We start from the raw sequence: 144,179 nt of genomic DNA on the forward strand, positions 1-144,179 counted from the left end.
AGACTGGGCAACAGAGCAAGACTCTGTCAAAAAAAGAAAGAAGGAAGGAAAGAAATAAAGAAAAGAAAGAAAGAAAGGAAGGAAGGAAGGAAGGAAGGAAGGAGAAAGAGAGAGAAAGAGAAGGAAGGCAAGGGAAGGAAGGGAAAGAAAGAAAGAACCAACTCAAGAGATAAGAGAATTATTTTAATTTCCGTTTTTCACAACTCTCATCTCTGTCCTAGCCCCCATGCCTCAATTTGGAAGACAATTATAGTTATGAGTTGATCAAATTTTATACAGAAAAGTGTGATATTTTAATAGTAACTTACAAAACAAACTGGAAGAAAATAATACAATAGCTTGAGGAAGAATCAGATTATAAGCATGAAAAGTAACCTCAGAGATTGTGGGTATATATATATATAATTAAGAAAAAAAGATAACCAAACATAATACTGGGGAATGACACAAAGGATATTCTTAACACCGAATCAAGCAGAGTCAACAAGATTTTTGGTTTGAAAGGCATCTTCAAGGATGTTTTATTTTATATGTATATATATTTTGAAAAGCAACCTCAGCAATTCTCAAGAAGTTATTATGTCATTTCTTTCTATGCTGCTGAATAAAAGAACCTGTGATTAAGTAGCAGTTCATGACTTAAGGAACCAATAGAATTCATTGGACATTTTATAAGAGCTTTTCTAGTGGCTTCCTACCTCTGAGGAGCTAGTTTCGATTTATATGTTGTAATTAATCAGATAGCTAGAGCCAGAGAGAATTCATCAAAGAAAATGGAAACTTATTTTTGTGTAATTAGCTACTCTGATGACTGATCAGTTAGTCACTTAATTTTTTTTTCTGTTCACTGCCAATTCTGACTATATATTTTATCTTATTATCCAGGAATCTTCAAATGGAAAAACCTAGTAATTTCTCTCGCCCTGCTTAAGTGTCAATGAAGAGAATAATAGAAGAAAAGCTCTTTCTAAAACTGGTTTTCCAAACTTTATGTGTGAACTTTCTAAATATTGGAATTCTATTCTTCCCATAGAAGTGGCTGTGCTCCACAATATAAGAACAGAACAGCAGATTAAGTAACAAAGCAAGGACTTACTAGATAATCAGGATGTTAAAGAGGAAAGTGGACTTTCTGGTTTGAGGTTAGAACAATCCATTCAAAATCTGGAAAACACAGAGAAAGCTTAACTAATTTGAAAATCATTGCCATTCTTTTTTTTCCTGAGCTACCACCAATTTATTAATTCCCTTTTTGAAAATCTCCTCTATTTTTCATTTGGCAAACAGATTTTCTTCATTGCTTCATATTGATGGGGGATAAGAGGGAGTGATGTCTTCTTATGTATAAAGTAAACCATATGAATGTGTAAATTTAGACAAATGGAGAAATAAATGGATGGTTATTATGCAAATAGCAAAAGCCAAATGAATACGTAAAATTTCTTAGACCACAGTGGTGCCTTCTCAAATAAATGTTCCCTTTGCTCTTTCCTTTAAGTTTCACAACTCTTAAGAACCAAAATCAACTCAAGAGATTTAGCTTTCAGCCCTTAGCTTTTATTTACTTCTTCTTCTTCTTGGTCTGAAGTAAACAGGCCAGTCCTACTACATATAAGCACATGTAAAGAAGATAGGCGATAGGATTTTGCTATAAAGCTAATAAACTAAGTTGATGTAGTTCTTTCAAGTCCACCAAACAAACATGAATCTACTAGTAGAAAACTATCTTACACTTTTTGAAACTCTTAATGTTCAGTCCCTCTCAGCATGCAAAGTACTTTTCATCTATAAAACTTTGAAAAATGAGAGGATCTTAGAAGGTAACTGGGGCAATGCTCTTCAATAGCAATACTCTTAATCTTCTTAGATTCTTTACCATTAAGTTTAAGTACTAGAAACTCAAAAGTTTTTTAAAACTCTCACTGCCCTTTTGAAATTCTAAACTAACAGGCTGTCTTCTTTCCTGGCCACCTTTTCAGATGAGAGCTGCTCAGATTGTTGGTGTATGCATTGGATGAATGCTCTTCCAAGCCTTCTGTCTTTAAATTGGCTTATTTCTTTTCAGTCTTTGAAATTATGTTACCGATGGCCCTTTGAATAACCAAATCTAGAAGACTTTTCCCATACATCATTATCCTGCATCAAGGGTCTCTTCTCCAAATTGCTGGTCTCCCCTATCTTCCAGCACCTCTGGGAAGAGCTGAGGTTTCAGTGTTAATATTTGGCATTTCCACTCCCTGGCCATTGGAATTTTTTTTTTTTTTCCAATCTCAACTCTCTGTCACTGAAGCAAGAAATAATTTATTCTTCTAACCAATAGGTACTTGTTACAAACCTCCATATGTTAGATGAAAGTAAAGACTCCATCTCAGGCTCAGGAGAACCCCGACACCTCCCTGTGTTCACTCTCTGTCCTTTCTGCCAAGGTGTTATGTGTTTCACCACTATTCCTCTGAGTGTATCAATAGAAGGGAAATTAGAGGCTGGGACCTACAACTACCATTTGGATTTTGACCTCGACTTCACCATTTCATCCTGTTTCTTCCGTGGGTCAATTTTATGGCATTTGTGGAACTGAGATACCTCAGATGCCCCCTGAACCCTCATGTATTCATTAGATCATGTGACAAAATTCTATCTTCAAATGCTGGTAGCCATGGGGGTTGATGGAGTCAGCTACTGTCTGCCATTACTGCTTGGGGCCACGGCCATAACAGGGAGTGAGGATTATATGTATCATCCAAGGAATAGGAGGAGGGATGAGGGCCAAAGGTCTTAAAAATGCCTGTGCTATTCCTTAAGTTATCTTTTGTCTGACCCTTCAGATTCATTCTCTAGTTTTCTCTACCCTGCCTTGCCCCAGGAGGCTGACCAGTACGGACCGCATCAATAGAACTCTAGTGCTCCCTGGTGTCTAACTGGGTTTGGCCAATGGGACCTCTGGAAGGAGACTGAGAGAAGGAAGAAAATGAAGTCACCATGTTTTTGCCCTGGTTCCCTTCCTTGCAGAGTTGCCCTGGATGGATGGCTTTCTCAGCATCACAGCTGTCCAAGTGGATTTCTCCAACCACTCTCTTTCCTGGATTCCAGTGACTCTTCCTTCCTTCTTCAGGCCTAGTGGTAACAGATCTGCTGCTGCTAGCTCCGAATTCCAGCATTAACTCTTGTGGCTCACCTAAGCCCTGACCACATTGTTCTCATTAATGCTCACATAAATAAAACACTGTAAATTATCCTAATTTTAGTGTGTCTCCTATTCCCATTTGGAACCCTGACTTATGTAGCCAAAATTTATCTATAAGATCTTGCAATATACATATTCTAGACCTCACCTCAGACCTAGTAAATCAGAACTTTTAGAAGTGAAGCCTGGAAAGCCATTTTTAACAAACTTTTCCATTGATTTTTACACACTGTTTGGAAACCACTGCCCCACAGCAGCAGTGGGCAGACAACAACACAGATCTAACACAACCAGCCAAATCCAACCAGCCCCATGTCTTGGTTTGGCCTGCAAGTGATGGTTTTTATTTTTTTAGATAATTTCAGCTTTTATTTTAGATTCAGGGGGTACAGGTGCAGATTTGTTACCTGGGTATATTGCATGATGTTGAGGTTTGGAGTACAAATGATCCCATCACCCAGGTGAGCATAGTACCCAATAATTAGTTTTTCAACCCTTGCTTCCTTCCTTCCCTTCCTCCTCTAGTAGTCCCCAGTGTCTATTGTTGCCATCTTTATGTCGATGAATATCCAATGCTTAGCTTCCACCTATAATTAAGAGCATGCAGTATTTGAACTTCTGTTCCTGCATTAATTCACTTAGGATGGTGGCCTCCAGCTGCATTGATCTTGCTCGAAAGGACATGATTTTGCTCTTTATAAAGACTGCATAGTGTTCTATGGTATATATGTACCACATTTTCTTTATCCATTCCACCACTGATGGGCACCTAGGTTAATTCCATGTCTTTGCTTTTGTGAATAGCATGGCTGTGAACATGTAAGTGCATGTGTCTTCTTGGTACAATGATTTATTTTCTTTTGGATATATACTAAGTAATAGGAGTGCTTGGTTGAATGATAGTTCTGTTTTAAGTTCTCTGAGAAATCTCCAAATTGCTTTCCATAGTGGCTGAAATGATTTAGATTCTCACCAACAGTGTATAAGCATTCCTTTTTCTCTGTGGCCTTGCCAGCATTTCTCGTTTCTTGACTTTTAGTAATAGCCATTCTGACTGATGCGAGATGGTATCTCATTGCAATTTTGATTTGCATTTGATGTAGAGCATTTTTTCATACCTTTTTGAAGGGGGCACAAGTATGTCTTCTTTTAAGTTGTCTGTTCATATCTTTTGACCATTTATAAAGGGTTTATTTGTTTTTGTTTGTTCAATTGTTTAAGTTCCTTATAAATATTGGATATTATACTTTGTCAGATGCATAGTTTGCAAATATTTCCTCCTATTCTGTAGGTTGTCTGTATACTCTGTTGATAGTTTATTTTTCTGTGCAGAAGTTCTTTGGTTTAATTAGATCCCAAATGTCAATTTCTGTTTTTGTTGCAAATGCTTTTGAGAACTTAGTCATATATTCTTTCCCAAGGCCTATGTCCAGAATGGTTTTCTTCTAGGATTCTTATAGTTTGAGGTCTTACATTAAAATCTTTAATCCATCTTGAGTTAATTTTTGTAAACGGTGAAGACGGATATCCAGTTTCATTCTTCCACATATGGCTAGCCAGCTATCCCAGCACCATCATTGAGTAGGAAGTTATTTCCTAATTTCTTATTTTGTTGATTTTGTCAAAGATCAGCTGGTTGTGTGTGGCGTTATTTGTGGGTTCTCCATTCTGTTCTATTAGTCTATGTGGCTGTTTTTATACAATACCATGCTGTTTTAGTTACTGTAGATTTATAGTATAGTTTAAAGGTGGATAATGTGATGCCTCTGGCTTTGTTCTTTTTAGAATTGCTTTGGCTATTTGGGCTCTTTTTTGCTTCCATGTAAATTTTAGAATCATTTTTTCTAGTTTTATGAAAAATGACATTGATAGTTTGATAGAAATAGCTTTGGGCAGTATCACCATTTTAATGATATAGACTCTTCCAATACATGAGCATGGAATGTTTTTCCATTTGTTTTTGTCATCTATGGTTTCACTCAGCAGTGTTTTGTAGCTCTCCTTGTAGAGGTCATTTACCTCCTTGATTAGATATATTCCTAGGTTGTGTGTGTGTGTGTGTGTGTGTGTGTGTGTGTGTGTGTGTTGCTATCATAAATGTTATTGCATTCTTGACTTGGATTTCAGCTTGAATATTATTGGAGTACAGTAATGCTACTGATTTTTGTACAATGACTGGATCCTGAAACTTTACTAAAGTCATTTATCAATTCCAGGAGCCTTTTGGCAGAGTCTTTAAGGTTTTCTACGTATAGAATGATATTGTAAGTGAAGAGAGATAGTTTGACTTCTTCTTTTTCTATTTGGGTGTCTTATTTGTTTCTCTTGACTGATTGCTTGGGCTAGGACATGCAGTATTATGTTGAATAGGAGTCGTGAGAGTGGGCATCCTTGTCTTGTTCCAGTTCTCAAGGGGAGTGCTTCTAGTTTTTGCCCATTCAGTAATGGCTTGGATTTGCCATAGAAGACTCATTATGTTGAGGTATGTTCCCTCATTGCCTAGTTTCTTGAGGGTTTTTATCTTGAAGGGATGTTGAATTTTATTGAAAGCCTTTTCTGCATATATTGAGATGATTATATGGTTTTTGTTTTTAATTCTGTTTATGTGATTAGTCGCATGTATTGATTTGCATATGTTGAACCAACCTTGCATCCCAAGGATAAAGCCTACTTGATCATGGTGAATTAACTTATTGATGTGTTGTAGGATTTTGCTTGCTAATATTTTGCTGAGGATTTCTGCATCTGTGATCATAAGAATTATTGGCCTGTAGTTTGGTTGTGTGTGTGTGTGTGTGTGTGTGTGTTTGTGTGTGTATCTTTGCCAGGTTTCGGTATCAGGGTAATGTTGGCTTCATAGAATGAGTTAGGGAGGAGTCCCTTCTCCTCAATTTTTTGGAATAGTTTCAGTAAAATTAATACCAGCTCCTCTTTGTATATGTGGTAGAATTTAGCTGTGAATCTATCTGATCCAGGGATTTTTTTTGTTGATAGGTTTTTTTATTAGTGATTCAATTTTGGAACTCAGTATTGGTCTGTTCAGGTTTCAATTTCTGCCTGATTCAATCTAGGAAGATTGTGTATTTCCAGGAATTTATCAATTTCCTCTAAATTTTCTAGTCTGTGTGCATGGAGGTGTTCATAATAGGCTCTGTGGATATTTTGTATTTCTGGCAGGATAGGTTGTAATGTCACCCTTGTTGTTTCTAATTGTGCCTATTTTGATCTTCTCTTCTCTCTTTTTTTCCTTTGTTAATCTAGCTAGCAGTCTGGTGATCTTGTTTATCCTTTCAAAGGACCAACTTTTGGGTTCACTGATTCTTTGCATAAATTTCTGGGTCTGAATTTCATTCAGTTTCACTCTGATTTTAGTTATTTATTTTCTTCTGCTAACTTTGATATGGGTTTGTTCTTGTTTTACTAGTTCCTCTATGTGCAATGTTAGATCATTAATTTGAGATCTTTCTAACTTTTTGAAATGGCGTTTAGCACTATAAACTTTCCTCTTTACAACGGCTTTTGCTGCATCGTAGAGATTTTGGTATGTTGTGTCTCTGTTTTTATTTATTTCAAATAATTTTTTGATTTCTGCCTTAATTTCTTTGCCAAAAGTCATGTAGCAGCAAGTTAATTTTCATGTAACTGTGTAGTTTTGAGTGATCTTCTTGGTATTGAATTCCATTTTTATTCCACTGTGGTCCAAGAGTATGGCTGGTATAATTTTGTTTTGTTTTGAATTTATTGAGACTTGCTTTATGGCCAAAAATGTAGTTGACCTTAAAGTATGTCCCATGTGCAGATAAGAACAATGTCTACTCCCTGATTGATGGGTGGAGTATTTTGTACATGTCTATTAGGTCAAATTGGTCAAGTGTCAAATTTAAGTCCAAATTTTCTTTGTTAGTTTTCTTCTTCAATGATCTGTTTAACACTATCAGTGGGGCATTGAAGACCTCCACTATTATTGTCTAAGTATTTCTGTAGTTCTAGAAGTACTTGTTTTATAAATCTGTGTACTCTTTTGTTGGGTGCATATATATTTAGGTTAGGTCTTCTCATAATAGAACTCTTTATCATTATGTAATGCCCTTTTCTTTTTTACTGTGTATGGCTTAAAGTCTGTTTTATCTGATTTAAGGCTAGTGACCCCTGCTCCTTTGTGTGTTCTGTTTGCATGATAGATCTTTCTTCAACCCTTTACTTTGAGCTTATGTGTGTCATTATATGTAAGATGGGTCTCTTGAAAACTTGCTTCATAATGTCTGTGGACCATGTATTTAAGTGTGTTTTTGTGGTAGCAGGCATTGTTATTTCATTTCCATGTTTAGAATTCCCTTAAGGATTTCCTGTAAGGCTGTCTAGTGGTAATGAATTCCCTTTGCACTTGCTAATCTGGAAATGATTTTATTTCTCCCTCACTTATGAAGCTTAGTTTGCAGGGATATGAAATTTTTGGTTGGAATTTCTTTTCTTTAAGAATGCAGAAAATAATCTCCCAATCTCTCCTGACTTGTAAGGTTTCTGCTGAGAAGTCTACTGTTAGCCTGATGGGATTCCCTTTGTACATGATCTAACTTTTTCTCCAGCTCCCTTTAAGATATTTTTTCTTTAGCATCAACTTTGGACAGTCTGAACATAACTATATGCCTTAGTTATGTTCATTTGTTATAGTATCTTGCAAACGTTCCCTGGCTTTCTCATATCTAGATTTCTACCTCTCTAGCAAGATTAGGAACATTTTCTTGAATTATTCCCTCAAATGTGTTCTCCTGGTTGTGTACATTTTCTCCTCTCAGGAATGCCAATAATTCATAGATTTAGTGACTTTACATAATCCCATACTTCTGGAAGGCTTTGATGATTTTTGTAAAATTATTTTTTCTTTATTTTTGTCTGCCTGGGTTAATTTGAAAGACAGGTCTTCAAGCTCTGTAATTCTTCTGCTTGGTCCAGTCTACTGATACAGCTTTCAGTTGTATTTTAAAATTCCTTAAGTGAATTTTTCAATTTCAGAAGCTCTGAATGATTTCCTTTTAAGATGTTTATCTCCTCTTTCATTTCTGGGATTGCTTTAGAAGGTTCTATCTGTTGATTTTCAACTTTCTCTTGGATCTTGTTGAGCTTCCTTGCAATCCATGCTTCAAATTCTTTTATCTGTCATTTCTGAGCTTCCTTTTTGGTTAGGAACCATTGCTGCATAGCTAGTGAGATGCTTTGTTTTTGTATTAGTCTTTTCTCACACTGCTGATAAACACATACCTGAGACTCGGTAATTGATATAGAAAAAGAGGATTAATGAGATCACAGTTCCATGTAACTGGGGAAGCCTCACAATCATGGCAGAAGGTGAAAGGCACATCTTACATGGCAGCCGGCAAGAGAGAATGAGAGCCAAGCAAAAGAGAAAACCCCTTATGAAACCATCAGTTGTCATGTGACTTATTCGTTATCACAAGAACAGTATGGGGGAAACTGTTCCCATAATTCATTTATCTCCCATTATCTATCACTGGGTTCCTCCCACATGTGGGAATTATGGGAGCTACAATTCAAGATGAGATTTGGGTGGGGACACAGCCAAAACATATCATTCTGCCCCTGGTCACGCCCAAATCTCATGTCCTCACATTTCAAAACCAATTATGCCTTCCTGACAGTCCCCCAAAATCTTAGCTCATTTCAGCATTAACTCAAAAGTACAAGTCCAAAGTCTCATCTGAGACAAGACAAGTCCCTTCCACCTAAGAGCTTGTAAAATCAAAAGCAAGTTAGTTACTTCCTAGATACAATGGGGATACAGGCATTGGATAAATGCACCTATTCCAAATGGGAGAAACTGGCCAAAATGAAGGGGCCCCATGCAAGTCTAAAATCCAGTGGGGCAGTCAAATCTTAAAGCTCCAAAATGATCTCCTTTGACTCCATGTCATACATCCAGGTCACACTGATGGGTTCCCATGGTCTTGGGCAGCTCCACCCTGTGGCTTTGTGAGGTACAGCCTCCCTCCTGGCTGCTTTCACATGCTGGCACTAAGCAACTGCAGTTTTTTCAGGCACATGGTGCAAGCTGTCCATTCTGGGGTCTGAAGGATGGTGGCCCTCTTCTCACAGTTTTACTAGGCAGTGTCCCAGTGGGGACACTGTGGGGGCACCAACTTCACATTTTTCCTCAACAATGCCCTGGAAGAAGTTGTCCATGAGGGCCCCACCCCTGCAGCCAACCTCTGCCTGGATATCCAGGCGTTTTCATACAGCCTCTGAAAACTAGGCAGAGGTTCTCAAACCTCAATTCCTGACTTCTGTGCACCCACAGGATCAATACCCCATGGAAGCTTTCAAGGATTGGGGCTTGCACTCTCTGAAGCCACAGCCTGAGCTGTACCTTGACCTCTTTTAGCCATAGCTAGAGCAGCTGAGCCACAAGGCACCAAGTCCCTAAGCTGCACACAGCAGAGGGCCCTGTACTCACAAAGCCATTTTTTTCCACCTAGGCCCCCAGGTCTGTGCTGGGAGGGGCTGCCATGAAGGTCTCTATCATGCCCTGGAGACACTTTCCCTATTGTCTTGGGGATTAACATTTAGCTTCTTGTTACTTATGCAAATTTCTGCTTGAATTTCTCCTCAGAAATGGGTTTTTGTTTTCTATCACATCGTCAGGCTGCAAATTTTCTGAACTTTCATGCTCTGTTTCCCTTTTAGAACTGAATGCTTTCAACAGCATTCAAGCCACCTCTTGAATGCTTTGCTGCTTAGAAATTTCTTTTGCCAGACACTCTAAATCATTTCCCTTGAGTTCAAAGTCTCACAAATCTCTAGGGCAGAGGCAAAATGCCACCAGTCTCTTTGCAAAAACATAGCAAGAGTCACCTTCACTCCATTCCCAACAGGTTCCTCATCTCCTTCTGAGACCACCTCAGCCTCAATTTTATTGTTCATATCATTATCAGCATTTTGGTCAAAGCCATTCAACAAGTCTCTAGGACATTCCAAACTTTCTCTAAGACCTCCATACTGTTCCAGCCTCTTCCTGTTACCCAATTCCAAAATTACTTCCACGTTTTCAGATATCTTTACAGCAGGGCCCCACTCCTGGTGCCAATTTACTGTATTAGTCCATTCTCACACTGCTATAAAGGATAGCCTGTGACTGGATAATTTATAAAGAAAAAGTGGTTTAATGGAATCATAGTTCCATGTGGCTGGGGAGGTCTCACAATCATTGTGGAAGGCAAAAGGCACATCTTACATGGTAGCAGGCGAGACAGAATGAGTGCCAAGTGAAAGCAGAAACCCCTTATAAAACCATCAGATCTCATGAGACTTATTCACTACCACAAAAACAGTATAAGGAAACTGCCCCCATGATTCAATTATCTCCCACTGGGTCTCTCCCGTAACACATAGGAATTATGAGAGCTACAATTCAAGATGAGATTTGGGTGGGAACACAGCCAAACTATGTCAGTTGTTGTCACTTCATGCAGGTTTTCCATGGTGCCAAAATTCTTGCACTGATTCTTTCTCATCTGGAGATGCTGGTACTTCTAATTTTTGTAACTATTTTCATGCAGTTATAATTTTTTCTTTGTCTTTCTTTCTCTATAATATTACTGGGCTTTTTCTTTCCCTTTCCCTTTTCCCCATCCTTAGGGGATGTGATGGTAGAGAATACTGGGTAGGATTTTTTGGCTTTGTCTCTATAGCTTTTAGTACTTCTGTCATCAGGTTTTCTACTAGGCTGTGAAGTTTGACCTACAAGCTAGTAGATGGTACTTATGTGGTACTTATGGGTAAGAGTGGGAGGCAGCCGTCATGGTTGGGTGTACGCTTGATCCATGTTTTCTGACAGAAGATCTGTTGCCTCAAACAATAGACTGACTTGTGGAGTGCACAGTGGTCTAAGGTCCCTGCTCAGCCCTGAGGATGAGGGCATGATGGGCGGGGCTGGACCAGGCGGGCCCACCAACAAGTCCCCCAATGGCAGGCACAAGCACTAGTGCCAAGGGGAGAATCCAGTGGGTGATCACCAAGTTCCCAGAAGTGTGCCTAGGTGTGGATCTGGGAAACCTCCTTGGCCTCAAGTTCTCTACACAGGATAAGGAGTGGCCTAAACTACTAATCCAGGACAGTGGGTGCCACAGATGCCTGGAGATCTGCCTCGGCATGGAGCACAGTGGGACCCACTACACCAGGATCTGTGCACAGGAAGGTTAGGGTGGTTCAGGGTGACAATCCAGGTGAGGAAGTGCTCCAAACACCTAGAGACATGTCTGGGCATGGAGTAGAGAGGGTCCCACTGCCTCACGATGTCAGGGGAGAAGGCTGGGTCACCAAGTAGACCAGTTCCAGGTTGCCAAGCTGACCCTGGCTGTAAGTCTCATTGTCCAGGAGAAAGTACAGCTATAGCAGCTCTCCTCCAACCCCAGGCCTGTCATAGGGGAGAGCACAATTCCAGTGCCCTCTTCTGAGGTGCCTTCCACAGTTCTGGCTGTGGAGGCCCCTACCCTGCTCCAGAGCAGGTGCTCCATCCTCCAGCCTGAGTCAAATGCCTGCACAGCCATGCTGCCATGCGGCTAAGAATGGCTGGCTTTGTGTGTCCAGATTTAAAAAGGCCTCCTGCTTTCAATCCCGGGTCTGGGAAAATACCTGCAGCTTTTCCCGGTATCTTTCCCTAACAGGATTTCCAAGCCTCTCCCCAAATTAGCTCCAAGGCTTGGGAGAAACAAAGTGCTCTTCTTCTGCCTGGGTCACTCAGCTCTTCAGTGGAAAGATGAGTCACAGAGGGAGGCTCTCTGCCATCTCACATATTGAGGCTTCACTCACTTTTATAAGCCAGATGCCATCAAGGGGGCTGTTTGCCCATGTTCCCCTTCTCTGGATCTGGGTTGTCCTTCACAATTCCGGGGTGGATTCTCATTTTCCTTCTTGAGTTAAAGCTTAGAGTTGACCTTTATGCACTATCTTGCTATTTCCAAGTGGCTGAAGCACACTAAAAGCTTCTAAGCTGCCATCTTGGAGAACAATAAAAAGGTGTTTATATTTTTAAGTAACTTTGCTTAAATCTAAAGAATTTGATGATGTGCTGAAATTGCTGAAATTCTTCCCATAAATAAAGTTTTATTGGAACATAGCCATGTTCACTTGTTTACATTTGGCTATGGCTGCTTTGGTGCTGTAATGGCAGAGTTGAGTGGTTGCAGCACGGATTGTGTGGCCTGCAAAGCCTAAAATATTTACTGTCTGGATCTTTGCAGAAACTCTTTGCTGACCCCTGGTCTTAAGGGAAGGATATCTTTTTATTCTTGATCTCTTGCTAAGGCAACTCCTTATTATTTATTTGTACTAACGACCAAGATCACGTCCCAAGTTATGCAGGTCACTCACTCACTATGCAAAGCAATGCTGCTCAATGACAATTCCAACCTTTCTGTGGTTTTGGATATATTTATTCATATGGGCATTTACATGAGTACATGTTATGTGTTTTCAGTGTTTGAAACAGGACTAATGGACACTATAATTTGATATATTTCACCATCCTGATTTACAATACCTGTTCTGCCACTTATTTGTTGTGACTTTGGGAAGTTAACTGTTTTCACATTTATGTAATTTAAGACCTGCTCCGTACATTGTTGTACAAAATAAAAGACAAAGTTTTATGAAAGAGTATAGCACAAGACACTTAATAGATAGTCTATAGCTATTAATTCCTATCCTCCATCATCCCATCTCATTACCATTTTTGCTCCTTTACACTTGTAAAAAGTCAAGAGACAAGAACATATCCTTCACTGGGTGCTTTCCCCAATGAACTAAATTTTCCAAGTTATTTGAGAAGGTAAAACAGCTCTTAGAAATGCAGTAACGAGAAAGTGAGCATCACAGAGGTTTTTATCTTATCTAATACAATAGCCCACGTCCTGTGGGCACTCCATAAACACTAACTGTTAGACCACATCCAATTGTTTTGCTGCCTCTATAATCAGAAAAGCAGGCTTAAAATGTATGGAAACAAACAATTTACCCATTGGTCCATGCATGGAAAGGAAAACTTACACGTAACGTTGAGACATTATGCTTTGATAGATTCTACCCTTCGGGTGTGTTTAAAAATGTAGCTTCAGTTTCTCTTTTATCAGTATATACAAGTTTTCCAAGAAACACAAAGACTTTAAGGACTTGCCACGCAGCATACATCATGTTGTAGAAGCACCACAGTACTAGCAGTACTACCAATTGAAATTGGCTTGAAGACAAATGAAGCCTTGCTAGAACCTAATAGAAGATTGTAAATGAAATAAACCTATCACTGAATTCTACTTATTTCATATATGCTTAAAAAGTTAGAAACTATATGTATAGTTCCAGAACTGTACAATACCTTAGAGATGATCTTTTCAAAGAGTTTTCACACTGGAACCCTGGGGGTCTTTGGCAATAACTTAGGAGGCAGGAAGACTGCTGTATTTTTTCCATTCCAACCACTTCCTCAGCCACAGAAATGTTGTGTTTGTTTTGTATATCGGAGTTTTGCATAACGTTAAGTTTGAAAATGGCTCTCATCAATTTTAAAAGGTGGAAAGCTACTGATCTATCTCTTGTACATTGTAGATCATGAATCAGCGAACTTTTCCTATAGAGGACCAGAGAGTAAATACTGTATTTTAGGCTTTGCCTGCTGCTATATGTTCTCTATCTCAGTTACTTAACTTGACCATTGTAAGTGAAAACAGCCATAAACAATATGTAAAATAATGAGTGTGACTATATTCTAATAAAACTTTATTCACAAAAACTGATGGTAGGCTAGATCTGGCCTGTAGGCCACAATTTGCTGACCCTTGTTGTAGATAATAAAAATGAGTTCTGGATATGTTTAAATGACTAACCCAAAGTCACTAACCACCGAGACCAGGATTCTTCCCACTACACTGCTAATAGATTAGAAAAAACTTTACAAAATACCATATCTTTGGAAAGGTAGTGAATAATATCAGAAAAGGTTCAATTCCATGAGTATTTTGGATGCCTATCCTGTAGCTAGTGCTGCATCCTGCCACAATCCTAATCAATACCTTTGTTTTAATAATTTGTTTACCACTGTGCCTAAAAAACAATGCCTCAAGGTGAAAAAGAAAATCTGTAATGTTCTTATGTCACATGACTCATTAGTTTTGCCAATGTTGTTCAGCAAAAGGATATCTCACTAATTAATTGTTGGTTTTGATCACTCTACCTATAGCAAAATGACATCCAATGTGTTGCACGTAAAAATTTATTTGATCTCTGCAACTCAACAGTTATATTATGATGTGAACATTAAGCCTTAAGTATTCTCTAGATGGAAATGACTTGCTCTCTGTATTCCTTTCCATCTTGGTACAACTCTGTCTGCAATGTCAACACAGCAGAATCTATTTCCCAGAATTAAGGAACTTTTCCTAATAAAAGGGAATCTCCCCACCTGATTATCAAAGTCCCACTCCCTCAAGTTCAGCTCACAAGACAGCCTCTGCTCTTGGTGATGCTGCTCCCCATACTCACCTCTGCAGCCTTTGTCTACACAAAGGGCGAGAGAAGCCTCCCAGACTAAAAGCAATGCTGTTGTCAATTCTTCCTGAAACTCCTTCTTCCTCTTTGAATTCAATACAGTTTTGACCTTTTCCACATCATGAGTTTCAGTTTCTTGTAACACCCTCCTCCTTCACAGGTTAGTAAAAACCCAACTGGAAGGAGCAGTAAGTCAACTCAGAGCATATGGGAAATACCACATACTCCTGTAACTCAAAGAACATATGAGGCAACAAGGAGCAGGAGAAACTAAAATTGCTGTTATGTACATTGATTCTTACGACAGTTGTAATGAAAATGGAAAACAGTTTTAGCATAACATTCCAGTTACAGTCTCAAGATGGTTGTGTTGTGGTTTTCCTTGACTAATCTGCCCAGTCAACAAGAGAGACCTGAAATTGTTTTAGAAAATAATTATGAAGACTTAGAATTCTAACGTCCATAAAACACGCATCAGAATTTTAAAAGAATTCAAAGGGACAGTTCTCATAAGTGTATTTATGCCATCTTAAGCCATGGAAAATAGACTACCTTTTCCTACCTCTCTACCCCAAAACCATAGCAAGGTATTTTCAAAAGATAATTGATCATTTACAACTCCCTCTATTCTTTAGAATAATGAGATCTTAAAGCTAGAAAGGATCTTAAAAATCACCCACTGAAATACCTTGATTTTTAATCATAAGGAAACTGAGGTACGGATGATTAATAAGTAGTTTCCTGGGATTCAAGAATTAATTGGCAACTCTAGTGTAGCACATAAATTGTCTAATCCCCATTCAGAAGTTCTATCTGCTAGTCCATGAGGCCTCTTTCATTCCAATCACATTGACCACCATTATAATCTTAAAAAGAATCTTTTTTTAGTATCTTTTGCTGAAACACTCCCCATGTTTTCTCATGAATCATTGATTGGCAGGACAAAAACCTAGTGGAAACTCCTCAAGATTACTCAAGGAGTTTACAGTAAAGGCAGGAAATATGTGGGCTTTTGTTTTTTTCATTTTTGTTTTTTCTTTGTTTTTAATTTTCTATCCACATCTTAGGCCAAGCAATCGACCCTTCTGAATGAGGTCTTCTCTGGTTTTCATTAATTTGTTTGTGTTTATCTCATAACTATAACCAAAGGTAAATCGCCAGAGCTTTCCCTTGCTGGTGCTTTCCAGTCCACACCAGCAGATTGGCATTAACTCTCACACATAGGAAGCTCTGCTTTTTTTAATGTCTTCTTCGCCGTGGGTTGGGATGTTTGAAGGAAAGGGATTTTTACTGGGTTTTGACAATGATACAATGGAAGGCATAAGGAAGTCACATTAAGCAGGAAAGGTGTGATTGAGAATCAAAGGTGTGTCCACACAGGGCATCCCAGCGAATGTGAGTAACCCAGCTTCTCAGGAGCAGGAGACTTTCTTTAAGAAAACAATAGAAAAAAAATTAGTCAATTACAGAAAGAGCAGTTTGTAGAGAACACTGAATAGCAGACTGATAAACTTCCTTGACTATACTCCATTAGAGGTACCTGGAAAAAAGAGCAGCCAGTCTAGACAAAGTTGATTTGAAGACAAGGATGACATAATGCCTTTGGAAGACAAACCAGACAGTGGTATTAGGGCTGCTTCCTAAGCTCCCTGGTAAGGGGGAGACATCATCATGCTGTAATAGGTGCTCACCATGATTTATCTCACTTAATGTCAAGCCCCACTCCCTGAAGTAGGCACTATTATCCCCATTTTCCAGATGAGATGATTGAGGCTGATAGAGGGTAAATGATTTTTATTAAAGTCCCACTTCTGGGAAAAGGTAGATCTGAGTCTGAAGCCCAAGTGCACATGACATTTCTTTACAGATGCACAGTTGACACCTCTTGAAAATGGTGCAACCTGCTAGAGGTACACATGGTAAGAATCTTAATAGATAAATAAAATGACAGAAGAATTGGCAGGACTTCATGACTAGTTGGATATGAAAGAAAGGGAGAATCAAAGGGACTGGGGAAATAAGGGTCTTGGAAAGAAACATGCACTGGAATGCCACACAAATAAACTTGTACATATGCGGGAACTCATAAACACATTATTCAGGTACTGAATCTCTATTGATTTTACAAACATGGAAAGGCCTCACTCACCTGTGTATCCAGTGTTCATCTCCTTCTCTTTGCCATCCTAGCACCTTTTTTACTCCCTAAACAAGAAGACTAAGGGAAAGAAATATCCATTTAAGGCAAACTTGCCCATCTACAGAATGATGTGCAGAGGGAGTGTATTAGTCTGTTCTCATACTGCTGATAAAGACACACCTGGCAGGGTATGGTGGCTCACACCTGTAATCCCAGAACTTAGGGAGGCCAAGACAGGTGGATCTCGAGGTCAGGAGAGATCAAGACCATCCTGGCTAACACAGTGAAACCCTGTCTCTAACAAAAATACAAAAATTTAGCTGGGTGTGGTGGCATGTGCCTATAGTCCCAGCTACTCAGAAGGCTGAGGCACGAGAGTCACTTGAACCCAGAAGGCAGAGGTTGCAGTGAGCCAAGATCATGCCGCTGCACTCCAGCCTGGGTGACAGAGCGAGATTCAAAAAAAAAAAAAAAAAAAAAGAAAAGAGATTTAATGGACTCACAGTTCCACATGGCTGGGGATGCCTCACAATCATGGCAGAAGGCAAAGGATGAGCAAAGGCACATCTTACATGGCAGCAGGCAAGGGGGCCTGTGCAAGGGAACTCCCATTTATAAAACTATCAGATCTCATGAGGCTTATTCACCACCATGAGAATGGTATGGGGGAACCTCCCCATGATTCAATTAACTCTACCTGGCCCTGCTCTTGACAAGTGAGGATTATTACAATTCAAGGTGAGATTTGGGTGGGGACACAACAAAACTATATTGGGGAGAGACTGTGTAAGACGAAACCTGCTCCAAGTGCTCAGATCCAAGCTTCCTAGACTAGAGAGGGTTAGCTTTCATGACTTTTTAGAGGTCCCAAATTTTCCCCAACTCTGGAAACTTAACAGAGCCCATTGTTAATAAACTTAATAAAGAAACACCCTTGGAAGTTATTTCAATACTAGAGAAAAGAAAAATGTTCAGAAATAACAATATGTGCCTTTTTATCCTTTAACTTGAATCACCCATTTATTCAACAATAACCTACTGGACACACACTATGGATAAAGTGCTGTACTTGTGTTAGCAATAGAAAAAAAAATAGTTTACCCCCAAAAAAGAAAAAATTCTAAGAAAGTTGCCATTATTGTTCTCACAGAGCACATAATTTGGTTGTCAAAAAGCATTATAAATATAACCTTTGAATTAAATCTTCTAGAATTCTTCTAGCACTTCCCTTCTATTACAGACCAGTTTGTTAATGATGATAACTGACCATCTAATTTTATTCCCAGTGTTCCTGCATTTTGCTAAGAATATTTGTGGCTGGTTTTGTTTCTTCCTTACTCTTGAAGAGGTGGAAAATAAATGCCACCATGACAACACATTTGGGGGCCATAGCAGTGCACCCTGCTGATCTCCTGCTGTGGGGAATATAATTTATGACCAGCAGCTGTTCTCTGAATCCACCATCACATTCATGCTGAGGCCACACTTCCCATAGGCTACTCCCAGCCAGTGGCGGAGCCCAGCAAAGATACTGGCACAGATCCCATGCTGGAAGATGCAGGACTCTTCTACAGATCTTTGTTCAAGGGCTTTCTGTCAGCCTGGGCACAAATTTTCTTAGAACTGGCTGCAGTATGGGACTCTTTCTTTGATCCCATCCTCTTTCCCTCTCTCCTCAGGGGTCAGACCTGCATCATGCTTTGAAGGCTGTCCCCACCTTTTCCATCTCCCTGCCCCTCTCCCCTACTGGGCACTTCCCCAATACATCTCTTGTATGTCTAATCCTGCCTTGAGGTCTGCTTCTCAGAGGATTCAAATAAGCACAACACGCACAAGCAATAAACATTTTCACATTTGCCTTCTACAATACGTTCTCCCTCATTAATACTACCAAAAGGTATGTCTTTTAAAAAGTACCTGAGTGGGAGGAGGGAGAGGATCAGAAAAAATAACTATTGGGTACTATGCTTATTACCTGAGTGATGAAATAATCTGTACACCAAACCCCCATGACACACAGTTTACCTATGTAGCAAGCCTGCACACCCACCCCTGAACCTAAAATAAAAGTTATAATTAAAAAATTTTAAAAACAATTTTAAGTCTTTTAAAAATACCCTATTCATAGCAACTTGCTCTTTTGTTGCTTTTATCAGTATATGTAAGATAGTTTCAATGTGCATATTTTGCCTTTGGTACTACAAAGTAAGAACTTTTTTCTTCAGTTCATTAAAAGAAAATCACCTTATTCCTCAGGATCTGGTCCAAAGCAGAGTTTAAGGACACAGCAGTGTAGTGGGTAGCCATGGAATGAGACCTTACGTTCTCCCATCCTGGGATGCCTCTTAATTATCATGTGGCCTCAAACAAGCCATTTAACCCCCCTGAACCTGTTTCCTCTATAATATGTATAGAGATACTATTATCTTCCTTGCTAACTTCAAAAACCTGTTTTAAGAATCAAATGAGTTAATTATGTGAAAGTGACTTGAAAACTAGAGTGCCATACTAAAGGAAGATATTATAACGATTGTCTTCTAAATAATAAATGTGATTGACCTACTTTATTCACATTTCCTGGGGGATAAGCACTGGATATAATGAAGTAATTTCACATCAAAATATATACATCTCAGTAGTAGGGTAGGAAAAGTAAAAAAACTGTGGAAACATCGAAGATCAAGTTATGCAAGCCAATCTTAAGACATCCAAGTAAGCTACAAAATTATAAACCCAGAGCTTTACTGAAATTACCTTACCGCCTACAGACTAGAATAAATGTAAGATGCTGGCTTAAGTGGAAAGAAAAAAAAAACTTCAAGTTTAAGGTAATTTCCAAACCACAGTGATCTGGATGAACCTTAAAACCAAATATAAGCCTTCCAATCTGCTTGAGTTTAGGTAGTAATAATAAATCTCACCACACCAGTAACTTGAGGTTTTCCTTGGTTTGATTATAAATCACTTTTCATATGAATAAAAGAAGAAAAACATTCTCAAGCGTCTATGGGTATACGCGAATATATGTCATTTTCTTTTCTGATATTATAATTGAATTCAGGTGTCTCTCTATGACAATGAAGTTGGTGTAAAAGTTTGTGAAACAGCACAAACCTACAGGGCTATAGGCTAATCGCAGGTGTAAATATAAGCCATTACAAACTTGTAGAACTAAAACCTATGAGAAATTTCTTTGTAATGCTCTTAATCCTGAAACCAACAGCTTCCATTGAAATTATGAGTCCTCAATTTAAAAACTTTGGAAAAATTCTCCTTTTCCTGGTTAATTGCAAAATAAACAGATGTCCTCGAGGAGAAGGTGGCTCCTTTGTTTGTTGACTGCCTTAAAATGAAGGTAATATTTGAGTGGTGCTTGGAACTGTGTTAAACTAACCATGCCCTTCTCCCAGTATTTGCTTTGCGTTTCCTATTTCATTACCAATGTTAGTTAAGTCTCTATATAAGAAGTCTGTGAAGTATATACTCATACTCATACATTAAATAGAGACACCATGGAAAGTTGTTGGATATGAGAAGGAAAAATTAACTTCTTTTTGTTACTGCTTCCCCCAACAAAGGGAATACTTGTAACCCAACAAAACAAGGGTGGGCTGTCTTATGCACTGGATAGAGGCGACCCTGCACCAAAGCGAAACTGAAACTCTTGCTCCATCCACAACACTTATGAGAGATTTGAGAAAATGAGGAGACAAAGTCAGCCCAGTTCCTTGAGGCAGCATAGGGTTACATTAATGGATTGGTAATAGCTGAGGTTCATCTGAAGGGATGTGACAGTTACTATTTAATTGATAGAAATCTGATCAGTCCTTACAAACTCCCCTCAAACATATCTGTCCTACCATGATAAAACCCCCTCAAAACCCCCCACTAAATAACAGAAAACTCAACTCAAACACCAAAGGCATATAAAATGAAGACAAAAGAACTGAGGAGGCTGGGAATTTTTACTTATAGAATGTCCTGGAACAAGAACAAAAAGAGGTCTGAGGGTGATTAAAGGTCACACTGCTTCATTCCAAATGTCTTCTTCAAGGGAGAATCAGCTTTCATCAGCTTTTCCAGGTTTCTATGTCCCAGATCACCCCCATGTGTCCATCCAAACAGAGCTTCTAAATAAATACAAACAAATGTATTCTTAGTGGGGTTGCACTTTCAAATTAAACACTATGAACTTGCTTATGTGCATGCAAATAAAATGTCATGCTCATCAGGGGAGCATACTTTGGCATCAAGTAGTATATGGTAAATGGCACATAATCTGATTGAGTGAAAACATCTCTATGCCTGAGGAGAGTCAATTTGGCTGGATCTGCTTATGATGGAATTGACTCTGTCACAGACACCCCAGGCAGAGACAACCTTATCCTTTCACGTGCAATGACACTCAGCCCTTTCTATACTACCAAAGTCAGTCCTGCCTGCTTTTTTATCCATTCATTTATTCATCAAATACATTCTGAGCACCTACTATGTACCAGCAGCTATTCTAGGTATAAGGTCATCAAAATGAAATACTGTTCCTGAGATTATAAGTCTGGTTAAAATTTTACAATATATACTAAGAAGCAACTGAAAGCAAAAGTACCTACAGTGCACAGAAATGTAAATAGCACAGAACTTGCCAAACAGTAGGCGCTCAATAAATGTTAGGTGAATAAGAATTTGAATAATTATTAATAGACGGCCATGCAGAGTGCTAGAGTATAGAGAGCTTAGAATTATTCCTAGTGCATAAAAACACAAGGATTATTTAGAGATAAAACAAATGAAATAATAAATACTATAAGCACATAGAATAATAGTTACCTAACACAAGCAATGGCTTCCCTATGAAGGCGACATTTAAGCTAGATGAATAAGATACCAAAGAAAATTCTAGGCAGGGGGAGTAATAGTAATTGGCCAGTTAACTATGTACAAGTCATGTGAGCTGAAGTATTAACCTCAGAATATGGCTGTGCTTACTTCATGCTGCCTGACTTACATTGACTGCCCAATGCTCTGAAACATGACCATGTAGCTAGTTTCATTGAAGACAACAGAAGATTCAAGCCTGCACCTTCAGGAAACAGTGATAATCAATAAGCCTGTGACATTGTCCTTATAGCAAAAGCTGATTTGTTAGTGCTGAAATGCAGGGTATGTTAAAAAAAAAATAAGTAGAAGACATGGACAATGAAAAGCAAGAAAGAATTAAAGAAAGGTCCTTGTCTTGTGTGGTTTACAAACAGTAGAAACACAAGAAAAAATAAAGACACCAGTATTGAAGCAAAATATTTAACAACATAAAATCAGTTACATCACTTCAAATAATTCAATTCAAGAATATTATCCCTCAAGAAAACACTAGAAAAAACAAAGCTGGTTTTATTAAAATAAATGCTCAGATTTCAAAGAGAATATTTAACTTGGTATAGAAACAAGGCTGTAGAACCAGATATTTATTGGGATTCTGTAGGATGACTGTCATAAGAAAGGGATGTGCAATATATAATCAAGGGAGGATTCTCAGAGCAAATGACTTTTAGGTTGCAATGTGACAACTATATTTGCTGTGGGTTTATCCCTAAGCATATAATAAATCCAAATTTAAAAAATGCAATTCATCTTAATAAAATTTGCTTTACAAGCAACCATTCAGGTAAGTATTAATTATTCCACAAAATGAAACTTGCTGTTTCTTTTTTGGGTAAAATAACATTTCTCAATAGTTTTCGCAACTGAAAATGTGACATATTGACATGTTAAAGAAGCTCCTAGGTCTCATGACTAACCACTCCTCTGTAACATCCTTTCTTTACAATAACCCAGTCTCTGACAAATTTATTGATGAAATGGAGAATCAAACTACAATAATACAAAAACAATAATCTGTTTGCCTTAATTGAAAGGAAAACATGCTACCACTGAAATATATATATACATATATATATACACACTTACGTATATATATACTTACATATATATATACACATATACACTTACTATATATAGAGAGAGAGAAAGAGAGTAAGATGGTGATACGGTTGGTTGTGTCCCCACCCAAATCTCATCTTAAATTGTAGTTCCCATAATCCCTACATGTTGTGAGAGAGACTGGTGGAAGATAATTGAATCATGGGGTCGGTTACCCTCATGCTGTTCTTGTGATAGTGAGTGAGTTCTCATGAGATCTGATGGTTTTATAAGGGGCTTTTTCCCCCTTCACTCAGCACTTCTCCTTCCTGCTGCCATGTGAAGAAGGATGAAGGATGTATTTGTTTCCCCTTCTGCCATGATTGTAAGTTTCCTGAGGCCACCCTAGCCCTGCAGAACTGTGAGTCAATTAAACCTCTTTCCTTTATAAATTACCCAGTCTCAGGCAGTCCTTTATAGCAGTGTGAGAATGGACTAATACAGTCAATTGGTATCAGGAGTGGGACACTGCTGTAAAGATACCCAAAAATGTGAAAGTGACTTTGGAACTAGGTAACAGGCAGAGGTAGGAACAGTTTGGAGGGCTCAGAAGAAGACAGGAAAATGTGGGAAAGCTTGGAACTTCCTAGAGACTAGGAGGGCTCAGAAGACAGGAAGATGTGGGAAAGTTTGGAACTTCCTAGAGACTTGTTGAATGGCTTTGACCAAAATGATGATAGTGATATGGACAATGAAATCCAGGCTGAGGTGTCTCAGATGGAGATGGGAAACTTGTTGGGAACTGGAATAAAGGTAACTCTTGTTATGAAAAGAGACTGGCAGCATTTGCTCCTGCCCCAGAGATGGTTTCCTGGGCCAGGGCCAGGATTCTCCTGCTGTGTGCAGCCTTGGGATTTGGTGCCCTGCATCCCAACTGCTTCAGCCATGGCTGAAAGAAGCCAATAGGCCAGGAGTGGTGGCTCACGCCTGTAATCTCTGCACTTTGGGAGGCTGAGGCAGGTGGATCACGAGGTCAGGAAATCAAGACCATCCTGGCCAACATGGTAAAACCCCAACTCTACTAAAAATACAAAAATTAGCTGGGTGTGGTGGAATGCACCTGTAATCTCAGCTACTCAGAAGACTGAGGCAGGAGAATCACTTGAACCCAGGGGGCAGAGATTTCAGTGAGTCAAGATCGTACCACAGCACTCTAGCCTGCCAACACAGCCAGACTCTGTCTCAAAAAAATAAAAAAGCCAATATACAGCTCAGGCCATTGCTTAAGAGGGTGCAAGCCCCAAGCCTTGGCAGCTTCCATGTGGTGTTGGGCCTGCAGGTGTGCAGAGGTCAAAAATTGAGGTTTGAGAGCCTCCACCTAGATTTCAGATGATGTATGGAAATGCCTAGATGTCCACGCAAAAGTCTGCTGCAGGGGCAGAGCCCTCATGGAGAACCTCTGCTTTTCAGATGAAGTATGGAAATGCCTGGATGTCCAGGCAAAAGTCTGCTGCAGGGGCAGAGCCCTCATGGAGAACCTCTGCTAGGGTACTGCAGAAGGGAAATGTGGGGTTGGAGCCCCCACACAGAGTCCCCACTGGGGCACTCCCTAGTGGAGCTGTGAGAAGAGGGTCACCGTCCTCCAGACCCCAGAATGGTAGATCCACAAACAGCTTGCACTGTGCACCTGGAAAAGCCACAGACAATGCCAGCCATGAAAGCAGCTGGGAGGGTGTTGTACCCTGCAAAGACACAAAGGCGAAGCTGCCTAATGTGGGAGCCCACTTCTTGCATCAGCGTGACCTGGATGTGAGACATGGAGTCAAAGGAGATCATTTTGGAACATTAAGGTTTAATGACTGCCCTATTAGATTTCAGACTTGCAAGGGGCCTGTAGCCCCTTTGTTTTAGCCGATTTATCCCATTTGGAATGGGTGTATTTGCCCAATGCCTGTACCCCCATTGTATCTAGGAAGTAACTACCTTGCTTTTTATTTTGCACACTCATAGGTGGAAGGGACTTGCCTTGTCTCAGATGAGACTTTGGACTTGGACTTTTGGGTTAATGCTGGAATTAGTTAAGACTTTGGGGAGACTGTTTAGGCCATGATTTTGTTTTGAAATGTGAGGACATGAGATATGGGAGGGACTAGGTGCAGAATGGTATAATTTGGCTGTGTCCCATCCAAATCTCATTTTGAAATGTAATTCCCATTATCCCCATGTGTCATGGGAGAAACCCAGTGGGAAGTAATTGAATCATGGGGATGGTTACCCTCATGCTATTCTCATTATAGTGAGTGAGTTCTCACAAGATTTGATGGTTTTATAAGGGGCTTTCCCCCCTCTTCACTAGGCACTCGTCCTTCCTGCCACCACATGAAGAAGGACATGTTTGCTTCCCCTTATGCCATGACTAAGTTTTCTGAGGCCTCCCCAGCCCTCCAGAACTGTGAGTTAAACCTCTTTCCTTTACAAATTATCCAATCTCAGGCAGTTCTTTATAGCAGCATGAGAACAGACTAATACAGATGGTAAACTATATATGTATATTTTACCTCAACTAAAAAATTAACAAGAAGAGCTGAGATTGGTGGCTTATGCCTGTAATCCCAGCACTTTGGGAGGCAAAGGCAGGTGGATCACCTGATGTCAGGGGTTCAAAGCCAGCCTAGCCAACATGGTGAAACCCTGTCTTTACTAAAAAATACAAAAAAAAAAAAAAAATAGCCTGGTGTGGTGGCACGTACTTGTAGTCCCAGCTTCTCAGGAGGCTGAGGCAGGAGAATTGCTTGAACTCAGAAGGCAGAGGTTGCAATGAGCCAAGATCATGCCACTGCACTCCAGCCTGGGTGACAGAGCAACAATTATCTATCTCAAAAAAAAAAGAAGAAAGAAGCTGCCATACTCACTTAAGCACATTTTTCCTGTATTTCCTGTTTACTAGGCAATTAGAAGCTAATATTGGTCTTTCTGGCAGTAGCTCATCTGTGTTAATGAATATTTGTTTCCTTTTCTGTCACCCTCATCAGAACTATTCCACTTTGCTGGAGTAAAGAGCAAATCAAATGATAAAACATAATAAAAACAATTTTTAAACCTACTATTTCTCTTCACAAGTAGAAGTTTTCCTAGTTTCTATAATAATAAAAAACTAAAATGGTGGGAAAATAATTGATTACATCTGTTTTCCGCCTTAGAGTTTAAGAATAATTTCTCCATCTTTGTCATTTTCAACCCTCACTAAACATCTCCTATGGGTGCTTGGAGTTAAAAATCACAATAAGGATTCTGTTCCAAGATGGCCCAATAGGAAGAGCTCCAGTCTGCAGCTCCCAGCATGATCGATGCAGAAGACGGTGAATTCTGCATTTCCAACTGAGGTACCTAGTTCATCTCATTGGGACTGATTGGACAGTGGGTGCAGCCCATGGAGAGTGAGCTGAAGCAAGGCAGGGCATCGCCTCACCTGGGAAGCACAAGGGGTCGGGGGATTTCCCTTTCCTAGCGAAGGGAAGCCGTGACAGACTGTACCTGGAAAATGGGGAGACTCCCACCCAAATACTGCACTTTTCCAATGGTTCTAGCAAACGGCACACCAGGAGATTATATCCTGGGCCTGGTTCAGCGGGTCCCATGCCCAGGGAGCCTTGCTCACTGCTAGTGCAGTAGTCTGAGATCAATTCGGCAGGCAGCAGCATGGCAGGGGAAGGGGCATCCGCCATTGCTGAGGCTTGAGTAGGTAAACAAAGTGGCTGAGGAAGCTTGAACTGGGCAGAGCCCACCGTAGCTCTGCAAGGTCTGCTGCTCTGTAGACCCTACCTCTTGGGGCAGGCCATAGCTGAAGAAAAGGCAGCAGAAACATCTGCAGACTTAAATATCCCTGTCTGACAGCTCTGAAGAGAGCAGTGGTTCTCCCTGCACACTGTTTGAGTTCTGAGAATGGAAAGACTGCCCCCTCAAGTGGGTCCCTGACCCCCGTGTAGCCTAACTGGGAGACACCTCCCAGTAGGGGCCGTCTAACACTTCATGCAGGCAGGTGCCCCTCTGGGATGAAGCTTCCAGAGGAAGGATCAGGCAGCAATATTTGCTGTTCTGCAGCCTCTGTTGGTGATAACCAGGCAAACAGGGTCTGGAGTGGACCTCCAGTAAACTCCAACAGACCTGAAGCTGAGGGACCTGACTATTGAAAGGAAAACTAACAAACAGAAAGAAATAGCATCAACATCAATAAAAAGGACATCCACACCAAAACCCCATCTGTAGGTCACCAGCATCAAAGGCCAAAGATAGATAAAACCACAAAGATGGGGAGAAACCAGAGCAGAAAAGCTGAAAATTCTAAAAATCGGAGTGCCTCTTCTCCTCAAAAGGATCACAGCTCCTCACCATCAATGGAACAAAGCTGGACGGAGAATGACTTTGACGAGCTGACAGAAGTAGGCTTCAGAAGGTCGGTAATAACAAACTTCTCCAAGCTAAAGGAGGACGTTCAAACCCATTGCGAGGAGGCTAAAAACCTTGAAAAAAAGATTAGACGAATGGCTAGCTAGAATAAACAGTGTACAGAAGACATTAAATGACCTGATGGAGCTGAAAACCATGGCACGAGAATTATGTGATGCATGCACAAGCTTCAATCGATAGAGTGGAAGAAAGAGTATCAGTAATTGAAGATCAAATTAATGAAATAAAGCAAGAAGACAAGATTAGAGAAAAAAGAGTAAAAAGAAATGAACAAAGCCTCCAAGAAATATGGGACTATGTGAAAAGGCCAAATCGATGTTTGACTGGTGAACCTGAAAGTGCCAGGGAGAATGCAACCAAGTTAGAAAACACTCTTCAGGATATGATCCAGGAGAACTTCCCCAACCTAGCAAGGCAGGCCAACATTCAAATTCAGGAAATACAGAGAACATCACAAAGATACTCCTCGAGAAGAGCAACCCCAAGACACGTAATTGTCAGATTGACCAAAGTTGAAATGAAGGAAAAAATGTTAACGGCAGCCAGAGAGAAACATCGGGTTACCCACAAAGGGAAGCCCATCAGACTAACAGAGGATCTCTCAGCAGAAACTCTACAAGACAGAAGAGAGTAGGGGCCAATATTCAACATTCTTTAAAAAAAGAATTTTCAACCCAGAATTACCTATACAGCCAAACTAAGCTTCATAAGTGAAGGAGAAATAAAATCCTTTACAGACAAGCAAATGCTGAGAGATTTTGTCCCCACCAGGCCTGCCTTACAAGAGCTCCTGAAGGAAGCACTAAACATGGAAAGGAACAACTGGTACCAGCCACTGCAAAAACATGCCAAATTGTAAAGACCATCGGTGCTAGGAAGAAACTGTATCAACTAACGGGCAAAATAACCAGCTAACATCATAATGACAGGATCAAATTCACACATAACAATATTAACCTTAAATGTAAATGGGCTAAATGCTCCAATTAAAAGACACAGACTGGCAAATTGGATAAAGAATCAAGACCCATCAGTGTGCTGTATTCAGGAGACCCATCCCAAGTGCAGAGACATACATAGGCTCAAAATAAAGGGATGGAGGAAGATCTACCAAGGAAATGGGAAGCAAAAAGAAAAAAAACCAGGGGTTGCAATCCTAGTCTCTGATAAAACAGACTTTAAACCAACAAAGATCAAAAGAGACAAAGAAGGCCATTACATAATGGCAAAGGGATCAATTAAACAAGAGTAGCTAACTATTCTAAATATATATGCACCCAATATGGGAGCATCCAGATTCATAAAGCAAGTCCTTAGAAACCTACAAAGAGACTTAGACTCCCAAACAATAATAATGGGAGACTTTAACACCCCACTGTCAATATTACACAGATCAATGAAATAGAAGGTTAACAAGGATATCCAGGACTTGAACTCAGCTCTGCACCAAGCAGACCTAATAGACATCTACAGAACTCTCCACCCCAAATCAACAGAATATACATTCTTCTCAGCACCACATCGCACTTCTTCCAAAATTGACCACATAGTTGGAAGTAAAGCACTCCTCAGCAAATGTAAAAGAAGAGAAATCACGACAAACTGTCTCCCAGACCACAGTGCAATACAATTAGAACTCAGGATAAACAAATTCACTCAAAACCGCACAACTACATGGAAATTGAACAACCTGCCCTTGAATGACTACTGGGTAAATAATGAAATGAAGGCAGAAATAAAGATGTTCTTTGAAACCAATGAGAACAAAGACACAACATACCAGAATCTCTGGGACACATTTAAAGCAGTGTGTAGAGGGAAATTTATAGCACTAAATGCCTACAAGAGAAAGCAGGAAAGATCTGGAATCGACACCCAAACATCACATTTAAAAGAACTAGAGAAGCAAGAGCAAACAAATTTAAAAGCTAGCAGAAGGCAAGAAATAACGAAGATCAGAGAAGAACTGAAGAAGATAAAGGCACAAAAAACCCTTCAAAAAATCAATGAATCCAGGAGCCGGATTTTTTAAAAGATCGACAAAATTGACAGACTGCTAGCAAGACTAATAAAGAAGAAAAGAGAGAAGAATCAAATAGATGCAATAAAAAATGATAAGGGGATATCACCACTGATCCCACAGAAATACAAACTACCATCAGAGAATACTACAAACACCTCCATGCAAATAAACTAGAAAATCTAGGAAAAAAATGGATAAATTCCCGGACGCATACACCCTCCCAAGAGTAAACCAGGAAGAAACTGAATCCCTGAAGAGATCAATAATGGGCTCTGAAATTGAGGCAATAATTAATAGCCTACCAACAAAAAAAACTGCAGGACCAGACGGATTCACAACCAAATTCTACCAGAGGTACAAAGAGGAGCTGGCACCATTCCTTCTGAAACTATTCCAATCAATAGAAAAAGAGGGAATCCTCCCTAACTCATTTTATGAGGCCAGCATCATCCTGATACCAAAGCCTGGTAGAGACACAACAAAAAAAGAAAATTTTAGACCAATATCCCTGATGAACATCAATGCAAAAATCCTCAATAAAATACTGGCAAACCAAATCCAGCAGCACATCAAAAAGCTTATCCACCAAGATCAAGTCGGTTTCATCCCTGTGATGCAAGGCTGATTCAAAATACGCAAATCAATAAACATAATCAATCACATAAACAGAACCAACAAGAAAACCACATGATTATCTCAATAGATGCAGAAAAGGTCTTTGACAAAATTCAACAGCCCTTCATGCTAAAAACTCTCAATAAACTAGGTATTGATGGGACGTAGCTCAAAATAATAAGAGCTACTTATGACAAACCCACAGCCAATATCATACTGAGTGGGCAAAACCTGGAAGCATTCCCTTTGAAAACTGGCACAAGACAGGGATGCCCTCTCTCACCACTCCTTTTCAACATAGTGTTGGAAGTTCTGGCCAGGGCAATTGGGCAAGAGAAGGAAATAAAGGGTATTCAATTAGGAAAAGAGGAAGTCAAATTGTCCCTGTTTGCAGATGACATGATTGTATATTTAGAAAACCCCATCGTCTCAGCCCAAAATCTCCTTAAGCTGATAAGCAACTTCAGCAAAGTCTCAGGATACAAAATCAAGGTGCAAAAATCACAAGCATTCCTATACACCAATAACAGACAAACAGAGAGCCAGATCATGAACGAATTCCCATTCACAACTGCTACTAACAGAATAAAATACCTAGGAATCCAACTTACAAGGAATGTGAAGGACCTCTTCAAGGAGAACTACAAACCACTGCTCAAGGACAAATGGAAGAATATTCCATGCTCATGGATAGGAAGAATCAATATCGTGAAAATGGCCATACTGCCCAAGGTAATTTATAGATTCAATGCCATCCCCATAAAGCTACCAATGACTTTCTTCACAGAATTGGAAAAAACTACTTTAAAGTTCATATGGAACCAAAAAAGAGCCTGCATTGCCAAGACAATCCTAAGCAAAAAGAACAAAGCTGGAGGCATCACGCTACCTGACTTCAAACTATACTACAAGATTACAGTAACCAAAACAGCATGGTACTGGTATCAAAACAGAGAAATAGACCAATGGGACAGAACAGAGGCCTCAGAAATAACGCCACACATCTACAACCATCTGATCTTTGACAAACCTGACAGAAACAAGAAATGGGGAAAGGATTCCCTACTTAATAAATGGTGTTGGGAAAACTGGCTAGCCATATGTAGAAAGCTGAAACTGGATCCCTTCCTTACACCTTATACATAAATTAATTCAAGATGGATCAAAGACTTAAATGTTAGACCTAAAACCATAAAAACCCTAGAAGAAAACCTAGGCAATACCATTCAGGACACAGGTATGGGCAAGGACTTCATGACTAAAACACCAAAAGCAATGGCAACAAAAGCCAAAATAGATAAATGGGAGCTAATTAAACTAAAGAGCTTCTGCACAGCAAAAGAAACCACCATCAGAGTGAACAGGCGACCTACAGAATGGAAGAACATTTTTGCCCTCTACCCATCTGATAAAGGGCTAATATCCAGTATCTACAAAGAACTTAAACAAGTTTGCAAGAAAAACTCAAACAACCCCATCAAAAAGTGGGCAAAGGATATGAACAGACACTTCTCAAAAGAAGACATTTATGCAGCCAACAGACACATGAAAAAATGCTCATCATCACTGGCCATCAGAGAAATGCAAATCAAAACCACAACAAGATACCATCTCACACCAGTTAGAATAGCGATGATTAAAAAGTCAGGAAACAAGAGATGCTGGAGAGGATGTGGAGAAATAGGAGCACTTTTACACTGTTGGTGGGAGTGTAAACTAGTCCAACCATTGTGGAAGACAGTGTGGTGATTCCTCAGGAATCTAGAACTAGAAATACCATTTGACCCAGCCATCCCATTACTGGGTACATACCCAAAGGATTATAAGTCATGCTACTATAAAGACACATGCACACGTATGTTTATTGCAGCACTATTCACAATAGCAAGAACTTGGAACCAACCCAAATGTCCATCGATGATAGACTGGATTAAGAAAATGTGGCACACATATACCATGGAATACTATGCAGCCATAAAAAAGATGAGTTCATGTCCTTTGCAGGGACATGGATGAAGCTGGAAAGCATCATTCTGAGCAAACTGTCACAAGGACAGAAAATCAAACACCGCATGTTCTCACTCATAGCTGGGAAATGAACAATGAGAACACTTGGACAGAGGGCGGGGAACATCACACATGGGGGCCTGTCGTGTGGTGGGGGGTAGGGGGAGGGATAGCATTAGGAGAAATACCTAATGTAAATGATGAGTTAATGGGTGCCGCAAACCAACATGGTACATGTATATCTATGTAACAAACCTTCACATTGTGCATATGTGCCCTAGAACTTAAAAGTATAATAAAAAATCATAATAATAATAATGACCATTAATTTCTGCTCTCAGGAAGATGTAACAGACATACTTTTCCCCATTTCTACTACTAAGTACATTCAAAAATTCTGGACATTACTTATAAAACAAATGTAAGATGACTCTAAAAGACAGAAAGAATAAGGAAGGCCGGCTAGGAATCTCAGAACACAAGGAGAGACGCAGTGATAAGTTCTCAGCATTTTTGTTTTGCCTCATCTATTCCAGACTTATAGCTGAAGGAGCCATCAACCTAGAAATGCAACAAGCTCAAACAAAAATAAAAACATCAAAAATCCACTCTGCCTCATCAAAGCACCAGGAAAGGGGCATCCTAGCAAGACAGAAAACTTTCAGACAATTACTGCTTTACTCCAGAAAAACACTACAAAAATAAACCTAGTAAATTAAGAACCTAGCAAATAAATTAAAAAGTACCCCCCAACTATGGCAGCAAAGACCAAGCAAGGGGCCTAGATTTTTCCCCTCACTCCCTCACCTGGCTGTATCAAGGCACCCCAATCTTTCAACAAACCTAGGGCAACCACTGACAATGCTGTAAAAGATCTACACTTACAAACACTATAGATAAATCAAAATGGCATACTAAAATATGTGCAAATAACCCACAGGGAAAAGAAAAAAGGAGAAAAAGAAAGCAGAGAGAATGAAGAAAAAAACATAAACTAATAAGCTTAAGTTTTAACATAGCAATAATTCAATTAAATGTAATGGTCTAAATACACTAATTGTAAGACAGAGATTCATAGAGTAGATTAAATATATATATAGCCCAAATATATGCTCTCTACAAGAAACTCAATTCAAATATAACAAGACACACAGGTCGAAAGCAAAAGGATGGAAAAAGGTATATCATGTACATATTAATAAAAAGAAAACAGGCATAAAGTATAGTCAGATAAAGAAGACTTCAGAGCAAAAAAATTACGAAAGACCAAAGACAGAGAAGAGCATTATATGATGACAAAAGGGTTAAAGAACCACGAGGCTATAGCAATCTTAAATGGTTGTGTGCCAAACACATGTGCTCCAAAAAACTATGAAGCAAAAACTGATAGACTTGAAAGGAGAAATAGATATATCCAAAATTATAGTTGAACACTCCAAAACCTCTCTCCAGCCACTGACAGAACTAAAGAGAAAAATCACAAAGGATACTGAGGAGCTCAGTACTGTCATCAACGAACAGCAGCTAATCAACATGTATGAAATACTCTACCCAACACCAACAGAATACACATTCTTTTCAAGTGTCCATGAATAATATATCAAAAGAAGATTATATCCTAAACCACAAAACAAATCTCAACAAATATAAAAGAACTAAAATCATACAGAATGTTTCCTCCAATCACAATAGAATAAAACTAGAAATCAGTACTAGAAAGATAATAAGAAAACCTCCAGACACTTGGAAACTAAACAACACACTTCTAAATAATCCATGGGTCAAAGAAGTAGTCTCAAGGGAAATTTAAAAATGCACTGAATTGAATGGAAGTAAAAATGCAACATATCAAACTTTGTGGAACACAGTAAAAGTGGTGCTGAAAGGAATTTTAGACGACTAAATGCATACTTTAGGAAAAAAGGAGACATCACAAATCAATAAACTAAGCTCCCAACACGAAGAACTTAGAGAAAAAAAAGAGAGCAAAATAAACCCAAAGCAAGTAGAAGGCAGGAAATAGTAAAGAGCAGAAATCAGTAAAATTGAAAACAGAATAACAATAGTAAAATAAATTAAAGACATGTTTCTTCAAAAAAGATCAATAAAATTCTGAAACCTCTAGCAGTATTGACAGAGAAAGAGATAAATACAAATGTGCAATATAAGGAGTTAAAACGGGGATCTCACTGCAAATACTACAGACATCAAAATAACATGGGAATACTACAAAACAATTCTAAACACATAAATCTGACAACTTAGATAAAATGTACCAATTCATTGAAAAATACTGACCACAAGAACTCTTCCAACATGAAATAAATTACTTGTATAGCTCCATAACTACTAAAAAAATTAAATTCATAATTTTAATATTTTAAAAAAAGAAATTATTCAGGCCCAGATGGTTTCACTGGAATATTCTACCAAATAATTTTAAAAGGCTTAACAAAAATTTAACACAATCTCTTCCAGAAAATAGAAGAGAGAAGAACACCTTCAAATTCATTTTATGAAGTCAGTACTACCCTGATACTAAAGCCAGCAAAGACAATAAAAATATTTCATAACCAAGTGGAACTTATTCTGGAATTCAAGGCTAGTTACACATTGGAAAATCAATCAATATTATTATCTGTATTGATAGGCTAATGGAGAAAAGTCATATAACTATATCAATCATGCTCCAAAAAAGCCTTTGACAACATTCAACACTAATTCAGATAAAAACTGTCAGAAAAATAGGAATAGAGGGGAACTTTCTCAACTGAATAAAGTGCATCCACAAAAATCATGCAGCTAACACCATTAATGGTAATATACTGAATGCTTTCTGTAGAAAAACAGCCTGTTGCATGGCAAGATTGATGCCATCTTGAAGCAAAACCACTATGATGATCAATGTTTGATTCCTATGTACCAAGGTATTCCACAGCAAAGTCTTAAACATTGCCTGTGGGAGAGAGGGAGGGAGGCAAGGACTGAAAAACTACCTATTGGGTACTATGCTCACTACCTGGTTGACAGTTTCAGTAATACCTCAAACTCAGCATCATGCAATATAACTTTGTAACAAACCTGCCCATGTACCCCATGATTCTAAAATAAAAGTTGAAAAAGAAAAAAGAAATTTACAAAGATGCAAGCTGGAAAAAAAAGTCTATGGCATAGATAACTCCTCTTAAAGGTGTTTATCTAACCTTCCTCGTGGTCATGGGTTTCAACAAAAAAAGTCTGAGACATGACCAGCTGCACCTGTTTTTATCTTAAAAGCTTGCTATATAAAGAATATATTCTAGAGAGCAGATGTGGGGATCCACCATCTCATGGTTGCAATGTTAGTAAGTCCCTATTAAATATTTCTTTCTGAAAAACTGGATTTGTCAGCCTCTTTCTCCAGCCTCTCAGCACCCTCAACCTTTGAGGGTAGTTTTGCATATACTTGCTCACTGAGAAACACCTCTAAGATAAGAAACAGACAAGGATATCTGCTTTCACTGCTCTTATTCATAGTGCTGTAAGTTATAGCCAGTGCAATAAGACAAGAAAAGGTAATAAAATGCATATATATCAGAAGATAAAAAATAATATCACTCCTATTTGCAAATGGCATAACTGTCTACATAGAAACCTCCAAGGAATCCAATTTTTTAATTCCTAAAATTAACATTATTTCAACAATGAGGCAGGATATAAGATAAACATACAAAAATTAGTTTTATTTGTATACATTAGCAATGAAAACATAAAAACCAAAATTAAAATACAATACCATTCACGATTGCTTAAAAAGTAAGATACTTAAATGTAAATCTATCAAAAAATGTATATGACTTGTATGCTGAAAACTATAAAATGCTAGTGAAATAAAACAAGGAAGATCTAAGTAAATGGAGATACAGCCATGTTTATGTATTGAAAGACAACATAGTAAAGACGAATTTCTCCTCAAAAGATCCATGCAATTTCTATCACTATCATTTTGAGATGTTTTATAGATATAAAGATTATTACATATGATTTATACAGAGGTCAACGGAATTAGAATTCTTAAAACAATTTTTAAAAAGAACAAAGTAGTATAAATCAGCCTATACGATTTGAAGACTTATAGACCAAAGTAATCAAGATTCTGTGGTATTAGCAGAAGGATGGACACATGGATGACTGAAACAGAATAGAGAACCCAGAAATAAACCTGTACAAATGAGTCCAACTGATTTTTGGCAGAGATGCAAAGGCAATTCAATGAAGGAAATAAGTCTTTTCCACAAATAAGACAGTGGAATTCATAAGCAAAAACAAACAAAAAAAAACATCAAACTAAGTTTCATACTTTATAGTTTTGCAAGATACTACCTGTGAGGGAAGAAGACACCTGGGAGTAGAAGACACACAGGGTCTTGGTACTATTTTTTAATAAAAACATTTGAGTTTACAATGATCTCAAAATAAAAAAAGGTTGATTAAACAAATGACCTGTACATGTGTCAAGTGGAGGAAACAGAAGGGTAAACAAACATTTATAGCACAATGTGGTATGTGTAATGATCGACATATAAATAAAATTCCTTTAGGAGAACAGCATTATCGCCAAGAATGTTATTAAACACCTTCCAAAGAGCTGAGATTTGAGCTAAGTCTTGAAAGAAGGGGGGAGCTTACCAGCTTTCTTTTTATTCTTATAATCCTATGAGATAGAGGTTATTATCCCTCCTTTAGAGAAGGCTTAATAATGTTAAATCAATGACCCAAAGCAACAGTTTCCAATTGCAATTTTATTCACTTTACATTTTTATCACAGTGTTAAATTATCAAAATATTGTGTAATAGAATCAAAATGCTGAAGAAGTAATAAATTACAAAAAAAAATATTTAAAGGGACATTCATCTATTCAGGCATTTAGTAAGCATTAACATATTCCTGATGTATTGGCACTCAGGTAGGTGTTAAAGATTAGATAAAATCATATAACTCAAAAAGGGAAAGGGAATCATTCAGTATCAATTATGTTTTATAGCCAATGATTCTCAAATTTCTTCCTGCATAAGAAACTCTTATTAGTAACATCCCTTAATGCATGCAATGATTTTAGGGAGTGAGAAAGAGGCAGATAAACAAATTCAGGATCTTGTGAGGAAAGGAAACATACATTTTGTTTATTAAAGTACCCTCTTCCCCAGTAATTTAGGGTGTCCTCATAAGGGAGTTATAATCCCTCCAGCAAAATATAAAATACTGTGAAAGTCATTTTATATTCTTCAAAATATTTCTTTTAGTCTACTAAAGGATTTATCAATCTTGGCCTTATTGACACTTAAGCCAGATTAATCTTTGTAATAGAGAGGTGTCCTGTATACCATAGGGTATTTAGCAGCATCCCTGGCTTCTACCTACTACATGCAAGTAGCACTCCTCAACCTAGTTGGGACAATCAAAGAATGTCTTCAGGATTACCAAATGTAGCCCAAGGGAATGCAAAATTACCCCCAGTTGAAAAGTTAGCCGCGTGTGGTGGTACGTGCCTGTAATCCCAGCTACTCAGGAAGCTAAGGTGAGAGAATCGCTTGAACCCAGGAAAAGGAGGTTGCAGTGAGCTGAGATTGTGCCATTGCACTCCAGCCTGGGCGACACAGTGAGACTTCGTCTCAAAAAAAAAAAAAATTACCCCCAATTGAGAACCACTGGTCAAGTAGTGTTGTTGCCATTCTGCAAATGAGGACTGATGTTTGGAGAGGTTGAATAGACTGTCAAAATTCATGCAACTATTAATTGATGGAGCCAGGTATAGAACACAGGTAACCTTGATTCCAAAGACCAAGTTTTCTCTACTACATCTAGCTTCTTATGAAGAGTTCACATCCTAGAGGGAAAGTCATAGCTGTAAACCAAAATTATGAAATAATATGACTGGGGCTGTAACTAAAGAGTCATCAGAAGGCTCTAGAGTCAAAAGGCTGGGGTAGACAAGAAACAGTACGTGTATTCATTTTCTATTCCCACAGAACAAACCACCACAAACTGAGTCACTAAAACAACACAGATCTATTATCTCACAGATTCCTTGGGTCAGGAGTCTGGGTATGGGTTGGCCAGGTCCTCCAGGTCTCACTAGGCTGAAATCAAAATGTCTCCCAAGGATGTGATTTCACCTGAAATTCAAGATCCCTTCAAAGCTCACTGGTTATTGAAATAATTCATTTGCTTGAAGTTATACGACCAAGGTCCCTGTTTTCTTGCTGGCTGTCAGTCAGGGACCATTCTCAGGTTCTTGCCATGTGGACTTCTCATCTTAAAACATAGTATCCGACTTTTTCAACACCAGCAAGAGAGAGTCTGTTGTTACCTTTTGTCTCTTTTACCAGCCCACCTGGTTAAGTCAGACCCACTCAGGATATTCTCCCTTTGAGAAATTCAAAATCAACTGATTAGTTGACCTTAATTATACCTACAAAACCCATTTTATCATATAATATAACATAATTATGGGAAAGAAATCCCATCATACTTGCAAGTCCCACCCGCATTCAAGAGGATGGGATTGTATAAGGGCATAGGTCAATAGCAGTCATTTTGGAATTTTGCCTACGAAAATAGGTAGTTCTAAATACATGAGCTCACGTTCTTCCTAGATTCCCAGATGCCCCCTGTAGTGCCTGACTTGGCATCTGCCCTCTTCATCATATGCCTGATTGCCCCCAGAAATACTCTCCCATGCCTCATGCCTGTAATCCCAGCACTTTGGAAGGCCGAGGCGGGCGGATCACGAAGTCAAGAGATTGAGACCATCCTGGCCAACATGGTGAAACCCTGTCTCTACTAAAAACACAAAAATTTGCTGGGCGTGGTGCACACATGCTGTAATCCCAGCTATTCAGGAGGCTGAGGCAGGAGAATCACTTGAACCCGGGAGACGGAGGTTGCAGTGAGCTCAGATCTCGCCACTGCACTCCAGCCTGGCGACAGAACAAGACTCCGTCTCAAAAAAAAAAAAAAAAAGAAAAAAGAAATACTCTCCCAGCCCCTAGCCCCCTTATGTAACCACTCCATTCTGCTTACCTTCTTTATACACAATGCTTCCTCCTGGATCCTGGGCAAAACCAAGTGTATATTTGAACCTTCCTTTTAAAATTTGGCTTCACTCTAACATGTTCCTCTGACCCCTAGACATAAAAGCAATCCCTGTCCACTATGAGACGTGATGCTTAAATACATTGTCACACTGTTAGACAATTTTGCATGAGTCATGTTAACTCACATGGTTTTATATACTGATAATGTAATGAAGTGGGCTTGTCCCCATTTTTTTAAATAAGAAAATTTAGGATCAGCATGATTAAGCAGCTTTCCCAATGTTCTACAGCTCAAGGAGCTCAAGGAAGTGAGAGAGTCACAAATTCACATGGCTCCAAGTTCATGCTTCTTCCAGGGCCCATTTCCCTCCATTTTATGGAGGACAATAGGGGAGCAGTGGTTGAGAAATTTATACTTCTCTTGCTCTGTCGCCAAGTGGCACCTCCTCCCTTCAGCACTTCCCTGCTCAACTGCCACAACTATCTGAATAAATCTCATTTTGACTCTTTTTCTAATTGATACTTTTATTCAAATCTCATCTTCCCAATCTTCTAAGATCTTGTAGAATGGAAACCATCTTCTTTTTCTTTTTCCTTCTTTTTTTTTTTTTTTTTTATTTGAGACGGTGTCTCCCTTTATTGCCCAGGCTGGAGTGCAGTGGCATGATCTCGGCTCACTGCAACCTCCGCCTCCTGGGTTCAAGCAATTCTCCTGCCTCAGCCTCCTGAGTAGCTGGAACTACAGATGCACACCACCACGCCTGGCTACTTTTTGTATTTTTCGTAGAGACAGGGTTTCACCATATTGGCCAGGCCCGTCTCGAACTCCGGACCTCGTGATCCACCTGTCTCGGCCTCGCAAAGTGCTAGGATTACAGGCGTGAGCCACTGCGCCCAGCCTAGAACGGAAACCATCTTCTTTATAGACCCAGCAGTGCCTACTCAGCCTTGCATAAATGACAATGCTTAATTACTTGTATACATGAAAAATTAATTCCCTTATAACCCAATTAAATACTACTATTCAGAAAAGATCCATAAACTGGGAAAAAGCAAGGGATGTGTGCATAAAACATCCTTTCCACTCTGCTGGCATCCCCAGCACTTCCTCACACTTGCTAACTCTCTACAAGAAGGTGTAGATCAGTTCTGCTCTGCTTCCACTACCTGCAGACTAGATATGGAACTTCATGCTCTGGTGTCTTTAATAATATTTTATTATATCAAAAAAAGCTCTAGCTTTCCATTGACATTTCTATAAAAGAGGCTTTAATAGAAATGGGCTGTAAAGGGGCCTAACATTGACTCAGATGTACAAATAAACCTATACCAAGTTCTGGTATTTAGTTGTAGGGAGAGAGGGTGGGAGATTTGAAAATCATATATTTATTAACAGATATTTTTTGAACTCTGAAAATGTGCCACTCTGCTAGGTACTGGAACTAATCACAGCACAGAGGAGTTTACCGTCAGCAGATGTGGACAAAGACAGAGGAAATGGAATGCAGCGTGAGGAGCTCTATGAAGGAAAGGAATGCAGGGTGCATGGGAAGACCTGATAACTCAGTTCTGGCTTGGAGTTAAGGGTGCCAGTCATGGAAGGCTTTCCGGTGATAATTCTATCTCAGCTAAGCTTTAAAAGAGAGATGGGATTTAGCCAAGGCAAGAAGCTAAAATGAGTGTTCCATTCAAAAAGAAAAGCATGGACCCAGAATGCAAGGTGGAGAGTGCTAACCCAGGAGGCTCTCTCAGATCTGGGAAGAGTCTTGGAGGCCGGATAAAAAGAACTTGGATCTTCTTTATCCACGGAGCAGCAGGAAAACATTAAAATACTTCAGGAAGGGAAGTGGCTTAAACATATCATCGTGGCTACAGAATAGAGAAGGATTGGAGTGGAACAGGCCTGGAAGTCAAGAAGGAAATCTGGGACACAACGGTAATTATCCAAGCGAGAGATGAAGACAAAGCAGTGATAGACAAATTTGAGCAACTTTAGGATTAGTCAGTCTTGGCAATCAACTGGATATTGGCGGGGGAAGGAGGGAAATATATTAAGAATGACACTAGGGCTCTGGCACAGTCACCTGGGAGGACGTTGGTGCTACTCATTGTTTTGGGGAAACCAGGAGGAGACACAGATTTAGGAGCTATGCAGGTCAATATTGTATACACTGCATTGAATATGTTGCATTTTAGGACCTGATTCATGTAAACAAAGGTGATGGCAATAACAACAGTACAGGAATCCTTCTTTTTCCTTGCAAAGGTATTCCAGGACAGATTTTGTAGCTAGGGTACCACCTACCCCACTGCCGAGGTCCCCGTTTCCTAATTGTTTAATGTGACTTAATGTTAAATGTACGTGGGTTCAAAAGCTCTTACCTCTCAACCAAAATGTGAAATCAAAGCACGGCATGAATTAAGTATGTCTGTCTGCACAGATGTTGTGCCCACCACATCAAAGGCATTTCGCACTTGCCATAGGGGATGGCTTCATGACCTTGGAAATAAATTTGAAATGTATGGGCTCCCTGAAACCACAGAGTCAACCGAATATGACTTGAATTATGGTAATGCATTATATTCACCAAGGAAAAAACCCAGTGCAAATTGCTGAATTTGAGGGTTTTTAACAAAAGGAATAAGAGACCCACAAACAAAATTATTGGATGACAAAACAGATCATTTTCAAATCCTCAGTTAGCAAACCATATCTATATACATATATTGGTCTACAAAAATGTTCACTCAGGCCATAATATTTTTTACTAGCTTTCCTCACATTTACCAATACCAGCCACACCTCTTTATCATACCCACACTTTCCTACAGAAATAACAGTTGTGAAAAATGCTTTGAACGCTATAATGCACTGTATCAAACTAAGGTTGCCAATAACATAAACCCAAGACCACATCTACTTGTTGGTAGCCAACATAGTAGATTAAATAAATAAACAACAACAACAACAAAAAAAAAAAACCACTAGCTGGCCAGCTGGTCTCATTTCTTGTTAATATGGTATAGTTAATTACTTACAATGTTCCATTTTGTTTTCCTTTCTGCCATGGTTTTTGGGAGCTAAGAAATGTATTGGAACACCAAGTAAATAATCCCATCCAGACATAAAAATTACCTGCAAAATTCTGTCTTCTACACGGAAATTATATCCATTCCTATGATCACTTTTTAGGAACTATTTGCATATTTACATGATTTCCATGAATGAGAAATCCTGTAAATATTTCTGCCCTCTGATCAAATTGTGATTTCGGGCCTCACATAACTTTTTAAATGACAACCACTATTTATGCATGCCATACTGTGTGACGGACACCATGCCTAGCATCCATGTGCATTACCTTGTTTAATCCCTAAGACAATATTTAGTAAATATTACTTTCATTTTCTAGACGAGAAAACTGAAGCATATAGAGGCTTAGTCTCAGATCACACAGCTAGCAAGAAGAAAAGCTGTGACTTACTGTTATTGTAGATTTTATATCTCAATAACAGTAACACTTAGTAAATGATATTTTTCTAAATGAAGATTAAATATACTAGTATTGTCCATCAGATTAGTTTGTCAAACATTCTTCAAAATGCTGCCTTTAGAAGGGTTAGCTAATTCACTATACACCCAAACAGCCCACAGTCAGTCAATTGAAACATGGGCAAATGTTAAATATGTAAACAAAATGCTAAGCCCACCTACTTGCTTTAACCTCTGAGTCAATCCTTAAGCTATAAATTTTTAAAGATGCATATCATACATAAGAGAAGATTAAATAACAATAATAATCACAACAGCTCTCCTTTAAAGAATGTCTAGCTATACAACGGGTAAAGTTGAATGCTTTACCCATATTATAATTTTTAATCTTTATGAGTCTGTAAAGAAGCTATTATTATCCCTATTCTGAAGATAAGAAAAGTTTGGCTCAATATGATTATGTAGGTTGCATGAAGGTGTTCAGCCAATAAGAAGAAATGGGCCTAGGACTTGAAGTAGAGATTTCTTATTCCTATTCTGCTTGCAGACCTTATGTCCATGAAACCTGATACCATAGTGTGCCCCCACAAAACATTTTATAAAGCTCAGGTACTTCCCTGAGACGTTGTTGAAAACCCTGGGTAACTGAACGTCCATTTTATGTCTTCCATGTGTTAGCAACACTATAAAAGTTAAATTCATTGGCATCTGTAATATAAGAACTAATGGGATCAGTATTCTTTCAAAATTATGCTTTTTTCCAAATGTCACCTTATGTTCCACACATATTTTCAAAAATGAATGTTCGGGTTTTAAAGAGGGACTAAACAAAATTGACAATGTAATTTTATCCAGGTATAAAAAGAAAAAAAAAACACAATCTCTTGCCTTATGGGTTACTCCACCAGTCAGGCCGTGATAATAATTTACTATTCTGGAATATAGTTATTCTTCCAATTTTGACATAACTGCCATGTTATTTCACTCACATATTCTTCTGTCTGTCCAAGTAGCCAGAGGCCATTTTTCATGCCATTCATTTGCATCAGAAATTACAGGTTTTGATACCACTGCCACAGCCTGTGTTTTAACTTTGAAATATATTGTAGCTAAACCTCTAATGTGGCTAATCTAGTTCATGATTCAATATGACTGCAGTTATGGTTCCCTGAAAGGGCTGCTGCTGACAAAAATGCCGCCCTGTGCCATGCTCAGGAACTCCTTAGGGCTCAGCTCCCAGCTCAGGTTGAAAGAGGTCCCTAAGTAAATAGCTGTCTGAGCCTCTTCCTATCCAGGTCAGGTCACCAATTTATTCTGCGACCTTGGCACCATTGAGCCTCCTCTCCATGTCTCCTTTTTTTTTTTTTTTTTTTAATGACCATAAATTAGAAAGGCACAAACATAGCTTTCTTAATTTCTTCCTCCTTTCTGCCTTTTGGGCTCCTGGAGATGTGATGAGATCTTTCCAAGGGCTCTGACGGGGCAGGCACTGACAGTCTTCTCACCATCAGCTCCAGCAAAGGACCAGGGCTTTCTTGGATGCTCACAGAGTGCATCTCAGTCATCCAACAGGATGGGTGGAAGCATAAACTGCCCAAGACGGGGAGAGTCACAGGCTTCCAAGTTGGAAGGACCTTGGAGATTATCAGTGTGCTTCCCATTTTCCAGAGGCACAAAGACTTAAGTGAACTCAAGGTCACCCAGTGTGTTCCCAATTAGTTCACCATTGAATCCCTTCATTCAGCAAACATCTATGGAGCACTTAATGTGTCCTAGATAAAACTAGAGATCAGATGTGGTCCTGCCCTCAGGAGAGCACCATTTAGCAGAGGGGTTAGGTCAACAAGGAAGGGCAATAAAATGTAAGAGACAGGGTGGCCACAGATGCTGGTTAGTCCAGGAAAATCTCAGTTTATCATCAGTAGCATGCCCTTCCACTCTCAAAAGTGTCTTGGTGGTCGGGCGTGGTGGCTAATGCCTGTAATCCCAGCACTTTGGGAGGCCGAGGCAGGTGAATCACAAGGTCAGGAGATCGAGACCATCCTGGCTAACATGGTGAAACTCTGTCTCTACTGAAAATACAAAAATTTAGCTGGGCGTGGTGGCGCGTGCCCAGAGTCCCAGCTACTCGGGAGGCTGAGGCAGGAGAATCCCTTGAACCCGGGAGGTGGAGGTTGCAGTGAGCCCAGATCATGCCACTGCACTGCAGCCTGGGCCACAGAGCAAGACTCCACCTCAAAAAAAAAAAAAAAAAAAAAGTATCTTGGTTTGGTTTGGATGACAAATTAAACAGACTCTCCAGTTATTGGTGAGAAAGATGTGAAGTGGAGAGACAAAAGACAGAATTTTGTGGCCGGGTGTGGTGGCTTATGCCTGTAATCCCAGCACTTTGGGAGGCCAAGGCAGGCAGATCGTCTGAGGTCAGGAGTTCGAGACCAGCCTGGCCAACACGGCGAAACTCCATGTCTACTAAAAATATAAAAATTAGCTGGAAATGGTGGCAGGTGCCTGTAATCCCAGCTACTTGGGAGGCTGAGGCAGGAGAATCACTTGAACCAGGGAGTTTAAGTAGAACTGGTAGTTTTATGGAAATTGCAGTGTGCCAAAATTGAGCCACTGCACTCCAGCCTGGGAGACAGAGTGAGACTCTGTCACAAAAAAAAAAAAAAGCTAGAATTTTATTTAGGTTAACTCTAGTAAATATTGCATAATTATTGTTCCATGAGTTGGGGGGTGGGTGGTTCATTCATTCTCAATGAGTTTTGTCAGTTGTCTTTGAGAACAAATGAGGTAAGCCCCTTCAGGCAGACTTAAGAGGAAAGAGGGTCCCAAACTGACTGGACCCAGTCTGATACTTGGATGTGGCTGCTGGGCATAGTCACATAGCTGGTTTGCAACAGAGTCAAGCAGTAAATCTAGCTGCCTTGACTCCCTGTCCAGTGCTCTTATTATGATCCTCCATCCAACTGACTGCCTGGATGAGTTTTTGTAACTGAGTGGACCTCACCTAATAACATACCCTGCAACCTCCAGCCTATGTCTCGTGCTCACTGGCTCTGCTATCTGCCCCCTGTAAGTCTCCCAACAATCATCGCCAACCAGGGTATAAATTATAAGGATACAAACTCACTATAAAAGAACCTATCCTGATATTTTCCTTCAAATGTTACATTAGAAAAAATTTCTGAGGGAGGTTCCAAGATGGCTGAATAGGAACCCCTCCAGTCTACAGCTCCCAGTGTGAGCGACGAAGAAGACGGGAGATTTCTGCTTTTCCAACTGAGGTACCGGTTTCATCTCACTGGGGCTTGTCGGACAGTGGGTGCAGCCCTCAGAGTGTCAGCCGAAGCAGGGCAGGGCATCGCCTCACCCAGGAAGTGCAAGGGGTTGGGGAATTCCCTTTCCTAGCCAAGGGAAGCCATGACAGACGGTACCTGGAAAATTGGGACACTCCCACCCTAATATTGCACTTTTCCAACAGTCTTAGCAACCGTCACACCAGGAGATTATATCCCACGCCTGGCTCCAAGGGTCCCATGCCCATGGAGCCTCACTCATTGCTAGCACAGCAGTCTGAGGTTGAACAGCAAGGTGGCAGCGAGGCTGAGGGAGGGGCATCTGCTATTGCTGAGACGTGAGTAGGTAAACAAAGCAGCCAGGAAACTTGAACTGGATGGAGCCCACCGCAGCTCCAGGAGGCCTGCCTGCCTCTGTAGACGCCACCTCTGGCCATAGCCGAACAAAAGGCAGCATAAACTTCTACGGACTTAAAAGTCCCTGTCTGACAGCTTTGAAGAGAGTAGTAGTTCTCCTAGCATGGAGTTTGAGATCTGAGAATGGACAGACTGCCTCCTCAAATGGGTCCCTGACCACTGAGTAGCCTAACTGGGAGACACCTCCCAGTAGGGGCTAACTGACACCTCATACAGTCGGGTGCCCCTCTGAGACGAAGCTTCCAGAGGAAGGATCAGACAGCAACATTCGCCATTCTGCAGTATTTGCTGTTATGCAGCCTCCGTGGTGATACCCAGGCAAACAGTGTCTGGAGTAGACTTCCAGCAAACTCCAACAGACCTGCAGCTGAGGGTCCTAACTATTGGAAGGAAAACTAACAAACAGAAAGGACATCCACACCAAAACCCCATCTGTACATCACCATCATCAAAGACAAAACGTAGATAAAACGACAAAGATGCAGAGAAAACAGAGCAGAAAAGCTGAAAATTCAAAAATCAGAGTGCCTCTTCTCCTTCAAAGGAATGCAACTCCTTGCCAGCAATGGAACAAAGCTGGACGGAGAATGACTTTAACGAGTTGAGAGAAGGTTTCAGATGATCAGTAATAACAAACTTCTCCAAGCTAAAGGAGGATGTACGAATCCATTGCAAAGAAGCTAAAAACCTTGAAAAAAGATTAGATGAATGGCTAACTAGAATAAACAGCATAAAGAAGACCTTAAATGACCTGATGGAGCTGAAAACCATGGCACAAGAACTACGTGATGCATGCACAAGCTTCATTAGCCTATTTGATCAAGTGGAAGAAAGGGTATCAGTGATTGAAGATCAAATGAATGAAATGAAGCAAGAAGAGAAGTTTAGAGAAAAAAGAGTAAAAAGAAATGAATAAAGCCTCCACGAAATATGGGACTATGTGAAAAGACCAAATCTATGTTTGATTAGTGTACGTGAAAGTGACGGGTAGAATGCAACCAAGTTGGGAAACACTCTTCAGGATACAATCCAGGAGAACTTCCACAACCCAGCAAGGCAGGCCTACATTCAAATTCAGGAAATACAGAGCACGTCACAAAGATACTCCTCAAGAAGAGCAACTCCAAGACACATAATTGTCAGACTCACCAAAGTTGAAATGACAGAAAAAATGTTAAGGGCGGCCAGAAAGAAACATCGGGTTACCCACAAAGGGAAGCCCATCAGACTAACAAGCAGATCTCTCAACAGAAACTCTACAAGCAAGAAGAGAGTGGGGGCCAATATTCAACATTCTTAAAGAAAAGAATTTTCAACCCAAAATTTCATATCCACCCAAACTAAGCTTCATAAGTGAAGGAGAAATAAAATCCTTTACAGACAAGCAAATGCTGAGAGATTTTGTCCCCACCAGGCCTGCCTTACAAGAGCTCCTGAAGGAAGCACTAAACATGGAAAGGAACAACCAGTACCAGCCACTGCAAAAGCATGCCAAGTTGTAAAGACCATCAACACTAGGAAGAAACTGCATCAACTAACAAGCAAAATAACCAGCTAACATCATAATGACAGGATCAAATTCACACATAACAATATTAACCTTAAATGTAAATGGGCTAAATGCTACAATTAAAAGACACAGACTGGCAAATTGGATAAAGAGTCAAGACCCATCAGTGTGCTGTATTCAGGACAACCCTCTCATGTGCAGAGACACACATAGGCTCAAAATAAAGGGATGGAGGAAGATCTACCAATCAAATGGAAAACAAAAAAAAAAGCAGGGGTTGCATCCCTAGTCTCTGATAAAACAGACGTTAAACCAACAAAGATCAAAAGAGACAAAGGCCATTACATAATGGTAAACAGATCAATTCAACAAGAAGAGCTAACTATCCTAAATATATATGCACCCAATATACGAGCACCCAGATTCATAAAGCAAGCCCTTAGAGACCTACAGAGAGACTTAGACTCCCACACAATAATAATGGGAGACTTTAACACCCCACTGTCAATATTAGACAGATTAACGAGACACAAAGTTAACAAGGATATCCAGGAATTGAACTCAGCTCTGCACCAAGTGGACCTAATACACATCTACAGAATTCTCCACCCCAAATCAACAGAATATACATTCTTCTCAGCACCACATCGCACTTATTCCAAAATTGACCACATAGTTGGAAGTAAAGCACTCCTCAGCAAATGTAAAAGAGCAGAAATTATAACAAACTGTCTCTCAGACCAAAGTGCAATCAAATTAGAACTCAGGATTAAGAAACTCACTCAAAACTGCTCAGCTACATGGAAACTGAACAACCTGCTCCTGAATGACTACTGGGTACATAACAAAATGAAGGCAGAAATAAAGATGTTCTTTGAAACCAACGAGAACAAAGACACGACATACCAAAATCTCTGGGACACATTTAAAGCAGTGTGTAGTGGAAAATTTATACGACTAAATGCCCACAAGAGAAAGCAAGAAAGACCTAAAATTGACACCCAAACATCACAATTAAAAGAACTAGAGAAGCAAGATGAAACACATTCAAAAGCTAGCAGAAGGCAAGAAATAACTAAGATCACAGCAGAACTGAAGGAGGTAGAGACACAAAAAAACCCTTCAAAAAAAATCAATGAATCCAGGAGCTGGTTTTTTGAAGAGATCAACAAAATTGATAGACCACTAGCAAGACTAATAAAGAAGAAAAGAGAGAAGAATCAAACAGACACAATAAAATATGTTAAAGGGGATGTCACCACCGATCCCACAGAAATAGAAACTACCATCAGAGAATACTATAAACACCTCTATACAAATAAACTAGAAAATCTAGAAGAAATGGATAAATTCCTGGACACATACACCCTCCCAAGACTAAAACAGGAAGAAGCTGAATCTCTGAATAGACGAATAACAGGTTCTGAAAGTGAGGCAATAATTAATAGCCTACCAACCAAAAACAGTCCAGGACCAGATGGATTCACAGCCGAATTCTACCAGAGGTACAAAGAGGAGCTGGCACCATTCCTTCTGAAACTGTTCCAATCAATAGAAAAAGAGGGAATCCTCCCTAACTCATTTTATGAGGCCAGCATCATCCTGATACCAAAGCCTGGTAGAGACACAACAAAAAAAGAGAATTTTAGACCAATATCCCTGATGAACATCAATGCAAAAATCCTCAATAAAATATTGGCAAACCAAATCCAGCAGCACATCAAAAAGCTTATCCACCACGATCAAGTCAGTTTCATCCCTGAGATGCAAGGCTGGTTCAACATACACAAATCAATAAACATAATCAATCACATAAACAGAATCAACAACAAAAACCACATGATTATCTCAATAGATGCAGAAAAGGCCTTTGACAAAATTCAACAGCCCTTCATGCTAAAAACTCTCAATAAATTAGGTATTGATGAAACGTATCTCAAAATAATAAGAGCTATTTATGACAAACCCACAGCCAATATCATACTGAATGGGCAAAAACTGGAAGAATTCCCTTTGAAAACTGGCACAAGACAGGGATGCCCTCTCTCACCACTCCTATTCAACGTAGTGTTGGAAGTTCTGGCCAGGGCAATCAGGCAGGAGAAAGAAATAAAGAGTATTCAATTAGGAAAAGAGGAAGTCAAATTGTCCCTGTTTGCAGATGACATGATTGTATATTTAGAAAACCCCATCGTCTCAGCCCAAAATCTCCTTAAGCTGATAAGCAACTTCAGCAAAGTCTCAGGTTACAAAATCAAGGTGCAAAAATCACAAGCATTCCTATACACCAATAACAGACAAACAGAGAGCCAAATCATGAGTGAACTCCCATTCACAATTGCTTCAAAGAGAATGAAATACCTAGGAATCCAACTTACAAGGAATGTGAAGGACCTCTTCAAGGAGAACTACAAACCACTGCTCAAGGAAATAAAAGAGGACACAAACAAATGGAAGAACATTCCATGCTCATAGACAGGAAGAATCAATATCATTAAAATGGCCATACTGCCCATGGTAATTTATGGATTCTATGCCATCCCCATCAAGCTACCAATGACTTTCTTCACAGAATTGGAAAAAACTACTTTAAAGTTTACATGGAACCATAAAAGAGCCCGCATTACCAAGACAATCTTAAGCCAAAAGAACAAAGCTGGAGGCATCATGCTACCTGACTTCAAACTATACTACAAGGCTACAGTAACCAAAACAGCATGGTACTGGTACCAAAACAAAGATATAGACCAATGGAACAGAACAGAGCCCTCAGAAATAACACCACACATCTACAACCATCTGATTTTTGACAAACCTGACAAAAACAAGAAATGGGGAAAGGATTCCCTATTTAATAAATGGTATTGGGAAAACTGGGTAGCCATATACAGAAAGCTGAAACTGGATCCCTTCCTTACAGCTTATACAAAAATTAATTCAAGTTGGATTAAAGACTTAAATGTTAGACCTAAAACATAAAAACCCTAGAAGAAAACCTAGGCAATACCATTCAGGACATAGGCATGGGCAAGGACTTCATGACTAAAACACCAAAAGCAATGGCAACAAAAGCCAAAATTGACAAATGAGATCTAATTAAACTAAAGAGCTTCTGCACAGCAAAAGAAACCTCCATCAGAGTGAACAGGCAACCTACAGAATGGGAGAAAATTTTTACAATCTACCCTCCTGACAAAGGGCTAATATCCAGAATCTACAATGAACTTAAACAAATTTACAAGAAAAACTCAAACAACCCCATCAAAAAGTGGGCAAAGGATATGAACAGACACTTCTCGAAAGAAGACATTTATGCAGCCAACAGACACATGAAAAAATGCTCACCATCACTGGCCATCAGAGAAATGCAAATCAAAACCACAATGAGATACCATCTCACACCAGTTAGAATGGCTATCATTAAAAAGTCAGGAAACAACAGGTGCTGGAGAGGATGTGGAGAAATAGGAGCACTTTTACACTGTTGGTGGGAGTGTAAACTAGTTCAACCATTGTGGAAGACAGTGTGGCGATTCCTCAGGAATCTAGAACTAGAAATACCATTTGACCCAGCCATCCCATTACTGGGTACATACCCAAAGGATTATAAGTCATGCTACTATAAAGACACATGCACATGTATGTTTATTGCAGCACTATTCACAATAGCAAGAACTTGGAACCAACCCAAATGTCCATCGATGATAGACTGGATTAAGAAAATGTGGCACACATATACCATGGAATACTATGCAGCCATAAAAAAGATGAGTTCATGTCCTTTGCAGGGACATGGATGAAGCTGGAAAGCATCATTCTGAGCAAACTGTCACAAGGACAGAAAATCAAACACCGCATGTTCTCACTTATAGCTGGGAATTGAACAATGAGAACACTTGGACAGAGGGCGGGGAACATCACACACGGGTGCCTGTCGTGTGGTGGGGGGTAAGGGGAGGGATAGCATTAGGAGAAATACCTAATATAAATGATGAGTTAATGGGTGCAGCAAACCAACATGGCACATGTATACATATTATAACAAACCTGCACATTGTGCACATGTACCCTAGAACTTAAAGTATAATTAAAAAAAAAAAAGAAAAAATTTGTAACAGCAGCCGATAAAAGAGCTGTCATTTCCTAAGGACATGTTTCAGGCACTGGGTTAGATATTTTATGTGCATTACTGTAAGCCTCAGGATTTTTCAACAAGGTAATACTATTGTACCATTTTACAGAAGAGAAAACGAGGTTATGAGAATTATTATATTAAATTTGCCTATTGACACACAACTGGTAAATGGCAGAGTCAGGACTCAAACCCAGGTCTACCTTATCTCAAACTGTCTCCCTTTCCACTGCACTACATTGATTACTTATGTTTCATTCCAATCCTCAAGGGGAACATTTGCTGAAAACTTCTGAAAATCAATTGATTACCAGTATATAGTGAGCTTTTTTATATTTAAGGCGTCCATGGAGAAACACAGATACATGACACAGACCTGCTATCGAGATAGTTATAAACTATTTGGGAAAATGAAAAACATACATCTACACACACATGCACACACACAAAAAAACACACCCACACGTAGTAACCACATGGAACAGAAAGGGTCCGTGCAACAGAGCAGATTACAAATTACAAATCCAAATGCTACAGGATTCCAAGGTCTGAGACGAAGAAGACCAACTTGGTGGTCAGGGAAGGTCACAAAGAGGAGGCAGGATTTGAATCATAAATGAGGAGGAGAGGGGCTCCAGGTTGCTAAAATCTGGGGCTCCTGAAAGGAGTATTCCACTGGCCACTGCTACTGGCAAATCCAGGAAGGACTGACTAGAAACAGAGAGTGACTAGAACAGGGATGCTGAGATACTTTGGGGTGGCACAGAATAATGATTAGGAATACTGCTGTGGCAAATAACTTCCCTCCTATCTCGGGTTCCTTATCTGGAAAATGGAAAATAGGAATAAATATGCCTACTTTACAAGGTGGTAAGAGTAATGAAAGGAGCTGATATATGGTAAGCCATTTAGCATAGTAAATAGCACTTAATAGTCACTTGACAAACTGTAGCTCTTTTTATTACCTGACAATCCTGACAGCCATCTTGGTGGCTTCGTGTCTCCTTGTTGCTGTGCATAAAATGAAAATAGTCTTGAGAGGTATACACTAGGCAAGAAATATCCAATAACTCTTGCAAACTCTCCAGTCTTCCAGGGACAAGAAGCCAGATCAGTTTCCCACCAGATATTGACCCCTCAGACTTCAGAGCAGTTGAGCAGTGGTCTCAGCTGTTCACTGCAGTGTGCAAGTGAAATATCCTTCTCTCAGTGTGCCAGGATGTGGAAGAGTCAGGAAGCATGGAATAAGAACCAAGCAAAGGGATAAAGTTTTATGCAAGGCTGAGTATGCTCATCATTACATGATAGGTCTCTGTCAGTAGGCATGTTTAAGGGAAAACAATAAGGATTTATTAAACATTTACTTTGTATCAGGAACACTTAATTTTATCTTTTTTCAGTCCTCAGAGTATTCTCAGAAATACCCTAAGCAGCATGCCATGGATTTACTTCTATCTGAAATACTCAATATGCATTTACTCTTTGATTTGAAAAAATTACAGCCAATAACTAGCCTCTCTTTACATTTTCTGTTTTCTTCCTCTTCCTATTCTGTATAGCAAAGATAATTAACCCAAGATGCACATTAAACTTATCTGAATGACTTCTTAAAAATTCTAGTGTCTGAGTGTCACCCTAAAGTTTTGATTGGAATGGCTTGGAGTTTGTCATAAGCATCCGTATTTTCTGAAAGTCTTCCCTACTTCTTAGGCAACTCCAGTGGACATCCAGGGTTGGGGCCTTTGCAAGAGGATTCTAACACCTTCTAAATTGTGCTCAATCAATTCCTTCAATTTAATACTACATTCAAAAGTTGACTATCTGAGATTGGTCAGTATCTGAGACCCAGAGGAACATATGAACAGAGATACCACTTTGCAACATAAAGAGACAGCAGCCTTAACTCTCTTAGGAATTTTTACAGGTACTCAAATGGAGACTTGAAAAAAAAAAATCTGTGTCTAGTCTTCCCCCAACACCCAACACACACATCATTACCAAATGCAGGAGTATGCAGTATAGCCACAACTTACATGCTTCTAAGTAATAATGTATTGATTTATAGTTTGCACAAATTGCAATAAATGGCATTTTCTGTTATGTGGTGGGTAATAGATTGTTCTGGAGTGAATACAAGTCCATAATTCATTCAAGGACTGTGCTGATTCTATAAACTAAAGCTCACAATTTAAGCAGTTAATCTATGGTAGTTTAATGCTGAGAATGAATTTCAGGGTGGTGTTCAATTTGGTGACCATCTATTATTTCAGTTGAAGCATAATTAACTTGACATATATAAGAAGAAGCAAGAGAAATGTTTTCAGGGACTTTTGCCCTTTCTTCTACCTTCCTAACCTCTTGCTACTTCTCCATGTTACTCTCCAGAATGGTCATTTCTTGCTTCAGAGGCAGACTGGGAACAAGGAAAGGTTGTTTCAGAGACAATTGGCACCATGTAATTTTCACTGCAAAGGCTCAGCTTAAGTGAAACAAGCTGGAGACTATTGTATTTGCCACAACCCATCAGATAATTAGTCTATCACAAGTGCAGTTGTCTGAGTGACCAAATCTTAAGGCTGCTGGGGAAAGGGAAAAATCCTTTTGAAGATTTGGTTTCCCTCACTGCCACAAGTCTCTCTTTGTCTGTGTTCATCTTCTTTAGCCTCCTGTATCATGGATAGGTTTCCTCCATCTCTTAGAAACTGTGTCTGTCTATGAGATGGAAGAAAACCAAAACAGAGAGAACTCTTGGACAATGATCCTATGAAAAATCTTCATCCACTCAGAAGCCATGAACTGAAACTAAGCCTTTCAAAAACAGACAATTCTTACCACAGACTTTAAAAGAAAAAGCAGAAATCCATTTACTCTAGCAAAATATGACTTCACTGGACTGAAAATTTCTCAATGACAAATTCTTCTAACTTTTCTGCGTTTAAGATATGGCTAAACAGATGGTATTGGTTCGATTAATATTAGAAGAGTCAAGACCTTTACAATTTAACATTATAGAAAGAGCAAAATATAATCAGGACTAAGTCTACAATAAAGAATCCATGATGCCACAGCCTTATTTTTCTTGAATTCCAAATGCAGATAGAAAGATTAAGTCAAATTATAGAGACATTAAACGATTATAAAATGGTTAATTCACCCAGAAGACATAACAATTCTAAATGTATATGCATGGAACAAAGCTGCAAAATACATGAAGCAAAAACTGGCAAAACTAAACTAAAAAATAGATGAATCCACAATTATACCTGGAGAATTCAATGCTCTTCTTTCAGTATAAATAGAACTAATGGTTAAAAAACCATCAAGGATACAGAACTGAACAACACCATCAATTTACTGGATCAAGTATGTATGGAACTACACCAAACAGCAGCAGAGTCTTGTTTTTTCAAGTTACATGGAGCATTCACCAAGATAGGAAATATCCTGAGTCATAAAACAAATCTTAACAAACTTAAATAACACAAGGCATGTCCTCAGATCACAACTGAAGCCTTATACTAGAAATAAAGGAAACATAAAAAGAAAATCTTTACACACTTAGAAATTAAACAGCACACTTCTAAATAATCCATAGTTCAAAACAGGAGTCTAAAGAAAATTGGAAAAATTAGAAAATATTTTGAACTGAATAAAAATAAAACTACAGCATATCAAAATTTCTGTGATGTACCTAAAACAGTGCTTAGAGAGAAACTTATAGCATTAAATTCTTCTGTTAGGAAAAAATAAAGGTTATAAATAAACAATATAAGCTTACATCTTAAAATAATAAAAAACAAAGCAGAAGTAGAAAAATAATGAAATTAAAAACCAAAAACTACTAGAGAAAAATACATGAAATCAAGAGCTGCTCATTTGAAAAGCAAGATTGATCAACCTCTACCAAGACTAACAAAGAAAAAAGGAGAGAAACACAAATCACTAGTATCAGAAATAAATGGAGAGCTATCACTATAGACCCCATGGCCATTAAAAAGAAAGTGAGGGCTATTATGAACAACTCCGTGCACATAAATTTGCCAACATGTATAAAAGGGATCAATTCCTCAAAACCACAAACTATCAAAGTCTACTTAAGATGAAATAAGTAACATGACTAGTTCTATAACAATAAGAGAAATTTAATCCATAATAAAACCAATCTTCAAAAAATGAATTTCAAGGCCCAGGTAGTTTCACTGCTGAATTCTACCGAATTCCATCTCTACACTAACTGTTTCAGAATATAGAGGAAATGCTTCCCAGTACATTTTATGAGGCCACTATTACCCTGATACTATTACAAAACAAAAACAGTACAAAAGAAGACCATAGACCAATAACCCTTATGGACAGAAATGCAAAAATTCTCCACAAAATGTCAGCAAATTGAATGCAGTGATATGCAAAAAGAATAATATAACATGACCAAGTGATGTTTGTCCTGGCAATGGAAGGCTGACTCAATATTTGAAAATCAGTGTAAATCTATCATAAATCACAGTGTAACTCTAACTATCTAAAGGGGATTTTAACATGATTGAGTTAACTGATGCAGAAAAAGCATTTGACAAAATTTAACACCTATTCATGATTTTAAAAAACTCAACAAGAAGAAACAGAAATAATTTTCTCAACCTGGTAAAAAGATCTATAAAAAAATAGCCTGTAATGCCAGTAATTTGGGAGGCAGAGGCCAGGAGTTTAAGACCAGCCTGGACAAAATGGTGAAACCCTGTCTCTACTAAAATTACAAAAATTAGCCAGTCATGGTGGTGCACACCTATAATCCCAGCTACTCAGGAGGCTGAGGCATGAGAATCTCTTGAACTCAGGAGGCAGAGGTTGCAGTGAGCCAAGATCACGCCACTGTACTCTAGCCTGGGAAACAGAGTGAGACTCTGCCTCAAAAAAAAAAAAATCTATTAAAAACTTATAGCTAACATTATACTTAATGGTGAAAGACCAAATACTTTCCTACTTTGGGAACAAAACAAGAATTTTCACTCTTACCACTCCCATTCAAAAATTGTACTAGAAGTCTTAGCCAGTGAAATAATACAAGAAAAAGAATAAAGCATATAGATTGGAGAAGAAGAAATAAAACTGACCCTATTCACAGATGAGATACAGAGTGTATAAACAGAAAATCTCCAGAAATATATATATTAAAAATATATATTTGATATATATAATATTTTTATATACAATATATTATATATAATATTTAATATTTATATATAATATATAATATATAATATATATCAAATATATATATAAATTTCCTAAAACTACTAAGTGAGTTCAGCAAGGTCACAGGATGAAAGGTCAACACTCAAAAATCAATCCTATTTTTATATACTAGCAACATAAAATTGGAAGCTGAAATTTTCAAAAATAATATTTATAATAACTCCAAAAAATTAAATACTTAGGAAAAAATCTAACAAAACATATACAAAATCTTATGCAAGAAACTACAAAATGGTGATGAAATAAATCAGAAAAGAAAGAGAGAGACATATTTTATTCATGGATTGGAAGACTCAACATAGTAAAGATATCAATTCTCCTCAAGTTAATCCATAGGTTTAATTCAATTCTAATCAAAATCCCAGCAGGATTTTTTTTAACCTTTAGACAAGATGACATTAAAATGGATATAGCAAGGCAAAAATTAGAATAGCTAAAATAATTTTGAAAAAGAAGATTAATAATAGACGAGTTCAGCTACACAATTTTAAGTCTTACTATAAAGCCACAATAATTAAGAGAATAAGGTGTGAAAGGATAGACACATATATCAATGGAAAAAAAGATGGAGAGTCCAGAAACAGCCACACAAATACACACTGTTTTGACAAAAGTATAAAAGCAATTCAATGGGAAAAAAAATGATATTCTTTTCAGCAAATGATCTTGGAGCAACTGGATGTCCATAAGCAAAAAAATAATAAACTTCAACCTAAACCTCACCTCACATGTCATCCAAAAATTAACTAAAACAAATCATAGATATAAATAAAATGTAAATCTATAAAACTTCCAGAAGAAAAACATTGTAGAAAGCCCTTATAGCCTACGGATAAGGAAAGCTTTTTTAATCATGACACCAGAAGCACAATCCATAAAGGAAAAAAATTGATAAACTAGTCTTCATCAAAATTAAAGATATTTGCTTGGCGAAAGTCACTTTTAAGAGGAATAAAAGGTAAGCAACAAACCGGAAGAAAATATTTGCAAGTCATATATGTAACAAAGTATGTATATCCAGAATCCATGAACAAAACTTATTACTAAGAAAACAGACAACTCAATTTTTTTAAATAAGCAAAATGAACAGATACTCACCAAAGAGGATACAAAAACGGCAAATAACCACACAAAAAGATGTTAAACATCATTAGTGACTAGGAAAATTTACATTAAAATCATAAAGAGTTACCTCCACTTGTTAGAATGGCTAAAATAAAAAATACTGACAATACCAAGTGCTGATTAGGATGCAGAGTAACTGGAACTCTCATATATTACTGGTGATGGTGTAAATTACCACAGCCATTCTGAAAACAGTTTGACAATTTCTTATAAAGTGAAACATACATTTACCATATGACCTAGAAATATCATTCAAGGGTATTTACCCTAGAGAAATGAAAACTTATGTTCACACGACAACGTATACACAAAAGTTTATAGCAGCTTTGTTCATAATTGCCAAAAACTGGAAAGAATCCAAACATCCTTCAACAGGTAAATAGATAAACTGTTAGTACATCCACATGATGGAATGGAACAATAAGAAGGAATGGTAAAAGGAAGAATAAAGAGAAACAAACTATTGAAAACACAACTTGGTTGAATTTCAAAGGTATTATGCTGAGTGAAAGAAACCAGTTTCAAAAGATTACATACTGTAAAATTCCATTTATATAAAATTTTCAAAAAGACAAAAAGCTATAGAGAGCAGTTCTGTGGTTGCCACGGGTTACAGGTTGGAGAGAATATCCTTTCAAAAGGCTTGCACAAGAGAGTTGTTTGGGATAATGGAATTATTCTGTATTCTACTTGTGCAATAGTTAAATGAATCTGTACACGTGCTAAAATTGATAGAACTGCAGAACAATAAAATACATATGTATATAACATTCATGTAGTATTTATATTACATATTTATGTATTATACATAAGTGTGTTACTGTGTTTTAAGATTTCCTCCTTGAAAGTCAACACAAGGAATAGCACATCCTTGGAAATAAACTGAAGGATTACAATTATGTTGGTGTTTTCCCACTAATCGTGAACTCCATAATCCACCGAGCTGTTAACAGCCAAAGATGGCTGCAGAGAAGAGAGGCTGTGAGGCTGACTTGCCTTGTAGGTGGAAAGTCGCAAGTAGCTTTAAATGGAAGAGTTGCTGGGTCTTGCCATGGAGGCCCAAGTTAAGGCAGGATGCACAAATGCTGGTTCAGTCAAGAAATTAAACCAAAAAGCCTTTTTCAAAATTGCAAAGCTCTCAAAGAGGTAATTACAAACTGCTAATAGTGAGTCATGTCTAGGTCTGAATCAGCTTATGATGTGTTTCCCTTAAGGCGATTGAAGAAATGGGAGTTAGAAGAATGGAAAAGAACAGGGAAAGGTAGTCTTGAAGTATGGGCTACAGTTTCAGGAGAGCAGATCTGAATGGAATTGTATAGTCAAAATAATCACAACAGACAGATAACCAGTCAGGGAAAAAAGGAGGCAGAAGACTTAACAAACACTTCTCAAAAAAAGAATATTCAAATGGCCAATAAACACATGAAAGTACCCAAACTCATTAGTCATCACAGAAATGCAAATTAAAACCACAAAGTGATACCACTACACACTCCCAGAATTTCTAAAATGAAAAAAAGACAAACCAAATATTGGCAAAGACTTAGAGTAACCAGAACTCGCATCACTCCTAATGGGGGTGTATATTAGTATAAACACTTTGGAAACTGATTTGACATTGTCAAGTAAAGCTGAAATGTGCATATCCTATGACTCAGCAGTCTCCCTCCCAGGGAGACACTCAACAGTATTATGGTTGTATTTCTACCAAAATACAAGTATTAGAATTTTCATAGTGGCAGTCTCCATAGGAGCACTGTATTAGTTTCCTTCTCCTGCTGTAACAAATTACCACAAACTTGGTGGTTTAAAACAACACAAATTTATTATCTTATAGTTTTTAGGTCAGAAGTCCAAAATGAATCTTATAGGTTAAAATCAAGGTGTCAGTAAGCTACATTCCCTCTGGAGGAGCTAAGAGTGAATCTGTTTCCTTGCCTTTTCCTGCTTCTAGAAGCCAACTGCCATTTTTATATTTTGGCCCCTTTCTCCATCTTCAAAATGCATCCCTCTAACATCTGCTTCCATCATGCTATCTCCTCTCTGAATTTGACTCTCCCACCTCCCTCTTATAAGGACTCATGATTATATTTCCAGGCCTGGATAATCCAGGAAAATCTCCTCATCTCAAGATCCCTAACTTAATCACATTTGCAAAGTCCTTTTTACCATGTAAGGTAACATATTCCCAGGAATGAGGACATGGGACATCTTTGGGGAGCCATTATTCTGTCTACTACGAAGCCCAAGCAAGAAATTGCTTAATGTCTCAGCAACAAAAGAATGGAAAAGTGTATATTTGTATACTGGAATACTATAATAGCAATGAGAATGAACACCATTCAATAACATGCACTATTATAAATGAATCTCACAAGCATAATATTGAGGGAAATAAGTCAGGCACAGAAGACTGTATGAGTCCCTGTGTATGAAATACAGAAAGAGGCAAAAGTGACCTATGGTAGAAGTCAGGATACTGGTTGCCCTAGATGTGGGGATTCATGACTGGGTGGGAACTTTTGGGGAGGTTGATGGTGTTTCGTTCTTGATCTGGAAGCTGATTCGTGGGCGTGTTGCTCATCTGAAAGATTCATCAAACTGTACACTTATGATACATGTTCACTTTCCTGTTTGTAAATTTTACTACAGCTTTTACCAACAAAGGGGAAAGATAGGGCCCTGGGAGTATAAAGGCCCCCCAAAATGCTGTAACTTACTGCTATGGGAAAAACTTAAGCTTCAGAATCAAATAGGCAGGACCTAGAATCACAGTGCTTTACTAGTTCTGTGATCTTCTGCACATTATTTAATCTCTTGGTCCTCAGTTTCCTCCTCTATAAAATGGGGACAATCACACTTCCTGCCTCGCAACTTCACTGGATTGTTGTGATGTAATGTATGGGAAAACAAGTGAAATGTAACAAGGGCTGAGTAAATGCTACCTCCTCTGCTTTGCTCTTAAATCTGTCTTTCGGCAGAGCAAATATACAACAGGAGAAAGACAAGAAATAACCATCTCAGAAGTTGTATGTTTTTTCATTTTCAGTGCCATGTTTAAAAAAATTTGCCAAGCATTGTAGAAGTTGCTCCAGACTCTGTAAAACTTTGTTTCTTTATAAACACTGCCTATTTCTTTATAAAACTGCCAGTTGCATCGTGAAAATCATTTTTACAAAGGTGAGCCACTTGAGATCATGAGAGCTAAAACATGTGCAGGAATTACTCAAGGAGCAGGGTGGAAACACAGCCACTCCAGACTTCTACCCACAAAGCAAGCACAGCCTAGCTCATCTATCCTTGTGACTAGAAGGGATATCTCTAGACCAAACCAAACTTACACCTAATCTACATTGCCCTGCAGTAGGGCATAAGAAAGGAAGATGAAAATAAAGACAGGTATACAGTGGGTTTCCCTTGAAATACAAGAACACAGCATATTTGAGACCAGAACTGCGATCTGGAGCCTTACGGGCCCTTTAAAGAGTTTCGGGCTCTTGGAGTTATTGTGCTTGTGTCAAGGTCACTCAGACCCATATGCAGTCTGGTTTACAATCATCTTTTTAAAGTCTTGCTTTATATTTCCCATTCCCAGCCAGAACCTTTTATTTGTGATGTTTAGTTCTTTATTTGTATTTTCTCACCCCCATTTTTATTGCCACTAGTATTATTTCAGCATCATTTAATTTTTGATTCAGACTTGGGTTACTTCCCCAGCCCTATCTTGCACCCTCCCCTCTTCGGATTCTGCTCCCCAAATTTCCCCATTCTCTTTCTCTCCAAGTACCTTGTCACTCCCTCTCCTCCATGCTCCTCCAGCTCAACCCTCCTGCATGCTTCCCTGTAAGCACCTTCACAGGGAAAGCTTGCCCTGTTCCTCCAAGCCTGCATCATTTCATCACACCTCCAGGCAAAACTGAATCGTGCATTTATCATGTGTAAGCTATCTCTTTACCTATCTGTTCCATGCCCTAGATCCTGCACTCCATCAGAACAAGGACTGGGTAATTCTCTCCTTCCTTCCCAGTGCCTCACTTAGAAGGTGTTCTGTAAATGTTTGTCAAATAAATGAATGTCTACCTAGTGGCTACCAGCTATAGGCAGCAGGTAACATCCTCCAGCTTTTATTGTATGTGTAGATTGACAGTCTCTTGTTACAAAAGTTATCAGATTCCATTTTTAACGTAATGGTGCCTTATTTGTTACTTAGATAACTACTACCAATAAGCCCTTAACCCTTTGTTCACTCTTCTCTCTGCCCTTAAACAGAACACCTCTCTTATTCTAAAACAATCTTCATGACATATTTAGACCTCTCTTATCTATCCAATCAGTAATTTTAAACCAAGTGTAGGAAAGAAATGCTGTGAGAACTCCAGATAACTAGTGAGGTAATTATTGCCTTATCTTTACCTTAAAGTCTAAAAAAATAAAAATTGCTTCCCCAGGCCTAAGTGATTATCCTTTCTGTGGGTACAGTGATTTTGATAGAAGAGGCTAAAGATCTGTGAGTGGTAGCCAGTCCATTATGTGTAGATGTACTTTGTTACTTCACGATAGTGGCCGGTATTTCTCTTTTCCTCACTTCCGATTAGAAAAAAAAGAAATCTAAATTTCAAAAATGTAAGTCATTCTCCTTAATAAACTACAAACTCAACTGAATTCTAAGGGAAACATGAGTATTTATTTCAGACATGAGCTTAATTTTGAACATAAAAGCAGATGAGACACCTCTCCAGATAGAGCTGCTGTAAACTGCTAGAGTGGTGTAAATCCGTGCTTGAAAAGGCAGCAATAAAGCAAGGATCACTTCTTCCCAGTAAACAGCAGAGTCGTGATAAGGCCGGTCTTACTCTCATTGGAAATGAACCCAGGCAGTCCAGTTCAGAGCTCCTGCAGCCTCTCAGGAAAACAAGAGCAGTCCAAACAATCTTTGCAAAGACCCCAGAAGAACAGAACACAGACTGCTCTTTTCAGAAATTTAACGATCACAAGAAGCGCGAGAGATAGGGAAGTTGCATGAAAGAAAAGCAGGGCCAAGAAAAAGCATTTTCAGGGAAGGAGAGTTTGGAGCCTGATTTTAGCTTGACAGGAAAGAGCTAAGGGAGAAGGAGAGATTAAAGATAAGAGCAATGGGGGTGGCAGGTGGTGGAAATTCCCCTGCCCCCCGCCAGAAGGCTGTAATGCGTGCCGGTCTGAAGAGGGGTAGACAGATTCGACTTTTAAAGGCGATGAGACTCTGAAACAAGAAAAAGGAATGAGCAGAACACGGGTGAAGATAAAAATAAATTTTGAATCAGAGACAAGGGAGGTTGAGAGTTCACCGTATATGGCTTCAAGGATCGCTGTGAAATAGGAGGTAATTTCATCTGCTGAGGGAGGGAAGTGGAAGGCTGGGGACTGAGCAGAGCAGTGTAAAAAGGCCCGAGAACACCTGCTCAGAGGAACAAGATGTGTAGGTAAGAAAGATAAGTACGAGGCTTGCCAAAATTTACTCAAGACTGCAATTCAGGAGCAATTTTACTTGTGCTTCAGTGAGCAAGGCCTTGAGAAAAAGGAGTTTGGGGTTTGACACTTTTTTATCCTACATAATTACCGCTTGATACCAGCGAGTTTATTAAAGCTCTCTTGCTTCATTTCCCCTATAAAACAATTTAATAATACTTGCCCCTTTCCTACCCCATAGGACTTTAACAAGCATTAATTAATATCTTCAAAGTGTCCCAAGTGCCTTGGGAAAGCACTGGACAGGATCTTTTCATATCTATTATTCTCACAATTGCATTTCCACACCCTCTGTTTAGAATGAGTTGGAATACAATCTTAACAGCTTCCTTCACTTTATTCCAAAGTGTGTGTGTTAAGACTATCTGAAATCAACCATTGAGAGGCATCAGAAGCAAAGAGAACACAATCTAAAATGTTATCCAGATGCCATTACAGCAAAAAGAAGCACTATTAGGAGACGTTACAAACAAAACTTGTAGTCTTTACAGAACTCATTGACCTATAAGTATGTAATGAATCAAAGCAAAGCATTTCAAACTGACCCTCCTCGCAAAATGCCATGACCTAGTAGACAAAAACCCATAACTACTAATGAAATACACAATACAGTAATATTGAATACTTCACTGCATGATATAACAATATCTCAATGCTAAGGAATCCATTATTCTATATCATAATTTTTCTAGCTTTATTGTTTAACGTAATCCAAATCCCTTCTTTCCTCCCTTTATCTTGTTATTCAACAAATCTGTGTTGATCACCCATATGTGCAAGACGTATGTTAAGCCTGAGAGAGTGTGCATAGCATCCACCTAGCTATGCCTGCCCTTCCTCTTTCATTAGCTAAAATGCTGTCATCCCTTTATTTTTACTTCTTTTTGAATGGAGCTCAGATAAGTACAGCTGAAATTCTGTACCAATGTATTAGTCCGTTCTTGCACAGCTGTAAAGAAATACCTGAGACTGGGTAATTTATAAAGAAAAGGTTTAATTGGCTCAAGGTTCTGTAGATTGTACAGGAAGCATGGTGGCATCTGCTCAGTTTTGAGAAGGCCTCAGGAAACAGAGTCATGGTGGACGGTGAAGGAGGCACATCTTCCATGGCCACAGCAGGAGGAAGGTGAGTGGGAGGTATTACACACTTTTAAACAACCAGATCTCATGATAACTCACTCACTATCATGAGAACAGCAATAGGGAAATCCAACCCCATGATCCAGTTACCTCCCCCCCAGGCCCCACCTCCAATATTGGCGGATTATAATTCAACACGCGATTTGGGTGGGGACACAGATCCAAACCGTATCAACCAACACCACCTTCGTTGTATGGACATTATTTATTGGTATCGGTATGTGGAGTCCTCAGTAGCACCTCTGATACAAAGAATTTGTTAACCTTGATCCAAATGACTGCTTCACAGGCCATAAAATCATTTGGATGAAACCATCACAACCTCATCTATGGGTAGAGGTCACTTTCACAAGTTGATTTCTGATAACAGCAGCTGTGTGTTTGTAGGATGTAGTCGCTATGATGATATGGGGAGAGACGAGGAGAAAGTTCTTCCTTTATATAAAGTTTTGCCAAAGTTTGCTCCTTTGCACTTAAGTTGAGATATGATATAGTATATCTGATTTCCATGGCACAGAATTGAGCTTTGAAGTCAGAAGAGTTTCTTCAGATTCTGTAAGCAAGACTTAGATTTTACTCTCCTACATTATCCAAGACCCCAGGATATAGCAAGACTATGGTTGGCTGGATGGAGAAAGTGGGGTAGAAGGAGGAAAACAGAATCCTGTTACAAAAAAGGTAAACAAAACAAAATCTCAAAGCTAAAGTCATAAAACTGACAATACAGCATTTCCAGTCCACAAACTTAACGTGGCTATGATTTAGGTTTTGTGAAGTGGAATTTGTCTTGAACCCCCAACACAATGTGGAGAGAGCTCAAGATTCTTGTGACCATTCCACAACTACAGACATCAAGAAAATTGCATGCGTGGATATGTGACATGCTCACAATTCCTTTTACAATTCTTCAAATTTGTATCACCTAAAATTACCACAAATCCAGTATTCTTTGTGTTTTACATTTGTTGTGCTTGAGACTAATTTCACAGTTGCTTTAACCCTGATGGAGAGCGAGTTCAAATACTTTCCCAAAAGACCTCACAAAATAAAATTGTCATCAATGTCCAGAAATTTTGCCCCAAAATAATAATAAGGAAGCAAAGGTGAGGGCAAAGAGACAGATGCAAACGTAAAAACCAAGCTAAGCAAGGGAGCAGGGCCAATTAGAGCCAATGCAATTTCCATATGGAGAGAGTTAGGATTTCTCAAGTCGCAAGTATGGCAGGCTATTCTCCTATGACAGTAGCAACATCTTCCATTGCACGTGTTTTCCTAGAAATTTGCCATTTTTCCAGCAAGATGGAAGTCTATGTCCCCTCCCCTTGAACGTGGGCAGGTCTTTGTGACTAGCTGACCAATCGAGTATGTCAGAAGTGACACTATATGACTTCTGAGGCTAGCTCATACAATGCCACTCACATTCACCTTGTTCTCTGAGGATACTGTCTCCAGAACTCAAAAAGCATGTTCTGAGGAAACCTAAGCAGACCATGCAGAGGTCTCCATGGAGAAAAGCCAAGTTGCCAGCCCACATCCCACTCACCTCCCCTATGTTTTGTATATATTAAACTTACCATTCTGTTCTCTAATGATCTATCAGTTTTTTTGTTTGAATCACTGCAGCTTTATGAAATGTTTACTACCTGTTAAGGCAACTTGCCACTCAAGCTTCTTCATCTAATTAGCTACCCCTGTCCAAATTGAAAACTATAAAAATTAACGATATGAACATTTCAGTTATACAGGACCTCAAGATGTCCATTATGTGACACAGTGATATAGTTAATAAGGATGTATTGTACACATTGGCCTTCTGTGTCCACAGGTTCTGCACCCGCAGATTCAACCAACTGTGGATCAAAAATATTTGTAAGAAGAAAACAATAAAAAATGCAACAATTAAAAAATACCAATTTTTTAAAATACAAGATAACTATTTACGTGGCATTTACATTGTATTAGGTATTATAAGTAATCTTGAGATGATTACTTATAATAAAGTAGGAGGATGTGCATAGGTTGTATGCAAATACTACACCATTTTATACAAAGGACTTGAGCATTTGCAGATTTTGGTATCTGCAGGGGGTCCTGGAACCAATCTCTCACGGATACTGAGGGATAACTGTACTTGAAAACAGCCAAAAGAATAGATTTTATGTGTTCTCATCACACACAAAAAAAACTCAATGAGATAATGCACACATTAGTTAATTTGATTTTGGCATCCCAAAATGTGTACATCAAACATGTTGTACACTATATATACATAAAATTTTTATTTTTCAGTTAAAAAAATAAATTCACACAAATGATTTTAAAAGCTATTAAAATTACATGCACACATCTATGTAAATATACATAATGTTAGTTTCCTAGGGCTGATGTAACAAAGTCATATTTTTTGGAGGACATAATTCAGATAAGACTGGGCACATTCAGGGTGGTATGGCTGTTGACGAGGACATAATTCAATCCTCAACACACACACCACACTCTCTGGGAACTTTGCTATATGATAAGTGCTAAGAATCTCAATTAACTTATTTTCTAAATGTCAAAGCAGTTTTCCCCCAGTAACATATTAATTAAGTCATTCTCTTTATATCATTAGGGTTATCTCCTCTACCACATATTAAATTTTCATATGTTCTATGATGATTTGAACACTCCATTATGATCTATTTTTGTCTACCTGCCCAAACACCACATTGCTTTACTTATTGTAGTTTTATAATATGTTTTAGTAACCTGCAGGATAAGTACCTCTCATTGCTCTTATTTTCCACAATGACCTAAAGCTATTTTCACTTGTTTATTGTTCCAGATAATTTCAGAGATGCTTTCTTGAGTTTCATCAAGAATTGGGATGGTATTAAACATACATAGTAATCTAGGAAAGATACAAGCTCCCATTTAACCCAAAAAGATTGCCCAGGCAGGTAGGGCTGGGCAGATGGGCCTGAGCTTTTCAGTCCCTTTAGTCCCCAGAAACCCACCTCCCATCCCGTACCAAGACTCCTGTTGGATCCACAGATGGCATCCACAGCTACTATTTATAGCTTACCCAGACTTCAAGGAGCCTACATGGCAAATCCTTTGAACTCTGCCTTTAAACCTGGGTGACCTCTAGACTTCCAACCGTCTATACTGTATCCCTGATCTTAGGCCGTCTGTATCTTCCTTAAAATGGGCCTGGTTTCCTCATAGCCAACCCAGCCCACCAACCTTCTGTTTGCCACATCCTTTCCTCTGGCTCCAAAGGCAGCACACAACCAAGCTGTAAGAACAGGCTCCAGGAAGACAATGAGATAAAATAAGGTGTACAAACCCAAAGGTCTCAGGATGTGCAACACAGCAAGACTAATGTGGCATCCTCTCATCCTTTCTTAACTTGATGACACAGGAGAGCTGGCTACAACTATTGAGTGCCTGTCACTTCTCTATTCCTGACACTGTTCGAAAGAAAAAAAGAGGAGGGCGGAGGTGTCCATCAACATCCAAAACATTTTTCCTCTTTCGCAAGTTAGTTTCCTTGCTGCAGAAAAGCACAACATGGACCTAATGAGTTGTTTATTTGCTTTTACATGCTCTGCTACAACTGCCACAGCCTGTGAATGAATATATCTTTGCAACAGCCAACTGCTTTGTAGTAAAGGGACCAAGACCACTGACTCTTCTCACTATAGACCAAGCTAGACAACAGATCACCCCAGACAAAATATTTTTCTTTTCTACCTCTTTCTTTTGCCTTCCCCTTCTTTTGTTCCTTTGATTTAGAGTTCTGTGATGCTTAATGAACAATACACTTCCCAGCAAACACAAAGCAAGAAAAATTCAGTTAGGATTATAATCACAGTTTCAATTATTTACACATGTTAGAAAATATTGCCATTGGGTTCTCTGAGTTATTCATGCTGTTTTCTTCCATTTTGAAGTGCTAAAATATTAGCCCTATTCATTACAAACCGATTGTTTTTAACATGATTCTTCCCCCTCCCCTTGCCCATCTGAAATCCAATTTATAGCCTGCTAAAGGCTTCATAAGTTTTTTATGGATTATTTCCTGGGGTCACATTAATCTGGTTCCTTGTTACTTTACACTAATTTCACTTTGCCATAGTAAAGTAAGGAGATTCGATCTCTTAGGAATTAATCCATAGAGACCTCTTAATGAGGCAAAGCTGGAATGGAGCAAGCTACAGTGTTTAATTCCCCCAAGCACAATGAAGAAGAAGGAAGAGATCATCCTGCCCTTCCTTGGAGTGTAACCTGGAGCCAAGTTCTGGGAAGTGACCAGGGCATGGGTGAGGGGCAGAACAGAGCAGAGGAGAAGTGAAGCAAGAGAGCTGTCCATCAGTGGGGATGGCAGGAGGCTGCACACTCCTCTGCCTTCAGTGTGCAAGGCCCAGGACCATGGCCCATGCAAGCCCTGAGGAGAGGGGGCAAAAGAAACAGCAAACCAGCCAGATGGCACGAAAAGGGTTTCCTTGCTCGAAAAGGGTTTCCTTGCTCTTACTGAGCATACGCTGACACACAAGACCTAACTTCTCTCTCCTGAGCCCACTTTGTACACACTTTACCCTTTGCCTGTGCACTTTTGTTTTCAGTGGAAGCCCTCATGAAGAAATGTCTTTAAGATTCTGCCCTCCTTTTCTCTCGTATTGAAGGTCTAGGGTTCTTACGATTTCCCTTTCCAAGAAGCAAAAGCAACAAACTCTTGCAACGTTTTGCAAAGGATTGAAGTGAAAAACTTACACTTGAAGAGAAATTTAGCGGCACTCACAAGTTGTAAACTGAGGATAAAAATAACTTGTAGTGGTTATCATTATTATAGAGAATTGATAGAGAAAATAGAAAAGGCACTTAAAAAGAATATATGTTAAGAGAATATGAAGAAAGTACATGTAAAGCCCCCAGCACAGTGGCCTGACATGAATAGGCACACACAAAGGGTAGCTGTTACTATTCACATTATTATTATATTCTCCAAGAATTTTCCAGATTTTTGTCATTTAGCATTGACTAGCTACTGGAAACATTTTTAGAACAACTGACATTTTTCATAAAGCACTTTCATATATATTATCTTGCCGAATTTTCACATCAGTGAGATAAGATGGGCAGGTAGTATTAGCACTTTTTCATAGATAAAGAAACTAAGGCTAGGAGGGCTAAGTAGCCACTAATAATTAGCAGCACTGGTACTAGGACTCAGGTCTTCTAATGACCCAATAAACATTAATTACACTGCTTCCTTTAAAGGAAAGGACAGACAAAACTCTCAGGTGGCATGGCTGTGGTTCACAAACTGATTCTCAAAAGATTACCATGCTCACTGTTAGAGGAAACACAATGCCCACTGCTGAAGTAACCATATGCTAAGATTCAGCTGGACTCTCCCCTGTTCTCTCTCCCTATGTCATAGGGAGAGTGGCTGATGTGGTTGTTGACTTTGGGAGAAGAAACAGAGCATGCTTTTCTCAGCCCTTTTTTGTTTCCTCTCTTCCTAACTGCCCCCCTGACTGAATATAAGGGGCTACCATCTGGAGAAGACCTGCATTATTCCTGGTACGTAAGAGACTGAAGGAGCAGTGGATGTAAAGTGTGTCTATTCAGAGTTGAAATATCAGCAAATTCGTATGGCCAATAAATGAACGTCACATGCTCCATTACTTTATCAGTAATAGAGCTGACACAATCCATTGATCTCTGTCTTACTACTGGATCCAACCCTCTAATTGGAAGGGCAAAAAAAAGGTATATTATGTATTGACACCTTGCCCTCTTCCCCTCCCTCCAAGAAAACCCAACATGTAAAATATCAACAAAAACTAGGCACTGCTAGGGAACTGTGCTCAGTTATGCAGATGGAGGAGATTGCAAGTTACCAAATCTGGACACTGATATGAAGCCAGCATCCAAGCTAGAAGATTACATTACCCCATTGTTATCTCAGCGAATAATTTCATTTTATAGAGACATTAGAAGAGGAAAATATTATCTCCTGGACTTACTGAAAAGATTGTTAAATTGTGTGTTGCAGACATGATCAGAATCTTCCAGGAGTTCAAATCATCATATAACAAAAAAAGAAGTTAGTGATCGACCCTAATATGATAGTAAATTAAAAACAGTCATAATATTGATGGTAATGTTTGTGAATAGTACAATGAAGAGCAGCTCTGAGCAATGGTGATCCATTGATTTGCTCTACACCAATAAATCCACTAAAACCTCTAAGACAAAATGTAGGCCAGTGCTTTAATTGTAAAACCACAGTTAGCAAAGTTCTCAGTTGTCCTTGGTTCATCCATCAGTTCTTCCTCAAAGACATTAAAAACATATCCTTCATTTATCAGTTTTTTTAATTTGTGAAATGCATTACTTCATATATTTTCATCTCTCCTTGATTTAGACATAGTTGCCAACATACTTTCAGAACCAAAATTAATTAAAAGAAATCAAGTTCAGTGATTAGGCATTGTTCCTGATATTTTATCTTAAGTGGTAAAATGATGGGAAGAAAAATCAATAATTAATGTCTTCTTTCTAGCATTAAATATTTCACACTAAAGCAAAAAACTCTCTAAGAAGACTTCAGGGCAGAAAAGTCCTTCAACTATATGGAGATCCCCATTTGATGAAGAGAGAGCACTGGGATTTTGGCATAATCAATTGTCCCATAAATCTATCCAAACTACAGTAGGAACTAAAGTTTCCAGTGTGGCACCTCTGGGACAGAGCAAATAGAAAAATTGAAAGTGGATCGTGTCTACACATGAAAGAAGAAATATAAACAGCCTCACAAATAACCATAAAATCAAAATCAAAACAAATTTTTATTTTCACCTATCAAATTATTACAGATTTTTAAATAGGTAATTGTCTGACTTCCACCCCCAGCAAAGGAACCAGTGCTTGCTGAGGCTAAGTGAAAATCCAGAAGGCAGAACATGTGCTTGGACCCCTCAGCTGAGCTGATCAGAGATAAAGAGTCAGAAAAGTGAAGGAAGTCAGAATCTAGGCAGAAAATTTAAATTCAAATACCCAGAGAAAGATTGGGAAGACCGGTAGATCTTGGAAGTGCCAGAGGCAGCGTCAGAAGCAGAGCACAGAGCCAGGAAGCTGAGAAGTTCTGCTTCCACGCAAAAAGGAGTAACAGGGGACAGATTTAACTTCTCACCTTCAACAACTAAAAAGCTGGACAACATACTATGGAACTACAGTTTTCAAAAATTGGACAATGGGCAATGTAGAATAGTAATCTTGAGAGAAGGGAAATAAGTTAAGCCCTATAACTGACCGAGCTTAATACTTGGAGAGCATTTTCAGGCCACAGCACTGGGAGGAGGAACCCAAGCAAAACTCACCCATGTCCCCGAGTTGAGAAAGCCCAAGGTGGAAAAAACTCTGGGGCAGAGGAGGAAGCTTCAACGTGATAAAGTTCTGGATATTTGCAGACGGGTCCCCTGAAGCTTTTTGCTAACTATTGATTATCACACGCATGTGAGAAAACTGCCAAGGCCAAAGAAAGAACCACTGGAAAAGAGCTAGCAGAACGATCTCCAGGGAAAACATAGGATGATGAAGAGTTGTTGTCCTCACCAGCCGGAATAGAGGAACTCCTAACATGCAGGACATTAAACAGTGTCCTCAGAAGAATATTGCCCCAGGAGTATGGCCAAATTAACCCTAGGCTGAAAGATGCTCTAGATTTCCCTTAACAAAACTATCAATGAATAAAGGAATCCTAAGAAAGGGGAGGGGAGGGAGCCAAAATTATTTAAAAGAATAAAAAACTTAGCAATCAACAATATGAAATACACAATATCTACATCAAATCAAAAATTACCAGGCATGCAAAGAGACAGGAAAATATGGCCCACACGGAGAAATGCCAATCAACAGAAACAGACCCAGAATGACACAGAAAATAGAATTAGTAGATAAGGACACTAACTAGCTACAAGAAATATACTTTATATGTTTAAGAAAGTAGAGAAAGTTCTAAGTATAATTAGGATGAAGTAAAAAGATACCAACTAAACTTATAGAAATTACAAGAACAACATCTGAGATTTAAAAAATACTGCTACATATGATAGATTTTAAAGCATGTCCCTAGATATGACTGACAGATTAGATGCAGAAGTAGTGAATATAAGAAAAGGCAATAGAACTATACAACATGAAACATAAGGAGAAAAGATACTGGAGGTGGAAAGACACAAACAGAGATTCAGTGAACTATGCAACAGTATCAAGTGAACTAACATATGTGTAATTGGAGTCCCAGAAAAATGGGAGGCACTAATATTTCAATAAATTTTTTTCTAAATTTGACAAATATCATAAAACCACATACATAAGAAGCTGAATGACCACCAAACAAAAGAAACACAAAGAAAGCCACATCAAGGCAAAGGATAATTAAATCTCTGAAAACCAATGATGAAGAGAAAATCATAACAGTATCAATTACATGAAGAGGAAGAAAACTAAGAATAATAGCAGACTTCTGATGAGAAACAATGCTATCCTGAAGATAATGCAATGTTGAAAAAAAAAATACCTGGCAACCTAGATTTTTATAGTCAATGAGCCTATCTTTCAAAATGATTAAAGTGAAATAAAGACTTAAGGAAAAGAGACAATACATACATACATATATACATGTCTTTTATCCTATGTCAACAGGTAGGAACATGAGACAAAGGACTAGACTGAGGGAAGTGAGGAGGAGAGGATACTCGTTTATGTAAATTGTTCAGGAAACCATACCCTGTAGAGGTGATATTTGAACCGCCCTGAGGGTGGCGGTCATGAAGACATCTGGGTAAAAATCAAGGCAGGCAGAGAGGACAGCAAGTGCAAAGGCCCTGGGGCAGGTGTATAATTGGTGTGTTCCATAACAACAAGGAGGCAAGAGTGGTTGTATCAGAGTGAATCAGAGGAGTAATAACAAAAGGTCAAGAGGGCACAATCAGGAGCACAAAAAGAAACCCTTTAGGAGGCAATAGCAGCTGTCCAGGGAAGAGATGTGGGCTTGGAGCAGGATAGTAGGTGTGGTGGGCAGAATAATGGCTCCCAAAGAGATCCACATCCTAATCCCAGGAACCTGTGAATATGTCACCATGCCTGACAAAAGTCACATTGCAAATGTGGTTAAATTACGGATCTTGAGGTATGGAGATTATCTTAGATTATCTGGATGGGCTCATTCTAATCATGTGGGTTCTTAAAAACAGAGATCCTTTCCCAGCTGTGGTCAGAAAGGGATGTGACTGTGGAAGAATGGTCAGAAAGATGCTACATTGTGATCTGAAGATGAAGGAGGAGATTACAACAAGCCAAGAATGTGAACAGCCTCTGGAAGCTGGAAAGGCCAAGGAGACAGATTCTCTTCTAGAGCCTTTAGAAAGGAACTCTGCCCTGAATCACTTTGATTTTAGCCCATTGAGACCCCTCTCAGACTTCTGACTTACAGAACTGAGAGGAGAAATGTGTGTTGTCTTAAGCTACTGAGTTTGTGGTCTTGTTACAGCAGCAACAGGAAATTAACGTAATGGGTATGAAGTCTGAACTATCACTCTGACCACAGTGGAAAGAACTAAATGGAGAAGAGAAGGGGTGAAACAGAAGGCAGAGAAGAGTCAACAATCAATGTTGTCCATTCTCTGTCCAGAGTTCAGCTCTTGCCTTTACCTCTTATTTTAAGAGTTATTCTAATGCGCCTCTACTCATGCCAATCATAACAAGAGAAACTTCCATCATCCTTAAAAACTTAGAACAAAACATGCTTATCAAAATGTGGAGTGGAAGGTGGATGCATTACAGTGAAGTTCCAGCTAGAAGAGAGTTCACACAGGCTGAGCCTAACAGAAAGTGACAGGAGTAATCACCATTGTGATGATCCCATAGAAATCAACTTTACTAACAATAAAATTACATTGCTAGATCTCTGCATTGGCAGAAATCTCAAATCACTTTCCATTGAAGTATCTCCAGTGTTTTTCGCTAGCTCCCTTCTAGGGTGGGGCAGGGCATGTGAAGTAGATATCCATCACTAGAGCAGAGCTGTCATCTACAGAAACTCTTTGGCTCAACTGGGAGGATTGTCAAGACCACCCCTTGAGTGTCAGCCTCCTACAACTCTGTTTCCAGAACCCTGAGTCACTCTTAATAATCTCAGTGAGATCAGTCGCTATTCTTCATGCCCACATGGATGAAAGTCATGGCATGACATTTATTGAGCCTGAGTTTCTACAGATTCTCAGCATCTGGCCTGCATCTGGGCCCCCTCAGAAGGGTGCCACTGATCATCAGAATTCTTTTCTTCTTCTCAGAGCTGCCTTCTCCAGCCCATAAACTTTCAGTGTCTCCAGTTCTTGCTTCTCTTTTGTGGAAAGAGATTTCTTTTTCTGTGGTAGCAAGATATTGAGGATATCCAGAAGAAAGTTCATTCTCATTTTCAAACAGGACGTATAGGAGGTAACCCACACAACAGAGGACATGGGCTTATGCCACAGATAATCGGTGCCTCTTCTTAGAGAAGGGAGGGTCAAAGAAAACAATGATTGGTATCAATCTTTGAGCATTTACTATGTGCCAAGTGCTATGCAAAGCACTCTACATATAGCATATCATTATATCTTAACACCACTTTGTAGCAGGTATCATTATTTTCACTTTAAACATGAAGGAATTATGGCTTGAAAAGCTTAGATAACTCACTAAATTTCTTACAGTGAATACATAGCAAAATCAGAATTCAAACCCAGATCTGTCTGACTCCAATGGTTTGAATCACTCTATCAGATTATGAAAACTCCTGAATTCCTGGATCTCTCTCTCTCTCTCTCTCTCTCATTTTCCAAACTCTTAAATGTAAAGTTGATCTATTTACAGACTGAAATAGAACTCACATGCCCTAGACAACAACTACAGCCTCCGACAGTCTTATTCAAAAAAGTATTTAGGATGTTTGCTACCTAGAGCTATGGATTATGACAAGAGCCCAGTGAGCTAGAAATAAAGAAGAACTCAGACTTGGTTGAAAAGATTTATTTTTAACTGCACTGGCATATCTGTATTTCTATAAACCTGGCTGTTTCCTCTCATTTATCCACACCTGATATAAGCCTAACCTTTTGGTCTGTGGGGCTAGTGATTCTTCCCATCACTGTTACATCTATTGATGGAATCCATCCAGATCACCACCAGGAATCTAACCACTAATCCTATTGTCGGTATAGCACAGCAGTTAAGAATGAGTGATTTGGTAGAGAATAGACTTGGGTTCAAATCCCAGCTCTGTCACTAACTAGCCCTACAGTCATAGGTAAATCACAGCTTTCTACAACTCGTTTTCCTTTTTTTTTTTTTTTTTTTTTTTTTGAGAGAGAGATAGAATCTCATCTCACTCTATTGCCCAGGCTGGAGTGCAGTGGCGCAATCTTGGCTCACTGCAACCTCCGCCTCCTGGATTCAAGCGATTGTCCTGCCTCAGCTTCCCAAGCAGCTGAGACTACAGGCGTGCAACAATACGCCCTGCTAATTTTTTGTATATTTTTAGTAGAGATGAGGTTTCACTATATGTTGGCCAGGCTGGTCTCGAACTCCTGATCTCAGGTGATCTGCCCGCGATGGGCTCCCAAAGTGCTGGGATTACAGGCATGAGGCATCTCGCCCCCGGCCTACCCTTTCGTAAAGCGAGGATAACAGTACTTCGCAGGGTTGTAATAAAGACAATGAGGTAATGTCGGTAAATCTCTCAGCACAGTAGCACATAGTAAGCAGTCAACAAATGTTAGCTATTAGTGCTATTACCACATAGCTCAGGGCACAAGTGGCAATTAAAACCAAGGACAAACAACACAGACCAAAGCAATGAGCCCTTCACTCTCTGAGCTTCGAGAGAGATCTTAGCATTGTGCATTCCTCTGAACAGGGCTGATGCTGGGCAATCCAGAGAGGAAAGCTTGTCGTTAGCACATCAACTCTGTTTCCTTATGGTCTCTGGGTGTAGTCCTCCAACTAGCCATGGCCTGTCACACCAGGCTCCTCTCCTGCCCCTGTTCCCCCATTCCATCTCAGTGGTCCCTCCAGTGGAAGCTCATGAAGATAATTTTGTTGGGATAAGAAGAAGAAAATAGTAAGTTGTTGATTTATGTTTTTTATATTCCTTTAAACTTATATTTGATGTATTTATTTTTAAATGAAGATAATATTTGATTACATTAATATTTGTATTTAACCCATGCATACACATATAAATATATTTGGGATATGTACTCAAGTTTTTTTGAACTAATAGGGTGTGAAATCTGGAAAAAAAATTGAAGGTTAGAGTTCTATGCCATTTCTAGAGGGATACAAGGTTATAAGCACAAGTGCTTTCCAGGGCTGTGCCCGTAGACAAATGCATACAGCCAAAGGACGCAGTGGAGAAAATGGAGGACTGAAGAGTTTATGCCCAGCCTCCAGCTGTTCAAAATCAAAAATAGTCTGAACATCTGTAATTATTTTTTAATAAACATTTGCTGAGCAAGTCCAGGTGGCAGGCATCATTCAGCCCATGGGGAGCTGCAGGGTGAGCCCCCCACCCCATGCCTTCTGCTGATTTCCACTGGTCCCTACTAATGTGTTACCTTTGAAGTCAGTACCGAGCCCTAACCCAGATTTTCAAGGCATCTTGAGTAGGACTCTGGGCTGGGAGTCAGAATAACTGGATTGAAATCCTGGCTGTCTTCCTTACTCGTGTGACCTGTCATTCATTAAGTCATTTAACTCAGAGATTAAGTTTTCCTCATCTCTTTATGGAATAATAATACTCACTTCAAAGTGTGTTGTGACATCTAAGTAAGATGATGTATTTGCAAGGGCTTCAAAGACTTCAATGACTGTTGAATGTAATTCACTCACCCCTGTTTCAGCTTAGCTGAGAGTAGTGATTGATTTATGGGGTAACACTAGTTGACGGTCTACTATGTGGAAGAGAAAGGAGAACTATTCCGTGTTATCCCAGGCGTAAAAATCCAAAATAAAGAAGAATTTGGGGAACAGAACGAAAAGTCTGCACTTCCTTGCCAAATATTGGATTCCCAATCACAGACATGTTCAAGTTGAGGTTATAAGTCTGGAAATTGTGTGAAGCAGGCTCAGATTTTGAATGAGAAGTTTGGAGTAGACAACTTTTACATTCCCTTCAAACATTCAAATTTTATCATTCTAGGCCAAATAAAATGAGAACTAGTTAAAGAATAACATAACTTCCAGCAAATTCAGGCCCTCCTGCAGGTCAAGGGTAAAAAGAAAACTATTTGGGCACAGAGGTGTCTTCAAATCACACAATTTAATTCATCTGCAAAGGACTTGAATCCACCTCGCGTATTTCCCTCAAGTACTTGCCATATAGAATAAGTTGTTTGACAATTCACTTAGCCTGTTGTCCAAGACTACTTGAATTATTCTACACACAGAGATGTGATACTAGGCACTGAAGATGAATAAATCACATCAGCTGTCGAAACTATATGCAACTCATTCACAAGTATGTTATCTTCAGCCCAGACCTTGCCTTTGAGGGCCAGACCAATCTATTCAACCTATAACCTACCATCTCACTTCAACACTTCCTAAATAAGTTTATCATCTTCCCCTTCCCCTCACCTTCTAGGCACCACTATTCATCTTTATTCCCTGCCCAGAAACCTAGGGGTCACCCTTGGCCCCATTTAGTCTTCTATTCCCCATATCCTGTGACTTTTTATTATTATTATTATTTGAGACAGAGTCTCACTCTGTTGCCAGGCTGGAGTGCAGTGGCGCGATCTCGGCTCACTGCAACCTCTGCCTTCCGGGTTCAAGCGATTCTCCTGCCTCAGCCTCCTGAGTAGCTGGGAATACAGGCACGCACCAACATGCCCAGTTAATTTTTTTTTTTTTTTTTTTTTGTAATTTTAGTAGAGACGGGGTTTCACCATGTTGACCAGGATGGTCTTGATCTCCTGACCTCGTGATCCACTGGCCTCAGCCTCCCAAAGTGCTGGGATTACTTTTACATTCTAAATATCTCTTGAATATATCCACTCCTTTCTAGCTCTTTCATCACTACTACCTTAGACCAAGGTTTCGTCATCTGTTGCCTGGACCGCTATTACAGCCTTCAATGTCTTCCTCATCCACCCTTGCCCTCCTCCCATTGTTCATTACATGCATTTCCCTTCGCCTCTAAAACAAAGCTTCAGAATGAGCTACAAGTTGCTACGGTGTGTAGCTCTGACTCACCTCTCAGTCTTAGCTCTTTCCTGCTCACTTCACTCTTATGCCTTGTGAGTTCTTATTCATTCTTCAGATCACCACTTAAGCATCATTTCCTCAAGGAAATTTTCTGTGACCTCTCTGACCAGCTCAAATGTGCCTATGTTAAGCTCTTAGAGCAACATGTAGTAATTGCCACAGATGCAGTTGCATATTTGTGTAATTCTTTTTATTAATGTGTATTTCCCCTTGTAAACTATACAACACATGAGGGCAGGAACAGTGGTGCTTTTTGCTCAGGGCCTGGAACATAGTAGGTCCTCAATCAATAAATAGTTAATAGCTAAACAGATCAATAAGTGATGAATGAAAACAAGAATGAAAAATATATATTCTTGTGCGAGTCACTTCGTCTCTCCACGCTTCATTTTAACTCTGAAATTTGGAGGCAGGGGAGTGGGTAAGGAATGAACAGGAGAGGGAATTAGATGGCATCTAGAATAACTGTTCTAAAAATTTTTGGTTCCAAATGCAAAATTTACACAAAAAAAAATACTGAAATAAAAGATCCAAAAGGAAAGTTGTGCTCATGCTGAGCTCACAAATACATGCCTTTTTCCCCCATAAATAGAACAAACAGATGCTATCTGCAAGGCCCACAGCACATCTGCGTGGATGAAGCAGCAGCACTCAAGCGTCCTGGGAAAGGAGTGATTTGCACGTTTGCTATCTGGTGTGCAGGAGCTCACACATTCTTTTCAGATAACACTGCAATGGCAATGTTCAGAGATACAAGTTCTTCAAGTTCACCTTCAGTCCCCATGCTAAAGAAATATTCATGCTTTTAAAAATAAAATAAAAAGAAAGAATTGCTGGCTGAAGGGTTTCTTCCCTCCCTGTCACTCCACTTCCTCAAGCTTCCACATTTCAGTGTTGTCAAGTTATCATGTATTAGCTAATCAAAACAAAGGGAATACAAGAAATGACTAAAAGTTTCATGACAAGTATGAAAATCGCCTGAAGGATGTGGTGGCATCAGCCATTCAAAAGACTCTACTTTTTTCTGAGAGCATAGGACTTTGAATTCCATACAGTATGTTCTTCTTAAGGATCTCAAAATCTCTCTTTTTAAGAATTTAAAAGGTTACTTGGTACGGAGTTTTCTTAAGCCAAGTAGACAAACTGAGGCATATAATGTACTTTTTCCCTTTCCTTTTTTTTTTTTTTTTTTTTTTTTTTGAGACAGAGTTTCATTCTTGTTGCCCAGGCTGGAGCACAATGGCACAATCTCGGCTCACTGCAACCTCTGCCTCCTGGGTTCAAGCGATTCTCCTGCCTCAGCCTCCCGAGTAGCTGGGATTCCAGGTGCATGCCACCACGCCCAGTTAATTTTTTGTATTTTTACTAGAGACGGGTTTTTATCATGTTGGCCATGCTGGTCTCAAACTCCTGACCTCAGGTGATCCACCCACCTCTGCCTCCCAAAGTGCTGAGATTACAGGCATGAGCCACTGCGCCCGGCCCAGAATGTACTTTTTAAAAACAAGGCAGTAGCTGAAATAAATTGAAAGTGATTTCTTTATTCCCACAAGAGATAATGTAAGAAAAGAGGTGGTAATGGGAATTATTTGCCCTGGGAGCCCTGGCTGCAGTGCAGCTTAATCTAATTTGCATATGAAACTGGGAGTTCCTGGAATTACATTCCCATGTGGCCCCGACACTCAGCACCACTGACTACATGCTGCCTTGTTCATGGTAACTGGACATTGAGCTTAGGGAAAGCAGCAAAGTTCAGCCAGTCACTTAGAAAGACGGGCAAAGAGACTACTCTAAAATTGTGACATCTCCTTCAAGAACCTTCTGTAGTTACTGAAATAAACAAGGGAATACTGTATCTACTGACAGTTAAGCCAAAAAAGGAAAAAGTTAATGTTTCCTACTCAATATATTTTCTCCTTTCAAACTTCAGACAGCTTCACTCCACCACACCCAGCTACTTGTGACTGGTTCCAAAGAGTGACACTAACTGATGAAAGATGACATTTTTGCAATCCTTTCCCTCAAAAGACTCATGGTGAGGTGGCCCTTCTCCACTAGACTATACACTTCATCATCCATGTCCATCTTTCTGTCCAAGGAGGGACAAGTTCCAAGGGGGAAATCATCCTGCCTCAACAGCCCTGGATCAAACCTTGGGAATTGAAACCAGGGATGTGTGGATCAGCCGGGAGTGCTGGCTCTCCCCTCGGAAGCTGAGTCACCGACCTGGCTGGTTTATTTAATCGCTTGGAAAGTGGTTAGATTGAACAGGACATGTAGTGATTAGTAATTCAGACTGGTCTCAGAGCTTCATGTTTTTTACTGTGAGACGCCAACTGCAGCCTTTCTCTTGGAGTCAACAGGAAGTGAGAAGAGCAGGCCAAATTTGACACCACTTGACGTAACCAGAGATGGACTTCAGCCCTCATTTCTCCACCCAATAACACAGAGATTTTGAGAGCAAGCCCTTCTGGTTAAACATATCTACCAAGTACCAGGGGCGGAATAAAGAAAGAAGAATTGAAGAAAACCTGCTTTGATAACTCCAACTTGGCTGTTTCTTATTAGCTGGCTCTCATTTAATAGAAGAAGCAGCAGGAGGAGGAGAGAGGAGGGGGAAGGGAAGGTATAGAAAGGAGGAGGAGGAGGAGTGAGAGAGGGGGAGGGGCAGAAAGTGGAGGGAGAAGGAGAAAAGGAAGGGCAGCAGGGGCAGTAGTAAAGGGAATCACCTCAGATACAGATGTGAAGATGGCAAGAAGAAAAAGAAATAATATTTATTAAATAAGCTACTTCTCAATCAGAAAAAGATTATGAATGAGGCAAACACAGAATCTACTTTTCTGATGATTTTTTTTTCATTATGCCACATTTGTAGAACATTCCAAACTGGGCACAGCAATACATAGCCACGTAGTCAGAAGTGATACAAATAGACTTTTTATGAAACATTTCCTATTTCTGGTTACAATTATGTTGCAATGATTGATTCATGGTCAGCTATTTCCAACTACAGCTGTGGTAATAGCAATGAGATTTAAAATTTGATCATTTCACATGGGGGGTTTAGTGAAAGAAAAAAATATGCAATACCTTTGCACTCACCTCTATTTTTTTCTCTATTTTATATCTTTCCTCTCTAATTCATCCTATACTTAGTTCCAGATACGTTTTCCTAAAATATCACTGCTGTGAATGTGTTCACCTGATATCAGGACGTTCATTCTCTAATGAAACTCAGGACAAACGCTCCATTGGTATGAAGGGGCTGGAATTATTATTTTAACTACCCCTCCTCCAGTCCCCCTGGCCAAGAAAAAGTTTCAAGCTATGTTATTAGGAAGAATATACATTTTTCATGTAACACCAGATAGGATGATTTTTAGAAAAAGAAAATATATATGATTACAGGAAGCTTGGTTTATTTCACATTCTTTAAGAAGGAACTGGAGGCCGGGCACGGTGGCTCACGCCTATAATTCCAACACTTTGGGAGGTCGAGGCAGGCGGATCACCAGAGGTCAGGAGTTCGAGATCAGCCTGGCTAACATGGTGAAACTCCATCTCTACTAAACATACAAAATTAGCTGGGCGTGGTGGTGCACTCCTGTAATCCCAGCTACTCAGGAGGCTGAGGCAGGAGAATCGCTTGAACCCGGGAGGCGGAGGTTGCAGTGAGCCACTGCACTCCAGCCTGGGCGACAGAGTGAGACTCAGACTCAAAAAAAAAAAAAAAAAAAAAAGGAACCGGAGCCCCTGGAAAGGAATACCCACCCACCCACTCTTCAAGGCCCCAGAGTTTCTTTTTCCTGCCTGCTCACCCTGACCCCTACCTATGCTACCTGCCTCACCTCAGGGAGACATCAAACACTGGCACCTCCTCTATTGTAGAGTCAATGAGGACTGAGTGCAAGGTACAATCTACCAGATCTGCTTTACTGTGTATGGATGGCGGAATGTCCCAGGGAAAGGGGGCATCAAAACGCGGAAGAATTTAGCAGGAGAGTCACCCTGAGAGAAAGAAAGAGGGAATAGGATCCAGGAAAAGTGTCTATGAGGAAAACTCTTGGAAGGCCTAGGCAATATGGCTCCATCTCATTATATGGGATAAAGGATTAAGCTGGCTGACTAGACCCTGTTTCTGATTCTCCCCTCTCCTCCTCACAATGTATGACTCCGAGGCAATTAGTTACCCAAACCCTTCGGTAAAAAAAAGAAGAAGAAAAAAAAAGACCAGCAATCACAAGTGTGGAATGAGCGGTTGACAAGGACAATCCTAGTATGACACTGCTCATTATAAGCTATGGGGAAAGATATCCCTTAAAATGATGAGGACATCCCTAAAGATATCCTTAAGTAGTCTAAATCATAATACTACCACTCCCCAATCCCACACTGAACTTCTGCCTTCCCAGGAGATATTCTAAGGGTCCAGGTATACCCAGGCTCTAACATTGGAGGAGCAAAAGCCCCCTTCAATTGGGGAAAACCAAGACACTGAAAAGAAGCCTTCCTTTGACTGCCTTCTCTGTGTCCTCCACCTGACTGCTGATGTTTCAATCACAATTTAAAAAGTTTCCATCCTCAGTTTTATGAATTCGTGTGTCAGAATAATTGCTGATATTTTATTCTGAATGTGTCACTTTAGGTGGAAGGGTTTACAGGCAGCTGCTCCATCCCAGCCACATTTCTACCTGTGGATTATACAGAAAGCCAGCCTGGCCTTGAATAATTTTAATTTCATTTTTCTGGGTCCCCTACAACCTACTTGGAAGCCAGCTTTCATTCATCTTGGTTACACAAGCCCAAGAGTATCAAACATGTCCTATATCAATAGTTACAGCACTTGTCATACATGTCTACAATAGTCATTTAATGTATGTGCCAGAATGTATCATGCGTTCTTAATCAATTTCTTTATCTGTAAAACAAATAATAATAATACATACCCATAGCCATAAAGTTGTGAGAATTAATTGAGTTAGTATGGCCTATATGCCTAGACCAGGCATCGGAAAACTTTTTTTTATAAAGGACCAGATAAAAATAATTTCAGTTTTGCACTTTATACAGTCTGTGTCTTAACTACTCACCTCTGTCACTGTAGAGCAAAATCAGCCACAGACAAATGAGTGTGGCTGTGTTCCAATAAAACTTTATTTACAAAAACAGGTGGTGAGCTGGATTTGTCCCACCGGCAGTAGTTTAATGACCCCTGTCTTAAACAATACGTGTTCAATAAATTTGTTATTAGAGTTATTATCTTAATCAGTACTGACAGTTCTCCATTTTCACATTTGCTTATCTTTCCTAGTAACATTTGTAATTGAATTCTGGATATGTTAACTTACCCATTCATCACTGAGGTCACTGATGAGGAAAAGAAATGGCGGAGGACTTTTATCTTGCTTATACGTGTATAGCATCTAGTGGTAGAAGAGTGTAATTGCAAGGTTTTTTTTTGGGTTTTTTTTTTTTTGGTTTTTTTTTTTTTCATGTCCTTGATCTTTTTCAAGCTCATCTTCAGTAAGAGGGCAGCTTACTCAGTCAGCCCACAGTGGGAAGGTGCATCTGGATGACGAGGACAAGTCAGACCCACCTGTTTCCAAAGATGTTCCTAACAGGCCTTTGCCCGGGGGGTTCTTATAACGCAGGGTTGCATGTAGACAATCGAAAGTATTCACTAAAGGGATTTAAAAATGACCCTGTGTGCCGGGCGTGGTGGCTCACGCCTGTAATCCCAGGAGTTTGGGAGGCCGAGGCGGGAGGATCACCTGAGGTTGGGAGTTCCAGACCACCCTGACCAACATGGAGAAACCCCGTCTCTACTAAAAATACAAAATTAGCTGGGTGTGGTGGCACATGCCTGTAATCCCAGCTACTCGGGAGGCTGAGGCAGGAGAATCACTTGAACCCAGGAGGCGGAGGTTGCGGTGAGCCGAGATCGCGCCATTGCACTCCAGCTTGGGCAACAAGAGCGAAACTCCGTCTCAAAAAAAAAAAAAAAATGACCGCCTGTAAGAAATAAGCTATTATTTATTAATCCATCAACTATCATCTGTGTACGTGTGTTTCATCATACTAACAAATACTTCAGAGAAACAACAGAGTGTAGTTATGTTTTATCTTAAAATTAGCCTTCATAAAGTATTCAGTGATCTCTTAGCATGAAGCAGAGGCAGCCGCCTCAGCCAGGTCAGGTCTCCCTTTACCTCCTTGGTGCCTGCTGCCTATTGACCACCTTCTACCCCTCATTTTTATCTATATTCCTTGCTCGTTGCATTTCATACGCTACTGCCTCCCTTTGTTGCCAATAACGCCAACTGTTAGAATTCTCAGTCTCTCTTCTATTGTGTAGAGGTTAGAATTTAAGTAGATAGCATCTTCCTAAGCCAAGGTTCCAGAACTCTGGTTCTTTGTCTCTAACATCTTCTGCTGAGGCTCTGTCAATCATCATATTCTCTGATAAATTTTTTGATAGATAGATGCCTGAAGATAATTTTTTCCTGTCTGTTATTAGGATGGAGATTAAGAGGCAAATTTTTAAAGTGCCATTATTTAACAGAGAAAAAAATCTTCCTCATTGTGTGTTCCTCCACTGAACAGAAGTCATTTATGAACATTGTTTAGGTTACTCTATAAAATAAATTCTGAGATGTAGTGATCTGATTTCTGATTTTTTTCCTCCCCTGGAATCAGTAAGAAATCACTGGGTTCACCTCCCATCAGCAAGTTCATATCTTATTTACCACCAGGGAGTTCATATTCAAGTTCACGTCTCAGCGGGGAGCATGAGCTGAGGGCTGCGGCTTTCAATGCTTTGTCAGCATTATCAGAGGAAGCTTCTGATAACCTCAGATAATCTTCCAACTCCCAAATGGCTCTGCCCCCTTCTTCCTGAACTTCTCAGGTATTTACGTTTTCTCAAAAGTTCTCCTGCCATCACCACCAGTCACCACAATCACCACCTGCCTTTCATAGCAGCTGGCTGGCCCGGGACCTGTTTCCCTAACTTTTCTTTCTGGCAGCCTCATTTCCTGGGCATCTGGGCCCCTTCCCCTCATTCCTACTGCATTGACTTGGAAGAGTATACTTGCTCTGATTTTGAGGAGATTCTTCATCCTATATTTCCAAACAAGTTCCTATTTTGGTTCCCCCAAATCTTGAAGCTGACCAGAAAACTAGACTGAATTGGCCACACCACTATTTGGACTCTCTTTGTGATTTTTGGCTACTTGCTCCTCTCAGTAGTTTATAGTGACATGTCAGATTTTCCACAGCAGTCATATAACATACCCATTCCTCCTTACACCTACCTTGGGACTGGCCCAGCAAGTTTTAGGACACTCTTGGGATTATGTATGAAGAGAGTGCTGGGCATTAAAATAACATGGATAAAGTCCTCTCAAGACCAAAATTTTTCCAGAGGCTGGGCATCAATTGATCGCTGGACATCAATTTCCTCAATAAAATGAAGACATTTGCCTCAACAAGCAATCAAGTCTCTCTGAGCTCAAATAATCTGTCATTCGAAATCTATCTCATTTTTTAAAGAGACCTCTAGGTTCTAATTAGGATCCATTTGTCCTTCTGTTAGGTAAAGTTGCCAAAATAATTTCCCAATTGTGAAATTGGGAAAGTTTACCAGAGAATATGATGATTTGTGAATGCAATTTGTGATGCCTGGTAGTCAACCTTCTACACTCTGTTAGCAGTATCCTACTACTAAAGTTCTCACTCTCATTATTGGGGTTGGGAATGTGTTTTTCACTCTTATTCAGGTTTTGGCATTGTCTAACATTTCTTCCAGAAATGGCCTTGCCACTGAAAGATCTCTTAACGTCAGCTTGAAATTACCCAGTTATAAATCCTGACCTGATTCCTTTCAGAGTTGTCTTCCCTTTGGAAGCTCCTCTAGGACCTGCACTCAAGAGGTGCCTAGATTTAGCATGGACTTCACTGCTCTCCATATCAGAAAGGGCCTGGGGATCCTTCTGGATAATATGTAGGTTTCTTCCCATCTCAGAATTTCTGTTTCCAAGTTCTATAAGAAAGAGATATTTTTGAATTTTTATTTGTGGCATATATCCTGCTTATGCCAGCAGATGCGTCAAAGATACCACAACTAAAATAGGATTTTTTATAGGAAAACAGAATTTAGGGCCTGAATTAATTGCTGACATCATATGTACTCCCTCAGAAAATGAGCTATTCAGAAACAACTCTGCTCCCTTCTAATATAGTGCTCCCTTCTAGCATACTCTACCCTCTAAAACTTCATTATTATTAAGGACACATGTACAGAAACAGGATCCATGCCTTGTCGGACTCCTTCTATGCCAGGCACTCATGCCCCAACTAATGTTATAATCCTCCCTTTTTCACATCACAATTGGTTATTGTGCAAATAAGTATGTTCTCCCAAGAACAGATTGTGACTTTAGGTGGATAAAGATAATCATCAGAAGCAGATGAACTCTCAGCAAGCCAAGATTGAGACCTCACCACAAATGTCTTTAATAACACACAAGAGAATAAATAAATAAACACAAAGAGAAATAAAAATAACAGAACGAAAGACAAGATCAAATTATTTTAAAAGAAATCTAAAACCAGGTTTGCTAAGAGATGTCACTTATTGTATAGGATGTACTAATTGTGCGTGTTTTCATTCTCAAGTTAGAAACTGTAGCCTGTGTCTAAATTTTGAGATTTCTCTATTTTTCCTGTACACAGACCTGTGTCCCAAAAAACAACTATTCTACTATTTTTTGCTTCTAAATATATTTCTATGCCATTATTTATATTAATCTCACCACCTGGAATGCCTATTCTCTGCCGTAAGGAAATTCCATGCATACTTCAAGGTCCTTCTCAAACGTCGCTGTCTTCACCACATCTTAAAAAGTAAAGGAATGTTATTAGTCCTTTCTCACGCTGCTAATAAAGACATATCCGAGACTGGGTAATTTATAAAGAAGAGAGGTTTAATGGACTCACAGTTCCACATGTCTGGGGAGGCCTCACAATCATGGCAGAAGACAAAAGCCACATGTTACATGGCGGCAGGCAAGAGAGAATGAGAGAGCTAAGCGAAAGGGGAAACCCCTTATGAAACCATCAGATCTTGTGAGACTTATTCACTACCACAAGAATAGTATGGAGGAAACCACTCCCATGATTAATTATTTCCCACCAGGTCTCTCCCACAACACATGGGAATTATCGGAGCTACAATGAGATGAGATTTGGGTGGGGACACAGCCAAACCATATCAAAAAATGATGAGCAAACCATAGAGAAGTCAGATGAGATGCTGTAGAAAGACTAAGTCTGGAAATTTGGGCAGTGATTTTAATTTTGAAGGTAAGGACACAGTAAACTACAGAAGGACCTGTAGGTTGTTAGATGAACTTTAGCTTAAAGCTGCCTTCTTACATATTTCAAGTTCAGTTAAAGTTTCTCCACACATATTGAACCATTACCTAACCGGATGTGTAAACAGACTGTAACCTCCTGTTGTGCCAGTCACTGAGTTTTGGCCAATCAAAGGTGGCCAGCTGTTCAAACCAGGTTCAAATAAGGAAAACACCAAGCCTGTAACCAATGTATTTTCTGTATGTCACTTTCTTTTTTCTGTCCATCAATCTTCTTGGACCATACAGTAGGACAGGGAGCCTCTCTAAACCTATTTTGGTTCAGGGGCTGCCTGACAAGCCAATCATTCTTTGCTCAATTAAATTCTGTTAAATTTAATTTAATTTAATTCTGTTAAATTTAATTTAATTTAAATTCTGTTTAATTTAAAAAAAAACAAGATAAAAGACATGTCATGAGTCTATCAGAGAACTTTCTAGAAGTGTGCTGTTCCTTGATGGTGATTTCCTTGGTTACTTCCTAAGATACATTTAATATTGTGTATTCAAAATCATGCACTTTTCACCATCAGCCAGTGTGCTGGTCTTTGGGTAGGTCCCTGGGAAGGCCAGGTATGGAGGGAAACACAAATAAACACAAATAAAATGTAAAGAAAACTGCAGACAGAAAACTTAGTACCTCAGCTGCAGACCTCCATTTTATGGATACTTCCTATGTTCAGGTAGTTTGTTATGCATTTTACACAATACATAATACATTGAACCTTCATCTAAAAAACAAAACAAAACAAAAAAACTCTTTAAGCTGAGCAGAAGTATCTTCATTGTACAGTTGAGGAAGGGAAAGTTAAGTAACTTGCTCAAGATTCCACAGCTCATGTATGAAATCCCAGGTCAATCCAATCCTCCTCAAAGGTTTCTCTATCACTTTCCAAAAGCAGGCCAGCTATATTCCTTCCTCACTCAGCGTGCACTCTCATTCCCTGCAAGCCCGAAGGTAGCTGCACATTCATGAATTTGAAACTCAGCCATGAGGCAAAAATGATTTAGAAACCCTGGCTCAACAGATAATGGTCTAAAGAGAGTTGGGAGCCCTCAAACTTCTTCCCTGTCTCTTCCTGTGTTTCTTGTGAGCCTTCACCAAAACATTTAACTCTCACCTTTGAAAACTGCATGTGCTCCTCCTGTTGCCCGAAATACTCCACGGAGAACTCTTCTACAGGCCCTCTGTAAGCCTGTGTGCTGTGCCCTGCACAATTGCTTCCCTGAATAAATCAGAAACATCCTTTTTATGCATGTCTCTTTTAGCTTCAGCAGTTCACAGTACTTTAATCTCTTACTCACATATCATGTCTCCTACTTTTCTGGGCAGTCTTCAAAAGCCAAGTACTCTCTCTTAGTTATCTTAGCTCAGTGATATTTATTAACATGCACTGAACAATTGAACAAATCAAAAGATGGATGTCTTACACATATACAAACAACTATCTGTTTAGAGCTTTGAGCATCAGAAAAAGAATGATATCTGAATCCAATGCACAAATTTTTAGAAACTTGCAATCTGTGTTTAAGACGGTAATTTTTTAAAAAATATCCTTCTAAAAAATGAGATAAATTCAAGTATCTCTGCCCTCTTATTTTGAAAATAGGATCTCACCACTCTCATGGGACACACAATCAGAAATTAAGGGTAGAGAGGCAGTTGAATAAATATTTATTAAATTGAATTGTATGTAATTGAACTGAATTAAACTGAAAGGCAGACTTAGCTTCGGATGGAGATCATCGAGCTGTTTGGGTGGAGAGTCGACCCTAAGGAGAGAAAAGTGTTGTTAGGGGGCCTGAGCTCTGGGTCTGGACTTCTCAACCCTGGCTTCATATTATAATCACCTGGGGAGCTCTAAAAACTTGTGGATACACGGTTCCCACCCTTAGGATATTTAATTTAATAGGACTGAAGTGGGACCTTGGCATCAGTGTTTTTTAAAAGCTCCCTAGGTATTTTTAATGTGCAACCAGCCATGAGACGACTCCTCCAGAAAAAAAAAAAAAAATTTAAAAGGGTTACTTCCTCATACCTGCATTTCCGTAGCTGGGGAAGCAAAAAACAGAAAGTTTGTCTCTGGTAGTGGGTCCACTTCCACCCCATTTCAGACTCTACAGACCAAGCTTGCCTGCAGCCTGTACCTCCAAAATGTGGAGGTGGGGAGGTCTAAGAAAGAGGGGGATCACTTGCAAGTATAAGCAAATCAGACGCCCCCGGTACTACAGAAATGGACCAGGAGAAAACTCAGCATTTTGACTGGGATTTTGTTCCAACCAAGCAACTCTCTTCTACTTTCGTTGTGTACGGTTGGCACCAGGTAAGGAGATCCAAAGAAAACACCAGGGAAATATTGTGATATTGCCACAGCTGTGCCTCAATCGGAAAAAAAAAAAAAAATGCCTGAGGCTTCCCCTTCTCTTTAACGCTTCTTCAGCACTTTGTTTTCCTGTTTGGAAACAAATGAAACTGAAAAAGTTTCAGGATGCTTTTCTGCAATTACACAATCTTTTCCCTCCTTTCTCCCATCCAAAAGCCTGCAAAACGGCAGCACTTTATTTTCCAGCCAGAGCAACTGGACGTTCCCCAGGAGGTAACGCTCCCCCTGTAGCTGCCTCCCTGCAAGAAACTCAAAAAGCACTTGACATCTGTGCTTAAGCGTTGTGTTTTTCTGCTGCAATTCCAAAAGACTCTTGAAGATTTCATGTTTGTATTTTCCCCTTTTTCTGGCTTCATGCGCTCCTATGTAAATGAAGAAAGCTCCTCCAGTAGGAAAGAATGGCGCCTTTGGAGCAGTTGCTGATTTCATACACATTTGCTCCCATTTAAAGCAACTTTGCATATAGCAGCATTTTGTGCTGCTTAAAGGAAATCTAGAACAATTTAAGAAGAAGCCCTTTTAAAAATCAATTCCAATGAAGGACAAAGCAAATAAAAATGAAGCCATACACATTCATCTGAGAAATAAATATTGCAGTCGTATTTCTGAATGTTATTAAATTTTACTTATTTCAGTCTTGCGTTATTTAGTTATTAAACATGCAACATTTTCCCTGCTAAATCTTTTCTAATGTAGGCACTTCAGGTTTGACTACCTCATCCATTTTTTATGATTATGTTTTTGCATTTACCTTTCAGTATTACTGAAACTCCATACTACCACCCACCCCAGCCGATATGGAAACTTTTTAAAATAAAATAAAGGAGTAAAATTCAGGAAAGTTATGGCCAAGGTAATTTCTCATTGGTTGTGTCTTCTCCAGGACCAGGCAAGGGAGGCAATAAAGAAGTGCTGTTGAGGCAAAGGAAAATTAAGAATACCAAAACGGTCGTTATTTAAAAGTTTATATTTTGTGAGTTGTAAAATGCTTGCATTAATTTTGAATATTACATTAAAGTATTATTTATCTTGCTTATGGAGTTTTTTGGTGCACCTTTAATTTTGTGCCTGAATCCCAGTCTTGGTTCTCCTTGAAGGACAAGGAACCAGTCACATAGACTGACACAGCAGAGAGTTCACAGGTAGATGTAATGTGACTCTTTACATTGGGGTGTTGAGAATTCTGCAGCCTACATATCTGTGTATTGTTGATGAAGATATCCCAAACAAGGTTAATGTGATTCATTTCTCAGGAATCTTGGAGGCCCTTGAAAACTGTATGAGTCTGCAGGTTGTTGCTAGAAGTAAATCAAGGTCACAAGACTAAAGAAGTGCCCTCCTAACAAAACCAGAGCCTCAACCCAGAGTGCCTGTGTGCCCTACCTTGGGAAGCAAACTGACATTTAATTTAATTCAACAACATCCCCACTGATCCCCTCCCACGGGTCAAACACTGTACTTAGTGCTACTGATATAGCTGTGAACACGATAGTCTCAGCACCAATCCTCCAGAGTTCACAGCCCAGTGAAAAATTTTTAAAAATAATATGACATAGATGCACTATGATAAAAGTAGCAAAAGAAGGAGCTGGGCGCTGTGGCTCAAGCCTGTAATCCCAGCACTTTGGGAGGCTGAGGAAGGTAGATCACAAGGTCAGGAGATCAAGACCATCTTGGCTAACAAGGTGAAACCCCGTCTCTACTAAAAATACAAAAAATTAGCCAGGTGTGGTGGCTGGCGCCTGTAGTCCCAGCTACTCGGGAGGCTGAGGCAGGAGAATGGCTTGAACCCAGGAGGCGGAACTTGCAGTGAGCCAAGATCGCCCCACTGTACTCCAGCCTGGCGACAGAGCAAGACTCTGTCAAAAAAAACAAAAACAAAAAAGGGCCCCAGCACAGAGGCAAGGGCTTCAGATCTTGAGAACACCCTCCAAGTGATGGCACAATAAAAAAAAGGAATTACTAATAATACACACGGGATCCCTCTACTCATGCATAAAGCTAGGATTCTAAGACCCTGAAAGTGTGTGTGTGGCTAAGACCTCCTGCAAAGCACAACTTGAAAACATACCTCCAAACGTCTGCATTGTGCGTATACTGCATGCCATCCCACACCCGTCAGTAGGACATGTGCTTTGAGTTGTTTTCACAGTAGTAATTATGGCTCACACTCAGCTATCTACACCCTCTAGACTGGCTTCATTGGTGACCAAGGACTCACATTTGTTAAACAGCTGGACAAGAGCAGAGATGCCAAGTCTTCTAACAAAACAATTTATCTCTCTTCAAAACTAAAGCATATTAGAAATCAAACCTTCATCCTCAGGTTCATTATCATCGATGTGGCTGCCAGTACTATCCTATCAGTTACTTCATTATGACGACTTTGAAGCAGTTTATTTAAGATTCATTGTTGCGGTCATAAGTTGAAAGGAGCTAGAGGAAGATGGAAGAGAGAATGGTCAAGAGAAGATTATTTACTTAATTCTCACCTTTGTGTGTGGGATATTATCCCACCAGGACTCTATGGATTTAGAGAAAAAGGCTGAGTTCATTGATATGAATCAATTTAACCTACAAGGAAGGTGAAATACCTACATCTGAGCCTATCTCCCACAAACTGTATCTTCACAAAGTGAAATCTACGTCAGTTATTTCTTGAACTCAATAGACACCGAAGCAGACGATCCTGTCATTCCCACCTCTGATATTCCCTTCCAGGTGGAGGACAATCATTGGCACAGTGCTCTTGGCTCCTCTCCATCCTCTCACTCCCTCCCCGCTGACTGGTGAGTTTGGAATGAGAATGAAGACCTCTGTCACCTCCTCTAGGGAGCAAGCTCTTAGGAGGGAACACATGTTCTCTGGTCTTCTTGTGTGAAGCCAGTGCCGAGGCCAGTTGAAAGGATAAACCTGGCTCCTTGTGGAGTTGTCCAGGAGGAAGCCATAGACACGTGCCTTAGTCTTCATTCTTGGTTTCATCAATCATAAAAGTGATATCTTGATCTCCACTTCTTTTACTGCTTGATTTTCTCTCTTAATTGGTTCAGCTCTTAAGCAGGGAAGATAGCTGCTATTTCTTGCCCTATGCCTCTATGCCCCTCAAATTTTCCCTTAGCATCTAATCATTTAGACTGAATCAACCAGGTAACCAATTCTAGCAGTGTCACAATGAAATGCTGGAGCTGGAAAGAATCTTCAGAAGGCTTTGAAATCAATCTCCTCCCTTTCAATGTAATAAGGTATCATGCAATAGCACTAACTGGGCACTTAACATGTCTTCCTTTGCCCAGCAATTCTTTAACATACATCATCTATTACCAATAGTCCCATTTTGTAGATGAAGAAAGTTTTCAAATTTGAAACAGGTCATATAACAATCAGTGGATGAAAGCTAGGTTTGTTTAAATGCAGAGACCCCTAAATTAATGTAGGTCATGAGGCTTTATGTCACCAGGTGGATGCTCACATTCTGCTTTAAGATCAAAGACAATAGTTGATTCAAGGAGCATTAGAGAGCAAAGTTCATAATGACACATTTACAAGTTCAAGGGTGACTAGAGCCTTGGGGCCAGCATGTCTTCACTAAAAGTCTTTCCCAGTCTGAGCATGACACTAAAACCCTGAAATTTGTCAGTATAAAGCATTGTTCCAGCAGTAAATGCAGGAAAAAAATGTAAGCTCTGCTGGGCAGATTGACTAGGGAAATGTGGTGCTTCTATCAGAAGTTTGTACTTTTAAGATTCCCTTGTGTTTTAGTGGCACCAACACACAAAGGGAATGAGGCCATTTTGATCTCCAATAATGAGAAACATGGCTGACTTTCAGACCTGAAACTATTTAACACAAGTTAATTTTTTAAACAAATCTGGAATGAAATGAGGGAGAAAAAATAATCTTATGATGGGAGACATCAACTAATGGATTACATTTCTTTCTTCTCAATTAGAAATGGCAGAGGGGTTTTAATTATTTTTCCTTAGCATCAAAACATATCTACACAAAAACACAGCAAATATGTTATAAACTTATTTAAGCCAAAGAGCTCGTCAACACTGTTTGCAATTATGAAATCATTTGGGGATATGGTATTTTTTTGGAAGGAATTGTTTTTCTCTTAGATGCAAACCACATCACAGCCCATCAGACATAAATCTTTTATTGTATCTTCAAGAGCAAAAATGTAAATTGTGCAACAAAGGCGCCACTGATAAAATGCAACTAGTCCCCCAGAATCATCTGGGTGATCTCATTATTTAGGGGAGATAACAGGAAATGTCATGCTCTTAAAAATGCCCTTTTGAGGGAAAAAATGTTGAAATTAAATGCTGCCTAAGGAATTCCAAAGAAGAATTATTGGGAACTCTAGCCCCCCAATGCCATATGTTATCACAAGCACGAAAGGAAAAGGAGACTTTTTTTACAGACTTCTTTGTCATTCGGTGAGCAATGAAGGGCTTGGTAGAGATGTAATAAAGCAATATAATACACTTGATAAGAGCACAGCTTCAGAAGCCAAACTACCTGCATCTTTCTTCAGGCCCTGCCACTTAACAACTGTATAATCTAACCTATCTGTTCTTCAGTTTCTTTGCCTAAAACTGGGGAAAAGAACAAGACCAACTATTCTTATTAAATGATATAAATGTAAAACTTAAATACATATTCTGTAGATGTTTATTATCATAATTATCACCATCATTATTATCATTATGTAAGTTTTCAGCAGGAATATATGACAGAATATTAGACTAAGTCATAGTCTAGAAGTGGTGCAGGGTCAGATAAGAGCGTCCGAAATAGGAATTTACACACTCAAAAACCAGAGCCAGAAAACCAAAAAGAAGAATAAAATGAGCTAGGAACTCAAAGGGCAATTTGGGTCATGAAGAAAAGTCCAAGGATGACAACTTCAGAAACGGTGTCTATGGTTCAACTATTGTTTCTGATTCAACCTTATCATACCAGAGATATGTCATAGAATCATTCTTCCTTTGTCATCTTCATCTAATCAATTACCTGCCCCTTACCTTATTCTGGGTTCTGAAATCCTTATCTTCAGTTAATATAGAGAACACAGACCCCAGCCATGATGGACTTGGATTCAGCAGCATGTCCCCAGTTCCTGAGAGGCATGGCGAAGGGGTGATTACAAGACAAGGGCCAACATTGGGGTAAAAGGCAAATATTTTCTCACAGGAAGAAACAAAAGCTCAGAGTCTGAATCCAAGAAGATAGTCACTGTCAAATCCACAACAACTTTATGTTCACAGAGTTGATGATTTTACCTGGGAATTATTTTTAAAAGTCAATTTTGAGGCTTCATATGAATCACAATCCTTGGAGATGAGTTTAGAAATCTGAAAAATGTTTCCCAGGATATTTTTATACACATTAAACTTTGAAGACAACTGGACTAGAAGCTGAGCTGGTCTAGGGCACGAGATCTCAGGAAATGTAGAAGGATCAATCAATCAACAAGAACTATAGGAGTCAGTCAATCATTACATGCATGGTCCGATCCTCCAAACACCTTCAATGCGATTTTTATTAGATTTAACACTTTCAACTTTTCACCATCTAATGAAGCCTATTAGAAATTGTGGGGAGCAGAAATAACTTGTGATAGAATTCTATTTCCCTCATTATAGAATGAAAATTTCAGTGTAGTGGTACATTAGACTCAATTGTGTTGACTGTTAAACTTTGAAGACTTGCCCCCTTTGGGATCCACCATTATCCAAGGACTATAGGATAAGCTTAAAAAGTAGGAAGATGAAATTCCTGCATGGGACGGTGGGGGGAGGGAGTTGCAGCAGAAATAGGAAACAGACAAACACACTAAGCCTTGGACGGTATTTCCAGCATTGAACCAAGTAAGAAACATCTCTGAGAATTTGAAAGGTTTTCAAGTGGAATAAGAAAACAATGAAATGAACTAACATTTACTGAGCACTTGTATGTGAAACTAGGTGTAGATACCATGCAGGACTTTTCTACTCTCTAAGTTAACACCTTGCCTGTGGCCCTCTCCTGAAGGAAATCGCCATGCATGTCGTCTCAGATATGGTACAACCATGGCGAACTTTTAAAATAGGACATTCTATCATGCCAGGTGGGCCCTAGGCACAATAAAACACCTGACACAGGGGCAAATAAACTACTTCCTGCCCAACAGCCTATGGGGTCACCTAATTCAAAAGTTCTACTCTTACCTAGCAATTAAACAGACTACTCAGATTCCCTTGGAGATTTGTACTAAAGATGTGAGTTTCTCCTTTAATCCTTACCTTGACCTGACAGTACTAGAGATTCTCTTTTCGTTTTAATAATGAGCGGGGGGAGCTGAGTGAGGATAAACAATATTCCATGTTAGAAAGATGTAACCTCAGATCTTTGTGATGCCAAGGCTTGCACTTGTATAGAAGATAGACCTAGAATCTCTAAAATGATGTTACAAAATGAAAATCAATAAAGAGTTCCGTAACAACTGGAACCATGCCAAAGTGAGCCATTGAAAGATCAGTGGAAGTTTCCACACAAAAGCTGGATAACCTCTGCTTGCGGAGGCCATTCTGGGAAGGAAAAGCTGGACAAGATGACTTCCACAGTCTTTCCAACCTAAGATACTATAACTCATTGGCAAGCAGAGTGGCACCACATTAGGTTAATCCTTTTTTGTCTTGGCAAAAGTAAATTGTATTCTTCTTGCAGAAACTTCTACTGGCAGTGCAGTTGCCTTGTGAAAGTAGAAAATAAACTGGGAAAACTGTTTTTTTTCTCAGGATCTTCAGAGAAGGCTTATGGCAGAGTGGGATTATAGCAATGTGCAAAGTATGATTATGCACCACAATGATTTAAAATGCTGGTAAAAGTAGGTTTATATACTGGCTCTGCCTCTTAGGAGCTATATGACTTTGGGCAAGTTGTTTGACCTTTCTGAAGTGTATTTCCTCCTTTGAAACAACCTACTTCACAAGGTTGTGAGAATAACATGATGCACATCCAGCATTTAGCACAAGGCACATGACAAACTGCCAATAAATGGTAACCATTCCCTGTCATACAGTAAAGTTGGTTGACGGGACACCCACGTGTTTTTGAGCTGCTGTGTCACCCTAATGCTTGGCCAGAGGCAGTTCCTGAAAACTGGGTGCATACAGAAATCATGTTTGGAATGACACTGAAGTGTCATACATAGTCTTTCAGTTCAAAAGCTTATAGGACCAAAATGAAAAGTAAGTATTGATTTATACCAAGAGATATGAACATCAGGTTAGCCAAAAACAGAGTTTTGAGACAACTCGTATTGAGCATGTATTTGCTGGTGACCCTTAACATAGTGTTTCACACCACATGCCTTTCCATGTATCCATGCCTTATACATTTTCCTCTACCTGGGCCTCCTTTATCTTTTAGCAAACTTGTTCCCATCTTCTGAAATCTAACTCAATTTTTTTCTCCTTTGCAAAGACTTTTCAGTCTTTGCACAAAATTACTTCCTCATCCGGTCTCCCAAAGCTACACCTGTTTGGTCCCACTCAATACTGTAATTTTTTTTTTTTTTTTTTTTTTTGAGACAGAGTCTCGCTCTGTTGCCCAGGCTGGAGTGCTGTGGCATTATCTCGGCTCGCTGCAAGCTCCACCTCCTGGGTTCACGCCATTCTCCTGCCTCAGCCTCCCGAGTAGCTGGGACTACAGGCGCCCGCCACCACACCCAGCTAATTTTTTGTATTTTTTAGTAGAAACGGGGTTTTACTGTGTTAACCAGGATGGTCTCATGATCCATCCACCTCAGCCTCCCAAAGTGTTGGGATTACAGGCGTGAGCCACCGTGCCCGGCCTCAACACTGTAATGATTTACTCATGTGTCTCCCTCACTAGACTAAAAGTTTTCAGGAGTAAGGACTGTGTCACATTCATGCTGATAGCCCCAGTGCCCAGTACATTGCTCGGGATATATTCTAGTAGTACAGGAAATACATCTTTATTGAATGAATAGTCCCAGTCAATAAATTTCTATGTTTCATGCCTCCACTATGGGCCAGGCACTGTAACAAAAGCTTTAGATGCAACATCTTTTTTGAGTGAGAATGGATCTCACAGAGGTTAACTATCTAAGCTCAAGCAGCTTACTGAGGGCAGAATCTCAATTTGAACTTTTCCTTGTCTCTCTCCAAAGCCTGGATATTTTCCATATGTTACAAAGCCTTCATGGCTGGAGCGATCTCAGTATTAACCAGAAGTACCATTTACAGGTTTGCTTTGACTTTTCTTGTTTTCTTTTCTTTACAATAAACTAGGAGTTATAGCCTTCATTTATTAGAAAGAAAAAAAAAACAAAGCAAACAAATTTTTATTTCAATTTCCTTCTTCTAGACAAACTCAGTTACACATTGCTGTGATGAAAAGCTTAAGTAAATGTGTGATTATCCTATAAATAATGCACAAGCTGGTACCCATGCAGAGTAAAGCTTAGTTCCCTACTTTTGGGGTTTTAGAGTGATAATCAAATCTCTTTTTCCCCAAATGAAGAGTAGATATATGAGTCAAACAGAAGATGAACATATAAGGTTCATTTCCATTAAAGCTAAATTCGAAAACAAAGCTTGGTACCACACCTAGATCTCCTTTAGCCGAAGGTGGGTACCAGTGCACCCACTCCAGCTACCATGAGTATTGACTGCATAACATCTCATAGATGACTCCCTTATCTGAAGAGTTGTCCTCAGCTACTGGGGCTACTTCATCTGAGAAGTTAAAAGCCCACCATCCACTCCCTGCCCCATCCCCCACAGCCCATCAGCCCTCTTGTTTCAAAAGCAAGTAACTGTGCCCTGGTCTCTATATGCTGGCGCCTTCTGCTGTAGATCAGGTGCACTTAACCTGAGGCCACATCCTTGTTTGCTCAGCTCTTCTCCCTTTCCTATTCTGCTCCCCTCCCTCCACTGTGGGTTTTTCTGCTAAGCACTCTCTCAACAAACCACATGCACATAAATCCTTGCCTTAAGATCTTCTTCCAGAGAGCCCAACCTAAGATACTTGGCTTAGATTGAGGTTACAATCAGGCTTTCTAATTCTACCACCCATATACACCCTGAGCTTAACTTCACGCCCCCACCCAAATCATAGGAACAGCTGAACACCAGCAAGGATACCCTGGTTTTCACAGAGAAGGAGAGGTCAGAAGGAACCCCAACGTGTTTCTCCTACGCTTCTCCCTTCCTGGGGAGCAGAGCAAGAGTTTCCTTCTGACCACACGCAGAGCCTTTGTGTGAAGTTGAAGAAAAACACCCGTGATGGTGGAGCCTACCCCAGTGTGGGCACAGCTTAGTGACCCAAGCGTAGCTCAATTCCAGCTGCTTTCTGCCTCCTGTCCTGGTTGCTCTGTGCTGGACTAACTTGAAGAGCAGTGACGAAACTTCTGCTCACTTCTATGGAAATATGAGTCGGGGATAAGCTCCCCTCCTCACCACCCATATTGGGAGGAGCAAAAGCAACAAACAGACAAGAAAATCTTTAATCTTGAGGTTCAAATCTTAGCTTGCCCACATATTGTCAGTGTGAACGAAGGCAAACTATTTCACCTCTCTTTGGCTTCACTTCTTCATCTTTAATGTAGTGATAATAAAAGTATATTCCTCATATGGTTGAGCTGAAGATTAAATGAGTTAATACACATAAAGTGCCGAGAGTAACTCCTGACACATTGTAAGCTCTTAATAAATGTGAGATCCCGTTGCTCATCATAAACGCACATGGGAAACTTGAACTGTGCACCCCACACATTTCGGAAGACAAGGCTAGGAAAAATGCCACCCTCTGAAATTGAAACAGGTGAAACTAATCTGTGATAGACGAGATTGCCTCTCTAGAGAAATAGCTCCATCTTAAGAAGATGGTTTGTAAGCTGTTTTCTAATGAGAAAATGCAGACTCCCAAAACTCTAGCTAGGCAATCCAGTTACCAGTGAAAGCAAAGCTCCTAAAGAATATGCTCAGAAAAGTAATTGATATGTAATAATTGTTAAAGAAAGTTGTGGGCATCTCAACTATGCTGTATATACTTACCAAATAACATGCTTCAATAATGTTATCTTTGGTGGCTGATGTAGGAAAAGTATTGGTTAATAAGAGTTTGCTGTTGCTTATCCAGTATTGTCTGAAGTAGAAAAAAATGCATTTGGTGGACAGAAGTATCCTAGTTATTAGGAAATTATACTCCACAACAAAGTAGAAATAATTCATGGGGCTGTAATACAAATAGAGCAACATATTACTATTATAGAACAGTAGTCTTTTCAGCAGGCTTCCAGACCAGCAGCATTAGCACGACATGCAGACTTATTAGAAATGCAAATTCTTGGGCCCCATTCCTTGAGCAGAGACCCTGGGAATTGGGCTCAGCGATCTGTGTTTTATAAGCCTTCCAGGTGATTCTAGCACACACTAGAGTGAACCAAAGGGGCCTGGCGCATTGGCTCACACCTGTAATCCCAGCATTTTGGGAAGCCGAGGCAGGTGGATCACTTCAGGCCAAGAATTCAAGACCAGCCCAGGCAACATGACAAAACCCTGTCTCTACTAAAAATTCAAAACTTAGCTGGGTGTGGTGGCACATGCCTATAATCCCAGCTACTTGGGAGGGTGAGACATAAGAATCACTTGAACCTTGGAGTCAGAAATTGCAGTGAGCCGAGATCATGCCACTGCACCCTAGCCTGGGCAACAGAGTGAGCCCTTGTCTCAAAAAAAAAAAAAAAAAATAGACTGTCTATATTTCTGTGCTCTGATTCTGTGCTCAAAAGCAACCTTGGGGATAATTAATTTGATTTGACAGGTGCTGTGATACTAGAAAGGAGTAGCATGGTTAGTGTACAAGAATAATCTATCTACTAGAAATCTATCTCTTTTTCCCTAAATAATTGGCCTGCTGGTGCACCATAATTTTTTGGAAGTTTTATTAGTATGGGACAAATTCCAAGAGATTAAAAACCCTAAATGAGCTGACGAGCTTCCTTCTCAACCCACTAAACCTCCTGATGGCATCTCTCTCAGTTCAGCTTCTTAGCCATTACAGTCATCTCTGTTTAAATGAAACTAAGAAAAAATAAATAAACTGAGGCAGGAAGGGCAGAGACAAAAAGATCTACATCTCACCATTACTGCTACCAAGCACATACCCATCCCCTAGGAGAAAATGTTATAAGGCTTTGACCAAGAAGAACCAATACTAACTCTATCACCTGCACCTGTTTCCAAAATCACAGCACACAGTAAAGTCAATGGAAAAAAGATCCAGCTTGTTTGAAAACATGCTTATGATCCAACATTGAAAATACATTTAAATTAGACATCTGCATCTCTTCCCCAAATTAAAATGGGGTCTATATAGTGTTTCTCTTCCAAGTGAAAGTCTAAAGTGTCTGCATGTGTGTGCTAGCATGTGTGTACCTAACACAATACAATTTCAAAGTAGCTATATTTATTTCTAATATACTTAATAAGGGTCAATAGTATCCAGGATCTTCACAGGTAAAAGATAATTAGTGATGTCTTTGCTGTTTTCTCTGATGAGAAGGAAATGAAAGAGAGTGGTGGAGGATGTTGAAAATGCACTATTTTAACTAAATCTGTTACATCACATTAGTTTATTTCCCTTTGAACTGTGTTTTAATCAAAGCAGGTTGATTTCCACTTCATGAAAATGTTTCATTTCAAGCCATTGGAGTTTTATGGGTTATCTACCACATTTTACTGGGGCCTTGTAAATCTTATGAAATTCTGGAATGTCTAGACCATAAAAACCTGTCATTTAAACGTGTTTTCTGTGGAGATGTTTCTCTCCTATGCAGACTCACAGGCTTTGCAAAGATTTGTGGAGGGAAACAAAAAAACCTTTAAGATATATCCCACAGTTCCTGAGTTAAAGGATCACCTTTTCAGTTGACTGGAATTTCACCTGTCACAGTCTAACCCTTTGTAGAAGTATTTAAAAGACTGAAGGCTTTAATAATAATAATAATTTTAAAATTCTCTCACTCCCTGTATGCCCCTTGCTTTCAATCCTTTTAAAGGCACATGGTACTAAATGCACTTAGGAGAATTCTAAAGCCAGTGATGATTATTGTCATGAATGAACATTCGCCACTGTTATTAAAGGGAGTAGTTGTGCTAGTAGCTGAGATCCAGCTTCCAAGATTGCTGAATAGAGTGCCCCAAATACAAACAAATACAGCAGCAAGGAAAAGATGGTACGCACCTTTAATAAAACAGAACCAAGCTCCTGAATGCTGTTAAATGAACCACTCCTTTCTTCTCACAATGTTTATCAATTTGGCCTCAGAGTAAACAGAAACAAATTTGCATTCTTTTCTATTTATTTGTCTAAAACGTTGAAGAGTGCTAATCATGCATGAGATTTCTAAATCTCATATATTTGATTTGTACTGTGATTCCTAAAGCTATCTGCATCAAGCTTCTCAGTCACCTATGTAAACAGAGTCAATGCATGGGTGAACATTGATGAATGAATCCAAATATTTATTTCATGATAATTTTATGAGTTTCATGTAAAGCCACTTTTCTACCCTAAAAATTAACCCTGCTTTCACCTTCTTCAGATGGTTGGTCTCTAAAGTTAGGGTGGCATTTTATATCAGAAATTAACTATTTTGCTGGAGAAGAGGGAGTAACGGAGAATCTGCCACTGGACAGCAATCAGAAATTATTCACAGCAGCTCAGAGGAAACCAGCATGTCTACGTTAAGATATCTGAAAAGTTGTTTTAGTCTCTAAACAAACAGCCTTTCATATGGGACACTTGTGGGTATCCACACTGGAAACAGGTGTGAAATACCTGAAAATACACACGTTAATTGAAGTATTTCTGAACCAGAATACACAATTAGTACTATGTGATTTTCAAGCCCAGTCTTTCCTCTAAGGATGTTGCCCAGTGATTTGGAATCGAAAGACCTAAGTTCCTGTTTTTTTCTCTGTCACTTAACTTGCTCTTTGACTTCAAACTAAGCTTCTCCAAGCTTAGTTGCTTCATTTGAGCTGAAATATGGTTTACAGTTATAAATCTATTAGTCAACTAATTGAATAGATCACTGAAGGGCATCTCAGATCTCTTAAAGCCAAAGACCTAAAGCTCTGGAGTGGTGTTTGAACATGGAGTGATCCAATGAATTGCTGTGTGATTAACATAAGAATTATTAATATCATAACTCTTAAAAATCAACCCCATAAGTCAAACACAATATGAAAGCAATAATAATATTAAAAGACATTTATATGGTACACTACATTGAATTTGATATTGTGCTAGCTCTTCACAGTTACCCATTGCGGTATCACATTTAATGAGAAAAACAAGTTGAGAAAGCTTACATAAATTGCTTAAGATGGCGGAAAGTCACAGACTAAAAGTCCTCTGATTTCTTAATAGATGAAAACCAAAGGAAGAGGGAGAAGAAATTAAGAAGTGTTTATCTTAAGACAAGAGAGACAAAGTCAGATCTCTTGAAGACAACCATATCTGCTTAATGCCATATGCAATGTGAGTCCCAAAACATGTTACTTTTGTATTAAAGAGGGAGTCTCAGATACATGGGTAATCTTGGTTTCACATCGTCTGTGAGACTCACCTATTTCTACCTACACGTAAATACAGTGTGTCTGTCAAAAAAGCGTTGTAGTATATTGGAAACATATATTCTGCAGTTAGAAAACTGAGCTTGACATTACCATTCTGCCACTTAGTAGTCATCTGTCATTTAATCTCCTAATCTGTCAAATGAAAATAACAACACTGTAGTTAAAAGCATTTGCAAACTACACATTTTATATAAATAGACATTATTACTAATAACAAGAAATAAAATAATAAAATATATGCAGTAATAATGTACTCCCTTTCAATATCTATTTATCTATCATCAACAAAAATAGAAAATAAGTTACATCAACTCAAATGAAGGAAAAAAGGAAAGGAGCCCTATATGAACTAGGAAAATTCTAAATTAGAAAAAACTTTTAGAAAAATTAACATTTTTCAGTACTACTTCAAGTCTGGGAACTGCAAAAGAATCACTGCTACTAAACTCTTGAAGAATAAAAATTAATGAAATTCTATTATATATATGAAAAAGTATTTATGGCCCCAAAAAAACCATATCAAATAACTCTAATTTGGAAGTTTGAGAAGGGAGAAAAGAAAGTATCTTGGAGTAGTCAAGTAAATAACCATTAATACAGTATTAAACTGGGTTATGAAAAACACAAGAAACACAGTACTAAAGCAGCTTCACTAACTGCACAGTAAGACTTTGTGTAATGCATGGCCTGTAATTATTACAGACCCGAGGTAAGGTGTGTGCCAAGGTGAATGTCAGAAAAGAACAAGTACCTAACACCACTAAGAATTAGCATACACATAAACTGGGGCACCGTAGCATGTGAAAAAGAGTGTGAGGCAAGAGTGAATACTGGAGAATTAGAAAAGGAATGCTGAATTTCAGTCTGTTAATGATACGAAAAAAGAAAAAAAGAAAAAAAGAAGTGTAGCCCAGACTCTCAAAAAGTACAAACTGCAAAGTAAGACACCATGGGTATATTTTTTAGCTCCAGCTAAAAAAGTGGGAACTCTGTGCCAGATCCTGGTTTCTAGTTCTTTGATCATTTTTCCACGATGGAGAAAAATCACATGTTGGGTTCTCCAAGCCTGCTAAGATAATGCTTAGAAATATCCAATTGACTTTGAATCACCATATTCACCCAACACTCTCTGTAACTGTAAAAATAAAGGAAAACAAATTTAACAATCGTTCTCAATTTTTGTTGAGCACTTACTCTGTTAGACAAAAATAACCTCCAAGATCATCTTATTTTTATCTTTCCACTGGCCCTTCAGAGTGAACTTTATTCATATTTTTAAGGATGAGGAAACCGAGGCAAGGAATGTTGAAGGAATATGTCCAGATAGTAAACAGTAGGACTGAAATTCAAATCTAGGCGATTTTACCCTCGACCCCTCATTCTTGTTCACCATGTCATTCCACATCTCATACTGCAATTTATTTCCAAATGAAACCAAACATCCAAAAAAGAAAATGTTCTGCATAGAACATTCTCAAGTTATATCTTCTGTCATAAAGTAAGACATCTTTCTATGTGGATTCTGGTTACTAGCATTTGATTCTGTAAATACAAGGCCTACATTGGTTCATTGGCCCAAGATGTAGTCATACCTTTACGAAATGACATTTGAGTTCCTGGATCTGGTAGTTCTCTGCCAAAATACAATAGGGTGCCCTCACCTAAATGGCCTCCCCCAGTATGCAGAGACCAAGTAATTTATTAGTAAATTTACAAATTAATTAACATTTAAAGTAGTACAATTTGTATCTACCGCATGTATGCTTTAGGAAGGACAGTAGTAGAGAAACCACAGTAGTCCAAAGCTTTGTCTATATGACCAGGAGATAGAGTCCACAGTGGATAAGAACCTGCCATGAACTTGGTTCTCAGATAAACCCAGACCTAAAGCTCATTTCTACTACTTGCTGGCTGTGTGGTCTTAAACCTCTCAGAGCCCTGGTATTCACACATAAGTAGATTAATAGTATCCACCTCTGAGGTATTACAGACAAAGCTCCTTTTTGTAACAATGACTGGAACAAAAAATACTTGTTGTTCGGTATTACTACTATTATCATATAGTGTATTCTTTCTATATAATCTCTTAAATATTCTTACAAAAAAGAATCATTTACAAGAAGAGATTAGAAGAAGCAGTCCCAATGAATTGCAAAAGTATTTTAACAACTTTTTATGTTTCATGAAAACAGTCAGAGAAAAATACTCTACAAAAAGATCAATCATTTTGCTTCATAGAAAAGACTGATAATTTAAACTATTTCCCCACTTTCCGTTTTCCATCAATAAACCTACACGGACATGAGCTCGCATACGCCAGTGCATGATTATGCCCAGCTTGATATAGTTGAGGTATCCAATGCTATCACAGATGTTTCAGCCCTTGAGACATATATTATATTGCACGTCCATAAAATAAGACAGAAAAACATCACATTCTGACAAACCTGGCATCATATGCACTGACTATTGGCATTTCCAGTGCAGGCACTGTCTCTTTAAACAAGTTTCACATTTAAACACACCTCACTGAATCCGATGGTGCCAAGACTTCACCAGCTTGCCTCTGAAGAGCAAGACAAAACTTTTTGAATCAGATAAGACACAAACTGTATTTTTCTTCCACAGGTATTTGTTCAGGAGCTGATTTCCTCGGGGGCAGCAGAAAGGGCTTAAGTTGCTGACACTCACTACACCAGTTAGAACCAAACAACGGGGTTTCTCATTTCCTTCAAAGCATAATTCAGAAAGTGTAAAAGGGCCTTCCAAGTTCAACACTAAATATAATAATAATAATACACCACCATCATTTAGATCAAAGCTTACATATTTTGACAATGCTGTTGGAAGAGTTCCAATTAAAAGAAAAGTGTTCAGTCATTTAGAAGACATTTACCAAGCATCTACTATGTAGGAGGCTCTATTCCAGGCTCTGGGAATATAGTGGTGAATAACACAGATGATAAGAGCTGCCTGTGCAAAACAGTCCTTATTTTTAAGATGGCTTCTAGGCCCCGGCCTTGTGCATTAGCTGAGGCAGGGAGGCAAGTGATGGCCATCATAAGGCATGGACTTTGGCGTCACAATTACCAGGGTTCAGTTCCTAGCATCCCTGTATTGTAACGTTGGCCACGTTGCTTCACCTCTCTGAGCTTCCTCTGGTGTCAGATCAAGATATTAATGGCACCCTCCTTAGAGAACTGCTGTAAGGATTAGCTACTTCAGACTGTCACCTAGACAACAGTCAACAAAAAGCAATTTATTCCATTCCCTTGTTCAAGCCCAGTTATCCTTAGTGGATAAGGAAATATGTAAAGACAAGACATGGAAGTAATAAGTGGGTTTGTCTCTGAAATCAAGGTGGGCACTCAAATAATTAGGCAGCATTTTGATATTTGAGTCTTCTGTTAGTAATTCAGGAAGCTGTAAAAGATGAGCAGCACACATTGCCTCCTTGTTTTATCCTTTAAATTACTTTAATCAGTGTTTCTTTGAGAAGCATAAAGTCAAAAAAAAAAAAGAAATAACAAAACTCTGAGATATCTGAATCTATAAATGCTTACCGAAAAAACAACAACAACAAAAAAAAACTGCCATGATCTGCTGGAGACCCACATGAAAACTTGGATACCGCTTTCTTCTCACAAACCCTTCCCAGTTTTGAAAATAAAGCTCAAACACTTTGCCTCCGTTCAGTTCAGCAAAGGTAGCAGCTTAGACATAAAAGTGCAAACACTGGAGGGGGGAAAAAAAAACTGCTGTGGCTGGCTGCCAGCTCTTGGCCAATCAGTCTTCACAAGGAAGGTTGCGTCAGAGGCTTTGAGCCTGCTGGAACCTCTGCAGCTGCCTGCAACACAAGCTTGGACCACCCAGGCCGAAGTGGATGGGCATCTGGAGAAACGCGCAAACAATGGAGAATGTTAGAGTCCTGCATTTCCAAGCCAGTGATTCTGTCCCTAGGCTTAGCTGGGACTTTGAGAAAGTCCTGGGCTAAAAAGAAATCTAATATAAGCTAACTGGCCCTACTATTAAATTGCTGTCTTAGGTCAGCAGCATAACCCCCAGAATGGAAAAATATTTTTTCAGTGGAAAATCACCCGTCTCAGTATTCATGGATCTAGTTTTCAACGGGTGTTGGGCTCCCACCCAATGTAATTAACATCTTACCTGTGGGTGGCTGCTAGAATGCTTTACACCTCTCTCATCATCCCAGCACCTAACACTTCCTGAAATGCAATATACAAACAAATAGGAAATTATGTTTCTGAAGATAGACTATTTGGTAGGGGGCTCTCTGGTAGCCCCTCAGTTCTTCTCTCGGCAAATTTATTTTTTCTAATTTAAATGTCAGAGAACAGGCCCACATCATTCAAAGCCTTGCTCAAACATAAGCCATGCCAACTTGTTATAATTACAATGAGATACAATAGCGGACGTGGGGAAAGCCTAATTAAAGAGTTGGACCTGGCATCCCAGATGGAAAGCAAAGTACGTGGCCTTCTATCAGATCTGAATAAAAACCCTGCTCCACTGATGATGGATGTCTCTGGGAAACACACACCCTCCCAGGACCCAAAGTACAGATGCTCGGGAAGGAGTAGGAGAGAAACATTCTGCTAAGATAGAAACTGAAACTAAAACCCGGGGGGAAAGCACTCATGCCTGCATCCCAATCCCAGTGACTCTGATTTGATAGGGTCTGGGGTGCAGCCTGAGTGCCAATTTTTTTTAATTCTCCAAGTGATAGTATTGTGCAGCCAAGATTGAGAAACCCTACAAAAGACTCCTTAGATAATGACCTCCACTTTAACAGAATATTTAACTAGGAAGTCAGTGTATTATGGCAGATTAATTTACCAGATCTAACAGAGCAAAGCATAGCAATAATTTTCTACACTGCACTATAAATGTTGATTGTGCCTCCTGAACTAGACTGGAAGCTTCAAGGGGGTGTTTTATCTCCAGATCCTAAGAGAGGGATGTAGACATAGCAAATAGAAGCATTTGCTCAATCATCAGATAGATGCTTAGAAAATATCATACTGTCTGGATGTTTAAGCAGAAAGACAAACTTTATAGCCACCGTTTTTTCTACAATCCTCTAAAGCATTTATTTTTCCAAATGTAATGTGCATGAGAGGCTTATTAAATACATAGGTTCTTATGCCTCACCCAGAACCTACAGAGATACTCAGAAAATTTCAGTCCAGTTCAGCAGTAACTGCACAAGAATTCCTCCATTGCCCGGTACAACCCAGGAACAAAACAGCCCAGTGGCAAATCTGTATATCTGAGATGAGAGTCCACAAACAACCTGCTAAACAAGAAAAACCTCCTTTCATCTAAGTTCTTGAAGCCAAAGATACATCATAGGTTAATGACACAAAGGGCATGAAAGAGTTGTGTAGTTCACTTCAATTCAACACAGAGAGAGCTGCTCTTATAGATTTAACATAAGTAGTAAAAAATGGGGTGGAGTGAAAATTCTGGATTCGGTGTGGGATTCTCAGCAGTAAGAGACAGTGTTTCTGGCTGAGAGCTACACTTTATACTCAGTGAAGGGAATCCAGATGCGTTCCCTTCCAGAGTTCATTGCAGGGCTTGAATTGAAGCTGCATTTCTTGTTACCTTAGGTAGGCTCTATAGGAGCCAACTTTTAGGAAAACCAACAAAGCAAGTAATCTTATATCCTCAGAAGAGATTAGGCAATACACTGTGATATAGAGTTCCAATATCATCGTGAAACACAAAAGTCTCTGCATGCAGTTCTTCCTCTAAAGCGAGTATGACCCCAGGGTGGAAAAGGATTTCTTTTCTTCAAGTAACAGGCTTAGAATTTAATGGTGCCATTATACAGATTTCCTTCAAATTCTAGTCTAGTCTCATACTTGTTGTGTGACCTTGGCAAGTTACTTAACCCATCTGAATCTCCATTTATTCATCCTTGCCATGGGAGATTTTTGCTTATTTCAGAGTTATTGTGAAGTTGAAATGTAAATTACTGAGCAGAGTTCTCATATTAACTGATGAGGAAAAAGAGAATTGTACCTTCTGTACCTTCTGCTGGTCCTAGGCAAGGTGAAATTCTTCATGCCCAGTTGTCTAGTCACAATCCCTGTGCTTTCTCTACAGTTGTTTTATTTGAACCACTGAATTGTTTTCTCTACCCTTCTTTATTCCTACAGAGAGAACTTTCAAAGAACTATAGGGGGCCGGGCACAGTGACTTATGCCTGTAATCCCAGCACTTTGGGAGGCTGAGGTGGGTAGATCACTTGAGGTCAGGAGCTCAAGACCAGCCTGACCAACATGGTGAAATCTGTCTCTACTAAAATACAAGAATTAGCTGGGTGTGGTGGTGCACGCCTGTAATCCCAGCTACTCGGGAGGCTGAGGCAGGAGAATCGCTTGAACCTGGGAGGCAGAGGTTGCAGTGAGCCAAGATCACACCACTGCACTCCAGTCTGGGGGACAGAGCAAGACTCTGTCTCAAAAAATCAATCAATCAATCAATAAAATAAAGAACTATAGGGGAACAACCCAGCATCAGCCCAGATGAAACTATTAGGTTAGCTGCTATAACAAATAAACCACCAAGTTTTAACAGCTTAACACCTTAAGAACTGAGCTATCTACGTAACAGTCCAAAGCTGTTATTTCTGATTGGTGGGTAGTTTTGCTCATATGGTGATTAAGGGACCTGTTCCCTCCACCCGTGGCTCACCAGCCCCTAGACCTCAAAGGTTTCTGCATTCACTGGCAGACAGGAAATGACAATAGAAGAAGCCCAGCCTGTATCTTAAAAGCCCTGACCTAGAAGTTAGTCGCATTCCATCTGGTCTCATTCAGTTGCTGAGAAGAGTCTTATGGCTACCCCTAGAGAGAAAATAGAAGATAAAGTCCCTGACTGGGCATCTCCTCCCAGCGACAACTCCACACTATGCAAAGCAGAATACAGACTTTCAGTGGATTGACATTCATCTCTACCAAAGAGCTCTTTTCTAATTCACATGAAGGTGATTTCCTCCTTGCTAAAGCCCTGGAAACCTAAATTGGAAAGAAAGTTAGAAATCTACTGTGACGTGCTACAAATGCAGATGTGCCACAAACACCACAGAATGGTCATCCAGCCAGTGCCAGATCATCATGAGAAAGTTTTGGTAGAATAAGTTTTCCTTTCATAGTCCCAATTGAGCCATCTGTTGCAATCCAGAGTAAGTATACGCATGTACCTCATCAGACCTCAGTCCAAAAAATGTAGCTGTCTGTAGTCCTCCTTTTTCCCCACTAAATGCTCATAGCTGTTCAAATGTTCTTCATATACTATGGTTTTCAGACTCTCTACCACCATGTCTTCTCTCCACTGCAAAGTGCATCATTTGTCATGGTTCCCGAAGGATTAAGACCCCTGCCAAATGAATACAATACTCCAGACGCATGACTGGATATCCCATTTGGTGTCATCTTTTCTAAATTACACTAACCAGGCTCACAGCTTTTCCTTCACCTTTATTTTCTTCTTTTTCCTAGATTTTAATTTCTTTATTCACACTTTCCAAACCAACTGATATCTTTAGCCTTAATCTGTCTGCTCTCATTGTTATTTAAATTCCTGCCAGTCACTTTCTGGCCCATCACCAAATTAACATTCTTGCAAGGGCTGTTCAGAAAGTAAATTTACAAGGTGTTTTTAGAAAACTGATTTTAAGAGATGGCAAGTAATCCCTGTAAGTATTTAAACAGCAGCTGATTGCTATGTTTCCACATAATCCAACAGATTCACACATTTTTTAGACCACAGGGCCAGCTTTTTATGCCAGCTGAGTAAAAGTTGCAGGGTCTTTGGTTATTAAATCAACTTAATATCATATCAGTGAACACAAGCTTTATTGAGTCTCGGGGTTGTTGCAAATAATGTCTCCAAGAGACAGAATGAGTTTTGCTTGAAACTGGGGCACTGATACTTTCCCACTTCGAGTATTGATTTCTTTAGTGATTTGTTGCCTGTGTGGTTCCAGGTCCTTAGGTCACATCTCCTTATTCACTGCTATTCTACTTTCTCCCCAGAACTGGATGTGTCATTCTAATACACTTTCAATTAAAAATGTCTTTGACATAAATTTAAACAAGTTAACCGTGAAATTCTGCAGCAGAAACCACTTTTTTTCATTTAAGAAATGGAAACACATGTTATAAAAGAACATTTAATGACATGGAAAAATATTCAAGATATATTGGTAAAGGAAAAAAGCAGATTTCTAAAGCACAAACACAAGATGAATCCATATTCAAAAAATAGAATAGAGTATGTGTGCACATGTGCACATATATGCTTGTATAGGAAAATCTGAGAAAGATATTCACCAAAGGGTTATCAGGTCCTCTCTTTTACATTTTCTAAAGATCACTTTCATCCTTCTTCTTTCTTAGCTATATTTTCTACATTTTCTGTAATGAACACTACAACTTTAATAAAAACAAAACTTAATGTTACTTATTTTTAATGTAATAAAAATGGAAGCATAACTCTAAACAATTAAACATGATACCACATGTCCAGAAAAAGTCCTCTTTGTTTTGAGACAGAGGCTCGGTCTTCTTTTTTGTTTTTTTGAGACAGAGTCTCGCTCTGTCGCCCAGGCTGGAGTGCAGTGGTACGATCTCCACTCACCGCAAGCTCCACCTCCCGGGTTCACACCATTCTACTGCCTCAGTCTCCTGAGTAGATGGGACTACAGGCACCCACCACCACGCTTGGCTAATTTTTTGTATTTTTAGTACAGACAGGGTTTCACCGTGTTAGCGAGGATGGTCTCGATCTCCTGACCTCGTGATCCGCCGGCCTCGGCCTCCAAAAGTGCTGGGATTACAGGTTTGAGCCACCGCGTCTGGCCCTCACTCTTCTTGCTCTGTCACCCAGGCTGGAGTGCAGTGGCACCATCTCAGCTCACTGCAACCTCCGCTTCCTGGGTTCAAGTGATTCTCCTTCCTCAGCCTCCAAAATAGCTGGGACTACAGGCACACACCACTATGGCTGGCTAATTTTTTGTACTTTTAGTAGAGATGGGTTTCACCATGTTGGCCAGGCTGGTCTCAAACTCCTGACCTCAGGTAATCCGCCTGCCTCAGCCTCTCAAAATGCTGGGATTACAGGCATGAGCCACCATGTCTGGCGAAAAATTCCTTTTCTATAGTCACGATCCACAGTACTTTCTCTGTGCCTTTAGTGCCTAAAGAAACATTGTTATGGACTAAATGTTCGTCTCCTCCCAAAGATCCAACCCCCAATGTGACTGTATTTGGAGACAGAGCCTTTATGAAGGTAATTGAAGTTAAAAGAGGTCACGGGGTGGAGCCCTGATCCAATAGATTTAGTGTCCTTGTAAGAACAGACATGAAAGAGCGAGCTCTCTCTCCACCTTGTGAGGACACAGTGAGAAGGTGGCCATCTGCAAACCAGAAAGTAGGCGCTCCCTCACCAGGAACTGAACTGGCCTACACCTTAATCTTGGACTTCCCAGCCTCCAGAACTGTGAGGAAATACATTTCTGTTAGTAAATTTTTATGGTATTTTGTAATAGCAGCCTGATCTGACTAATACAAACATCATGGCCCAAGAAAATTATCTTTATTACTGTGCATTGGTAATTAACCTCATCGTTGAGCTTTTGAGCAATTACACCATTGATACCCCTGTTCACTGTTATCAAGATGTGGAAGAAGAGACAGTGCTTTTTCACTGACTTCCAAATGTTCCAGAGCTACTTTTCCTTCTAGGCATTTTTTATTCTTCTCTACACCCTGCTGATGACACTGCCTGTTCATCTTTGGGGCTGAAGTGGTTCACACACACTCAGTCAAGAATGCAGTATGCACTTAGTAAACATGGACAGAGCTAATGACACACAAGTGGTAGGGATGGCAGGGAAATTTTTTGGTGCATAATTGACATAGAATCAGAAGTCAAAAAGGCAGATGGAAATAAAGAAAGGAGTGTGGAAGGGACTTGATGAGAACATCTTAATCTATGAAACCCAAAGATATTTGCTGTAGGCCTAGAATGTAAATTCAAATTAAATCAAGCACAACAACTCAAAGCAAAAACTCCTCATAAACAATCTCCCACTGACTTCAAAGGTAGATTTGGGCCACAGGGCAGAAAGGAAAAGAGGTTATGGAATGTATAACCTTTGCATTTGTCTACTGCAGAGTAGAATTAAACCCTGGCGGTTACTGACATCCCCCTGGGTCTTCGCCATCCCATAGGACAGGTTGGACAGTCCTCCATTGTCCAAATATTAGCATCCCTCTAAATGCTCATTTTAATTGGAATCTCTGGGTACATGCGCTCCTCTAGTTTAAGGGCTCTGGGTGCATAAGTGGAAACAAAGCTTGCTACAGAGCGTACCTCCCTCCCTCTTGGTTCAGGAACATATTTCAAAATGCCACTTTATTAGCAGCTAAACAAAAACACCTCTTCGACAGGGATGAGGGAGCATGGAGTAAACATGTCACCCCCACCTATTGTTCTACAGAGTTGAAATTCTCCTATGATTGATTATAAAAGGCAGTTATAGAGGAAACTGTTTGAGTCTGCTGAATTAAAAACAAACAGTGAGGCATTCAACGACGAACAGATCTGATGGATTAAAATGCACCGAAGAAAGACATCTCAAGCGATGCCTGAATAGGCCAAGTCAGAATGAGAGGAAATTCGGCCTGCAATTTCCAATCAAGGGAAAACTGGCAAAGCAACAGAATTTGAGGCTTCCTCAGATTTACACTTTATCTGCTAATTAGCATTAACATGCGTGGTAGAGGTATCTCACCAGCTTGTGGCACAATAAAAAACGGAATGTGTTATCACCACAGAATGTGTAATTACTTAAAGCACTGGCTGAAAATTGCAGGGTACTTCATTTCAGAATATGTATATATTTATTGTTAGAGATAAACTTGTTGAAGTATATCTAATCTAATTTTATGTTATAATTCCTGTTTAAGATAATTTTAGTGTCAGCAAGCCAAGAACTGAAGTAAATACGGCCGTAAATTGTAATCCATTAAAATACCAGAGAAATACTTCCATTCAGCCGTGACTTGATTTGCTTATTGTTTAAGGACAAAAAATAAAAAATTCTCAGATTACATCAACATTGGAAATATATACTGTTGGGTTGCCCCTACCATGCGGGCCATGCAGCTGATGAAGTTTGCCAACCTTGACTCGCCCAGTTCCCTGGAAGTGTGAATCACTTTGAAAAGAATTGTAGATTTCCATTTCCCTTAGGTAAGATTTATTATTTTTGTAAAAATCTCCTTAAATTGCTCTGTATGTTCCCACAAGGGAAATGCATTAGGACAGATTATTTGGCTTTAAATCATAACTAGGTTAATATTTGTTTTAAGTTTGATCTAAGACCTAGTTTAAATTCCTCCTTAAATTGTTAAGCAAGACAATTTGGGGCTATGAAAAGGAAACTATACTGTGTTTTTCAGTAATATGATATTATGGCACAGACTACCAAATCATACAAAAGCAATTTCTGATTTTCCTACTAATGGGGATTATAGCTAAAGCATTGTCGGCATACAGACTGTTCATTCTTTTAGCAACCTTCTATCAAGCCTGCAAAACTTGGAAAAATGTGGAGATAATGCTGCCTCCGAGGAGGGAACACTGGATCTAACACTATTTTTGTTCGGTAACTATCAATTTCTCTTCCTTTTTATGCCCTTGTTTCACCAGGAGAGAGAAGAGAGAGGGGGGGAAAAAAGGATATACAAGGATGCATGGTTCACAATGCCAATGCCTGTCTTCATATAATTTGTGTTAATAAGATGTAAAAACCTTCTTACGTTTTCTCCCAGTTGTCTGCCTACTGTTCCTCTGAGGAAGGCATGAAATTAAGGATCCCATTGGATAGATCTTATTATAATTCATTTGGAAAGAGCCCTAGGATTTTAATGTCTGCCCGTTGCCCTCCCTGTTGTGTGAAAAATGGTGGGAGCTAATGAGCCCTTGAATGACTCTGGCCATCTCAGAACACTGATGTATTGGTTGTCTAAGAGCCTTCTTCCTACATGTAGCAATAATGAAGCTATATAAATGGAAAGTCCTGAAACTTCGAAATTCTTTGGAGAAGTAGCTCCACACAGCACATTTAAAGCACAACTGAATTTTTCTTTTCATGGCTGCTTTTTTAACATGGAAAATTTATATTTTCTGTAATACTGATTCCTAATTAATATCTTAGCACCAAGTTCAGCATATTAAAGGCAGGACTGGTATATAAACAAAACCTGAGTGGCTCTGTGGTAGAATAGGAGTGAGCAGACTTTAGATCTTCCCTGGAGCTGAGAGATACCAGGAAGGGGCAACGGTAGCAGCAATTCATGTGGTTTACTCTAGTGGCCAAAAGCATTGAAAAGGTGTTAGCCCTGCTAGTGAAGTATTTATAAGATGCTGCCTCTGATTCCTTCTATGACTCTAAAAGTTTGGGGGAGAAGGGGACCTTTTTTTCCAGGCCTCATTCCTTGCCTCATGAGCAGTGCTGTGATGTGTCCGGGGAAACAGCTATCCTTATTTCACCTCTGAAGCTGTTTTACCTCAAAGAGGCTATGATTTCCCCTAATGCAATAGCTGGCCATTCTCTTGCTGAATGTGGAAAGTATTTTGGAATCCTATGGCAAGAAAGCAACTACAGACAATCTGAAGTCACAACTGTCCACAACATGTGAAAAGCAACTCTTTTTTCCAAACCAGCAGCTAGAACAAGAAGTTGGCTTGAGGATGTTGACTCAATACTGATGGGTAATTTTAGGACCTTTTCTAGGGATACCTCCTGTCTTAGTCCATTCAAGCTGCTAGACAGAATACTATAGACTGGGTGACTTATAAATAACAAACAGTTATTGCTGAGTTCTGCAGTCTTGGTAGTCTAAGACCAAGGTTCCAGTAGACCCAGAGTCTGATGAGGTCTCGCTTTCTTGTTCATAGATGGTTCTATGTCTTCTCACTGTATCCTCACATGGTAGAAGGGGTGAGAGAGCTTACTGAGGTCTCTTTTATAAGGGCATTAATCTCATTCATGAGGGCTACATTCTCATAACCTAATCACCTAGCCAGAGCCCCACCTCCTAATACCATCACAGTAATGATTAAGTTTCAACATATGAATTTTGTGGGGACACAAACATTCCATCTATAGTACCTTCACGTGCAAACTATTTCCAGAATAAGACTTTCTGTGTGTGCATGGGGACTCACCACAGTTCATAAGAAGCAGTATGAGCTGCTGGGCATAAACAGAGCTTTCTTCATCTAGAATCTTCTTAGCTTCCAACTTGCACCATAGCACAGGCTGGAAGCCTGACACCAAGACTGTCTTGGCCAACACAACATTAATCCATGAGAGACAACCAGAGGGACCAGACAAATCCTGCCACTAGAAACCTGCTGCATACCCTCCAGTGACTGCCCATTCTAAAGCCTCTCCATCATCAACATTCACATGGCTTTTCTTTCCTCTCATTCAAGGCATATTCATGTTTGCTTTTTGGTGAATAATATTATTTATAATGCTTTTATTACTGTAAATTACTATTATTTGAAACTTTCTTTCTGTAAGCCATTAGAAGAGGTGAAGTAGCCTGACCTCCGAAAACCCACTATACAGAGGTCAGAGTTGGAGTTCAGTGACTTATCAGTCACGAAATAGAAGGCACATTCATCAGATAAGGTATTGGAGAAGAGCTTTGTAAAGGAATGAGATAGAAAGATGCAAGAAGAAGTAGAGTGAAGCCCACTGGAACTACCAACAGGTAGTACACTAACCACCCTTAGCGTGGTTGCATACACTCATCCAGAGCTGTAGAAAAGTGCCCTCCAACCCTCCACATACAGGAGCTATGCCTTTTGGTAGAGAAACAAAAACACTGATAATTCATGGCACAGTAAGGAGGTAGCAAGAGAAATGAAGACCTTGACCACATTCTCCTCCTGCCCTCTCCTGCTGCTGCCCCCATTGGTAAATTCAACCAGAAGTCAGAGAGCAAAGGAATCTAGTTGATGCAGTCTATACAGATCAGCCTCCCAGGGCACAGAGCAGTGTGAAGAGGTGGAAACTCTAGCCAAGGGGGCAGATAAAGACCATCCAGCACAAGTGAGTTATCCAAGTCATTTAACTTACCCCCAAAAAAATGCTTGATGTAAAACAGGCATCTCGTGAGTTCCTGCACTACTATAAAGCCCACCAGTAAAACAAATTTGTTGCCACTTTTCACTTCTTATGGATTTTCACAATAGTCCTCAGAGGCCAACAATCACTGTTAACTGCTGTTGTCACCAACATCTTAATGGAAACACACATTCCTAGTGTATATATGTTCCAACATGCTAAGTGGTCTTTTAACTACCTTTGTCTAGAGCTACTTTTACAGGCTCTTAATCATTTCCTAATTGTTTACATTTTCCTAATGATGATGTCTTACTAACTACACATTAAAAGAAAGTTCTATTATAAAAAATTATCAAAAATATAACTTCTTTTTAATGTATGGTTAACAGGGCACTATCATCAAGGAAAATGTAAACAATTATAAAATAATTAAGAGCCCGTAAAAGTAGCTCTTGATAAAAGACCACTTAGCATGTTTGGACATACATACCCCAGGAATACGTGTTTCTGGTCCACAACATGAATGAACCTGGAGAACATTATGTCAAGTGAAAGAAGTCAGGCACAGAAAGACAAATACTGCATGATTGCACTCATACGTGGAATCTGATAAAGCTGATCTCATAGAAGTAGAGACAAAAATGTACATTACCAGAGGCTGGAGGGTTGGAGAGTTGGGGAAAAGATGTTGGTCAGAGGAGGAATAAGTTCAAGAGATCTATTGGATAGCATGGTAACCATAGTTAATGATGATACATTGTATTCTTGAAAAATGCTAAGAGAGTGGATGTTAAGTGTTCTCACCACAAAAATAACCATTGAGATAATGCACATGCTAATTAGATAGATTTTGCCATTCTACAATATATGTATGCCTCAAAACATCATGTTGTACATAATAAATACATACAGTTTTATCTGTCAATTTAAAATTAACTTTTTAAAAGGAAGTTTCATATCTTTGTAATTTCAGACATAATTTTTTTCTGTTTTTAAAAATTTTTTATTTTAAGTTCTGGGATACATGTGCAGAACGTGCAGGTTTGTTAAATAGGTATACATGTGCCACGGTGGTTTCCTGCACCCATTAACCCATCATTTAGGTTTTAAGCCCCACATGCATTAGGTATTCAGACATAATTCATTTTATCACTCCTATAGATTTATTAATGGGAACTATTTTTTCTCACTGAAAAAAATATTTTGGCTGGGCATGGTGGCTCATCCCTGTAATCCCAGCACTTTGAGAGGCTGAGGCGGGCAGATCACTTGAGGCCAGGAGTTCAAGACCAGCCTAGCCAACACAGTGAAACCCCATCTCTACTAAAAATATAAAAATTAGCCAGGCACGGTGATGCATACCTGTAATCCCAGATACTCAGGAAGCTGAGGCGTGAGAATCGCTTAAATCCAGGAGGCAGAGGTAGCAGTGAGCCAAGATTGTGCCACTGCACTCCAGCCTGGATGACAGAGTGAGACTCTCTCAAAAAAAAAAAAAAAAATTCTCTCCTGCTTTGTTTGTAAGATATTTTCTCTTCTACATTGATGCTTTGCTACATGATTAACTTATTCTCTCTCATTATCTCCCTTTCCCGGATAACCTAGGTTAGATGTATCATAGACTATTTTTTTTCTACCACAAATAGCTGTTCAGTGGCTTTACTGAGAAGATGCTTCTGCAACAAAAGCAGGGTATGTCTCCTCTTCTGCTGCATCTTCAACTTTGTTTTGGGGTAAAAATCAGGGATGTACTATTGATTCTATTTGTAATGTTCAGCCTGGAATGGTCTCATGTAATGTGTATTGAGTAATCCTCATTCAAACCCAACTAGATCCGTGCCTTGGCCTATATTTCTATTTCTGAGAGATTAATATTCTTAGTAGCTAAAAGTAATTCCAATTTTCTCATTGGCAATCCTTTATTCAGTAAAATAGGTAATTTAAGTTGTTACTATATATATTTTATATATAGATATCTTTTATATATATATATATGGCATCTATTAAAGCTTCTTTAATTTTAGATTTTAAAGAATTTGGCCAAAAAATATTTTCTCCAGAATTGGCCCTGGAGAAATTAAAAACACCCACTGTGACATTATAACAACTGATGCAATGGGAAAGAGGGAAAGCTTTGGCTTTGGAACCACAGAGCCCCAGGTTTGAGACCCCACTCTTTGGCTAATACTCACTATGAGTGAGAGTTACTCAACAAACACAACACGGGGCCATTCTAGGCTGAAAATTATAGATATTTAACCTCCCAACTTCTCTAAACTACAAATGGTATAAGAATGACTGCTTGGTGGGAGAGGTTTATGTTTATTAAAGGGGATAATGTAGGTTCAGTGCCTGAGATGTAATACCTACTAGACGTCAGGACTTTCCCCTTCTGCTTCTCCCCTGTCCTCCCACTCACACACCTGTGTTGTCCTCCATGGGCCCCTGCTCTAGGCCAGGCCCAGGAGCCTGGTTCTCCCAGGATTTTGCATTATTTAATCTCATGTCTGCACTTCTAGCCCTTTCTTTTTACCCCGTTTGTTCCTACTGCTTTTTCATCTTCCATTTGTTTTTCCTCCCATATCTATTGGAGCTGACAAAATTGAAGACTCACCTGTCAAGTAATGTAAATGTGTGAATAAAGCAGAAATAAGATAACAATGAGTGGTAAAGATTGTGGAAAACTAGGGAATGTTTGCTCTACCAACACTCAAAACACAGTGAGCACACACACACACACACACACACACACATACACACACATACACATAATTTATTTACCAAGCAAAATACATCAGCATGTTGGATTTGGCTTATGGCCACCATTTTATGAGCTTCCTTACCAGCAAATGCATAGGTAGTCATTGTTCCCAAATCTCAGATATCATTGTGCTGCTGGCACTCAAATTTGAGTTGTAATTATGCAATATTTTTAATAAAACTTTCTTCTGAAAGCATTCACACATGATATATAAGAAGGCATGGACTGCTTTGCCTATGTACGGATGTAATAATCAGGATGTATATGCTTACTTCTCTCCACTAAAGAAGCTATAAATACAGCCAAAACTGTTCCACGATATACATACACAAACACTTGAGAAATAAAGCTAAAAGTCTTTTGAGAAACAGACACATGCCAGGCAACTATGCAGAATCAGATTCCAGGTATCTGTATAGAATGCCAACATTCCTTGATCCAAATTCTGTACTAAATGCTAGCTTGGGGCCCTGAGGTGAGTTCATCTAATTAGACTTCCTCATCTATTACAAAAGCTTCTTAAATTATTTCATCTGCTTCACCAGTAACCTCTGAACACCCAAAAGTAAAGACAAGATTTCCAGTGAGTTATATATCACTCAACCAGGCTAGTGACCTGCTAAGGCAGCTATCCCAACTCCAATCCATGTTTTACTCTTGAACCAGGCCTCATGCCTAAGACAGAGAAGAGCAATCCTTATCAGCTTCTATGCAGTCAACAAAAGCGACAAATCCACCAGCAGGGTAAATACACTTGTTACCTTAAACTGAACTATATGCTTATATGGATGTCTCAACATCTAGGATATGACATTTTGAAGATGTGGGGCTATGTTATAATAATAATAATATATGGACTGAAATGTGTTCGCCCAAAATTTATATGTTGAAAGCCTAAGCCCCAATACTTCAAAATGTGACTGTATTTGCAGATAGGATCTTTAAAGAGGTACTTAAATTAAAATGAGGTCATGAGGGTGGGCCCTAATCCAATATGACTGGAATCCTTGTAAGAGGAAATCTGGACACAGAAACACGCAGTGGGAAAACCACGTGAAGACACAGGGAGGAGACCGCCATCTACAAGCTGAGGAGAGGGGCCTCTGAAGAAACCAACCCGCCAACATTTTGATCTCAGACTTCCAGCCTCCAGAACTGTGAGAAAATAAATTTCTGTTGTTTAAGCCAACCTAGACTGTAGTACTTTACTACATAAGCCTTAGAAAAATAGTAAGAACCATAATATATTAAGCATTCATTACATCCCTAGCACTAGGGCAACCATACAACTTTTGGAACCAGATTTTTTTTCTTCCAGTTTCTTCTTCTTGGGGTTTGGCATTGAACAGAATAATTGAAAGAGATTAACAGTCTTTTAGCATGAAAAGCAATAGAGCATCATGAGATTATTATCCAGCCCATGGGATTACCATATGGACACCATGCCCTGAGGGTAGACCAATGTGGAAACCTCTTTTTCTTTGCCCCTCTTTCTTCCTCCAGAAAGGATTCCCTGGTACCATCCAGCAGCAAACAGAACCAAGGGCTGCAGGCTGGCACCCTTGGGGATAGGAAGCTGAGGAGACAGAAAGATCAAGTAGCTGTAGGGAAGGAGGAAAAGAGACAGGAGGTCCAAAAAAAAAAAAAAAAAAAGAGGCTGTGTGCCAAGCCAGAGGACAGCCAAGGAGGCACCATACAGTTGAGAAATAAGAACTACAAGAAGCCAGAAAAATGTCCTGTGGAGCAGGGTAGTGAGGCCCAATATCAACAAAGTATTGCACAAATACATCTGAAGTATGGTTACTAGAAATGGTTGGCCTCTTGCTCAAGGCTCAGAGCACTGGGAACACAGCAAAATAATGTCAGGCTCCCTAAGCAGCATCTACCATCACAAACCCCCAGCCAGACTCTTACCATGTGTGTTGTGTGGAATGGAACGTGGGTCCTACACCTGTGCTGTTTGCTTTTTTTCAGACAAATGTGCAAACTGATAACAAGACCATCTGCTTCTTCATCCGTAGATATAAAAGATGCCTACACATGCAGCGAACTAATCATTTTCCTCCCTCTAACTACTTGTCTGATTGCATAAATATGTTAGTATAATTCCATTTAATAGCTATTGCTTTAAAATTTTCTAATCCTCAGCTTTGTTTATAAATTCTTAACTTCCCAAGAATGCAAAAGTATCAAGTTAATTTCTTCAATTATAATATCAACAATAACAACACTGCTTTCTTAGAATTGAAATCCAAATTTCTCTTTCCATGATGCCGCTTTAAGGAATGATAGGACATATTTGAAAGTTCTGAATGCAACTAGATGAGCAAGGACAAATCAGGATTTCTGACGAGGCAGTGTGACCTGTGACATAAAGCCTTGTTGTCACCTCCCTTGCTTCACACTTCCACTCTGGTTTTTCTTGCTTGGGTCTGCCCCAATTCTACTAACAATTCCTGAGATTCTGAACCAATGTGGCTTCAGCTGCCAGCAGAGCTGATGTCTTTGACCTTCTGCTCATCTTCAACCAATGAATATTGGTTAAATAAATCCTCTTTCCTATTAGTTTGATCAATAGTATAGTGGAATATTTCAAAAAAGGGATCTTAGGAAATCAAGAATAAAGAACACAAAAAATATAGACCATCAAATATTTACAGAAGACACAAGTGTTACCTTAAAGTTTAAGTCTATCATAGATAGATACTGCTGGTGCACAATATGTATTTTACCTATTTTATCCTCCACCTTGTCTACCAAGAAGTCTGAGTGCAGAAAAACATAGGGTACTAGAGTCCTATACACTGTCCCAGCCAAGCTAGCTGTGGCTGAGGTTTGGTTAAATCAGGTGAAGAAATTACATGGTTTTATATTTTTTGTCCTTTTTATTTAGTTTCCAAGCTAATATTACTTTGAAAACACATGTAACTTTACCTTTGTTAAAATAAAGGAGAAAGGGGCCCTTGGCACATATAATCAAACCAGTAGGAACCCTCTAGAGCCATGCTCTCTAAAATGAATCCATTTACCTCAGGGGGTAATGTAGAAAGAAAACATTAGGACTTTCATGTTTTGTCTTACCCTTTAAAAAAAAAGTTTTTGCTTTTACTTACATTTTAAAATATATATGATATGCAATATGGTAGAATAGGTACGTAATGTCTAAAAAAACCTATATATTGGGGTGCCTGATCAAAAATTGCTCACTGAGGAGAATATGATGAATAGAGTTTGGAGACCACTGCCCCAAATGATTAACACTGTGGTGGCAGTTTCCATGGAAGGTTGAGATCTGGGAAAAAGTTGGTGGAGATAGACCAGAAGGTGCACACGGAGGCAGGGAGAAGTCAAAAGGCCTAATATACTGATCACTCCCTGTCTAAAGTTTTCCTTATAACCACAATTCACGCCTTCTTTTAAGTGCACAGCCTTTGTAATCAGACAGACTCCGCCTCCTTTACTTTCTTTCTACCTGAACTTAGGCAATCTTCCACTATTTAAGTCTCGATTTTGTTTCTATAAAATGGAATTCGTAGTATCTAAATTATATGGGTTATTATAAAGACTAAATAAGATCATAGAGATAAAAGGACTTAACATATTACCTGACAAGTAGTAAGCTCACAACAAACAATAGCTATTGTTATTTCTATTTGATCCTTACTTTAAAGACCCCTAAACCCAAAGATCTAAGCAAAGAAAATTCCAAAATTTTTGCTTGTGGCTTACGGGTAGTCATTTCTTACTCCTCAAGTAAGAGTAAAGGACTTGACAGGTATTGTTCTGTCTTCACATGTATTCACCATTAAATCCCTATGAGCTAGATAATTTTACTTCTTCATTTAACTTATCACAAAACTAAGGAACAAAGAAGTTGAGCAGTAACTTACCCAATATTATGCAGCTTACAACCCAAGAAATCTAGTTCCAGAGCCTGTGTTTACCTGATAGCCAAGGGCTTCTCAATCTGAGCATTATTGACATTTGGGGCCAGATAATTCTTTGTTGGGGGGGGCTATTCTGTGCTTTGTGGGGCAGTTAGCAGTCTCCCAGCCCCCTGCCCACTGGATGCCAATAGTACCTCCCCCTCAGTCTTGGCAATCAAAAATGCCTCCAGACGTGGCCAAATGTCCCCTTGGGGGCAAAATTATCTCAAGTTGAGAACCAGTGTTGCACATCAACCAGCGCTCTTTATTGCTTTAAAAATTGCTTTTGTCCTTAATCTTGAGTTAGGTAATATTGTTTTCCTCATTTTGTTTATGACAAAACTAACACACCAAGTTAATTCTTATTCTTAACTGTGTCTATAGTGCAGAGTCATGCAAGAGTTTTTAAAATCCTTGATGCTCACCCTGCATTCTGGGTCACTTGGATCAGGATCTCTGGAGCAGAAGGGGGCATGCAGGCCTCTGTGCATTTTGAAGCTCACCAGACAATTCCAGTGTGCAGCCAATGACAGCTCTACTCACTCTTTTAAGAATCAATTCACGGAACTATTTACTCATTATGTACTTAGGAGTCCAGCTCTGTAATTACAGGGCACCTGTACTGTGTCCACTTTCCTGAGTCTCTTCCACCAAAGGCTCCCACTCTATGTCCCCCTCTCAGGCCATGTGACTTGAGCATTTCCTTTCTCCACCACACATTCCTTGTCTGTATCTGCCTCCCTGTTTTTTCATGATGGTCCTTCTGTAAAGCTCTTCTGTTGTTTTGTCCTGTCCTCGGACTCAATCACCATCACCTTTCATCTGGCTTCAGCTGAAGTCAGCTTAGACATCACCCTTTTTGGAAACTAGCCTCAATGCACCATCATTTTCTGTACCACCCTATATTAGTCCATTTTCACACTGCTATAAAGACATACCTGTGACTGGGTGATTTATAAAGAAAGGAGATTTAATTAACTCACAGTCTCACAGTTCTGCATGACTGGGGAGGCCTCAGGAAACTTAAATCATGGTGGAAGGGGAAGCGGGCACATCTTACATGGCAGCAAGCAAGAAAGAACGCAGGAAAAGCTACCATTCATAAAGCCATCAGATCTCAAAAGAATTCACTCACTATCATGAGAACGGCACAGGGGAACTGTACCCATAATCCAATCACTTCCTGCCTTTGACTATGAAGATTACAGGTCTCTCCCTTGACATGTGGGGATTAAAATTAAGATGAGATTTGGGAATGGACACAGAGCCAAACCATATCACAATCCGAAAAGCAGTCACATGGCCCCTATCAACATTGTATTGTCATCTTGGATATTGCCAGTCTCCCCTCAACCTCTTCATTCCAAACACCACCAAATTGGTCTCCTAAAGGGCTGATCTATGTCATCGATCTCTGAACCCCCAGCACTTACCGACCAGAATCTGATACATGGGGATCAGCTTAATGACTGCTTGCTGAATGAATGAATGAATAACTTGTTCCCATTTTATTTTTATTTTTATTTTATTTATTTATTTATTTATTTGAGACGAAGTCTTGCTCTGTCACCCAGGCTGGAGTGCAGTGGCGCAATCTCGGCTCACTGCAAGCTCCGCCTCCCGGGTTCACGCCATTCTCCTGCTTCAGCCTCCCGAGTGTCTGGGACTACAGGCGCCTACCACCACGCCCGGCTAATTTTTTTGTATTTTTAGTGGAAACGGGTTTTCACCGTGTTAGCCAAGATGGTCTCGATTTCCTGACCTCGTGATCCGCCCGCCCCAGCCTCCCAAAGTGCTGGGATTACAGGCATGAGCCACCCACCGCGCCCGGCCAACTTGTTCGCATTTTCTTATCTTCATCTTCTTTCCTCCCTCCCATGGATCTCTGTGGTGGTCTTCTTTCTTCATCGCTTTCTCCCTGCACATTTCATCACTGCCAACCCTCTTTCCTTATCCTGAGCCATTTGCCCACTGCTGAAAGTAGTGGCTGAACTATTTTCACTCCATGGAATTCAGAGCAAAGCCAGGCAGCTGTGGCTATAACTCATCTCTGCCTTTGACACCGAATGAAGCATCGCAAGCTTCAAGTTGTGGTGAGCCTTGTTCATGCTCAGATCAGCTTCTGTCTTTACCATAATTCTAGGATTTCTTGTTATAATCCAAGAGTGATAGTGGAACAGTCATGGTCTTTCTGTGTCCCATCACTGAGGGTAATCCAATTTGTTTACCATGGTGAAGTTGCACTGTTATCTTCTGGCTTCATTCTGCAGGAAAGTAAATTCCTCCTGCAAGATCCCCATCATTCAGAGGATTTTTTAAATGCACTAGAAATTTGTGGGAAAACATTTACCCTAAGTATTTTTCTTCATAGTCTCAGTTCTTAGGACAAACTATAGAATGGACAGCCTCTATGAGAAGGAAGAACTCATGCATATGAAGAGAAACTACTCCTCATAAGGTCAGAGCCAGAGGAGGCAGGGTGCAGGGGAAGTGGTCACTTCGGTATAATAAACAGGCAAGTGCCCATCTCCCTGACTCCCCTCTACTACCCATCGGACCATGACCCCTGACCATGACCCCTGACCATGACCCCTGACTCTAAGGCTGGGCAAAGATGGGTCTGGACCAAAATGGGGTTCTGAGGATGGCTAATCCCTAAATCTTGTTTAGTCAGGAACTCCTCACAAACCTAATTTTCTAGAATAGTCCTCCCCCTCCCCCAACCCTTCATAAACATCAATAAGGGTGTCCCCTGAGGTAATGACCCTTTAATCCTCAAAAAATAGTGAGGTTAGGTGCAGTGGCTCACACCTGTAATCCAAGTACTCTGGAAGGCCAAGGCAGGCAGATCATTTGAGCCCAGGAGCTGAAAAGTCGCCTAGGCAACATGGAAAACCACCATCCCTACAAAAAAAAAGCAAAAATTTCCCAGGCATGATGGCACGTGCCAGTAGTCCCAGCTACTTGGGGCGCTGAGATGGAAGGATTGCTTGAACCAGGGAGGTTGAGGCTGCAGTGAGCCATGATCACACCACGGCACTCTAGCCTGGGTGACAGAGCAAGACCCTGTCATGAAAAAGATGGGGGTGGGGATTTCTTCCCTTGTAGAGAAACACCTTACTTCAGACTTACCAAAGTGCCATGTTGATTGCAATTTACTTGTATAATTTAACAGCCATCATAAAGAATTCAAAAGAAAAACCACCATTTAGCACCAAAAGTAGAATTATGCTAGTTCATATTTTTGGCATAATTAACAATTCTAATCGTGCTTGTTTCATTAGGAACCTTTCGCACTAAAGAAGAGATTTTGTCTAAAAGAGTTGATGAAGCTGACTTATGATGATTTTTAAGTATGGCAACATTTATAGGAAAGGAAGAAAGACAGAGAGAAAGATTAAATGGTGAATAAAATCCTCCAAGAGTTTTTTCTGTTTAAATGGAAACTATTCAGTGAAGATTAGATAAATAAAAGCCTCAGTAAAATTAACCAAGAAATGAGCAGTATGTCAAATGGAAATTTTTTCAATTTGTAGAGAAGTCACAAAAGCTGTTCCATCAGTTAATTGCCAAGCCCCTCTCCAGCTTTTCCCAAAGTTAATAAACTATAACCTGAGAGGTATTTCAAACTGTAAACTATAGAACTAAAGTGACTATTTCTATCATTTATATATTTACTCTTAGGGTTCCTTCCTCTCTGAGGAATGATTGGTTCAGTCATCCTAAACATTTCAATGTTTTTTAACCCAAAGAGATAACTGGCTGCTTTTGTATAGATTTGTTCAAGAATAAACATTAACTGGCATTGAAAGACTGCTCTTAGAGTATATTATGCATACTACTACTTGCCAGAATAAAGTTTCAGTTATTACACCTACATTTATAGATATACACATATGTGTGTCTATATACAGACAAGTAGACTTTTATATAGAGAGACTCTGTGTATATGAAAATGAGACCTTTATTTGCTTGCGTAACATGCCAAAATATTAAAATTAGAAACTTCAGCCAAGTGCTTCACAGTTTTGCTTGAAAATATATTTTAAAATTCATGCAAAGTTGATTCACTTTCTTGAGAATCTCAAAAGAATCATGGGCCAATCTCAGTTTCACAACTTATTTGGTTCTTAAGACTGCATTTAAAAAGAAAAAAGGGGGGGAGAAATTCATCTCCAAAAGAAAAGAAATGGTAAAAATTAATCAGCATAAATGTATGGTAAAAGGGAATTATTTCTTAACAATCATGATTCTCCTCTTTAATCAGAGCATTAGGAACCAGATTTTTCTCGGTCCCTAAAACTGTCCCAACTTTCTAACACAAACCTTATTTGAAGGAAACTAATGCCTGGCCATTAACATGAGTCACAAAAATGAGAATAACTGGATTACATTCCCAGAAAATTTATTCATCCTTCACATTACCCTCATATTCTTCTTGAAAACTTCCCTGGTCCCTGCTACTCATCTTTTGTCCAGACTTTCATTGCACACCTTCGCCTGATTTATGATGTTTCTCTTCCAAGCAGGTATGACCTGCTTATGTGTCCGTCATCCCAACAAGACTGTAAGTTCCTAAGGGCAAAATCTGGGTCATTCTCAGCTTCATAGACTTAAAACAGTGTCTTTCTTTCTGTCCAAGAGAAATAAACGCCAATTGCATTACAAAAGAAAAAGAAAAAAAAGAAAGAAAGAAAGAAAGAAAGAAAGAAAGGAAGGAAAGAAGGAAGGAAGGAAGGAAGGAAATAAATGCAACTGACATCTACTTTTCAGATGGTGTGGTTCATTGCCATCATTCACTATTAACACAGTGCTATTAACACAGCGCTATTAACACAGCTTCTGTGACCTTAAGACATGAGCCAAGAATTGGACAGCATCTCAATGCCAACCAACACATTCTCAGAATAGTTCCAACTACTCTGGTATTAATCACAACATCCTTCCTCATTTCAGTATCTCTCCATAAATTAGATTCTTCCTGCCCCAAATAAATTACATCGGGAAAGATCCTGGTCATCAGATCCAGCACTAGAATAAAAAATTACTGCACTGAAAGAGATATACTATTCAATCATTCATCTATTCACTCACTCATTCATTCCATTGGTTTTTCTCTATTTGTTTGTGTCTTTGTTTCATTTATTTTTATAATAATCAGATATGCAGAATTGGATTAATCCTAATCCTCAGTTCATAAGATGCCATCACCCTGATTTCATGCATGGTTCTACTTCATCTTAATTCATTTTATTTTATTGTTGGTTTATTCTGATAATGAAATAAATTCCCTTGATCCCAACACCCAGCTACAGAACTAGAACACTGACAGTAACTTAAAGCTGAGTGTTTCTTCCCTGTTTTGTCCCCTTTTCTTCTGATGTGAAGAAACCACTCTCCAAAATTTATCACCCTCTCACGATCATTTTAATTTATCTCACATTTTTCTATACCTAAACAATACCTTTATTCACATATATTCAAAAGTACTTCTATTAATGTTTTTGTATCAGAAAAAAAACAGATATTTTGTTTTATTGAGATACTAAATGAGCTTTGGTCAATGTACACATGCATGGCGTGTAGTCATGGTTCAATAATCTCTGGGCAGAGGTTTCAGGCCTGGAGAGGATAAAACCACTCTTTCCTTTGGCTGGTCCCTTTGTCCTTATGCCATAGCCTCAGTCCTGTGCCCAGAAGTGTGTGTGGGAGCTAGAATTCTCTCCTCTCCTCTGCCATTGGCTGGTCCTCCCAGGCAGAACATGAATTGTCAGTGGGGCTTAACTAAACTCATATTTTCCATTTGAGGGCCAGGTTCACAGCATTTTACTTGCTCAGTCAATATAACTTCTCCCCTGTTCCCCTTTTTATATTGCTGCTCTAAAAATGTGTTTCCATTACATGCACATGTTCAATTACAATTTAAAAGGATTATATAATTCATTATCCACAGACACAAAAGTGACCCAAATGATATCAACAAATGGTTGAAGAAAGAATGATCCACTATGCAGCTGTGTGATGCCACACCCCTATACCACACCTCTCTTCATCCTGCTCCTTTCCTTCTTGAATGCCATCATCTCAGTCAGCCCTGGTCAGGCTCCAGTGAATTACTTGGTAGCTTCGATGGCTTGGGATCCCATCCTGTCTCATCTCTCTCCCTCTCTGTGGCTCTACTCAGATAAATGGTACCTGTCGGTTGTAGGAAGAGGTAAAAGGCAATTGAGGTCTAAACCATATGAAAAATATTATTCTCCCCTGTGTTTGTATTTCACTTTACAACCTCTCAGTGTCTTCATAGACAGTATCTTATTTGAATTTAACAAAAGGCTTTTGTGATTTGTGGGCTAGGCATTTTAGAGAAGACAAAACTAAAACTCAGAGCAGTCAAGAAACTTGACCAAGGTTTCATGGTGACAGGAATAGGTGGGACACAGAATTTCTGATTCTTAACACAGTCCTTTCCCTTGTACCCTCTTCTCCCAAGGTCTGCAGGCCCACACTCACAGACAAGAAATGATGATCATCAACCTACAGTCTTTCTGCGGAGGATTGGAATTGCACATGGTTTCAAAATAACGTGCAATGCTCTGTCTTCCGTGTTCAGCTATTTTTCTCACGACATTTCCAACAGAATAGCTATGGGGCAAAACAATCTTTGGAAAACCATCTTAGCTTATTTGCAATTTCAATCTCTGGCTCCATTTTACATCACATTTATAGAAAGGCATCTTAAATACATTCTGCTAAGTTTATGTTTAAGAGCTTTGTAGGCACTCCCTTTAAAAGCAGACACTTCTTTACATAGTTCTGAATTATGTCAGTCCTGCCATTGTCACATTATTCTTTGAAAGCCCATCCTCAAAGTGATGTTAATAAACAGTCATGAAAGACAACAGTTTACGCCACCTATTCCACTAGAACCCAAAGAAATGTAATTTATTCTATTTATCCAGCCCTATGGAGTTAATGGACTCCCTTTATTCATCTTGTCAATAGAAAGGTTCATGACTGTACCCCATGCACAAACAAAACCACTTTCTCAGCTTCACCTCAGTCCTGATCACTTTTCCCACCACTGCCATATTTTGGTTCATAGAGTCTCCCGCCAAGAACAGTACAGCTTAATTACCCTCCATAATTCATAACTAATCGTGGGCATTGCACAAAGGAATGAAATGTAAAGATTCATTTGAAAACACGGGATATTATGACCCATTATATTTCATACCTTGAATATCAGCAGCTTCCTGATTGATTTCATTTCAGTTTCCATTTTTAATACTAGCACTGCATGTACAGGAGGCATAAAAATCTGCTGTTATAGGCAGCATTAATCTGCACTTGTTAAAGAATGGTTTCTCACAACCAACCCACAGCTAGCTCAATCCACTGTATAACTCAAGTTCCCTGACATTCGGCTACACGTCCTCCTGGCCTTTGCAGGTTAAGGAACCCCTCACAAAGCACCTGCAGTCTCCAAGCATTTATGAAACTGCCCTGGATTCCCTGGGGCTCTGCATGCTGATGCAAGTCTGAGTAGAAGGGGCAGGTGGGTGTACCAAGCAGCCAGTTTTTATTCTGGCATTTGCCAGAAGGGAAATTGCTAAAATGTTTTAGGGCCCCCTCAGGAGTATAAAAATGTCACACTGCCTGTAGCTTTTATCCCTCGCTGAAATCAATGTTTTCTAAAAGAGAGCTTTTAATACCTTTATAAGAGCTTTCCTTCTGATCCAGCTTATATTAATTAAGCACATGCTTTTGGCCAGGGTTTTTAATAACTTCATTTCCATAACAATCAGCAATTAATCACGTTCACCTTTCAGTTGCAGAAACAGGCTGGAGGACTGAGTGGCTTACCCAGGTCATACAGCATAAGGGGCAGAAGCAGAATTTGAACTTGGCTCCTGGGACTCTAATGCTTGTCACCATTTAATGTCACTGCATCTCACCATACGCTAGTCATACATCTGTAGAGGAAGAAAAGTTCGGTTAAAATTAAATAGATTGTGCCTGAGTTCCCTATGGAGTCATCATGATTCACTCACTCACTCATTCTTTCACCAAATATTTATTGAGAAACTACTATGTACCAGGCACTCTTTTAGGTGCCAAAGATATAGTGCCAATCAAAACAGACAAAACTCCCAGCCTCACAGAGTTTACATCTGCTGTGAGTCACACTGAATACACAAGATGTAAAAAGTAAAATATATAATAAATTAGCAACCACTAAGTACTAAGAAAAAATTAGGGAAGAGAAACATGAAATGTCACAAGTTGAAAAGGGTAGAAATTTTCAGTAGTATGTCCAGAGAGAGTCTCTCTGAGAAGGAAACTTTTTCAATCTGTCCTGGCATTTTAGTTGCATTCAATTATCTCATTGGTATTTGTTCTTTAGGATTGTTATAGGGAAATCCACCATTTCCTTTCTAGGAAATACATCGTGAGAATCAACTTGATAATGTTAATCAGTTCTCCCATTGAATCCACTTTGCTTTGGCTAGTGACTGAGCATGCAGCTAAGGACCACAAGCTGTGGGTGTGGTTTGGACAGTTCTTGGCTACTGCAGAGGCCACAAGGTGGATGAGCATGAGGCTCCAAATTCGCTCTTCCTGCAGTCACATTTAGACGCCCTGGATTACCAGCTTGTAACTTTCAGCACGTTACCCAACTTTTCTGTGCATTAGAAAAATCTGTCAAATGGAAATATTGGTAGTACTCACCACATAGGACTGGTGTGAGAATTATGTGAGCGTAATCCCTGACATCTGTACTCAGAAAAGGGTCTGGTGTATGTAATTTATATATGTAATATACATGCACACATGTTAATAAATGAAACATTAGTTTTGGTGGCATAGTCTTTAAAAATAAAGAAGTAAAGATAGCCATACAATCTTATTTCTCTAAACAACACAGATGTCAGCATGGATCGGGAGTAGCAAATATCCAGCATGAGAAAAATGTTTCTAATTTAAGGAGTTAATATAAAATAAAAAGGCAGTGCTTCTTAGAAAAGAGTTTCAAAGACAATTCCCTAAACATCTTGAAAAATAGCAGCAGAATTGACCTCAGTTCAGGATTTTAAAGAATAACGTTCGCTGAGACATAGACATAATTGTTCAGGTGATTATTTTTCATTAGTTAAAAAAAAATAGCAAACCCATCAGGGGTAAAGACTACATACTGCTATCATCTGTGTATTCCTGATCACTGGACATGTATAAAGAGACCTAGGACAAAGTGGCAAGAGGAGCCACAGGAAGTGTCCAATGACAATTGGGGTCTGAGCATGGCAAGCTCAAGCTTTGCTACAGGTTTGTGGCTTTCAAACTCTGCTCCAGATTGTCCTGAGGTTCCACAAAGATGCTTCCGGGCCTGTAACTTGATAATGGCAAGGCCTTGAGAGCAGGGCTCTAGACTCCTGACCTCGCTTGGACTATTCCTGCATTTTCATGTTCATTGATTTTTTTATATTGGGTCCCATGTAAGAATTTATTATAATTTTTCAAAAAATTCCTCACTTAAAAATATGGAAAACTATTACTTCATAATAGCAAACAGTTCCCATACTAGCATGCTTTCAGAATCTAGCCCAGTGCCTGGCTGATAATAGTTCTTCTATGACTATTTGCTAAGTGACTGGATCATGCTAGAAAACCAGAATAAACCCATATGACATGGCTAATAGGAAGTTGGTTCCATCCAACTTCACCCAGAACAAGCAGTTACAAATTTCAATATTGAACCAAAATGGACAGCATGGCCAAGGATGTTTCTAAAATCACTGAATCCACTCAGAACTTTAAAGTGAGAGAGGCAATGTAACAGTAGATTAACAGATAATTAGTTAAAAGAAGAGTGAGAAGGACAGAATCTGATGTCGGTTAAGTCTGAGCTGAAATTCTTCATTAGCTGTGTGGCATTGGGTAAGTAACTTAACCTTGCTAAGCCTCAGTCCAGCTGTAAAATGGGGATAATAATACTATTTATTTGATTAAATTTTTGTGCAGATTCAATGAGATAGTCCATTGAGAGTTCTTAGCACAATGTGTGGCACATAAAAAGGGTTCAGTAAATATTAGTTTCATATATATATATATATACACACACATATGTATACACACATATATACACACATATATATACACACACATATATAATATATAGTGAACATATATGTGTTCATTAGAATTTGAAAACTAAGACAGGTGTTAAAAAATTATATAGTCCTGTGATTTTAATATGTGGTTATTATCAGTAAGACCCTTTATTCAAATACATGAAAAAAAAAACCCAACCTATGGGTTCTCTGGCCAAATCAAGAGGTTAGGTTAGAAAGCCCATTTCTGCCCTCATCATACACACACACACACACACACACACAAACATACACACACACCATCTCTGCATAGATAGCACTCTATGTCTTAATTACTCTTACCATCACCTAGCAAAATGTTAAGGCTCTTTGGAAAAGATTTAACTTTTATCAAATCCACCTCCCTTATGTGTCAACAGAATAAAAGGTTCAGAATAATGAAGACATTTGCGTGATGTTTATAGAATATCCCAAACAGCTACTGTTTATTGAGTACTAACTATACAACAGGTAACACTTTAAGCAGTTTGCCTACATTACCCTAATTTTTTCAACAGCTCTAGGAACTAGGTATTATTATCATTGACACGCACGCACACACACACACACACACACACACTAAATAAATTGGCCGGGCCAGGCGCGGTGGCTCATGCCTGTAATCCCAACACTTTGGGAGGCCAAGGCAGGCGGATTACTTGAGGTCAGGAGTTCGAGACCAGCCTGGCCAACATGGTGAAACCCCATCTCTACTAAAAATACAAAACTTAGCCAAGTGTGGTGGTGCATGCCTGTAATCCCAGCTACTCAGGAGGCTGAGGCAGGAGAATCACTGGAACCTGGGAGGTTGAGGTAGCAGTAAGCTGAGATTGCGCCACTGCACTCCAGCCTAGGTGACAGAGCAAAACTGTCTCAAAAAATAAATTAAATAAATAAATATAATAAATTGGCCAAGGCCCTAGAGGTGGTAAGTGCAAGAGCCTGTGTTTAAACCAGGTTTATGTAATTTCAAAGCCTCAACTCCATTACACTGTGATCTTTATAACCCAGGAATCCTGATTCCCCATTTTATTAACTTACACTTTGCCTTAATATTGTTCTAGACACCCTAATTGATTTACTTCTCTTCATTTGAGAATATGAAAGGCCATCTCTGATTCACAAATGAATCAAGTCACATTTTTAATAAGTCAGATGTCCCAGCAAGGGATCTAAGCTCTCTACATATAATCAGTACTGTTGGAGTCAACTCAATCAGCCTATGTCAATCATGCTGGTCGATCATCTTTAAATGTTAGTTTGAGGAAAAAAATCCAGCAACCAGAAGGTTGCATAAGGTTTTCCATTAACTTCTGGCTATTTTGGTTCTATTTCAGGAACACCTTACTCTCTAAAAAACTGACATCACAGGCCCCTAATTGCAGAGAGCACGTCTGTGATCAAGTTCCCAGTGAACAGCTCTGGCAGCCTTGGAGATAGAGCCATCTAATCAATTTTTCTATGTATTTCCCATGAGCCTTTATAAATTAGGCATTTGCTGCCATACTTGAAACTCATTATTGGATCATAGAAGCCAACACAGCCATGCATGACATAAAGCAAAAGTACAACTGTGACACTGGATTTCCCTGAATGAATGAACAGCACTGTTGGCAATACGGCAATACATTTCCTTGATTCTTTGTGTTTTCTAATTCTTACAGGCAGCTCATGCCTGTATGAGAGCTAAACATTCCATTCATTTGTTTGTTAAATAATTTTTACTGGCCAGGTGTGGTGGCTCGTGCCTGTAATCCCAGCACTTTGGGAGGCCGAAGTGGGCAGATCACAAGGTCAAGAGATTGAGACCATCCTGGCCAACATAGTAAAACCCTGTCTCTACCAAAAATACAAAAATTACCTAGGTGTGGTGGTGGGTGCCTGTAGTCCCAGCTACTCGGGAGGCTGAGGCAGGAGAATTGCTTGAACCTGGGAGGCGGAGGTTGCAGTGCGCCAAGATCATGCCACTGCACTCCAGCCTGGCAACAGAGTGAGACTCCATCTCAAAAATAGTAATAATAATAATTTCTACTATGTGTCAAGCACTGAATTAGAAATGAATATTAATTTATTAAAATTTTAAAAATATCTATTACTTGTGTTAACCAGAGTCCAGGTACTATGTAGAATATTTTCATACATTACGTCATTTAGCACTCAAAACAATGAGCTTGAAGCTGTTATTATTCCTGGCTTACAGATGAGGAAACAGAGATTTATCATGTTAAGTAATTTACTCCAAGTACTCCAGTTATTTAATGATAGATTTGGAAAACTTCTAATTAAAATGGATTTTATGATATTTACTGAATGACTCAAATAATAACCCCATAGTGGTGTTTACCGTGTTTACCAGATGACCTCAATGACATAGACATCCACAGGTGTTTTTGAGATATGTATAGAGAGACTTTGACCTTCAAGAATTTTACAGCTTAATAATACAGACCAATAGTTCTCAATCCATGGAGATTTTTCCCCCAAGGGGTCATCCATCAACGTCATAAAACAATTTTTATTTTCATGACTGGGGCATCATGACTACTTGTGTATATTAATAGTAAGAGTCTAGGGATGCTATTAACCATCCTATAATACAAAGAACATTCCTCTCCAGCAAAAAATCACTTGGTCCAAAATGTCAGTAGTGCCAATGTTGAAAAACACTGGTATAGATAAGACAACTCAGAGAAAGATATAATCAATCAATAGTGAACAATTTAAATTATGTAAAAGCACTGAAGGGAAAAAAAAGGTTGGTGTATTAGCCTGTTTTCATGCTGCTGATAAAGACATACCCAAGACTGGGCAATTTACAAAAGAAAGGTTTAATTGAACTTACAGTTCCCTGTGGCTGGGGAAGCCTCACAATCATGGTGGAAGGCAAGGCGGAGCAAGTCACATCTTACGTGAATGGCAGCAGGCAAAAAGAGAGAAGGCTTGGGCAGGGGAATTCCTCTTTTTTAAACCATCAGATCTTGTGAGGCTTATTCACTATCATGAGAACAGCATGGGAAAGACTTGCCCCTGTGATTCAATCACCTCCTACCAGGTCCCTCACAAAACACGTGAAAATTCAGGATGAGATTTGGGTGGGAACACAGCCAAACCATATCATTGCAACTCTGACCCCTCCCAAATATCATGTCCTTACATTTCAAAACCAATCACGCCTTCCCAACAGTCCCCCAAAGTCTTAACTCATTCCAGCATTAACTCAAAAGTCCACAGTCCAAAGTCTCATCAGAGACAAGGCAAGTCCTTTTCACCTATGAGCCTGTAAAATCAAAAGCTGGTTAGTACTTCCTAGATACAGTGGGAGTACAGGCATTGGGTAAATACAGTCATTCCAAATGGGAGAAATTGGCCAAAACAAAGGGGCTATAGGCCCCACGCAAGTTGAAAATCCAGCAGGGCAGTCAAATCTTAAAGCTCCAAAACTATCTCCTTTGACTCCATGTCTCACATCCAGGTCATGCTGATGCAAGTGGGTTCCCACAGTCTTGGGCAGCTCCATCCCTGTGGTTTTGCAGAGTACAGCCTCCCTTCCAGCTGCCTTCACAGGCTGGCATTGAGTGTCTGTGGCTTTTCCAGGCACACAGTGCAAGCTGTCGGTGGATCTACCATTCTGGGGTCTGGAGGATGGTGGCCCACTTCTCACAGCTCCACTAGGTAGTGCCCCAGTAGGGACTCTGTGCAGGGGCTCCAATCCCACATTTCCCTTCCACACTGCCCTAGCAGAGGTTCTCCATGAGGGTTCCACCCTGCAGCAAACTTTTGCCTGGGCATCCAGACATTTCCATACATCTTCTGAAATCTAGGCGGAGGTTCCCAAACCTCAATTCTTGACTTCTGTGCAACCACAGGCTCAACACCACATGGAAGCTGCCAAGGCTTGGGATTTCCACCTTCTGAAGCAGCAACCTGAGCTGAACCTTGGCTCCTTTTAGTCATGGCTGGAGTGGCTGGGACACAGAGCACCAAATCCCCAGACTGCACACAGCACCAGGGCTCTGAGCCTGGCCCACAAAACCACTTTTTCCTCCTAGCCTGTGATGGGAGGGGCTGCAGGAAAGACCTCTGACATGCCCTGGAGACATTTGCCCCATTGTCTTAGGGAATTAACATTTGGCTCCTCGTCACTTATGCAAATTTCTGCAGCAGGCTTGGATTTCTCCTCAGAAAATGGGATTTTCTTTTCTATTTCATTGTCAGGCCACAAATTTTCTGAACTTCTAGGTTCTGTTTCTCTTTTAAAACTGAATGCCTTTAACAGCACCTAAGTCACCTCTTGAATGCTTTGCTACTTAGAAATTTCTTCCAACAAATACCCTAAATCATCTCTCTCAAGTTCAAAGTTCCATAGATCTCCAGGGCAGGGGCAAAATGCTACCAGTCTGTTTGCTAAAACATAACAAGAGTCACCTTTGCTCCAGTTCCCAACAATTTCCTCATCTCCATCTGAGACTACCTCAGCCTGGATTTTATTTTCTGTATTGCTATCAGGATTTTGGGCAAAGCCATTCAACAAGTCTCTAGGAAATTCCAAACTTTCCTGCATTTTCCTGTCTTCTTCTGAGCCCTCCAAACTGTTCCAACCTCTGCCTGTCACCCAGTTCTAAAGTCACTTCCACATTTTCAGGTATCTTTTCAGCAATGCCCCACTCTACTAGTACCAATTTACTGTATTAGTCTGCTTTCATGCTGCTGAAAAGACATACCCAAGACTGGGCAATTTACAGAAGAAAGAGGTTTAATTGGACTTACAGTTCCACATGGGTGGGGAGGCTTCACAATAATGGTGGAAGGCAAAGAAGAGCAAATCACATTTTACATGGATGGCAGCAGGCAAAGAGAGAGAGCTTGTGCAGGGGAATTCCTCTTTTTAAAACCATCAGATCTCATGAGACTTATTCACTATCACAAGAACAGCATGGAAAAGACTTGCCCCCATGATTCACTTACCTCCCACCAGGTCCCTCCATGACACATGGGAATTCAAGATGAGATTTGGGTGGGGAAACAGCCAAACCATATCAGTTGGATTATAGAGAAGATTCAAAGAGAAAAACTTTGGAGTCCATGGACTAGAATTCAAGCTTTGCAGTTGGACAAGCCTGCATTTAATCTCAAGTCTTAATCATTTAAGTCTGGCCAAGTTTCAATGCTCTCACCTTTAATTGAAAATAAAAATACTGGGGGAGGAGCCAAGATGGCCGAATAGGAACAGCTCCGGTCTACAGCTCCCAGCGCGAGCGACGCAGAAGACGGGTGATTTCTGCATTTCCATCTGAGGTACCATGTTCATCTCACTAGGGAGTGCCAGACAGTGGGCGCAGGTCAGTGGGTGAGCGCACCGTGCACCAGCCGAAGCAGGGGCGAGGCATTGCCTCACTCGGGAAGCGCAAGGGGTCAGGGAGTTCCCCTTCCAGAGGTGACAGACGGCACCTGGAAAATCAGGCCACTCCCACCCGAATACTGTGCTTTTCCGACGGGCTTAGGAAACGGTGCCCCAGGAGAGTATAGCCCGCACCTGGCTCAGAGGGTCCTACGCCCACGGAGTCTCGCTGATTGCTAGCACAGCAGTCTGAGATCAAGCAGCAAGTCGGCAGCGAGGCTGGGGGAGGGGCGCCCGCCATTGCCCAGGCTCGCTTAGGTAAACAAAGCAGCCTGGAAGCTTGAACTGGGTGGAGCCCACCACAGCTCAAGGAGGCCTGCCTGCCTGCCTCTGTAGGCTCCACCTCTGGGGGCAGGGCACAGACAAACAAAAAGACAGCAGTAACCTCTGCAGACTTAAATGTCCCTGTCTGACAGCTGTGAGGAGAGCAGTGGTTCTCCCAGCACGCAGCTGGAGATCTGAGAACGGGCTGACTGCCTCCTCAAGTGGGTCCCTGACCCCTGACCCCCGAGCAGCCTAACTGGGAGGCACCCCCCAGCAGGGGCAGACTGACACCTCACACGGCCGGCCAGGTACTCCAACAGACCTGCAGCTGAGGGTTCTGTCTGTTAGAAGGAAAACTAACAGAAAGGACATCCACACCAAAAACCCATCTGTACATCACCATCATCAAAGACCAAAAGTAGATAAAACCACAAAGATGGGGAAAAAACAGAGCAGAAAAACTGGAAACTCTAAAAACCAGAGTACCTCTCCTCCTCCAAAGGAACGCAGTTCCTCACCAGCAACGGAACAAAGCTGGACGGAGAATGACTTTGACGAGCTGAGAGAAGAAGGCTTCAGACGATCAAATTACTCCGAGCTACGGGAGGATATTCAATCCAAAGGCAAAGAAGTTGAAAACTTTGAAAAAAATTTAGAAGAATGTATAACTAGAATAACCAATACAGAGAAGTGCTTAAAGGAGCTGATGGAGCTGAAAACCAAGGCTCGAGAACTACGTGAAGAATGCAGAAGCCTCAGGAGCCGATGCGATCAAATGGAAGAAAGGGTATCAGCCCTGGAAGATGAAATGAATGAAATGAAGTGAGAGGGGAAGTTTAGAGAAAAAAGAATAAAAAGAAACGAGCAAAGCCTCCAAGAAATGTGGGACTATGTGAAAAGACCAAATCTACGTCTGATTGGTGTACCTGAAAGTGATGGGGAGAATGGAAACAAGTTGGAAAACACTCTGCAGGATATTATCCAGGAGAACTTCCCCAATCTAGCAAGGCAGGCCAACATTCAGATTCAGGAAATACAGAGAACGCCACAAAGATACTCTTCGAGAAGAGCAACTCCAAGACACATAATTGTCAGATTCACCAAAGTTGAAATGAAGGAAAAAATGTTAAGGGCAGCCAGAGAGAAAGGACGGGTTACCATCAAAGGGAAGCCCATCAGACTAACAGCGGATCTCTCGGCAGAAACCCTACAAGCCAGAAGAGAGTGGGGGCCAATATTCAACATTCTTAAAGAAAAGAATTTTCAACCCAGAATTTCATATCCAGCCAAACTAAGCTTCATAAGTGAAGGAGAAATAAAATACTTTACAGACAAGCAAATGCTGAGAGATTTTGTCACCACCAGGCCTGCCCTAAAAGAGCTCTTGAAGGAAGCGCTAAACATGGAAAGGCACAACCGGTACCAGCCACTGCAAAATCATACCGAAATGTAAAGACCATTGAGACTAGGAAGAGACTGCATCAACTAACGAGCAAAACATCGAGCTAACATCATAATGACAGGATCAAATTCACACATAACAATATTAACTTTAAATGTAAATGGACTAAATGGTCCAATTAAAAGACACAGACTGGCAAATTGGATAAAGACTCAAGACCCATCAGTGTGCTGTATTCAGGAAACCCATCTCATGTGCAGAGACACACATAGGCTCAAAATAAAAGGATGGAGGAAGATCTACCAAGCAAATGGAAAACAAAAAAAGGCAGGGGTTGCAATCCTAGTCTCTGATAAAACAGACTTTAAACCAACAAAGATCAAAAGAGACAAAGAAGGCCATTACATAATGGTAAAGGGATTAATTCAACAAGAAGAGCTAACTATCCTAAATATATATGCACCCAATACAGGAGCACCCAGATTCATAAAGCAAGTCCTGAGTGACCTACAAAGAGACTTAGACTCCCACACATTAATAATGGGAGACTTTAACACCCCACTGTCAACATTAGACAGATCAACGAGACAGAAAGTCAACAAGGATACCCAGGAATTGAACTCAGCTCTGCACCAAGCAGACCTAATAGACATCTACAGAACTCTCCACCCCAAATCAACAGAATATACATTTTTTTCAGCACCACACCATACCTATTCCAAAATTGACCATATCCTTGGAAGTAAAGCTCTCCTCAATAAATGTAAAAGAACAGAAATTGTAACAAACTGTCTCTCAGATCACAGTGCAATCAAGCTAGAACTCAGGATTAAGAATCTCACTCAAAACCGCTCAACTACGTGGAAACTGAACAACCTGCTCCTGAATGACTACTGGGTACATAACGAAATGAAGGCAGAAATAAAGATGTTCTTTGAAACCAACGAGAACCAAGACACAACATACCAGAATCTCTGGGATGCATTCAAAGCAGTGTGTAGAGGGAAATTTATAGCACTAAATGCCCACAAGAGAAAGCAGGAAAGATCCAAAATTGACACCCTAACATCACAATTAAAAGAACTAGAAAAGCAAGAGCAAACACATTCAAAAGCTAGCAGAAGGCAAGAAATAACTAAAATCAGAGCAGAACTGAAGGAAATAGAGACACAAAAAACCCTTCAAAAAATAAATGAATCCAGGAGCTGGTTTTTTGAAAGGATCAACAAAATTGATAGACCGCTAGCAAGATTAATAAAGAAAAAAAGAGAGAAGAATCAAATAGATGCAATAAAAAATGATAAAGGGGATATCACCACCGATCCCACAGAAATACAAACTACCATCAGAGAATATTACAAACACCTCTATGCAAATAAACTAGAAAATCTAGAAGAAATGGATAAATTCCTCAACACATACACCCTCCCAAGACTAAACCAAGAAGAAGTTAAATCTCTGAATAGACCAATAACAGGAGCTGAAA

At 39.6% G+C, this 144,179-nt stretch overlaps 1 long non-coding RNA gene across 1 annotated transcript; it reads right to left on the reverse strand.

The window, feature by feature from the left end:
* Positions 1-20,825: 20,825 nt before the first annotated feature.
* On the reverse strand, positions 20,826-85,535 carry LOC129047513 (uncharacterized). Its single transcript, XR_008509249.2, has 4 exons — positions 85,367-85,535; positions 84,754-84,837; positions 84,506-84,580; positions 20,826-21,007 (listed from the first exon to the last, which is right to left on the reverse strand). It is a non-coding gene; the product is annotated as an uncharacterized LOC129047513 (long non-coding RNA).
* Between the last annotated feature and the right edge of the window lie 58,644 nt (positions 85,536-144,179).

The sequence above is a fragment of the Pongo abelii genome, chromosome 7, assembly GCF_028885655.2.
Source record: "Pongo abelii isolate AG06213 chromosome 7, NHGRI_mPonAbe1-v2.0_pri, whole genome shotgun sequence".
Classification (NCBI taxonomy): domain Eukaryota; kingdom Metazoa; phylum Chordata; class Mammalia; order Primates; family Hominidae; genus Pongo; species Pongo abelii.